The 144,179-nt window shown below is 37.8% G+C and overlaps 8 protein-coding genes and 1 pseudogene across 20 annotated transcripts; 3 read left to right on the forward strand and 6 right to left on the reverse strand.

Moving 5' to 3' along the window:
• Positions 1-136, forward strand: part of LOC105041492 (protein phosphatase 2C 51-like) — a 19,577-nt pseudogene extending 19,441 nt beyond the window's left edge.
• Positions 137-4,108: 3,972 nt separating this feature from the next.
• LOC105040703 (spermine synthase) lies at positions 4,109-18,445 on the forward strand. Of its 11 annotated transcripts, XM_073254541.1 has the most exons (13): positions 4,109-4,286; positions 5,190-5,407; positions 5,534-5,578; positions 6,700-6,776; positions 6,855-6,977; positions 8,182-8,286; positions 8,363-8,435; positions 8,628-8,699; positions 12,232-12,427; positions 15,254-15,383; positions 15,509-15,628; positions 17,350-17,425; positions 17,572-17,898. In XM_073254541.1, the coding sequence occupies exons 2-13, from the start codon at positions 5,221-5,223 to the stop codon at positions 17,580-17,582; spliced, it is 1,215 nt and encodes a 404-aa protein (XP_073110642.1). In that variant the 5' UTR covers positions 4,109-4,286; positions 5,190-5,220; the 3' UTR covers positions 17,583-17,898. The 11 variants fall into 11 exon arrangements, with proteins under 11 accessions (XP_073110642.1, XP_073110639.1, XP_073110640.1 ...); XM_073254538.1 differs by lacking the exons at positions 17,350-17,425; positions 17,572-17,898 and adding an exon at positions 18,216-18,445; XM_073254539.1 differs by having other exon boundaries at positions 17,350-17,898.
• Positions 18,446-36,525: 18,080 nt separating this feature from the next.
• LOC105040702 (uncharacterized) lies at positions 36,526-45,409 on the forward strand. The gene is made up of 6 exons (XM_010917354.4): positions 36,526-36,818; positions 37,443-37,597; positions 43,247-43,464; positions 43,800-44,412; positions 44,514-45,038; positions 45,167-45,409. Exons 1-6 carry the CDS (start codon positions 36,637-36,639, stop codon positions 45,277-45,279), a joined length of 1,806 nt encoding a protein of 601 aa, XP_010915656.1. The 5' UTR covers positions 36,526-36,636; the 3' UTR covers positions 45,280-45,409.
• A 986-nt stretch (positions 45,410-46,395) lies between these two features.
• Positions 46,396-49,810, reverse strand: LOC105040701 (pentatricopeptide repeat-containing protein At3g49170, chloroplastic). 2 transcript variants are annotated; one of them, XM_073254546.1, is made up of 2 exons: positions 47,032-49,810; positions 46,396-46,909 (listed from the first exon to the last, which is right to left on the reverse strand). In XM_073254546.1, exon 1 carries the CDS (start codon positions 49,777-49,779, stop codon positions 47,191-47,193), a length of 2,589 nt encoding a protein of 862 aa, XP_073110647.1. In that variant the 5' UTR covers positions 49,780-49,810; the 3' UTR covers positions 46,396-46,909; positions 47,032-47,190. The 2 variants fall into 2 exon arrangements, with proteins under 2 accessions (XP_073110647.1, XP_019704543.1); XM_019848984.3 differs by having other exon boundaries at positions 46,396-46,936.
• A 713-nt stretch (positions 49,811-50,523) lies between these two features.
• LOC105040700 (long chain acyl-CoA synthetase 4) lies at positions 50,524-62,826 on the reverse strand. 2 transcript variants are annotated; one of them, XM_010917352.4, is made up of 19 exons: positions 62,364-62,826; positions 61,996-62,059; positions 61,796-61,885; positions 60,775-60,831; positions 60,453-60,501; positions 59,877-59,953; positions 57,895-57,934; positions 57,710-57,804; positions 56,619-56,786; positions 56,335-56,445; positions 56,176-56,263; positions 55,360-55,426; positions 54,961-55,036; positions 54,734-54,851; positions 54,092-54,337; positions 53,555-53,694; positions 51,373-51,555; positions 51,123-51,242; positions 50,524-50,908 (listed from the first exon to the last, which is right to left on the reverse strand). In XM_010917352.4, exons 1-19 carry the CDS (start codon positions 62,504-62,506, stop codon positions 50,873-50,875), a joined length of 1,968 nt encoding a protein of 655 aa, XP_010915654.1. In that variant the 5' UTR covers positions 62,507-62,826; the 3' UTR covers positions 50,524-50,872. The 2 variants fall into 2 exon arrangements, with proteins under 2 accessions (XP_010915654.1, XP_029119087.1); XM_029263254.2 differs by lacking the exon at positions 61,796-61,885.
• Positions 62,827-70,362: 7,536 nt separating this feature from the next.
• Positions 70,363-86,849, reverse strand: LOC105040698 (long chain acyl-CoA synthetase 4). Its single transcript, XM_073253437.1, is given in 17 exon segments — positions 70,363-70,475; positions 70,593-70,794; positions 72,401-72,490; positions 72,493-72,542; positions 74,211-74,456; positions 80,021-80,075; positions 80,078-80,116; positions 80,190-80,300; positions 80,494-80,661; positions 81,206-81,300; positions 81,402-81,429; positions 83,363-83,439; positions 83,903-83,951; positions 84,230-84,286; positions 85,880-85,969; positions 86,061-86,124; positions 86,474-86,849. Coding segments are annotated over 17 exon segments (1,587 nt in total). The 5' UTR covers positions 86,626-86,849; the 3' UTR covers positions 70,363-70,461.
• Positions 86,850-100,739: 13,890 nt separating this feature from the next.
• Positions 100,740-102,781, reverse strand: LOC105040697 (non-specific lipid-transfer protein 1). The gene is made up of 2 exons (XM_010917351.4): positions 102,298-102,781; positions 100,740-100,972 (listed from the first exon to the last, which is right to left on the reverse strand). Exons 1-2 carry the CDS (start codon positions 102,747-102,749, stop codon positions 100,963-100,965), a joined length of 462 nt encoding a protein of 153 aa, XP_010915653.2. The 5' UTR covers positions 102,750-102,781; the 3' UTR covers positions 100,740-100,962.
• Positions 102,782-135,575: 32,794 nt separating this feature from the next.
• On the reverse strand, positions 135,576-136,059 carry LOC140856329 (non-specific lipid-transfer protein 1-like). Its single transcript, XM_073253438.1, has 2 exons — positions 135,725-136,059; positions 135,576-135,615 (listed from the first exon to the last, which is right to left on the reverse strand). The coding sequence occupies exons 1-2, from the start codon at positions 136,057-136,059 to the stop codon at positions 135,576-135,578; spliced, it is 375 nt and encodes a 124-aa protein (XP_073109539.1).
• A 1,046-nt stretch (positions 136,060-137,105) lies between these two features.
• On the reverse strand, positions 137,106-139,221 carry LOC140850984 (non-specific lipid-transfer protein 1-like). The gene is made up of 2 exons (XM_073253300.1): positions 138,770-139,221; positions 137,106-137,422 (listed from the first exon to the last, which is right to left on the reverse strand). The coding sequence occupies exons 1-2, from the start codon at positions 139,219-139,221 to the stop codon at positions 137,413-137,415; spliced, it is 462 nt and encodes a 153-aa protein (XP_073109401.1). The 3' UTR covers positions 137,106-137,412.
• Between the last annotated feature and the right edge of the window lie 4,958 nt (positions 139,222-144,179).

Here is a 144,179-nt window from a genome sequence, read left to right on the forward strand (position 1 = left end):
GAGTACATGGAGTATGATTCAAGGTAGAGAAGATTGATTGCAGAAAAACATAAGCATCAACCACAAATAATCTAAACTTTAGACAAAGCAAATAAGTTCCGATATCACCGTCCCAAGTTCACCACTAATATTCAAATTTGCGTGTGTAATAGACCAGCACACATCTCAGTATTTGGAGCAGTAACAAAGACTGGAACTACTACCAGATGGAGCAGGGCCTTTGAGCGTGCAAAGAGATGGCTAGCAATATTTATGTGGAGGCAGCAACACTGATCTTGAGAAGAAAGGTGTGTGTCAAGACCACCCTTGACTTGATGTATCCCATACTTTCTAGGGTGGAAGAGGCTTACCGTGTTATTGTGGATAATGATAAGTTTAGCTTGTGTCCTCTTCTTTAGCATAAGCCACGCACCCCTCACTGTCAAAAAAATTCATGGCATGTCAAACCCCGATAAGATTCTTCGCTTTGAATCAGATTTTACCATGGTGTATTGAGGATTGGGACATGCATGGCGATCACACTGCAGTACCAGCCATTCATCAGAGGAGGGAAAACCACATTCCCAAACATAAAGATGTCATAATTCCCTTGAAAAGTTCTTCTGCCCATAAATCTCTAACAAATCAATGTGCGTCGGTAAACGTAAGCATGCTAATTAACCTGCTTTTTCCAATCTGATGCTCTTTCCTATCCTCCTCCCCGTCTTTCCCGTCCTTTTGTTTGCTTCATTTTATTTCTTCTGCGACCTTTTTACATAATAAAAATTGGGCGATCTTTCCCTTGCTTTTCGAAAAAAAAAAAAAAATTCATGCACGCATGCCCTTGTGCATGCACGCGGATACACAATTGAGACCATAAGATCTATTCAAACCAGACTAGCAATCAAAGCTTGTAGCAGATTCAATAAACACCGTTTCGGGTACCTTGTTCGTTTGATAGATTTTAATACCATTCACTCCAAAACTTATAAAGGAGAAAACAACTTCTAGTATGCATTATTTGTGTGAGATTACGTGGCATGTTGCAATGAAGCAGTAGGCACTAAACACCTTGATTAGAGATTTGTTACAAGAAAGTGGGGGAAAAAAAAGAGAAGAGGAGGAGAAACTACAACAAAGCAAGCCTAAAATGCCCTTAATTGTAGAGCAAGCACGAGCGATTAAAACACTTAAAATCTGATATTATAAATAAAATATGGGGGTGTTTGGTTGGGGAGAGTTGGGGTTTGGAATCAGAATGGAAAAAGATGACTCCTATTTCAACTGTTTGGTAAGAAGGAGTATTATTCTGATTTCAATTCAAGCACATAATTGGAATGACCCAATCTATTTAAAACTCAATCTCTATTCTCCTCTAAAGATTTAAATTTCTATTCTGATTCCGATCACGAACTAAATGCTTTAGGTGATTTGACTAATCTGATTCTGATTTCAATCCATTCCAACTCCTACTCCGATTTTGATTTCGATTGTAAACCAAATACCCTCCTATATGTCTTTGAATTCAACCAGTTCTTCAGAACTACTTTAGGCTGTTGTAGTTCATTTTTTCTATCAATCTTAGATCTCTCGGGCCTCTAAAATTTCGCTTGGAGAGTCCTTACCTTATCCCAGTGAGTACCATATATATGCCTCCGATTTTGTTTCTCTCTATTTTACTTTATTGCTTCTAGGTTTCTCAGAGGCTATCGATCCAGGTGGTTCGGTATCTCAATACTTTGGTTCCACTTTCTAATAATGGACTTATTTCTTACCCGCTCAATATTCCAATATATATATATATATATATATATATATATATATATATATATATATATATGGTAAATCAGATTTATTAAACCAAATTAGAATAAAAATAGTCATGTGAATAAGCAAATAAAATATTAGAAGCTTTGATAAGAACATCTAATAGTCCAAAGCATAGGTCCCATGTGATTTGCCGTATATGTTTTTTGGTTGGTAGTGGATTTGCCATATATGCTTTTTTATTTTTTTTGAGAGAACGGATTTGCCATATATGTTATCATCCAATCCATAGCACCATTTGTCTCTCTATAAATAGGATAGGATGGGTAGACTATATTTTTGTTGGAAAAAAATATAGAACATATCACATATAGTGTTATTTTTCTTCACTGGGTACTTGATATGTAGACAAAGTTTGTATACCAACTCCGGCTTTAATGATCTTGTTTCCTATATGGATATTGAGGGCCAACTCAGAAAACTCTTGAATAATTAAAAGAAAAAAACATATGATGCACATATCATACCACTTAAGTTGTAAGATTGCATGTAGACATAAAAAATAATATTCTATAATTTAATATAATAATCATAAATTATATGCTGTGATTTAATCCAGTTGGATGTTTGGTTTTCTAAATAAAATATATGAGAAATTGAAACCATGATTAAAAGAAAATCACTTTAGTTAGAATTTTCTGATTTAAATTCATGATTTCCTCCTATACAATCTTATTCATTTATTTCCTTCCCCTCAAACTCTTTATCCTTCTGAAAACTAAATAAAGACTTGCTGAAATAATGTCAATTCAAATCTAAAAAAGTTAATTGAGAAAAGGAATAAAATTCTGATTTTGTGATTATACTAAAGAAATGCAACTGCAACCTAGTTATTCTTTTCATTCTTCTTTTTAGTACAAATAAATCTACTTTAACGAAGGAATTAGTTGGTTACCTCTCATAAATGATTGTTAATGTTCTTTAAAAAAAAAAGAGAGAAAAGAAACTAGATGGAATAACTAGTCTTTTTTTTTTTTTTTTCTTTTGTTGGATAGAAGAAGCCTGAGTTATTACTCTCTTCTCTCTTTTGACTACCATAATAAATACAAATAATCTTTGAACTTTATTAGGATTGTTAAAGCAAAGTTCCTCTTCAGGAAAGGCAAAGTGCCCTCGAAAGTCTGCTTATTCTAAAAGGAAGAAGGTTTTTTTTTTTTTTTTTTTTTTTTTTTTTAAGAAGGATTTTTCTATGATTGTTTTTCTATGTTAAATTTGTGGTCTTGAATCTCCCCAAATATTTTCATTATGTGTGGCTGGTTGATGCGTAACTGATGCACATGAGTTATTAATTATCTTTTAGTGTTAGCGTAAAGTCTAAACCTCTCAATCACAGTCATGATACGCATTACATTTAAAAATATATCGTTAAAATATAAAAAAAATTATCCAGCAACTTTCTCGAAAGGAAAGCTCTCAAAGTAAAAGGAAATGGCAAAACCTGCTCTCTTGGCATCCATGTTAAATTTGTGGTTTCGAATGTTTTCTCCATGTGTGGCTGGATGATGTAACTATGCGCATGAATCATTAATTATCTTTTAGTGTTAGCATAAAGTCTGACATCTCAATCACAATCATGATGATGTGATATGCATTACATTTAAAAATCAACCACTCTGATACAACCCCTCATCTTTCGCGACGTGGTGCGTCTGTAAATAGAAACCACTTATCAATAGAATATGTTAAACGTGCACGTCCGATCAAGAGATATGTGTTGGCATTTGATGGTTTTTTTTGGTCCAATCACAAGATTTGTGACTCTTCCGGTCATCTCGGCCTCTCATCTCAAGTTCCCTGAACGTGGTGGCCCAAAACCCTGGTTTTTGGGTCTGGTCCTCGTCGAGGCGTCACCTCTTTTTACAGTAGCGGAGGAGACGTCACCCCTTCTTTTCTTTTTTTTTTTTAATAATAACGAGCGAATATGGTGGTCATAAGCACTTTGCGGTAACGCGTCCCAACCATTCCCTTTCGGAAAGTTATCTACCGGCTGTCGGTGGCGACAAAATTTTCATTTATTCCCCAAACTTCATGCACCATTCACGCGGCTAATCACAACCGCTTATTTAGATTAGCCCCCATCTATCAAGCGCGTATCTCGATGCACCACCAGTCTCGCGACGCTTTCCGTTAACAGCGATGAAGCTTATTGGCTAAGGGTTCGTCATCACAGCACTGCGCTATCGTAATCTCGCCTCGCGGCTCGCCCTTAAAAAAAAGGAACCAAAACGGACTGAGGGTAAATCGGTCATTTTGCAAAAAGAATTGAGGTCGTCACGACCTTTATAAATTCCCCTGCCCCCTCCGACATCGCATCTCGAAAACTCGAGCAGAGAGAGAGAGAGAGAGCAAGCGAGTGATCAAGCGATAAGGTTAATTACTCGATAACGGGGAATCAAAAGGAGGAGTTCAAAGCGACCTAGTCTTCCTTCAAGAAGCCATCTGCCGGCGCCTTTCTTTCCCTTGTTCGCCATTGGAACCCGGTAAGCCGAGTCAATCGCCTCCTGTTTCCCGTTCTCTTCCTCAGACTTCTTGGCGAGTTCCTAGGCCTGCGCTAGGGCTAGGTGAAACCCTAGGTCGTCGGCGAGGGCGATCTTGCTCTGGAGACGCGTCGGTTAGCGTGGCAGGGGAATCGAATGTTGATTTCTTGATTCGTGCGTTTCTGGATAACTGTCTGTTACTTCCTGAATCTTTTGCGTGATCTTCTAGTTTTTGAAGGTTCTTTATTTGCTGTTTTAGTTGCTCGTTTTTGAAGATTTATTGGAGTTTTCTCTCGGATTTATCTCTCTTCTTCGAGGTTTCTGTGGTTGGTTGGGTTTAATTTTTGGTTTTATGTCTTTCTTTTGGGAATCAAGTTGCGATTTATGCTTGGTTGCATTCTTGCGCTACGTGTTCGGTTTCTTTGTTTTTGAATAATGGTACGAGCCTTTGATTTCTTGATTGGTGTATCGTGGTTACTAGTTAGTTGCTTCTTTATTTTTATGTCGGAGTTGATTGTGATACTTTTAGAGCATCCTGTGCTGTTTTTGTTGCCTGTTTTTCTGAAGATTTCTCGAAGGTTTCCCCAAAAATTCACTTTTGTTTTTCTAGATTTCCACGGTTGGTCCTCGTTAGCGTCTTTGATAAGTGTCTAGTTTCATTCTTTTCGGACAATGGCTGGAGGCTTTTGATTTCTTGATTTGTAGCTTTCTGGGTACAGTTTAGTTGCTTCTTGAGATCCTTGCAATGGAGTTGATTTTGATTGTTGCTGAAGATTTTAATTTTCACAATATCTATATTTGTTTTTCTACGTTCCTCTGGTTCTTTCTTTTTGATGTCTTCCTTTTGGGAAATAAAATCTTTCTTCATTGTGGCTCATGCTTGTTTGCTTTCCTTTCTGACGTTAGAGACTCGAAACGGCCAAGGGAAAAAGAATACATGGAGGGAGGTGGCACAGGAAAAGATTTGGACAGGATGCAAGAAACAAATGGAAGTGGGGGAAATGGCTCCTTAAAGGTCATTCCTCCTTGCTGCTTAAAGGCAAGGGCTTCGATGCCAGAGTATGAGGCTAAATGTCATGCTACTGTGGTATCAGGGTGGTTCACAGAATCTCGGTCATGCTCCGGTAATTATCCGTTATCTGAATTTTGTTATTTGTATCTGAATTTTGTTATGTTCCTGACAATGATGATAGGTGTATGAGGTGGCTTAATTTACTGTTTTCTTTTTTCTTGCCATGGAATTGTTGCAGATAAAGCTGGCAAGGTCTTATACTACAATAATCCTATGTGGCCAGGTGCCCTCTCTTAAATTTCATGTTTAGTGTGTATAGTTTCTATATATGCATATATGTATATATGGTTTTTCTGGTCATGGACCTGCTTGACCTGACTCAACCAATAACCCCACAAATGTCAAAAGCATTCAAAACATGTGAGGAGTATCCGGACCATATCCTTATCATACTGAGACCCTTGCCATTAAGTAAATGAATATTTATGCTAATTAGTTGCTATTTACTGGGCTATATTTAGGTTCTAGTATGAAACTTTACAAGATACACACGTTCCTATCTTAAGCAAGGATTAATTCTTTGCATGACAAGGCATGTCTTGAAGTTTTAAGATATTTATAATCAATTGGAGCCCATGCTCTGTTGCAAGGATGCTGAGGATATCAGATATGGACATAGATATGCTAGGGCAGTATTTGTGCTTCACAAGATGATGAGGCTTGTTTCTTTGTTTAGGATATTTATATTCTCTAGGAGCTCCTCAAATGTTGTAGGGAAACTGAGTATTCACTGTAATGGACATTAATTTTGAATTTTCGAACTCATTTTGTTGAACCACATTTTTAGATTGTTTGTCCTTTTGGATAAGAATTTCTGAAGTTTTGACTTGGTCTACAAAGCTAAGGCTTCCTCTGTTCTCAGTTTGGTGAGATGAATTATCTTATTTATTATGATCTTGATTATGCGTATCCATGTTTGTGACATGATCTTTTCCCTTCCACAGAAGATGGCCATAGTACATCCCAATTGACTTGGTTGCATTTTATAGTTGGCCAGTTAGTACGCATTAACTCCTTTTTTACTGTCATTTTTCATAGTTGGCCTTCTGTTGGAGTTACAAATCTTTTCTGTGTTATGTGATGATTCCAATCTAGTATGATGTCAATGCATAGCTTGAACCATTTGCTCTGTTGTCTGCAAAGCTAGCTTCAATATGTGAACTTTAACCTTGAATCTTTTTTGCTCGATACTCGCATTATCATTTGCTTTGTGTATATATGGGATTTCTTTTGTTGGATATATGAGATTTCCTTTGTCATGACAACATATTAACTCAATGTTGACCTAATATTGTTTTGTGAATTCTTATATCTATTGCATGTGAATTTAATTGCTACATACAGGAGAAGTTCATTCCTTGCAAGTGGAGAAGATTCTATATCAAGGGAGGTCAGAGTACCAAGAAATATTGGTTTTTGAGGTTTTTGTTGATCTGAACTGTAGACATTTAACTATCTCGAATATTTTGAGCTCTCTCTTATGCTGCTTTCCTATGCAGTCTAAGACATATGGAAAAGTGCTTGTGCTTGATGGCATTGTCCAGCTGACGGATAAAGATGAATGTGCTTACCAGGAGATGATTGCCCACCTTCCTCTGTGTTCAATTCCATCCCCGAAACATGTAACTTTACTGATCTAAGCCTTTCTTTATCTAATTACTTTGGATACTTGATAGATTTTCAAAGTGCAAAAGACTATGTACTATAGTTGTTGTTTCCATGGTTAGGCACTTGCATGACATGACATCACATTTTATCATTTGTGGCTTAAGCTGATATTCTTATGTTTCTCTATGTTGACATTACAAGTTAATGTTACGATCATGCATCTATTAGTTCACTTATCATTTCATCTATTCAGTATAAGTGGGACTTGCTCATAATTCTTTCGTTTCATTTCTCCATAGGAAGAACAAAAGGTGAAGAGAGAAGGTGATGGTGATTTCATGCTAATGTTAAGATTGTTTGTGCTTGATGATGATATTCCCTTTTGTCTCTATGTTCACTTTAGAAAGTTAATGTTAAGACCATGAATCTATCAATTCACTTGTCACTGCATCAATGCACTATAAGTGCGACTTGTTAATAATTCTTTTGTATCATATTTCCATAGTAAAGTTGAGAAGGTCAACAATAGAAGAGAGAAGGTGATGGTGATTTCTTGCTAACTGAAACTGAGAATGTGTCAAAATCAGTTGATCAGCTTAAATTAGATGAAGGATTTTTTCACTTGGAGAAGGGACGCTATTGGATATGCTTCTGTGCTTTTATAATTGATTTACATTAATGAGCACATCAACTTTAGTTGTGCTGCGCATCATCTTGTTTAAGTTATTCTGAGAAACATTATGGTCATGATACATTTCTCTTGGTATTTTATAATTTTGAAATTATGTTCATGATGATCTAATGTTTAATTTATATGAAAATGATAGTGGTAACAAGAATCAATGTGATGAGAGGGTGTGAAATGCTGTTCCAAGTTTTAATGTTTAAAGATTTGATAGATTCTTAGATGGCATGTGGTCATTTAGGGTTCTAAAAGTTTCTTTAGGCCTGGGCTGTAGCTTGCTGGCTCTCTTGTAATTTGAGCCAATGTAAACTAATAAGCGGTTTAGAAGTAGGAAATTTGATGATAGATGGCAGGGTGGACAAGGGATGCAGAGATCTTGAGGTAAGGTTGATTATCTGTTTGGCATTTTAGTGATTTTTTTTTTCTTGTTTTTGTAATGTTCAAGCATCTCTTATCCTGTATTATCCGTGATTTTACAATACAAATAGCAATTATTCATGCTATGCCAAACTAACCAAGACTAGTTAATGCAGGTTTTAGTCATTGGAGGTGGTGATGGTGGTGTGCTTCGAGAAGTTTCTAGACATAGTTCTGTGGAGGTCATAGATATTTGTGAAATAGATAAGCTGGTCATAGATGTGAGTGTGTAAGCTGCTTGACCTCCTCATGTCATAGATATTCTTTTTTATGGTTTTATATGTATCTGTTATGCAGGTTTGTAAAGAATTCTTCCCACATTTATCTGTTGGGTTTGAAGATCCTCGAGTTCGACTTCATGTTGGTGATGGTATGTTAAGAAGTTGGCATAGGCACACCATTAACCGAGCATTTTGTATTTATGGCAATGCTGTGGTTAGCAATTTACGTCAATGTGTACAGTTATTAGAGAATGTGAAGTCATATAAGCATTTAGTTTCTAGGTGCACATTTACCTACTTATGCCTAACATTTTCCTGGGTAATATGTGGGTTTCTTACAGCTGTTGAGTATATACGAAATGCGCCTGAAGGGATGTATGATGCCATTATTGTTGATTCATCTGATCCAATAGGTGAGCTGCAGTTACCACTTCTCTGCAGGTAAAATTTATAATGGTGTTATGGTTCATTTAGAAATCATTGAGGGTGAACATTTTCATATCTAGATGCTAGGTCTTTAAAATATTATCTTTGCTTGGAAGAAATTACTTCTTATATCATTGCAACAGGCTGCTCAAAACTTAAATGATCTATTAGAAGGTAACAGCCAATAATTTATATTCACAGACATACCAAGCTGTCAGTTTTTTACAGTGGTAGTGGAATTATTACACGTTGACATACAATGTCAAATGGTATCATTCAGTTAGGTAATCACTAACACTTTTAGTTATGAACCTACAAGTGTTGTTCACTGCCATGCTGTTTTATATGTGCTCCTTATCTTTTTACTATTTTGCATGTAATGAACTATTGGTTTTTAAAATAATCTGCTCGACCTTATTGATGATGATCTGTCTTGTATAGTTTGCTTAAACTTCATATGGTCTGTATCTAGGCTGTGGGATGTTCCTCCTTCAGCTAGTCACATCGTAATAGTGTTAGCTTTCCTTTTGGTCTTTTGTCACGCTTCATGATCTCTGTTATATGGTTGCTTAAACTTCATAGGGTCAACACATCTAGGTCGTGGGATGTTCCTCCTGTGGCTAGTCATCATTTTCATACAGTATTGTGTTAGCTTTCGTTTTGGTCTTCTGCAACCCTTTGTGATTAGAGGGAGGATCCACCTTTTATCTGTTGGCAGTATCTATCTTTTATTTTTAGGTGACATTGGGCTTTTGTTTTTTCCCAAACTTTTGAGGTCCAAGAAATCTTATGTGTATTGACCCATTGGGATGTTATGAACATACTTTATGCACGTCATGCCTTTTCTCTTTAATTTAATGACCTTATCTCCAAGCAATCCTTTGTATCTTCATTCTAGTATCTTTATTTCATGTTTTTTTTTTTCAAAAATGTATTTGTGTTTTCCATATATTCTTCTTTTCTCCATAGTGGAACTCTATTTTCTTCTTCCTTGGGTATGATTGTTGTGCCAGTCATGGAGTCGTCCCTTACTACTGCTATTGTTGTCGTTCTTGGTAGTGCTTCATGACTTCATGTTTCATCATGCATTGCTATCTGGTCTTGCTTTTTTTTATTATCTCCCTTTGTTGGTGCCTTTATTGAGAGTTATAACCTTCATTTCCATGCCTAGAACAAATCACTGTTCAATTTCTTGGCAACATCAATAGCACACATATTGTTGACATCATCTGTTCTGTTGAAACCACATGTCATTTTACATCATTTCAGCTGACTTTGCTAGCCACTTTCTCTGCTGTCAGCTAACTTTGCTAACTGCTTCATTCTGCTGCAATGGTTCTATCAACCCTTGCGTGTTGCAGCTGTGTGGAATACATCATTCTTCCGTTCTTGCAGTAGATTACATACTTGTAATGATATAAGCTGGATTCCCTGCTGTGCTTTGACACCAGGTGTGACATTACATCCAACTGGGGGTGTACATAGGCTGAACTTGAGCGAGCCAACCCCAGCTCCAGCTTGGCTTGATTGACAAGCAGGCGGGTCAAACTTGGCTTGAGTTCAACTGAAGCTCAGAGAACCTGGCTTGAGCATGGGTCATTCAGAACTTGAGCTTGCTCAATTATTATTATTATTATTATTATTGTGGGGGTTGGGGGGCACAAGATCTAGGACCGTCAATCAAGAAATTTGGGGTGGCCATGGACATGACAAGGTGGTCAAGGTGAGGCAGAGCTCTAGATGGAAGCAAAGGTGGTGTGATGAAGGGACTGAGAAGATCTAGCTGTCAGTGAGATTGATGGCCTGCAGCAATCAGGGGAGATTGTTGGCTTTAAGTTGGTGGCACAGAGATGAGATCTTATGGCTTGCTGCTGCTGCTGCTGCTGCTGCTGCCATTAAGAAAGAGAGAGAAGGGAAAGGAAGGGAAAGGGAAAAATAATGAAGAGAAGAGAGAGATTATAGCTGACTGTGGGTTTCTCCTCTTTTGATCCTTTTTGTAGAAGGATTTTGGTCTCAACCATTGGTCTTGATCCAGTAGCTGGGAAAATACAACTCTGATATAGCTTGATCTCCTTCAAGTTAGTGATTTTTACTCTTAGATTTCATCTGTATTTGAAATACTTTTATACATGATTTGCTATACCATCTCATACTATCCGGTATGAAGCATACCATACCATATTGGTACCATGCTGGTACGCCATACCATCCCATACCGACACTACCGTACCGTACCATACCGCATTCCAAAACTATAATAGGATTTTATCGGTGTGGGGTTCGGTATTGACATAGCGAACCTTTCTTTTATATAACAAATAAAAATAATAAAATATATAAAATGTATAGAATATAAAAATATGCTTATTATTTATTTAGTTATATTCGAGCTATATTGACATGATTATAAGTGAGCGGGTCCAGCTCTTGTTTGGCTTGCATATGTTGAGCTCATAATCTTTGCTTGTCTTCAGCTCATACTAACTGAGCAAGCTTATTTCCAGCTGAATTATGAGCCGAACATGAGCTGCCGACGAACGGCTTGCTTGTTTGACAAACCTAATCCAACTGCCTTTGCTGTCTTATACTGCTTGCACTGTAAACGCTTATGCTCCATTTTGCTTCTTCAGTGCCATCTTATCTCACATATAGCCATCTTAAATTTGATCACTTGATGCTATTGTTCTGGTAAATTACTTGGGTATTTAAATGCTACTTGAGCCTCCTTGCTGTGGTTTGACACGTTGCAACATCCATCCAACTGCCTTAGGTGTTTTTGCAGCTTGTGTGGTTTGTGGGTATATGCGGTTACTATTTTTTAATTATCTAAAAATAAGTATAATATATCAAGTACAATAAAAACAAAAAAATAACGATAGTAATTCTTTGTGGATCAATAAATAGCAATATTAATAACAATAACAGCTAATATTTAGTGCTCGTTACTTGACTTGACTATAACATAATCAGTATTTTATCACTATTAATACCTGTACTAGGCCCACCACCTGCTTTGCTTGGTTGTCATCTCTTACATTTATTGGCTTGATGCCCTTATGAAAATTCCATTGTGTGCATCACTTGCTCACTAAATGTCATTTGGAAAGAAAGTATCTTTATTGTGTCTTCAATTATTTTTGAAATGGTTCCAATAGTCTTCAATTATTTAGTCTTCATTTGTATTCGTCATTTCTCAGCTGGTGCTATTAGTTATATAGACAGCTGCCTATCCACATGTGACTAGCACAGCCAAACCATGGTGCTCCCTGGCACCTTCATAAAAGCATGTTACTCTATGCAACTGAACAAGTCTGGAATCAATGTTTTCTTGCTTTTCCTTCTTTTCTTTCTTTAATGTGGAACTAGTATGCTTCCAACTTAACTTTTCCTGCCTTGCTCTGATAAATTCACATTTCCAAGGGATTAATTATTTTATTTTTACCATTTTTTTATGTTTTGTTTTGCTAGTACATTTATCATTAGTGTTGCACACTGAGCCTTCCCCTTATTGATTTACAGGGCCAGCTCGGGAACTTGTTGAAAGGCCATTTTTTGAGACAATTGCAAGGGCATTAAAGCCTGGTGGTGTTCTTTGTAATCAAGCAGAAAGCATGTGGCTGCATACCCATCTTATTCAGGATATGCTTTCTATTTGTCGTGAAACATTTAAGGGTTCTGTTCATTATGCCTGGACAAGTGTACCCACATATCCTAGGTACTTATACAGTTATGTTGTTATTATATTTTTCTTTTTTGTGTGAATAGTTTTTGGTTATCTTTATCTGATTCTCAGAAGCTTTTTACATGATGTTTGGCACAATGGTGGTTACAATAATGTTGCACTCTGTTTCTCTTCATGTCTGTAACAGAGTGCCTGGTTCCTCCTGAAGCCTTTGATATCAGGAAAGTCTACTTCAAGTTGGGCATAGGTAGACTTAACTCTTGGACAGAAGTCTCCATTAGACAGTTTGGTATTGCATACAGCACTCAATCATATTAAATGATTACAACGTGCTGATTTTGGTGTGTGAAAGTGGGCAAGGGCTCTATGGATGCTTGGCATCCATGTCTATGTGATGCCTCTTATAACTTAGTGATTGAGGTAGCCAAGCATCCATATGGCCCCCAAATGTAGCCTTTTTAGTTGGGTATCGAAGAATAATTCAGCTAGTGATAAATCTTCAATTCTTGAAAATGTAAAAAAATTATGATATGTAAAGTTAGATGTTCATACATATGGGAATTTAAGAAAGAAAGATGCTACATTGATCTCGTAGTCAAGGTTTGCTGTATCGGTTGGTACCATACCATACTGGTATCGAATTGGTATGCAGTCCCATACCATACCAACAAATGGTACATCTTACCATCTCGTATTGTACCACATACCGACATTGTAATAAGATGGTCCCGGTATGGGTTCCGATAACGAGACGGCAAACCTTACTCCTGGTACTTTGTAGCCAAGCAATAAGCATAGGTTGATAGCAACAATGATGACATTAGCAATTACTTATCTATGAACATTTGCTGATTAATGAATACTTACTCAGTAGTGAATATTTTATGAATATGTTAAAATTAATTTGTGAATGGTTTAAGAACCAATTTTGAATTACTTGTAGATTTTTGTATTGTTTGGGGATATCTTGTATAAAAATTTTAGCAATGAGTTGAAAAATTCAAAGTATTGGGACTGTTTATGTAGCAATCTCTCTCTTTTTCCCCTGAAGGAAAACTTCCATTTTAATCATTTTTTCTTGTCATCATAAATTGAAACTTGCTGGATTGTTTGCCATCTTTCTATGCTATACTGTACTATTTAGTGGATCAGTTTGAGATAGTTTCTTTACAACACACTTAAACCAACTGCCCCCTATGGCAAACTTAATATACCTTTGTTGCCAAACACAAGCGTGATTTACCTGTTTTGGTCATGATATTAGGTGGATTCCCCTCATTATCAGCCCAACTCACTTTGCGAAGTAATGAGTCATCTATGTATAAAGTCCGGAAAAGTTAGCATAACAAGGGATTTGATTTAATATCTGGATACTTTAGGACTAAGACTTTTGACTGCTTGTATGCTAGCATTTTATTTGTCTCTGTAAATTTTTTCAGCAGTACATGTAAATGTTAAATTTGAAAAGCAAAAATTACAGGTATCTGTGGTGAAACAATAACCATGTTAGTTACTGCTTATCCAACTGGTTTATTGCCTTTCAAATCCTCCTGCCCCTTTCATTCTTAATATGGGCAGCAGTCACTGTCAATGGTAGTAGCAAAAGCACCTCTCACTGATGCTATCCGCATTGTCTTCGAGTTTTCTGTTACTAATATCTGGTCCTGTTTTTTCAACTCCAAGTTTTTCTCTATACATGGTTCTATAATTCAAGATTGTTACTGAACAGTTTGCTAATAACAAAAGAATAGTTGGTTAACTCATTGAAGTTGATGGTGGTCAGCAATCATTCTTTGCTCCTTGTGGCCAGTGGCTGATCCAGGATATTATGTAAGTTGGAACAATCCTGATAACTAGTGTTCATGAATACATCTAACAAAAAAGTTTATTGAGAGGAATAATAAAAGTATAAAAGTTTACATCTTCTCATTAAAATCTATTGAAGTGTTCATTTAAATGATACAAGCAAACCAGTATAAGATAGAAGTATAAAATAATAAAGAAGATAAATGAAAAATAAATTGATCCCTAGTGAGAAGTCTATAATATTTTACCAACCACTGTTTCTTTTACATATAACATTTTTAGCAAAGGCTCTGACCAAAAACAGTGCAATGACTATATATAAAAGAAAAGTTAAACATGCACAAGCGAAACAATAATAATAAGATAAAATGAAAATGATGAGCCCCCTCTCTCTCTTGGAACTTAGTAAGGGGATATGACTGCAAGAAGCATGCTGGCTCTTGTTCTGTTTTACCTACTGTATTCCAACATGGTTGCCAATTTAAAGATATCCTGAACTGGGAAAGCCAAAAAGGGGCAGATCATGGTTGGGTTAAGAAAAAGAATAAGAGGCATTGTTCAGGGATGAACCTAAAAGAATACCAAACTCTCTTCATCTACCAAATATCAAATAGCCCAAGCTTTTTACTTGGCATTTTAGAAAAGTCATATTATTAGTTGGTTCTTTGTTCACCAAGAACCAGCAACGTTTCCCACCTGAGATAATATATATACAAATGAGAATCATGATTTAAATAGATAAGTTTGAATTAACTCCAAAAGAGATGAGTAGCTGTGGACTGTAATAGCTACTCCCAAAAGCTTTTTTTTTTTTTTTCCCTCTTTTACTGCCATGATAGGAGTGCATGGCAGCAGCTAGCAATCAAATGGAGCAAATAGCCCTCTCAAATATCTGAGACATTTCTCCAATCCAGGGGGCCAACTGTACCGCCGGCCCCCTGGACACATCTGGCTCCACCAATGTTTGTACCTTATGAGACAATCTTAGCAACACAAAATGGCTACAGTTTAGATTCACATTCTTTGATGTTTCTATATTGAATGTATATGCAGTGGTGCAATTGGATTTTTATTATGCGCAAAAGATGGCCCACCAGTTAACTTCATGAACCCTATAAATCCAATTGAGAAGCAGGAAGGAGCAATCAAGGTTGGGAGAGAGGTCAAATTCTATAACTCAGAGGTATTGTTATTGTTAGGAATGGTTTAAAATTACCACTAACAATTATTGTGGTTTCACTGGCTTCTTGAACTTCCTTTTATTTCTTCTTTCTAAATTTTAAGTGACGTGGCTGGCTGCTCATATAGTTAATATTACATGGCATCAAATTGGGTGACCTATTTGTTATTCAGATGCACAAGGCTGCATTCATCTTGCCATCATTTGCAAAGAGAGAGATAAATGCTGTTTATGCTTCTTCAACAATGGTAAAATTCTCGTAAATTTACTTGTTTTGCTACTCGTGCCAGAATTTTATTTTATTGGTGCATGGAAAATTATGGACTGATGGCTTGAGAGTGTCTTAGAAAGTTCAATCTTTGACGAGCTTTGTTATGTTAACTATAAATATGATAACTTGTCATGGGATGCTTTACTCAAAAAAAAAAAAAAATTGTCATTGGATGCAAATCATGTGTAACTAATTGGTTGCAACAGAGTCCTCCTATTAAGTGTTGGCTTTCTTATAAATAACAAGCATTAAGGTTCCTGTAATGTTGTCCAATATTTTGCTTTTACCCTAATGGTTGAGACTTAAGATATTTGAAGAAATAGATTAAATATATCAAGGGAATTCTTTTTCCTGAATATTCCAAGTGGAATCTTCTCTTTTATGTTATGTCTTTTATTGATTTTGAGCAGAAAATATGCATTTCACAAGCAAACATAATTGGAGAATGATTCTATGATGGAATGATTTGAATAGTAGCTCTCAAGTGATGCCACGAAATGCTTTTCATTTAGAGTGGTGGCTGGGTGGGGGTGAGTTCGACTGCTATGTGTTAAGGCAGAAAACGTGCTTTTTTAAAACAAGCATGATTGAAAAGTTCTTCTCTGAAGAGAATACTTGAAAAGTAGCTTCCAGGTGATGCTTGGAAATGCATTTGGGTGTCCCTCTGCTTTATGTGTTGAAATTTGACCTTTTCCCCATAGTAACATTTTTGTTGTCTTATTTCCCCTTGTGGTACGTGTGGGTTGTATGGTTCCTTTATAATCAGATCCTGCTCTGATAGGTCTGAGAAGAACGTTATATTTTGACTTGATGGTCAGGTCAAATCCTGAAACTAAGAATCAGCGTGTAGGTCTAGTATAACCCGACTCTACCTCATCAACAAAATTAATTAGACATGAAATTTCTAAAAATCTGGGTCACTTGGAAAACTGCTTAACCATGCTTCAAGGAGCTGCACTCCCCCAACCCCAAATTCTCGGGGACCCCAGGCATGCATGTTCATGTCTTTTTTTTTTTTATTCTCTTCCTCTATTCTTGAGCCCTTTCTAGAATCTAATTTCTATCGTTTTTCTTAACAAAAAAAACTTCTAGACCCTTAAAATGCCATTGGCCTCCACTTCTCTTCCCATCTTTCTATTTTTCATTTCTTCTTTGCTCTTTTGTCCTTTCTTTTCTTGCTAATATATAGGAACCAGTGTTATCATGTACCATCTCTGGTTTGCATCTGTATCAGATATCAATGCTTGCCGGATACTTCTTAGGTTCATGTTCTACAATTGTATTATCTTATTTTTCAGAATTAAAAAATATTCCAAATACTTCATGTATACATTGTAGATACGTAATGAGAGGTTGAGGATTAATTTTGTAGTATACATTAATATCAAAATATAAAGTATGGATTATGGTCTAAATGACTAATTATGAGCTTGTAGAAGTTATTGCTGCTGTGTAAAGTATGTATGTGCGCATGCATGTATTCTAGCTACATCATATCCTACTTTTAAAGATCTGTTGTATTGGCATATCTGTATTGTGTCGTATCCGTACCCTATCCTTGTCCATGCTTTATAGGCTAATCGTACACATGCAGAAATTGAATATATAAAATTATGAAGAGAATATAACACCTGTCTACCATCTGTTTACCAATTTGGCAACCTTAATGGGAGTAAGCTTTTTGGATTTTTTTTGAAGTTGAAAGGAACTGCAATGTGGGTGAAGATTATAGGGAACTGCTGTTTAAAATCTCAAGGGTCGGAAAGGGGAAAAGGTTTGCCTTTAGATTTAGTGTGCTACAAAATATATTGAAGTTTCCCCATACCACTGGTCCTGAACTTCTGTTACAGTCCTCAAACTATGACATGTTTCCTTCCTTCAAAAATGCAACACCATTCATCCATTGATGTATTGTGGCAGGTGCAATTTAAACAGGCTGATGCATGTTGAAGACAAATGCAGCAGCAGAAAATGCAGACCTCACTTCTTAGGACCTGGTAAAATGGGTCATTTATGGATAGCGATTGAGTTTGGGAGAGAGTAGATGCCAAGTAGGGGACTTCATAACACAATTGGAGATGTATATTGCCATTGATAAATAAACTCATGATGTATCTTGTGACTACCGAAAAAACTGTGTTCACGATTAAATGATGCGCAGATACTTAATGTGGCCTAATATGAATGAAAAAATAAGTTTGACATTTTTCAACAAATTAGATCAATTGATATAGGTTGGTTGCACAATATGCTCATGTTATCATGTGAGATCTGTTTTCTGTGATCGTGGCCATAAATCATGAACTTTATTCTTATTCGGGTGCTAAAATTGTGCACAGCCATTTTATGGACTTGCTAAAACAGTCACGGAGACTTACTACAGGCTCAACTTTTTCAATGCTGGCAGTCTCTGCTAAGATTAAATATGAAGTTTGATTTCGTGAAACATTGTACGATGACATCTAATTTTGTTATTTTAGGTCTATTAATGGTTCTGGGGATCCTGCGGCAGCAGACAAGCTTATCTAATTGACTGATTCCTTGCCTGTTATTTGTCACGGTAGATGCGCTTTTTATCCATCGTTACCACGGAGGGTTGGAAGTGTTCATTGCGTGCCGTTGACTTGCGACCAAGGTGTGTTTGGGCCTGGAGGTGTGGTGAGGGAAGTGACTTCCAAAGACTAAATTGGGGCCAAAGTTTGACATCATAAAATTTTAAGTAAAATATTCATATGACATTGAGTAGCTAAACAGTGCAATTAAAAGGCATATAATTATTTCTTTATCATAGAAATTCTTCCTGTGTAAAATTGACAGCCTTACAGAATTTTGTACATGGAGATGTTTGTCGTGCAGCATGTGCAGGTTTGCTGTTTCCAGACTTCCAGGGGTCGGAAATGATCATTCCCTGTCCCCAGGTCGATTAAAGAAGTTGGAGCGACTAAGAGATGTGTATAAACTTCAGAAGATTTGAAATTAGATCAACAATAAATATGATAATTTTAGTTGGTCCATCGATATTTGATCCGAATGAGATGGGTTTTATCCGGTCCGATTAAATTTGAGATGAGTATGGATTTAAAAAAAATATTCAAAATAGATTTGGATCGGATATGAATAATGATATATTTTATTTCAAATTCAATCTGATATATTTTTAATATATATTTTTTTAAAAATTATAATAATATTATATTATTTATATATATTTGATTCAATTTTTTTTTTCTATCCAATTCAATTCAATTCGCATCTTTATTTGATCTGATATAAAATTTTTAATATTGTCATCCCTAGCCAATTGGCCAAGCTAAGCAATGCAAGTTGGCCAATATCCAAATCAAGTACAAATAAGACTTGAAATTAGATCCCATAAAATGAAATTACGTATATATCTTGCATTTAGATTCTTGTATATATTGAGTGCACGTAGACATTAGGTACTCATTCATGTGACACTATGCCACGTCACTATATTTATTGATCTATTCCTTACTTGACAAGGTATCTTATTGATGCCTCAACGGGGAGCTTTTTTTTCAGAATAATACAAAAAAAAAATTTAAATATCAAAATAATTCAAAACCAAATTTTTTTACCAAACTAATGCAAAAGAGAAAAACACCATTTTGAATGACATTTTTCCCCCCTCCACGTCATCCTATTTTCCACGATGGCATCGTCCCAAAAAAAAAAAAAAAGAAACGCCAATTGAAATGGCGTTTTCAATTTTTTCCATAAAAAAAAAGGGAAAAAATCGAGAAATAATGGAAATTTTTTTTTAATTTTAAAATTAATAAATAAATTTAAATTTTAATTTTGATTGGAATTTAGAATATAAAGATTTGAATTTGTAATTCAAAAAAAAAATAAATTTAGATATTTTTTTTTCAAATTATTTTTAAAAAATGTGAAAAAAAATCTTAAGAAATTTAAAAATAAAAAATATCATAGAAAATAAAAAAAAAGAGAAAGAAATATGAAAGAAATAAAAATTTGAAATTTAATTGAAAAACATCATTTCAAATGCTTGTCAAAAAAATTAAAAAAAGAATTTAAAAAATAAAATGTAGCATTAAAAAATAAAAACTTTTAAAAAATAAAAAAATAAGAATTAGAAATTAAAATTTTAAAAAAATAAAATTTTAAAGATTAATTGAAATAAAAATATTTTTTCAAATTATTTTCTCAAATTAAAATTAATTTATTTTAAAAAAATCAAAAAAAAATTTAAAAATAGCCTAAAAAAATTTCATAAAAACATAAAGAAATGAAAAAAATAGAAATTATAATTGTAATTGAAGAACAAAGTTTATAATTTTTAAATTTAAGAAATAAGAATTAAAATTATAATTAAAATTAAAAAAATATTTTAAATTACTAAATTGTTGCTCTTTGGATTGATTTTGATGATTACAAAGCATTTGAAGGGGTACTAATGATTTTCGCTTGAAAAAGACTTATTGCTTTTCAGGGGCAAAATCGTAATTTTATCGAATCCTGATTTGAAAGTATCAAATGATAGAACAAAAGATTTGTGATCCATTGGTGAAAATTTTATTATTTTTGGACTTATATTTTAAAAGATATGCATGTTTGAAAAACATGAGTCGACTCATGGCACATGAGATGATTGGCACGCTGAATTTTTGGATGGCACAAATTTGGCACACCCTGTGAGTCGACCCCCAAGGCATGAGTCAACCCATGAGTCGACCTCTGCGGGTTTTGAGCCAATTTTACAGAACCTTGCTTCCCTTTTGATTTTCTGGTGTTTTTCCACAGAGGTCGACCCATGAGTCGACCCCCAGGCATGAGTCGACCCCTGTGACGGGATTGTTCTGCAACGGCTAGTTTTTAATCCATTTTAAGTACTTTTAATGCTCATTTAATGTGGTCTAACGGCTCTATTTTAGCTCAGAATGTTTTCCACTATTTCTTAAAGCTATAAAAGGGACAAAAATGTGGGAATCATCAAGAAGAATCAACAAGAGAGATTTTGAAAAAGGGATTTCAAGCAAACTTTTCAGCCCTAGCAAAAGCTCACTCAAAGCATTCAAGAAGCCTTTAATCCAAGCTCACCAACTCCTCAAGTGCACATTCAAGTCTCCAACCACCTTGAGAAAATCAAAAAGGGTCTTCTTCTTCTTGAGTAAAGTGTATTTAAAGTCTCATACGCTCATTAAAGGAGCTTTCTCTGTACTTTTTGTGCTATTCATTGTTATACTCTATTTGAGTTAGTGTTTTTGCTTTGGAAGGGTTCCAAAACAAGGGAAGGTTGATCTGAACCTTGAATCGGAGTGTATTGGGTTGACTTGTACCCGGAAAACAAGTGGACTAGCTTGGGATAGCTAGAGTCGGAGTTTCCGACATTTGTATTCTGGTTGAATACAAGATTAGTGGATTGAAATTCCCAAGTAGGAGCTTGGGGAGTGGATGTAGGTGCAAGGTTGGCATCGAACCACTATAAATCTTTTTGTTTGTGTTGTGCCTAATTGCTCTTCTTTGACTCTCCATTATTCTCTTGCATTCTTGCATTTAGCCATTAGTCTTGAATTAACTTTACTCTCCCAAGTTATTTAGCTATTGTCAAACATTTTTTCATAAGACATAAGTTAAGCATAAAATTTTTAGAAACCCAATTCACCCCCCCTCTTGGGTTGCATAGTTGGGCAACATAAATTAATTTAAATATAATTTTTTTAAAAATATTTTAAATAAAGGAACAAAATACGTAATAGAATGTCAAAAAGATAAAAATGGAAGAAAACTAAAATTAAAATATAAAAATATAAAAATTATAAATTAAATTAAATGAAATATATCATAAAAGAATAAAATAAAATTAAATTAATTATAATTTTTTTTAGGGTATTTTATAAATGTGACTTAAAAAAAATTAATTTGAATTAAATTTTGATCAAAAAATAAATACATTAAAAAGTTAAAAAATATGGAAAAATGTGGAAAAAAATTTGTAAATTGAACTTTAAAAAAAATATATTTTTTTAAATTATTGTAAAAAAATTATCTGAAGAAAAGAAAAAAATATTGTAAAAAAATAAAAAATATCCTAAAAAAGAAAGAATTTCATAAAAATAGAAAGAAATGAAAGAAATTAAAAAATAATATAATTATAAATTTGAATAAAAAAATTAAATATTTAATATGAAGTAATAGAATGTCAAAAAGATAAAAATGGAAGAAAACTAAAATTATAATTTTAAATTATAAAAATTATAAATTAAATTAAAAAATATATCATAAAAGAAGTAAATAAAAGAGAAAAAATGGTAATAAAATAGAAATTATAATTATAACTAAAAAAAATTAACTTTAATTTAAATTAAAAATTATCATTCAAATTACTATCCTCATTAAAAAATTTAATAAATCAAAAAAAATCAAGAAAAAATAATTATCATTCAAATTACTATCCTCATTAAATTAAATTTTTTTAAAAAAATATAAAAAAAATAAATTTAAAAAATAAAATTTATCAGAAAGAAAGCCAAGGGATCGACTCACAGAGTGTGGCAGTTAAAAATTTTGCATGCCGTTAAGTCCTTTTAACCATGAGTCGATTCATGGGGTCGACTCAAAAATATAAACTTGTTTTTCTTATAAAATACGCTTCCAAAAATATTGAAATTACCTCCAATAGATAACACATCTTTTGTTCTTGCTTTTGAGACTTCCGAATCAGATCTGATAAATGCTTTGTAACCATTAAAATCAATTCAAAGAGCAACATTCGATATATTATTATTTACGTTATAATTTTTATAATCCTTTCAGCATAACTTTTTCTCTCCTAATGTTCTGAGACACGTTCGAGTATGTGTATCCATATGCACAAATCATAATATCCGATCATTTGAAATTAAATAATATAAAATAAAATTAATATTTAATATTATTAAATAAAATAAAAATATCAAACGTACAAAAAAAATAGTACAATAAAAATGTAAAAAATAGTAAATACAAATATAACAAAGACTAAGTCCCACAAGGACGTCGCAGCACCCGTGGTCGCTTGGACCTTCTCAGGAAGGTCCTCGCCGGCTGCTCCTACTGTGATGGCTCCTCTCCTATATCAATGGAGGAGATCTGCTGATCATGCTGCTCAGGAATAACTGATGCTGTCGGATCATCTACGGACTGAGAGACCCGTTCAACTCTCTCATCTGGATACACGGATGGACCTGAAAAGAAAGTATCATACTCATGTGGCCAACTGGTACCCGATGATGTCATCTGGGGGATGTAGGAAGAAGAAGACGCTGCCATCTATGGATGAAAAGGCGGTGGCATCTGTGCAGCATCGAATGATGACATATGCGGAATATGCGGTGATGGCATATGTGAAACATATGGTGACGGCGTATAACTCATATCTGGCGCCCGAACTGCTTCATACCAAGGCGCACAGGTATGTGGATCAACATCAATCGCCATCAATGTTCCGGAACTTGTTCTCTCTATCTCCCGCAATATCTGAATCCGCTCGTCCTCATCAGTCGTAGATAAAGCACGACGAGCATCCAACACAAGATCCGACATAGAATCAGTCTATAAAATAAAAATAGAACAGTTAGTATAAAACAGTCAGTATAGTGTAAAATATAAAACAGAAATATAACACAAATAACATGAAATAATTTTCATAATCTTATCAAAAGACGCACAGTAGAACTCTCGCCCTCGTATCCAGAAACTGCATATTGAGACTGTCCAACGACTCGCACCGTAATGCTAAAAAACCAAGCCATGTAGTCATCAGTATATGAACGGCCTCTCAAAATAGGATCACCATGAATAATGTGATCTAGACGTGCATCCCAAATATCGATATACTGTGCATGTCTGATACGCCAGTCAATACGAGCTCTCCCTCATCGATCAATACGATGAAGTCCCTGGCTGGTATCAAACTGCTCTGGGATGCCCTGAGTCTGACCAAACTGCCGCAGGACACGATCGGAAAGATGCCACTCTACCACATCAAAACAAATAAGTGGCACCCTAGCAGTCCATATATCGTGTCCAACTGTACACATCTGCGGCAGTATAGCCAATATCCCATCTGTATATGACTCCCACAAAAATTAATATAGTTAAAATAAAAAAAATAGTAAGCTAAAATTTTAATAGATTATGAATACTGTAAAATGATATTTGTAAAAAATTTAAAATTTATCCGTCTAGATGTATCAACTAATGTATCCAACTGGCACCTATAAACCTGTGCCACTCTTGTCGATACGTGATGAACGTTGAATGCAACGTTCCATCTGTTTCACCATGTACTAATATTAAATAAATTTGAAATAATAAATTTCAAAAAAAAAAAATATTTCGATACCTGTATCCCAATGGTCCGTCTAGTCTGAATGGAACATCAGGATCCTGCTGCTCTGATGGCATCTCGAGCAACTGTCGTCATAATGGACTGATAGTCGGCATACGTTCCCATACCCAAATCTGCAAATTTTGAAAATTAAATAAATGATATATCCAATGTAAAATATATCTAATGTAAAATTTTTAATTCACATACCTGTAATAATACAAGATAACCGCCAATCTCGCTCCGATCAGCATAAGAACCCCGACACATAGCTCGGTATAGGCAAGCTAGTACTGCACTGCCCCAACTGAGTCGACGAGCGAAGTCTAAATCCTCTAATAATGGCAAAAATATCAACTTCATCTTATTCGATGAAGTATCAGGTAACAGGACACCATCTAACAACCGCAGCACCTGACCCCTAACATACTGTTGCACCATCTCCTCTGGTGCATCATCCGCAATATGAAAATGTCGATAACGATCATCCAAACACTCAATCCTGAGTCGTGAATGATCGAAAAAATATGCGTCGGGCTCAAACCCTAACAATCACAAGCACAAAGCCTGCCACTCTGGAATGGTAAGTGTGGGATCAACTCCGGTAACTAGATCTCCATCAACTGGTAGTCCAGTAAGGATGCTGACATCCTGTAAAGTGATGGTCGCCTCACCAAATGGAAGATGAAATGTGTGTCTCTGGACGCCATCTCTCAAGCAAAGCAGTAATAAGACCAACGTCCATCTGTATACGACCAATCCGATATACTCCATAAAATCCCACATATCGTAAATAATCTAACACTCTATGTAGGATGTCCTCTGTCCTCCAAAAATCAGTATCGGATCGTCGTAGACGAAGGTGTCTGGGCTCTTGCAATAAAATATAATAATTAGATAACGTATATAATTTTTAAAATAAAAATTTAAATAATAAATAAGATTGTAATGCTTACGCCGCCATCTAAAATAGTCTGTGATCGATGGTGCTCCTGCAATGTAAGAATACTGCTGTCTCGAGGATCGAGATATCGCGGATCGTAAGCCATAATATGCTGTCTCAAGCAATATTATCACAGATATATTAAAAAAATAAGATAATATATTTAAAATTTTTTTTAAATATAATTTTATCACACAATACAACTTAAATACAAAATTCAGTTCATCCCAAGATATTAAACACGTAAATTCAAATACAATCTCACACAAAGTCATAAAACAATGACAAAAATAAATCTTCGAAGCCTTCAATTTCTTCCGGTGCTTGAAGTTGAAGTATGTTGAAATATCTTAGGACAGCGACGGCGATCATGACCCTGTTCCCTACAAATACCTTCTGCTTTCCACACCATGCTTTCCTGTATGATACTGTATAGGAGAAGGGAGAGAGAGAGGAAGAGAGAGAGAGAGGAAGAGAGAGAGGAGGGGGTCGGGGCCCACCGTCGGGATGCGGGGCCCGCCGCCGGGGGGCGCGGCCCACCGCAGGCCGTCTGTGGCCGGCGGCCAAGGGAGAGAGAGAGGAAGAGAGAGAGAGAGGAAGAGAGAGAGGAGGGGGCCGGGACCCACCGCCAGGACGCGGGGCCCGCCGCCGAGGCGCGCGGCCCGCCGTCGGCCGTCTGTGGCCGGCGGCCAAGGAGAAGGGAGAGAGAGGAAGAGAGAGAGGAAAAGAGAGAGGAGGGGACCGGGGCCCACCGTCGGGACGCGGGGCCCGCGGCCCATCGCCGGCCGTCTGTGGCCGGCGGCCAAGGAGAAGGGAGAGAGAGAGGAAGAGAGAGAGGAGGGGGCTGCGGCCCACCGCCGGGACGCGGGGCCCACCGTCGGGGCCCGCGGCCCACCGCCGGCCGTCTGTGGCCGGCGGCCAAGGAGAAGGGAGAGAGAGAGGAAGAGAGAGAGAGAGGAAGAGGGAGAGGACGGGGCCGGGGCCCGCCGTCGGGGTGCAGGGCCCGTCGCCGGGTTGCGCGGCCCGCCGCCGGCCGTCTGTGGCCGGCGGCCAAGGAAAAGGGAGAGAGAGAAGAAGAGAGAGAGAGAAGAAGAGGGAAAGGAGGGGGCCGAGGCCCGCCACCGGGGTGCGGGACCCGCCATCGGGGCGCGCGGCCCACCGCCGTGCCGCCGGCATGAGAGAAATAGAAAAAGACAGAGAGGGAAAGAGGGAGAGAGAAAGAGGAAGAGAGAGAGAGAGGCGGGAAGAGCTCACCGCCGCCGAGAGCTCGCCACCGTGCCGCCGTGCCGCCGAAGAGACGTCGGAGAAGATCGAGAAGGGAGAAGGGAGAAGGGAGAAGGAGAAGAGGGAGAAGGAAGAAGGAGGGAAAAAGGGGTTTGGGGAGGGGAAAATGCCATTCTCTTTGGCGTTTTCTCCTTTTTTTTATTTTTTTAATTTTTTTAATTTTTTTTAATTATCTATTTGTAATCTTTTAATAAATAAATTTAATTAAATAATGAAAATAATAATTTAAATGATAATTTTTAATTTAAATTAAAATTAAATTTCTTTCAAATTTATAATTATAATTTTTATTTTATTACTATTTTTTATTTATTTTTTTTATGATATTTTTTTAATTTATTTTAAAATTTTTATCATTTGAAATTATAATTTCAGTTTTCTTCCATTTTTATCTTTTTAGCATTCTACTACGTATTCTTTTCCTTTACTTAAAATATTTTTTAAACAATTATGTTTAAATTAATTTAATTATTTAAAATGATATTTTTTATTTCAATTATAATTATCAATTTTATTTTTTAAAATTAAAAATTAAAAATTTTGTTTTTCAATTAGAATTACAATTTCTATTTTTTTTCAAATCTATTTTTTTCCTTTCTTTCTTTTTTAGGGTATTTTTTATTTTTTTACAATATTTTTTTATTTTCTTCAGATAATTTTAAAAAAAAATTATTTCTTTTAAAGTTCAATTTATAAAATTTTTTTTCCATATTTTTCCTCATTTTTTAACTTTTTAATGTATTTATTTTTTGATCAAAATTTAATTCAAATTAAATTTTTTTAAGTCACATTTATAAAACACCCTAAAAAAATTGTAATTAATTTAATTTAATTTTATTCTTTTATGATATATTTTTTTTAATTTAATTTATAATTTTTATAATTTTAAATTTTAAATTTAGTTTTCTTCCATTTTTATCTTTTTGACATTCTATTACGTATTTTTTTTCTTTATTTAAAATATTTTTTAAAAAATTATATTTAAATTAATTTAGTAATTTAAAATATTTCTTTAATTTCAATTACAATTTTAATTCTTATTTCTTAAAATTAAAAATTATAAACTTTGTTCTTCAATTACAATTATAATTTTTATTTTTTTTAATTCTTTATGTTTTTATGAAATTTTTTTAGGCTATTTTTAAATTTTTTTTGAATCTTTTTTAAATAAATTAATTTTAATTTGAGAAAATAATTTGAAAAAAATAATTTTATTTCAATTAATCTTTAAAATTTTATTTTTTTTCAAATTTTAATTTATAATTCTTTTTTTTTTATTTTTTTATAAATTTTTATTTTTTAATGCTACATTTTATTTTTTAAATTCTTTTTTAAATTTTTTTGACAAGCATTTGAAATGATGTTTTTCAATTAAATTTCAAATTTTTATTTCTTTCATATTTCTTTCTCTTTTTTTTTATTTTCTATGATATTTTTAATTTTTAAATTTCTTAAGATTTTTTTTCATATTTTTTAAAAAAAATTTGAAAAAAAATATCTAAATTTATTTTTTTTTTGAATTACAAATTCAAAATTTTATATTCTAAATTTCAATCAAAATTAAAATTTTAATTTATTTATTAATTTTAAATTTTTTTAAAAAAAATTCATTAATTTCTGATTTTTTTCTTTTTTTTGTGGAAAAAATTGAAAACGCCATTTTGAATGGCGTTTTTAAAAACGCCATTTCAATTGTCGTTTCTTTTTTTTTTTTTTTTTGGGACGATGCCATCGTGGAAAATAGGGTGACGTGGAGGGAGGAAAAAACGTCATTCAAAATGGTATTTTTTTTTTTTTTTGTATTAGTTTGATAAAAAAGTTTGATTTTGAATTATTTTGATATTTAAGTTTTTTTTTTGTATTATTCTGGAAAAGACCTCCTCAACGGGCTCATCCCTTTGAATTTCTTGGGTCTTCTCCTGTGACGTCACATGAAGAATGCAGCCGTTTATATGGTGATCTAGTATGACGTAGAAAAAATGATACGCATTATATGGAGTCCTAACATTTTTTGCCAGATGTAAACTAACATTTTTTTTTTTTTTGATACTGGGTAAACTAATATGTTTTTTGATTAGCTATAATGCGGCTAAATGTATGGGCATTAATATGGAGTCATAACAATTTTTAAGATGTACACTAATATATTTTGACATTAACCATAATGTGGTTAAACGTATAGGTTTATATCTCATAGGTCTCATTTAGCATTCTTGTAAATAGTAGAGTTTTTATTTGTACAACTTTAGATAGTAAAGTTTCATTCATAAAGCTTTTCAATAAAAGGTTAGTTACTTTTTGATAATTATACTTCTAAAGTACTGGTTGTTTCATATAATTACATTGAGGTTTAAATAAATAATAAAGAAACCATCACTGTAAAATTATATAAACCATGTTTGGATACTATGGGATTCATGCTAATCCTATAGGATTTAGCAATCCCAAGAATAAAAATTTAATAAAAATTAGAATCGACTATTTGGATGATTAAACCTAAGGATGCCGAACCTATAGGAATGTACTTATCCTATAAGATAAAAATAATATCCTCAGGAGGTCACTATTTTTATCCCATGATTCTTATGCCTTGTTTGGGATTGCTATTGACAATAGAATTTTTGGAGCTTTTGGAAGTAGAATTTTTGAAAAGTAGAGCTTTTACAAAAAGTTATTTTCTATTGGACAACCACATTTATAAAGTACTTTAGAATTTTATTATATATTTAGTAACTAAAATAAAAAAAGTTATAATAATATAATATAATTATAACATAATTTATAATATAATATTATATATTAGTTATAACCTAATGTAATAATAGATTATAATATAATATAATATAATATATTATATTATTATTAAAATATTATTATGTTATATTATATTATTATAATATTATAATAGATTATATTACATGTCTATAATATAAATATTATTATATTTTAAAGTATTATCTTATTATATAATATTATTATCATATAATGTAATGTAATATAATATAATATATACTATAATATAATATTATTATAATTATGATGTAATATATAATGTAATATAATATAATGGATTATAATCTAATTTAATAATAAATTATAATATAACATATTATATTATATTATTATAATATAATAATATTCTATTATTAATAAATATTGTTATATCAAATTATATTCTAATAATATAATAATACTATAATAGATTATATTATATATTTATAATATATCATAATATTAATTTATTATTATATTATATTATATTTATAGTATAATAATATAGTATGATATAATTATGAGAATTATTAGTGAGTATTTCTATCATTAAAAAAATTTATTTAAATCAAAATAACTTTTTGATATTAGTTAGAAAATATTTTTGGAGAAAACTTCAAAATAGTACTTTTTTCAAGTAGACCTATTTAGCTTTCTGACAAAGCCACAATAGCCTTCCGATCTTTTACCAAACATCACTGTATCATCCCAAAATACTTTTTGAGAGTCAAAAAGTACTTTCTGTCACTCTAAAAGTTTAGCCAAATTAGATCTTGATCCTCTTATGATACGATGGGACATCCTTTCAAAATAATACTTGTCCCACTCTCGGACCTCCTGGACTTCTCGTCGACAACACCCGGACCTTGCACCTCCATCGACGGCACTCCTGTAAACAAGAAGGGAGGGCTCAGTGGGCTCTCATGAACCACAGAGCCGATGAAAGGGGAGGACACTAATGTGGTAGACGGAGATGTTGCCAAAGCTTTGGCTAAGGTGAACAAAACAACTTGGCGACCTTTGTGTTGGGGATGTCTGGCCAGGACACTACTATCACCACAGGACTTTTTCGATACCATACGTTGCAGCAGAAAGAAAGAAGAAATAAAACAAAAACATAATCAAACACGTAGATCAGCCAAAAAGCTGGCCTCCATAGGGCATGCAAGCTTCACTATGAAAAAGAGAAAATTATAAGAGGAGATCATACCCTCAACCCTTATACACCCAATCTCTTCCTCATAAGAAACTTTCCCTCACAGAAGCTCTCTCTCTAGGAAGACCTTTTGAACCTCTGAAGACTGTTGTCTGCTGCCTGACAGTCTGCCTGAAATCCCTGCTCTTGCTCTCCGTCGGCATCTCTCTAGGGTCTGTTGGGTCTGCTGCTGCCTCTACTCATGGTTGCTACTTACGTTCCATTGAACTCACCACTCTACCATGGATGCAAAGCTCTTTGTTCGCCATAGGATATTTTAAAGACCAGAATCCGAGCTTTGATCGAATATGCACTTCGATTATGACCCGAACATGCCTCTAAATCGTCAGATCTCAATCGACTCATCCCTGGGCCGTTTGATCGTACCTCATCTCATGCTGCATGCCTCTGATCACGCTGATCAAGCATCCGACCGTTAGATTAAACTGTAATGCCCTAGGAGTCGTCGGATCGCGCAACAGGCCACCCGGTCCACAAGAAACACCCTGGAACACGAGAAACCACCTGGAAAACACCTTTCGCTCCATATGGACTGTGAGAAACTCAGGGAAAATGGCCTCTCTATCCATGTGGGTCCCCATGGATCGTCGATCTATGCACCAAGCATGGACCGCGTGAGAAAACCACACTGACCGCGCCTGCGCACACCCGCCTGGGCCGTGCACCACATGCGCCTACGCATCCACGCACTGGGCCGCACGCTTGCATCCGGCTTGTGCGCCATCATGCACGCTCGCTCCGCCGCAACCTCCGCCAGCCCACTGTTGGTCTCCACCACCTCATGGATTGTGCCACCTGCTCCGGACTTCTTTCGAGCGTATTTTCTCCATCTGAGCTTCATTTCGACTGATCTTGAGCTCGTTGGACTCCGTTCGTCATCATGGACCTCGCTGTGGGCTCAATATGGATCAAGTCTCGAGATATCAAATTCTAACAATCTCCATATCAACTCGATATTCAGCCTCCTCCTAACTTTAAGGGCTTCTAGATCTTCTTGCCCCCATGCCCTAGAACAATCGTCTGCTGATCATAGATGGACAAACGTGAGAGTCGAGCCAAGCCGCTCGATCCCATTTTCATTGTATGCTGTGCTCCTTCTGACCTAAGGTCTGCTCAGATTATCCTCCTGTGGTAATAGAAATCTCACCCTGCAATATCGCCTCTCATCTTCCTGAGTCTCACGTCTCATGTCCGATCCATTTTTATTTAGAGCTCCACCTCGCTCTAAGCTCCTCCTGAATCCTGAAGCTCCATCTTGCACTGGACTCTCCATCAGGTAGTAATATCCTCTCGTCCTCTTCTTTTCCTTTAGAATAATCCTATCATCGCGTATGACTTTTAAGATTCCTCCATCAGCTACCATCGTGTAGCCTCTCGAATCTAGTCTATTTAGTGAGATAAGATTTCGTCTGAAATCGGATATATATCAGACCTCTCCCAATTTTCTCACTACACCATCATGTGCTCTCCAGCTGACCTTTCCGATGCCTCTGATCGCATATCTCGATCTATTTGACAGATAAACACTGCTCTCCAAGGAATCAAACTGTTTCTCTCTGCAATATATATGATAGGTGTATGCAAAATTTAAAATTCACTATTGAGAAGAAGTAGATACCTCGTTAGATATCTCCAGAATATCATTCTCTGACTCGCTACTAGCCGTCACTGTAGTAGCCTTCATCCGATCTTTGAGTTGAGAGCAATCTCTGACTAGATGTCCCAACTCATCATACCGATAATATTTGGTCTTGCTCAAGTCTCTCGTCCTGGACTTGGACTGCCTTCGTCACAATCTTCTGTCGCTCTGTCTGCCGCCTCCAGCTTCTCCAAAAACCACCAAAGCTGAGCTGCCACCACTTGAGCTCGAAGCTGGATTCTCCCTTCTGAGAATCTCGTTTTGAAGAATCACCACGGTGACCTCGTCCATCTTGATGATGCTCTTTCCTACTAGAAGAGCAGTCATCAAGGACTCATACGAAGAAAAAAATGACGCTAGCAAGACCAGCGCCTTGGTCTTCTCTTCAACTTTTTTGCCAACGCTGAGGAAGGTAGTGAGGATCTTTTGAAAGTGACCGAGATGCTCCTGCATGCTATCCCTCAGTCATCCATTGCTGGAAGAACTGCCTCCAGAGGAAGAGAGTGTTGGTAAAAGACTTCACCATGTATAACTCCTCGACCTTCGATCACAGCACCATTGGAAAAGACCCGCCAAGTATATGGATTACCACCTCATCTGCTAGGTACAAGTAGATTGTACTCACCATCTACATCTGGAGTCGCTTCCAATCTTGCACCTCCATAGTAGTCGACTTCTCCTCGTACAAGAGAGCATCCATCAACTCTTGCTAAATGAGCGCATCCCTCATCCTTGCCTGCCACAAGGTGAAATTACTCTTTCCATCAAATCTGTTGACCTCCACCTTGATTGAGCTTATTTTTTCTATCTTCAATCTTGCTCACCACCGCCACAACCTGCGTCCTAGTATCACCTCGCTATGATACCATTTGATGGGAATATCAGGCCAGGACACCACTACCAGCACAGAATCTTTTCGATACCATGCATTACAAAAGGAAGAAAGAAGAAACAAAACAGAAACATAATCAAATACGTGGATCAACCAAAAAGCTCGCCTCCACGGGGCATGCAAGCTTCACTATGAAAAAAAATTACAAGATAAGATCACACCCTCAACCCTTGTACACCCAATATCTTCCTCACAAGAAGCTCTCCCTCACAGAAGCTCACTCTCTAGAAAGACCTCCTGAACTCCTGAAATGACCGCTGTCTGCTGCCTGACAGTCTACCTAAAGCCCTTGCTTCTGCTCTCTGTCGGTGCCTCTCCAGGGTTTGCTGGGTCTGCTGCTACCTCTGCTCGCGGCTGCTGCTCAGGTTCCCCTGAACTCAGCACTCTACCACGGGTGCAAATGTTCACCACAGGATCTTTTAAAGACCTGAATCCGAGCTTTGATCGGATATGCACTCTGATTATCATCCGAACATGCCTTTGAACCATCAGATCTCTATTGGCTCATCCCTTGGCCGATCGCACCTCATCGCATGCTACATGCCCCCTGATCACGTTGATCAAGCATCCAGCCGTCAGATTAAATTCGCAACACCCTGGGTGCCGTCGGATCGTGCAACAAGCCATCCGATCCACGAGAAACACCCTGGACCATGAGAAACCACCTTTCTGGTCCATGTGGATCGTGAGAAACCTAAGGGAAATGCCCTCCCAGTCCATGCAGATCCCCATGGATTGTCCGTCCATGCATCATGCATGGACCGCATGAGAAAATCGTGTAGGCCGTGCCTGCGCATGTCCACCTAGGCCTGGGCCGTGCACCACATGTGCCTGCATGTCCATGTGCTGGGCGCACGCTCGTAGCCGCCGCATGCACTCGCTCCGCGGCAACCTCTGCCAGCCATCTGTTCCGAACTTCTCTCAAGCATATCTTTTCCATCTGGACTCCATTTTGGTTGATTTTAGGCTCGTTGGACTCCGTTCATCAACGCAGACCTCACTGTGGGCTCTATGTGGATTGAATTTCGAGCCATCAAATCCTAACACTTTGGACCATCTTTTTAATCTCCTTTGGAGAAACCCTAGCTTCCGAAGGTAGTTCAGCCTGGGATAAGGGTGCCATTGATACTGAACATTGGGAGCAAGGTGATGTGGTGGGTGATCTAGTGTTGCCTGATGAAGTCGAGTTGGTAGAGGAAGTAGAGGGCTGGATCAAGCTGGTCGAGATGCTAACGACGAGGAGATGGTGGCAACAGACGTTGGTAGTGGGGCCAAGGAGACATTAGAAGATAGGGCAGACGTTGGTAGCGGGGCTGGAGGTAGGGAGATGGGAGTATATGGAGAAGATATGATCAAAGTCGGCAAAGCAGATGTCGAATGAGGCGAGGAAGTCGGTGATCAAGAAGAGGGGGGTGGTGCGGAGGGCATGGTTGAGGGAGAGAGCCTTCAAGGAGTTGACACCAAGCTCGTGCTCGAGCTAAATGAGCTTCTTGTGGAAGTGAACACTAGCATCACCGCAACCAATGGAGGAGGAGACGGTAGGGGAGAGCAGCCGAAGGGGAATGAAAGCAATCCTAGGGTTGGTTTTGAGGTGGTTCAAGTGGAAGAGGAAGAGAAGGGAGCTGTAGATGAAGAGTCATCTCGTTCATGTGGGAAAGGTGGATTGTTGATGATGGCAATCCAGTTATCATTGCAAACTCATCATTTGATCCGACGATCTTGTCTGTTGAATGGATGGATTGAGTGAATCAAAATCTTTGTTCATTTGTTTCATTTGCCAGAGGCAACGTCTTGTAAAATAAACTCAAGCTCAACTATGAAACGATCAATAACAGCCCAATCCCATGTATGAAGGGCTTATATAATTCGTTGCAATTTTTTCTATACATGGATAATCTCATAGCATGAGGATACTTTCCTCTCTGCACCAATGCACTTAATGAAGTCATAAAGTGCACTATATTATGGTTATATCAGTTAGGGATTGCTGTGTTTTTGTATATGATGTTGTGTTACGCTAAAAACTGCCATACATAGAAATTATGATTTTTTTTAAATATTATTTTTTTAATATTTAATTTCAAAATTATCTCTATTTTAAAATTATTTTTGTCGTTACCATGCGGTTAAAATCATAGGTTGAATCTATGATTTTAATTGATTGAGATGGCAATTAAAATTATAGGATCAACCCATGATCTCAACGAAATTGCGTATTAAACTAGCAATTTCATGGTTTTCCTATCCTTGTCTCCTTGGTTCCTTGTTCTCCCTTTCATTTTTTTTTTCTTTGGGTGGAAGACCTGCAGGATCAAGGGCATACAAAAAAAAAAATAAAAGAAATTGTGAGATGCATCTACGATTTCTAATGCCAAATCATTCATTTGAGATCATGAATCCAACCCACGATTTTAATAAAATCATGGATTGGACTCATGATTTTACTAAAATCATTGGTTAAACATACAATTTCGCACTCCCACACACCTCAAACAAAATTATGAATTCAATCCATAATTTTAATCTAGACTTGAAATCGTGAATCCAACCCATGATTTCAACTACATTGAACGACAATCATATATCCAAAAATAGTTTTAAGACAACAGTAGTTTTGAAATTAAATAATAAAAAAAATATTTTAAAAATTCATAGAAATTATATCCATCAATACTTGAAAAATATATAAAGATACGTTAGCTTTTTTATATGAATTATTTTATAAATATAATAATTAGTATAATATTTTGAAAAGGATGAAATTATTATTTTGATAATAGAAGGGATATAGAGACGAGGAAGAAGAGAGATGCAGAAAATTTTAATTTATCATTCAAAACATATGATAGAATTAGTTATGCATGATTTTCTCCTAATAGGATTATATGTATAATCTTACAGGATCAAAACCCACGCCACATCATAAATTTTATTCTAAGAATATAAATTCTAGGCACCCAAATAGAGCCGTAAGATTAATTTTTTACTAGAGTTTGTTAAATATCCGGATTCAGATTTAAAAAATTTTTAAAATTCAAAACTAGATCCAAATTTGATATACTTTATGAATAGATATATGGATCTGAAGTTTTACTGAAATTAAATTTAAAGCGAATGTCATCGTTTACTAGAACAATTTTTTATACATCATATGCGGCGTAGAAAAAATACATTATCCAATCTGATTGTATCATGTAGCCACCGCTTTCTAACGAGCATTTAATGTTTACGGTTTTACTTTTTCGTTTGAAATTTTTAATAACGAAAATATTCTTCTCTTCTGAAAAAATTATGACATCATGTGGCCATATTATAACATGCTGCTGCGATCATATTATAACTTTCTATTGATAATTTGGCCATACGATATCAGAGAAAGATATTTTATCATTTAAAAATTTTATAAATTTTTATTGACGAAAATATCTCTCTCTTTATAATTTTTTTAAAAAAATTATCGCTGCATAAGAAATTATAATTTGATCGTAAAATATTATGATAAAAAAATATCATAATTTTTTGAAAATATAAAAAATATTTTAATCATACAAAATTTTAAATAAAAATAAAATTATAAATATTAAATATATTATTAAATATGCGTCGAGGGATTAGCTACGTGCTCGAATGATTGGATCCTCCACGCCAATTATATTGCACCGTGGTGCACCTCATGCTATTGTGAGCCGATCGCCCTGGTCCTGGATGCGAGACAGCGGTACCTCGCATCTCGGACTTGGCCTGGCTACTCCATTAACATAATATAATATAATCCTCCTTGGCCGCCAAGAAATCTCATCGGTTGATCCCTCGTCCATCACCTTCCTGTCTCAAAGGGGGAAAAGAACGACAAAAAAAAAAAAGGGGGACGACGGCAGAGAAGAACATGGAGTCTGGCGGAGTCGGAGGGTTGGTGGGAAGGTGTATTGAGGCGGCAAGCGCCAACAAGGAGACCGTGGAGAAATGGCGGAGGCAGCGGAGGACCCTCGAACGCCTTCCTGCCCAGCTCGCCGACGCCCTCCTCCGCCGCCTCATCCGCCGCCGCCTCCTTTACCCCTCCTTGCTAGAGTTCGTTCACCTTTCTCCATATACTCCCCTTAAAAAATTTCGTGTCATCAAACCTAGATTCCTTTAACACTCTGTTGAGGATGAAATATTAAATGTTCGTTGATTCGCGTTAGTTCCAAAGTTATCTATGATCCGGATTTTTTAATGCTAAGAGTTATCCTTGATCTTCTTTTCCCTGTCGAAAAAGGTTACATCTTTGTAAATTCTTGCGAAATTTGGTTGTTGTTTAAATGGGTGGTCCTACACGGCAAAATCATTCTTTGGTACAAAATCGCTGCCGCTTATTGCTTAAATTGGTACTTTTAGAAGCTTTTTTTGTTTTGTAAATTAGATACTAACTTTGACTCAATTGTTTTCTTAAAAGTAAAATTACAGATAATTATGTTATATTCTTGTTATGGCTTCGAAACAATCCATCTCTTTTGTGTTATAGGTCTCCAATTTATCGGGTATATATATATATATATATAGTATTGGTGCATTCAATACATGTGCTATGGGAATTTTGTATCATGGCAAATAGCAAGGACCAGTGCTATCGATGATATTGCAAACCATATATTATTTTCATCTTGATCATCCTTATTCTCTTTTAAACATGTTGTAATTGGCTTTCATTTGCAGAGTCTTCCAGCAGTCAGTGGAGGAAATTGACTTGAAAGGTGAGAGCTATGTGGATGCGGAGTGGATGGCATACCTGGGTGCATTTCGTTACCTGCATAGTTTAAATCTTGCGGACTGCAGGGCCATCAACAATTCTGCTCTTTGGCTAGTCACAGGTATGATTTATTTACATGTCTTGCCATATAACAAGTTCTATATTAGATGTGATAAAATGCTTACTATTCTGATCCTGGTCTTGGGATAGCTTTTGCTCCATCGTAAAATGTGTTCTGATGTTTGATGTGCAAGCCGGTTGATTACCATCCATCTTACATCAATAACATTTGGGTGGTCATTCATTCTTAAATAAACCTTCCCTAAAGATAACACTTCCTCATTCCCCCCAATAATTTGATAAGATACTCTGTAGCTGTTGTATTTCTTATTTAAGAAGATCTAATCACAAATTACTATGGAAAGAAGTATACATTGTAATTCTGATTATCAACATGCAGAATACGATGCTCAGAAAATGGTTGGTATGAATAATATTAGTTGTTCCAGCGATGTTGCTAAGTTAATGTTCTGATTTTATTGTTTGTGGGAGGTCAAGAAAGAATTTGGGAAAGCCTTTGGCAATTAAGCACTGCAGTACAAAAGCAAAAGATGGGTGTGGAAAATGATGATTAGTATGTTGATTACTGTAAACATGAAATTGCAAACTGCTAATGGCTTAGGTTTCATCAACCATGAAGATATTCAGTTGATTCAATGATGGTTAGAGGTGAATGTTACTTTATCTTTATGATGATTAAACTTGATGGAGAGAGATTGTATTCCAACATATTGGTTCCTATTACACAATCATTCATATAATGCAAGCTAAGTGTATTATAATGACTATTGGTATATGTGAATAGGATCATCATGGGAATGAATCTTTTGTATGGGAATTATATTGGCAAGGATTTAAGCTTAATGACAAGTAATATGACGCATTGTGCTTATTTCCCATCTCATGCTTTGCAGCCATCTCTCATGCCACCTTATGCTTGTGCAGCCACCTCATGCTTATTATTAAGCTGCCATCTCAAATCGTTTTGTCTTAGCTACCACCTCATTCTTGTACACCTCTTGCCTTAGGAATATCAAAGTATCCACATCGTGTTTACATATCAGCCACCTAGCTGAACCATAGCTTGACACCTAGTTACTTCTAGGTTGGGGTTGGATCCCTCATGCTTAAAGACATCTATAAATAGGAGGTTGCAGCCCCCATTCTATCATTTTTGCCGCTCTATTCAGCCACCTACAATGTAGATAACTGATGAAGCAAATGAGAAAAAGTAATAAAGAAACGAAATGAATACCAAGCAATCTGTTTGAAGAGAGGAGAGCAAGATTTGCTATCTCGCTACTGGATCCCATACTGGTAACATCTTGGTACTGTGTTGGTATGCCTAGTACAGGCTTGGTTTGGTGTACGGATAGTTGGAACACTCCTTGTACCATGTACTAGTTTGGTGCGTACAATGCTGGTATGCATCGGTACTGACCAGTACGGTATGCCATGGAAGAGAGAGTGGTCTGAAGTTTTAAGATGAAAATTGGTAGGTGCCCTTACATGATTTACAATCCATATTAGTGACTCATTGATGGGCTTTAAATGGATTTAATTGGTTTTCTACTCTTCACTGTCTATGAATTGTCTAAAATCCTTGTTTCTAACTTCAGTTGGGCTATTGGTTTTAATTTCAGCATTATCCTTGTTACATGGATACTGTTCTATATCATATATCTTGGCTATACATAAATGATGAAAGTTTTCATATTTTTTCCATCTCTTTTTTTTCCAAATATTTTATGGCAAGTGAATTTTGAAACATATGTGCTTTGAATGAATATTTGACATGCGAGTTTATCTGTGTTAAGTCATCGTGATTTAAATTTATTTCAATATACTAGAGAGATTTCTTTGATTCTAGTCATTTGAATTGTCCATTAACAATTGGATTGCCTAAAAGTGAAATGTTTCATTTGTTATGATGTGAAATGAAAAATTTTGGTTAGTTATATTATGATAAATGACCCTGGCCGGTAGGGGGTAATTTGTTATCCTACATGTTCTCAATAGAGACACAATGCAGGACTATGGCTGGCAGGGGGTAGGTTGTCATCCTTCATGTTCTCGGCAGAGATATGATGTAGGGTGCTGGTCGGTAGGGGTAACTTGTGGGGCTTTATGTTCTCGGTAGAGATATGATGCAGGACCTAGGCCAGTGGAAGTAAGTTGTTGGCTTTCATGTTCTCAATAGAGATGATGCAGCAAATCCTTGATCGGCGAGTATAATAGTTGGTCTCAGTGAACCTTTAGCTAATGGGCCTATTGATCAGTAAATTTCTGACTAGCATATATATTTGTTGGTTACTGACCAGTTGATATTGACATGATTGTAATAATTCTTTCAAAGTTTCGATGTAACATCCCCAGTGTATTTCAAGCTGTTTTAGGTGTATTTTAGTGTTTCTCTAAACAAGTTTTTTTTTTAAAACAATATTGCATGAGAAGTATGCATCCTGATGATACCAATGGTTTTCAAAAGTGTTGAAGTGTTTCAAAATAAAAGTACATCTGAATGTACTTATTATATATGTATTATAAAATATTGTTTATTGACTATTTTAATTTTAATATGTATGTATCTTCACTGTTCCCATCGTTCTATTTTGCTTCACACTTTATTGTTCTCTGCATCTTGGTATTTCCTATGTAGCTTATCATTCAACTACAACATATCCGATTGAAAGTCTAATTGGTATTAGGCTGCTACCAAGCTTAACCTGTTGGTGTACGTAGGGAAGCTACTACCATAGAAGGAAGAGATAGATCCTTTTTGTGTATCTTGAGGTAATGCTTATAGTTGTAGAAGCGACTGTATTAGTAAAGTGAGGGGAAAGTTTATAATGTTCCTATATTGAGGGATGAAATATTTGCTTATAAACTAAACTATTTTGCATATTATAAGACAATGGAATGAAATAAATGTTGGTTTGATTTTAGAATTTTGAGTGGCAAAAGTTTAGTTGAATGAAATTTTATTTGCTCTGTATGATCAAATGGCTATTTATTTTTCAGTTACATTTCATGAAGTTTAAATTGATAAATATGTGCTTCTATGGCAATCAACTGACTTCAATCCATTTATTGATTCATTGAGAATCTGAGATTGTTGCCACACTGGGATTTGGGAGAAAGGTTCCAGGTTGTGACAGAGGTACTTCTTGGAAGGAGATTTTCGGCATGTAAAGAAAGTGGGTGTTCTTTTGGTGTGCTGTTATATTTTCATCTGTCTGCTGAAAGTGGGTGTTCTTTTGGTGTGCTGTCATATTTTCATCTATCTTTATTCAATGATAAAGTTGTCGTTTGTTTGAAGCAATATGAACTTCTTGGACTTTTATTGATGAGAGGCAATTTTCTATAACTGAGTTTTGACAAACATCTCGCACTATGCACACTTGGTGGATGCATTGTCATCTTAGATCATCTTAGATTCAGTCTTCTAATTTCACAGTACTCTTTAAAGTTTATTCTTTACCATCATCGGCAGATACTCCTAAATAAAGTAACAACTATTTTTAATAAGAATATGGATTTGATCGCTTTTGTTAAATGGGGTGATTTTAGAAAGGAAGATAAATTTTTAGTTATGGATTTATTATAATTTATGTGTGATACTTATAAACAAAGGATGTTCCATCATAAGTGAAACCAGTATGAGAAAAAAATTATAATTGCAAGCAAGATTTTAAATCCTGTGGGATAAAGGTGTTCCAGTTTCTCTATAGAACTGGATGCTCCGCTGTTCCGTTCCGTCCCAATAACAGTTCTGGTCATATGTCCCAATGGATATCCTTCATCTTTCTCCTCTTCTTCTTTTCTTTCTTTCTTTCCTTTTTTTTTTCTTTTTTCTTTCTTCCTTCTTTTGTTTCTTTCTCTTTGCTTTCCCTTCTTTGCTTTCCTTTTTCTTTCTTTTTCTTCTCCCTTTCTTTCTTTTTTTCATTTTTCTTCTTCTTTCTTTTTATTTTTTCTTTTCTTCATCTTTCCTTCATTTCTTTCTTTCCTCTTTCTTCTCTCTCTGCAAGGATGGGTTTCGGAGTTCCGAGTCTGTCCCGATCCCATTTTCTCACGAAAATGGGATGGGATGGCTGGAACACCCTCTGTCCTGCTAGGACGTAAAACCTTGATTGTAAGGCTTCCTTCAGTAGTAGGCTTGGTGGTATAGATTTTGGTCATATAAATCATGGCTGGACTAAATTTTATATTGGCATTTCACGATGATTATATTTGGATCTTTTAGAAGCTATTTTAATGAGCACTAAGTGTTTAGATGACTTGATAATAGTTGTCATTATCGTTACTTGTGGGAAGCCTTTTAATGGATTCTTTATTACCTAAATCAGGTGTAGTAGGTGCATTAATGTACTAGACATCTTAAAATTCTTATGCAAAAGTAAAAATAAACAATTATGTAATACCAAATATGATTTATTAGATACTTTATTTGTATAAATTCATGAAAGGAATTAGAAGAGAACTAATACAAGAATGGCTAGGCTGTAGACTCTCGATAACTTTTAGACGGTGTTTTGCACACTACCCCCCCCCCTGCGGGGAACCTCTCTTCTTTGTTCTTTTTCTCTAAGGCTATGAGCAAGGATTTAGGTCCCGACAGGATGTCCTGGGGGGCACCGGGATGGGGTACTATCCCATGTGTCTGAACAAGACCGTCCTATATTTCGATCGAGACATTTTAAGACATTCCCTGTCTCAAGTGTCGGGACAGGGCAGGATGGCAGCGCATCCTATTCCACGCCCCTCCCATTTCATGGGAAAACCGGGACAGCTATGTCCACTGGTATTTAAAATCTTGGTTATGAGATGATCTTTTGTTTTAAGGTCAAGTTTATTAAGTAGTCCTGCCAGGGTTCATGTTGAGCTTTGAGGAACATGCAGATTTTCTGTGGTCAGGAGTCTCCACTTGGCCTGTTTATTAGTTTCTTTTAGAGCTTCTGGATGTACCTTCTGTTGATGATTTTTGAAGAGGGTTCATAAATAAGGGATAAGATGAACACAGTTACTTAGATGAACTTATAATGAAAGGGAACCACTCCATGAATGAAATTTGACCACATTCTCACATGCTTGATGGGATTGGATTGTCAAACTGTTTTCAGGACAACTGTCATTATGTCGAGGAAAGTTTGTCGGCAAATGATTGATGCCACTACTCTGAAGGACCTTCATGCCGGTAAGTGAAAGGTTTAACATCAGTTTGCATGATTAACCTATGAAGAGAGTAGACATATCACATATAATTGTCTGTTCACGTCCTTATTGGCATGTGAATAGGGAAGAGGCCTCCAATGCGAATATGCTCAGGAACTTTATGAGTGAGACCGAGCAATATGAAACATACTATTAGGGTGGGACTTCATCAAGTCAGCACATTGATGCTTTTTTCCTTTTTCTGTTAAAATTCATTTTCTAGTTGTTCATGAGGATGCTGAAGTTAGGGCACCTAAGCTGGTCTTTAGGAGCTGACTGGTATCAGTTTGGTTGTAAGGGAAACGCTTAGTTTATTACTTCATATGTCTCTTTGCCCTTCTGTCCTCTTTTTTATCTATTTGCTTTTTTTTGCATTGTTTTTTCAACTTCTCAGTGGGAAAGATGACATTAAGGGAACAAGAATTTACTTGGTTAAGACACCTTGAGTTCATTCATGAAGGTGATATGATAAATATCTTTCATACTTTCTTCATATTAGGAATGACTAGTCTCAAGGAGCTGGATCTGTCAAGGTGCTCTAAGATTACTGACGCTGGCCTTAAGCATGTGCTATCCATTAAAAATCTGGAGAAGCTATGCATTTCAGAGACTAGATTGACTGCTGATGGAGTGATGCTCCTCTCTTCACTTAGCAACTTGCGTCTGTTGGATATAGGAGGCATCCCTGTCACTGACAAAGCACTATCTTCATTACAGGTAACTTTATATATGTCTTGTCAATCATTACATTTTGTATCATTTGTTTCATTTAACAATTGTTTATGTTGTATCATTGAACATTTGACACATCCACTTTTGGATCATATGAAGTTCATCTGCTGGTCACTATAACTTGTGCACTATTTATTTTGAGGAGTATTTCAACTGAGTGATGCCTTAGATTATTATCTTCCTATTTAGATCTATTTGAATATTGTATCTTTTTGGTAAGCAAATATATGTCATACTTTTTGGTGCTTTTCAATCAAAATTGTGTTTTTCTCCACTTGCATTATATTTAAGTGAGATTTATCTTTGATGACTTATTGCAGGTTTTGACAAGACTGGAGCACTTGGATTTGTGGGGTAGCAAAATTTCCAACAATGGAGCTGCTGTCCTTGAAATGTTTCCCAGATTAAGTTTCTTGAATCTAGCTTGGACCAGTGTCACTAGGTTGCCAAATCTTCCTTCTCTCACATGCTTAAACATGAGCCGTTGCACTATTCATTCTATATCTGATGGAAACTGCAAAGCTACTGCTTCTTTATCAAAGCTTTTTCTCCCTGGAACTACCATTGATGATGTTGATGAAGCATTTCGCAATGTGGAAGTAAACAATATGACATTCCTTGATATGTCAGGCTCGTCCATTTGCAACTTCCACTTTTTGGTCAAAATGAAAGGGCTTGAGCATTTGGATCTTAGCTCCAGCACAATGTCTGATACTTTAATTGAACAAGTTGCAAATGTTGGAATAAATTTAAGATATTTAAATCTTAGCAATACGAAACTCACTACACAGGGAGTTTGTATATTGGCTGGAAATGTAATGAATCTTGAATCTCTATCTTTATCTCACACAGGAATTTGTGACACTGCTCTCACATATATTGGTATGATGCCTTCTTTAAGAATGATTGATCTGAGTGCTACAAATATCAAAGGTACCAATCTTACTAAAAGTTTGCTTTCAGCCCCCTTGTCACATAAAACAGATGTTATTATATGTGCTTACTGTCATGTGTCATATATTTTGGAATGTCAGGTTTTGCTTACTGGGGAAGAGATGATTTAGAAAAAACATTTTCACTATGCATGCTTCAGAATCTTAGTCGCTTGGAAAGTCTAAACTTGGAAGAGACAAAAGTAAGAGATGAAGCAATCCATCCCTTGGGATTTTTGAGGGGATTGAACTGTTTGTATCTGAAGAGTGATTTCCTATCAGATGTCTCCTTGCATGCCCTGGCGTCTCTGTCAAATTTGAAATATCTTGGGTTCCGTGGTGCTGTATTGACCAACTCTGGGCTTCTTCTGTATATGCCTCCGGTAACACTTCGTGTACTAGACTTAAGGGGATGCTGGCTCTTGACTGAGGATATTGTTTCATCATTTTGTAGATCCCACCCTCATATTGAGGTGAGACATGAGTCTATTCAAATGATCCATACTATTGAAAATGTTTGTGCTGGTTCATCCCCATTCCACAGAACAATCCAAGCACCAAAACTGAAATCAAAAGAGGGAAAATTATCACACGCTCCAAGTGGATTCCCGGAGTTTGCTTTTGTAGGTAGGAATCTATTGTATTTTCTTATAGAAAGCTGCTGCTGCTGATTCGTCAATTAGTTGTTCCTGCTTTTTTCATTTTTTTTATTTATAGTCTTCCATATCTTATCATGGCATTTTTTTTTGATATAGATGAAAGGACTAAATATACAAGAGAGGAATTGTTGGAGTTGCAGCTTTTGCCTCTATCAAGTTTTCTACCCTATGGTCCAGATGTGCTGCCAGAGGTGCTGAGGAAGGAATAAGATAGATATGGAATATCAAAATTTTAATCCTTTTTCAATGTAATTTTGTTGTGATTATTCTGTAATATATTTGTGAATCGAAATTGCATTCCAATCCTTAATATGAAGTCAAGCAATTTCCTTTTCCCAATTTGCTTCCAACTCGCTGTGCCTGTTGTTGTTTGTACTTTGTGTACTGTATGACTAGGATATGTTATTTATATTGGAAATGGATAATTATGAACGAACCTCTTTGACGTTTTTTTTTCTTAATTTGTTTTTTTTATGTGGAAGTAATGAAAGCTTAGTTGAGCTGGCAAGGCAGGTTAACGAGGTGAATATGAGCTCTCCTTGTAATTGTCTTTAATTGACTATGTTTTTGGTAGCTTGTACTAATTTTGTTATCAGTCAGTGCTTTAAACTTTAGATATCAATTGGGGTCAAGTAAAGGACCAGTTGGATTATATAGACTCATTTTGAAATAAAAATCAATGATCTAAATTAGATTCATCATCCCCCCATAATTTCAGCCATTGCATGTCCAATACATAATGTATGAAAGCTGATGTAAACGTTGTGCTTGCATCTAAGTCAATCATCCACATGTTTGATGAGTCAAAATTTTGGTACTGGGTTTAAAAAAAATAGGATTCTGTCTGCTTGCTAATCTGCAACATCTTCTGAAGAATCCAACCCATGCTAATGGTGGCACAGACAAGTGAGTTTTGGCCCTAAAAAAATTTCAGCGGCTCAATTTATTGCTTTTCACTTTATCCAAATCCTATATTCATCCATGATAGAGACACCTTCAGGACAAACATTACTTTTCCTTGGTTGGATCGTGTTGCTTTTTTGACGTTTCAGTCCCTGCATTTGATATAGAATTAAACTTAATTGAGAAACTTTCAATAGCCCTTCCTCTCCACGAGGACTGCCTTGTTTTCAGAGAATGTAAGGGAAGAAACCTGACATTCCACCAGATCTGCATGTTTTTCTTAGCTTTTTCACTTCTGCATGCTCTACTTGTAGGCGTGGTCAGATTTTCTCCTCACTGATATTTTATTTTAGTGAAAGGTTACAATAACAAATAAAAGGAATCAAAGTGTGGTAAACGGAAGAGGAGAGAGCTATGGCCCATTACCTATCTCATCATGTTGGATGTATTCAGCTTGATCTAAAATGAAGACTAAACACAATTTTACAAGATGCAAGTTACTAAAAGCCTACGACACTTGACAAACACAATTTCACAAGATGGAAGTTACTAAAAGCCTATGATACTTGATTACACATAGACAAACATACAGACGAACAACTAAGTAAGATTCTCTTGTTTCTTGATTCCATTACCGCTCCTGCTGTGGTCTCTCTCCACGTGCTCCAGCTAAAGCACTCTTCCAGAGCCACTCACATGTTTCCTTGACTTTCTTTGCCTTAACCTTCCTTGAAGATTAATATTTGAGATCATGTAGAGTTTGGATCATTGAAGTAGCTGGATTGAATGGAGTTTGGTATACATGTTTCTTTGCCTGGTTTAACAGCAGGATACGATAGATATTCCCACAAGGCAATGGATCTTCTGGGTGCTTTACAAATGGCCCGAGACAACGGTAATCAGTTTGTCCTGGCCAAGAGAATGAAAAAGAGCTTTCTTTAAGAAAGCTCTCCGGGATTTAACCTGTCAGACGACAGTGAAATGTCACCTTTGAATTGTGATGGACAAATTCAGGGATGCCAGATCCTGACAAATACATAATATTTAACAAGATTTACCTCTTCAGTTCCTGATCTGACTTGTAATGCATGGGCGAACTTACTGCTTACAGTTAAGTTCCTACAGTACATGGATGAGCTCAAAGGAAATGGTTCCTTCAAATTTTAGTTTGGACTTCAGCATGCACCATCCCGTAACTGCAAAGAGCACGCAGGGTCTTACCAGTAATCCCCACAAGAGCACTCCCCATTGCTGAACTGATGGAACCGATTAGAATCCCTCAAAATTACTTCCCGTCCAGTGGCCTTCGAGATGTACTTGATTGCAGCATGACAATCTCCACAAACACGAAGGTTCTTAAATATATGAATGGGTTTCGGAGCAGATGTGCATATAAGACCGTAGGCCACTGCTATCTTCTCACTGTGCTGAAACAGGTACTGCTCCTTTAGCTCATCCTCCATGTCATGAAGAACGAAATTTGTGTCAGGCACATACCCCATTTCCTTGATTTCAGCCACCAATTCATTCAATTTTGCATATATCTCTTGGGCTTGTGGATGAGAAGTATCTCCTGCATGAAACTTATGGATGGTGTTCTCCATCTCCATCCAACTCAACCCAGCTTCTTTGTTCAATTTCCTCTCTTTCATGTCAATCCTTATTTTTGCCACATCCTCCCACTTGCCAGCTGCAGCATACAAGTTTGATAGCAAGACATGGGCTGCTGGATCTTGTGGCTCCAGCTCTATGATATTTTTAGCAGCAAGTTTGCCCAGCTCAATGTTTCCATGAATTCTACAAGCACCAAGCAAAGTCCTCCACACCAGGGCATCCGCCTTGAAAGGCATCGAAGTTACTAACTCAACAGCTTCATTAAGAAGGCCTGATCGCCCTAGCATATCGACCATGCAAGCATAATGCTCCATCCTTGGAATAATTCCATGATCCCTTTGCATGGTGTAGAAGTGCTCCCACCCTTCCTTAACTAGACCCGCATGGCCACAAGCAGATAGAACAGCAATGTAAGTGACCCCGTTTGGCTTCGCACCAGTTGAGATCATTTCATGAAACAACTGGAGTGCTTGGTTTGCAAGCCCATGCTTAGCAAAACCTGTGATCATAGACGTCCATGAGATCACATTATGATCATCCATGTCATCAAAGACTCGGCAAGCATCCTCTATGTCTCCACACCTAGAATACATAGATATAAGTGAATTACCAATACCCTTATCTGATCCAAATCCTGCCTTTAGTAGCTGGGCATGCAACTGCTGGCCCTTGCTCATCATTCCAATGCTTGCAGCAGAACTCAAAAGGCTAGCAAATGTAAAAGCACTTACTCCAATGTCCATGCTCTCAGTTTGATGAAGAAGCTCAAGGGCTTCTTCAGCATTGGAATTCTTCAAATAACCATCAACAATGGCATTGTATGAAATGATATTCTTTTCATACAGTACATCAAAAGCTTTGATAGCATCTTCCATCCTACCTGACCGTGCATACATGTTGACTAAAGAGTTGCCTACGAAATTTACCGATGCTAGACCTGATTTCAGGACATGTGAGTGGACCTGTTCCCCCATCTCAGGATCAGATAGACTGGCACATGCCTTGAGAATGCTAGAATAGGTAAAATGGTTTGGCCGAACTCTTCCCTGCATCATCTCATAGAAGAGCTTTATTGCTTCTTCATCATGCCCTCCACTTTGCACGCAGCCTGATATCACTGCCGTCCACGACATGACGTTATGCTCAGACATCCGATCGAAAACCTTCCTCGAATCATCCATCAATACCCCTATTGCACATTTTGCATACATATCTACGAGGCTGCAACCTACGTAGGTATCGGAGGCAAACCCATTTCGAATAGCTAGAGAGTGCAGTTGCTGCCCCAACTTAATAGACTCCAGCACAGTGCAAGCGGAGATCACGCTGCTTATAGTAAACCGGTCGGGTTCGAACCCGTCGAGCACCATATCTAAAAACAAACTGATTGCTTCTTTTCCACGGCCATGTTGGCCGTACCTCGTGATCATCAGGGTCCAAGCGACCAAATTCCTATCAAGCATTCTGTCGAAGACCTTACGAGCGGAGACCAAGTCGTTGGTCTTCGCAAACATATCGATCAGAGCACACCCAACTGACACATCCCACGGGAAAAATCCCATTTTGATCACAGATCCAAGAACCACTCTCCCAACCGACATGAACTTCGTATTCGAGCAAGCTTGAATGACGCTTGAGAAGCTGAACTCATTCGGGCTAAACCCCGTTTCGAGCATTTCGCAGAACATCTCTATGGCTGTTTCTTCCATCCCATTCTGGTCCGCGCTGGAGATCATGGCGGTCCAGGATACTAGATTCCTTCGGCTGCCCATTTCCTCGAAGATGCAGAAGGCGGCGTCCCAATCGCCGCATTTAGAGTAGAGGGTGATAAGGGAGTTGGTGACGACGGAGTCCAGGGGAAGGGTAGAGTCGAGGAGGCGGCGGTGGAGGAGGCGGCCGCGGGCGAGGTCGCGGGAGCGGATGCAGGAACGGAAGAGGACGGAGTATGTGACAAGATCGGCGGGGACGCCGCGGCGGTCCATGAGGTCGAGGGCGGAGAGGGCATCGTCGAGGCGTCCGCGATCGGCGAGGCGGATGACGCGGTGCTTCAGGGGCTCGAGGGCCGGGTGTTTGTTGGTTGCTGGGGTTTGGGGGACGGTGGTGGTGATGGTGGTTTTGGGGCGACAAGCGGACCCGGGTCTCAGAGGGTGTGGGGAAGTGGTTTTGGCGGGGAGAGATAGGGCGTGAGCCATGGCGCTCCGTTGTCCTCCAACCCATCGCGGTTCACATACGAAAGATTTATAATAATAATAATGATAATAATAATAATAATAATAATAATAATAATAATAATAATCAGTACTAGTATTTTATAACCAAAAAGGAAAAATTATCGACAAAAGAACGGTACGGTGATGAATCTAGAAATGGAATGAAGAGGATAGAAAGCGATGGGAGGTTTCAAAATAAATTGATAGGATCATGACCTCTTGGATCGGTGAACGTTGAAGGCAATTAGATCAATGAACCTATAATACATGTTTATTTTGAGCTAAAATATGGTTAAGTATTTCATTAGTTTTATTTATGCTAATGCTCTGGTTTCATCTCACAAGTGGGATTTTGTTAGTTTGACCTATTTATGATTCAATTGGATGGCTTTGATCTTTTAGCGTATACATGATAAAATCCATCAGTGCAATCATAACGGCACTGCAATGAGGCATGACACAGCGATGGATAAGAATGATAAGAAAGGATGCAGCGAATTTGCATCAGGAATTAATGTTAGGTGGGAGGTGCGTGCTTCCCCTGAACCCAACTCTTTTCAGCATTCCCGATGGTCAATTTGGTGGCATATTTCCAGCCCAGGGAATAATGATTCATTGATCACTCAAACATTTGGCTTCGGTATCGCAAATTATCAATAGAGCAACAGGTACAACAGGCAAATATACGAGCAAAAGAGCTTAAGTGAAACAGTTGACGAAATATCATCCGACAACAGGATGAACCTGATCTCTCAGTAGCAGTAATCCATCATATTTTGTTCAGCAAGAACAGTTTATGATACCAACATTCACATAAGCTTAAAAACATTCAAAAGGAGAGTGTTTGTTTTCATCCAAGCAGGTGCTGCAGGTTCACTCACTACACACAACTTTATTGGAGATATGAAATAAATAGGTTCAAGCATATTAATAAACAAATTGATTGTATATACACTCTACCACCAACGAGAAGCAGTAGCAGCAGTAACCATAATCAGATATAACAAGGGAGTGAAAAGGAAGAAGTAATGCTTTGCCATATGCATCAGTCCCTCCTGTTTGATCAGTTAGTTGATCACTTGGTGTTCTTATACAGGCCGTTAATGACCGTCTGAAAAGAACAATTACCATGTCAGGAAAAATATAAAGAATATCAGGAATGATCAATGTAAGGGTTTCTTCTTTCCTCCTTTCCATTTTTTTATTTTTTTTGAAAGAGCTGGAAGATTTCTAACGTGACCAAACGGTTGTACAAACAATCAGCAAGTGCAATAAGTTCCTCAAACCAGGGAGATCAAGTTTAAAGAGAAGAGGAGATGGCTAACCTGATAGTACTTGAGCAACTGTGGCCGCTTCTTCTTGTAAGTTGGGGTAAGCAGATCACGTTCCATGTCAAATGGTATGGGGTCAAGGTGAACAGCTTTAATGAACTCAAAACCTTTCAACTGCCATGACATTAAAAAGCAGCACTTATCATCATATTCCAGGAGCTAAAATATGATCTATCCAGTAAACAAGGAAAATTATTGGATAATGAGAGCAAAACCAAGTCAAACATAAGTTACAAAAATTCACCTTCTTTGCTTTTGCAATTTTTGTGAGTTCCCCAAGGATGTATTCTTTAGCTTTGGGATTCTCACAGATGGCAGCAAAATCTCCACTTAAACCATTTTCTTCAGCCCAGCACTCCAGAGCTTGTTTATCGGGATTTACAATGGCAACAAGGAATGACTCAAAGCTATTCCCATATATCCATATCTGAAACAAAGTTGATTAAGTTGGCCAGTTATAGAAAGTAACTCATAAAACTCAATGATAAGGTAGAGAATATGCTAGTCATTCAAATTTATTTTGATTCAGTACTTGCAGGCAATTATAATTTACTGCATTGTTAAACTGTTAAAATGATCAAGTCAACATCACACATATCATTCTACCAGCCAGCAGACCCTTCAGTGTTCATTCAGATTATAGAGCAACTTTACTGCCAGCTTTGACATCCTTTGCGGTCAAAATGCAATAGCCCACTTCTAATGCTTATGAAAAATGATAAATAAATAGTAGATAAACTTGGGAAGAGATATTTAATAATAGGGCTTGAATGAACTCTTCCCTTTAGTCAAGCTCCACTGCATAAGTTCAAACAATTGTTAAACAAATAAAATTATCTGAGCAGAAAAGCCTGTTAGAATGGCTGCATAAAGTCCTCAGCAGGAATGAAAATATAACAGGGAGAATAGCTTAATCATTAGGAGCTGGCTCTACATAATAGAAACCCTTCACTACTAACAAATATTTCTATCTTAATTCTTCATCATAAATTCAAATCCCTTGATATGTCAAAAACTTCCTTTTGTCTCTCTCACACACAACAATCTGAGAATATCATCTTCAACAATCATTTACGTTTTAATCTGATGTCTTTGGCATCTATAGCTTCATCAGTAAAACCATGTCAACTATAGAACTAGAATGTCCTGGCCATTCCCCATCCATGAAACCTAGCACAACAGCAACCTTATTTACTTATGAACATGCATCACACTGCATTTTTAGATAGATAAAGCTGTCTGGTTTCACTTTCCAAACAATATTTAGAGAAGACCCTGGCAAGGTCTATGCCATGATAAAGCAAGTGCATTTATCAATCCATCATTATTTTTGAAAAGAAAATCATAAATCCAAATCCTGACATCTTAGTTGTCCTGCATATGCACAATAATTGTGCAACATATAACAAGAGATTCCTCGGTCATGCAACATTAAAACCTTCTTAACAAATACATGGTTGTATCTAATGAGGAATGAAGTGCATTTATGAATTCAAAAGGCCTATACAAGAAAAATATCAGTAGAAATCTTTTGACCAATACAAGCTCCACTGCCCCCTCCCTCTCCCTATCTCTGATAAAAAAAGTATATGCATCAAAAAAAGTGCATTTCTGTAAATCCGTAAAGAGGTCATTTTATAATGGTAAGCTTCGCATACTGATTCTACAAGCAACTGTCTTGCCTTCATGCCACTTGCTATATACTCACTACTTTCACCATCCCTATTAATCCAACACATCCACTTTTGCATTCTCATGTTTGCTACACACAGCTCTAATGTCCACAACATCTTTAAGACCTCATTTTATGCCCAAACAGACAAAAATATTAGGTGCATTTGTCTATAGGAAAGCTTTTTCTAAGAATTCATTGCATGCACCAAAAACTGTGGAAGCACAGAGTTAGTTCAGTAACCCATATCAGAAAACATCCATATTTGCATTCTCATGTTGCTACGCACAGCTCTAATGCCTGCAACATCTATAAGACCTCATTGTATGCCTAAACAGACAAAATTGTTAGGTGCATTTGTCTATAGGAAAGCTGTCTAAGAATTCATTGCATGCACCAAAAACCGTGGAAGCACAGAGTTAATTCAATAACTCATATCAGAAACATCTTAATGTGTTCTCTTCTTTTAAGGAGTTCATTAGATGAATCAGATGAATTAAATGAAAGGAATACAAAGGTTAACCTTGTTTTGCAGCAATAATAAATGATATAATTTTTTTCCTGCCAATAACATACCCCTTATGCCATGTCCTTAATAAGGCAGTCGGCCCATGAACACTCTATATGGACATCATCAATATCCAAAAGAAGACAAGAAGGACACTAAGCTATATATTCTAACATAGTATTATATCAAAGTAAATTGAAATAATAAACATGATTATTTCTTAAGGAAGTTGTACACATGACACACCGTGTCTATATCAGGAACAAGACCATATATGCTCTCCAGATTTTCAACTGCAACATACTCTCCTTGAGAAAGTTTAAAGATATTTTTCTTCCTGTCAATGATTTTTAAGCTTCCGTCTGCTTGCCATTCTCCAACATCCCCTGCATACAACAATAACTGGAAGCATCATTCGTAAAAAAAGGCCTCAAAATAAAATAAAGGTCACACAAGAATACTCACTGTTGAAGTTTGACAAGTGCCAAACATGAAATTAAATGTGTAGAATGTGAATTAGAATTAGCTTCACAGGCTAAAGTTTCTACAACAGGATTTTGATGGTGACAAAAGGCATGCAACTTTATCATGCATGATCTAAGTGGATGCTTATTCAAATAGAAAAGAGGCAAAAAGAGTCATGTTCAACAAGGTTAACCAAGATAAGCCCAAAAGTCATAAGCAAATTTTCACCATAATCTAGAGAGATTTCACATAAACACCACCAAATTACATGCTTGTTTCATCATGCATGTATAAATGACAGGATTTTATGTGACAAACCTGTATGAAACCACCCATCAATCATAACTTCATTTGTAAGGTCTTCTCTTTTATAATATCCTGAGAACAAGGTTTTTCCCCTGATGCAAATTTCTCCACGGGGTATGCTGGAGAGGGCATCATATCCCATTTCAGGAACAGACTCAAGGCACACGTCAACATTTGGCACTGGAGGGCCCACTGTTCCAACCATTGCCATGTCATTTGGCAGTGATACAAAAGTTCCCGCACAAGTTTCCGTCAGACCTAAATCGAGAACAAATGCAATCAGCAATTTATGATAGACTAAAAAAAAGAAATATCTAGACTAGGTATGAATAGAACAATTTTTCACTGCCAATTCATAGAAGCTATAATAGGGCTCAAGCTTTTTAGATATATACACATAACAGATTCATACTCATGGACAACACTTTTTTCGAAAAAAAAGAAGCTTTAAAGGGAGGGTAAGTCATCCCATGCAAAGTTCATTATGACAACCTTTTATAATACCTTAAGTGGTTATCAAAAAACACCAATGAGCCACTTAGGGGGTTGCAATAAGACTTCATTTTTTTTTTTTTTTTGTAATGTCCATTATTATTTAGGTAAACAAATTAATTGAAAGCAATATGCAGTCTACCAAAGAATGTAGTTGCATACCATAGCCTTGTAAGACATGGGCACATGTCACCACCCGTAAAAAGGCTTCAACATGGGAAGCTAATGGAGCTGCTCCAGACAAGATAAGTCGTACCTTTCCACCTAATCCTTGTTTCACCTAGGTCATAAGAGGTCCAAATTCATAAAGCAATATAAAGAGTATTAAGGGCCTCTAGTTTGAAAACAACAATATACAAGTAATATCTTTATCAAAATTCTTGAGCTACCTTACTAAAAACTATTTTATCTAAAATTGGAGATGCCTCCTCATGTTTTCTTCCCCTCTTCATGTTACGTAGTTTGCTGCAAAATTCCATCTCACATGTTAAATATATTCAACAACATTGACACAACTATTTATTAGGTGAATGGAATTAGCATATTTTAAAAAGTAAACGAAAGAAAGAAAAGGTAAACAACATGAAAAATCCAGAATCATAGTTTCTACATCTAGGATAGAGATAAATGATTAACAACATAATACTGCTTTTGGAATTTAAAAGAGCTGTCAACATCAAAATGTAGGAAGCATCACTTGTCGATTTTAAATGGAGATAAAAAGAAAAAAAAAATCATAGCAGCTAAAAGAAATGATTTAACAAGAGATAAATGGGCATGAAGCTTACTATTTATAAGCAAAATTAAACAGAGTTTGCTTCAGAAAACCACCTGAAGAAATCTTATCTTGCAGACCTGGAACAAGTAGAAGTCAAGTTAGATAGTTTCACTATGCATGAAAAATGTACCCTTGAACAATTAAAGAGGTAATTCAATGCCAGTGGCCTCTTGCAGGTAAAAAAGAATTCTCAAAGATCAATAAACTAGTCAAAATGTGTGTGTGTGTTGGGGGGGGGGGGGGTACAGGAACTCTATGAACTATGATTTATGTGCAAGAATCAGGCTTCTGCTTATATAAGAAAGATCATGGCATTCTCCTCTTAATGTTACCAAATTCTTTAGATGGAAAATTAAGATTCAGTGAGTTGTATGTGGTGTAGAGCCACACAAGGATGCTTTATTGCAAATGCCATTGCATCCACTGTGTTACAAATATCCAGCAGCTTCACAGTGTGACAACACTGCACATTTATGTATATATTAGCATGTATGCATTTTATGTTTCATTTAGAAAACATCTATGACATTATCACATCGATTTGTATTAGAACATATAATTGCCCTATATTACTAGAACTCTTTCTTCCTGTACTCCAAGAGGACTCAGTTAACTTGAATTTTAGCATTGCACAGGCCAAAACGATGACAGAGATAAGGTTGAAGAAATAAGCCTACACAATTGAGTGGTTATGCATACCTCCAAGCTCTCACAGATTGTTGGCATATTTAACAATCCATTAACATTCACCTATAATACTACATGCAGGTGTCCTAGTACATGCTGTGCTAGCAATGCACCTAAAAACTTCCATTTTAAAAACTACCTGAATATACTCGGTCCAGTACACGTGGAACTGCACAAAAGACAGTTGGTTTTAGCACCCCAATATCTTCTATTAATAATTTGACATCCTGAAGATAAAAAATTAAGTATCAGTTATGATTTTTATTCAGATAATATAAATTCAAGTTGATTGGCTTACCCCACGCCAAAATCCAATGGAGGCCCCATGAAAGATAAACAGCTCCTCGTTCACTCGATCAAAAATATGCGCCAAAGGCAGATAGGATAGATAAACATCATTCTCATGCAACTATAACAGAATAAAGAACAAATAAGTTACATAAATTTGAGATATAGAGTAAATGTGATAGGTAAACAATATAGTAAATACCTAAAATTGTGTTATAAAGCTTTAAGGTTTCATTTTGTTGAGGCATCTACCATGGAGCAATGTAAGATACTAAACCACTAATATGATATTACCTGTTCATGTTCACAATGAAGAAGCCGATCCACACCAGCAATAAGAGTAATGATGCTTTCATTGGATATCATTACACCCTTAGGGTCGCCAGTTGTTCCACTGGTGTACATTATTGTACAGATATCTGTTTTTTTATTTACTGGAAGATCAAATGGTTGATTTTCTCCCTGAAGGTAAATTGCAGGAGGTGAGAATGTATCTTCCAGGTAATAGTTAAAAAACCATATTTGCTAAAGGTGTGAAAACATTGTGTGCATTTCTGCTAACTTACATGTAAAAAAGAACAATGGACAGAGAGATACATTATCGTTAGTATTTCTCCATCACTGCACATTGCTTTTAGGATGCCTCTATTTCGACATTTATTTATTTCTGATATCTTTTACAGCTCATCCACTCCCATGGATAAAATTCAACTAGTTTCTTTTATTAAGAAATTAGAACGAGACTATGTTCAAAAGAAACCATCATGAGGAAAATTCAGTTATTCCTTCAACAACTTTATCCACAATGTTGGCATCAAATAAACATCTGCATTTCACATCTGATTAGCTAACATCATCTTCCAAAAAAAACTTTCCACAACCACATTTCAGTATTGCACATGCAATTTACCAGTTCTTAAATAACAACTCACTGCATTTGGCTGAATAACTTCCATGGCTACAATTTTGCTTTCATCCATTTTATTTTATGAATAGATGTCTTATGCAGTCAACTTGAGATTTTTCTATGAAACTCATGATGGACTAAAGTAGGTCCTGAAAACGATGCAACAAAGTTTGCATCAACTTATCCCATTTATGATGGACAAGAAGAAGAAAATAATTATATGCATGAAAAACCAACTTAATAAACTTTTGGAGCCAACAAAAGGAGTAGCTATATTATTGTTGATTTGATTTTTACACAGCTCTGAACAATTGTTTTCAAGTCCTATCTAAGAATATTTAGAGCCATTAATTGGAGTCAAATATGGGAAAGTTGATAAAGATTGTCACAACTTATTTTCTCAAAAAAAAAAAAAAAAAGTTAAGCATGAAAAATTATTTCATGCAAGAAACTACAGAAGTTCAAGCACTAGACATACCGCAAGCAGAAAATCATCCCAAGAATATATTGCTAAACCAAATTTTTCAACCTCTTCTTGCTGCTCAGGAGTGACCTTCCCAAAGCTAACAATTGCTGTAAACAAAATGGAAGAATCGAGATAACATAAACAGTGCATAAAAAGCACCAGACCTGGAATAGAAAGAAGGAACTTATGATACTTACTTTTCAGGAACTTGGTTGAATTGGGAAAGGTTTTCAACATCTGAAAAGATCAAAAGTTCACAAAGAGTTGATCAAACTATATATGGTAAATCTAGTAGTGCGCAAAGGTTTCAATATAAAACCAATTATTTCATGATTGGTAATAAACAATGTGAATATACTTTTCCTAATTAAATGCAATAACAGCTCATTCATATTTTTAGCTGCCTTAAACTGAAATAAGGGCAATAAGCATGAACATGTATAACCAACCGCCAGAGCAACCTTCAAAAGCATCACTTTGTCCTTCACACATCAACTACTAAAATGTGGAATTTTTTTTAATCTGGCCAAAAATTAGGAAAATCAGGAAAATAAAAATCTTGAAACTAATTAAGATTCTATAAATTAAGCAAAACTCAAGAGTTGCTTGAACATTAACCTCGGTACTTCACCACCTAACCACACATCAAAGAGCTAATGCATTACTTGACACTAACTTTAGAATCGGATTTGCAAAGTATGTCCAAGTGTTTGACATGAAAAGATTAAAACACAGGGATATCTAGAAAAGTTATTTTAAGTAAAGAAAGTGTATGTGTAAATATTATAACAAAGAAAACAATCAAAGGTTAAAAGATATTATTTGTTAAGGTCTTCCAATACCCATTTATCTCATTCAAATTTCCTAATAAGCTTAAGTATATTAAAAAAAAAAACCGACATTTCCTGAAGTCACTTTGGTAGCTACAATCTTTACAAATCTCTATCAGGAACAAAATCTCATTTTTAACATTATTTTGTTGGGTTAAATTTATTGTTGGAACAGTCCATCAAAGCTGTGATAAAAAAAGGCAAATATCCACTGTCTGACACCAATCTGATTTACATACGTATCTGACATGGATTCTTGGAGTTGGATGCGAGCATCTAAATGACAAAGATATGAAAGTCAGCATGTTAAATAAACTTAGGCATGGATCGTCCATTTGTGCTGGAAGACAGCTAGATTAAATGAGAACTGAAGCTATGGCTTGCAACTCTTTCTTTCCCTACACAAAACAATGACAGTCCAGGACAATGATGTGATGACAATAATGTGCATCTAATTTCAGATAATGAAACATAAGAGGTTGAAAAAAATTCATATCACATAGTTTTATAAAGTAGTCAGAACACTTGGTTCAAATTAGTTTATTTTTTTATAAAAAAAATCTATAAACTTTTAAATTAATTCCCATATCTTCTTTACGATTGATCTTAACTATAATGTGGTTGTCCATATGCAAACCCAGCTTATCATCAATCAATAATGAAATGTAGATTATTAAATAGAACTGATATTGTCTTTACAAGACTAAGAAGTAACCATAAACCATGAAGAAATAACAAAATACCAGAATGACCTAAATTTTTAAAAGAAATATAGTTTTTAGATATAAAAATTAAATGAGATGTTATGTAGCTAAGAATAGTGGTGTACAAGAAAGAAATCGTGTAAACATATCAGATTACAAAGGATGCAAAAACTGCAGCACACGACCAGAAGGTACTGCCATACCAGCCTGTACTAACAACACAGAAAACAATTTCGATATAGATATCCTATAGTGGCCAAACCATAAGAAGATATGAGCCTGTTTCACAGTGCATGCTATACCGACCTATGATTAATACAGGCTCATATCATGGTTTGATATTCTCAAGAGGAAAAAAGAACCTCAGAAAACTGTAAATGCTCACATCAGGACATGGTTACAGAAAGAAGAGCAAAGTACTGAATGTCATTACAGATTAGGAACCCAAAAAGATATATTAACAAAATGATATTAATTACACAACATAGACATTTTATGACATTCTCAGGCATTCCACTTTCAAAAAGTGTTCTTGGAGGTAGTGAAATAGTTCCAATACTTCCTAAAATATTTTACTAAAAAAATTACAAAATAAGTAAACAAAGTAACATCTTTGTTCACAGACATGCGAAAAGGATACCATACCTCCATAATCTTTTTTTCTTCAACAAAAACAATCTGAACTTCTGCATGACATATAATGAATTCTACTGCACCAGGGCCTAAATCAAGACAAAGAAATAACAAATGGAGCCGAATCATAATACATAGCATTTATCAGAACAAGGTTGAAAGAAATTGAATGTTCCAATTAAATTGCATCAGATCTTGTAGCTAAGGATCTGAATGAATCATAAGCACATTAGCTGCTGGTAAGCATCAGGCTGCTTCCTTTCTTGGGAAAGAGAATATGGGAGGACTTTCTTCTTTGAAAACGGGAGAAAAATGAATAATGAGATCTAAACCCCCACAATGAGAAAGGATGAAGGAAACTAAAGAAAAAGAAACTAAACAAAGGGGAAAAGAAAAAGCAGCATGCCCCAATTCAAACAACGTACAACTTTTATTTCAACTCTCTTGTATAAAAATGATAGATTGAAGTCAGCACTAAATTTAGGAGAAGAAATATTAAAGAGAGACGCCTACCGTGGTTGTGGTTATCAACACTAAATGAACACATTGAAATGCTCATTCAAATCCATAAAGAATAACATTACATACCAAGGGTATCATACAGGGGAACACAGTAAATTCCATGAGCATTGCAAGCCTGCACAAATCACACAAAATTCATCAGATAAACCAGAATAAAATGATGCGATATTTTTGTCTTCATCTCAAACTTGCATGAAAAATATTATGTAGCGCATGCTTGACTGTCAATGTCAAAAGATCAGGACACCACGACAACAAAAATTGTCCATAAAGTGCAAAAATACTTTTAAAGCCTCTTATTTGATAATAGTAGTTGAAAATCTCAGGAATCAATAGTAAAAATATTTGTCTTAAAACAACAATCACCAAGTAAATAAAAGCAGAATACCTCCATACTGATGACCCACTCAGGACAGTTGGCTCCATAGATACCACAACGGCCACCCTGGAACAATCAACTATACTAATTAAGTCTGAGTTTCAAAATATTTTAATTTTTAATAAGAATATTTTCTACTGAGAAGAGAGAGAAGGAAGGGGATAGAGGGAAAAACATCATCTCAGATGATCTGATCTCAGCTCCACACAGGCTCAAGATTTGGCATGTGGTATCACATCCTCTTACTCGGTACCAGTTTGATCTCTGTATTTTCTCTCGTGATCCTCCTGCTACTTGGCATGTGGATGAAACCATATATCGGTTGTATACCTAAGTGGTGATCCTATTAGGATTCAGCAGCCTAAGCAATGGACCTGTAACCCCCATTGTTTAGTGGATTACTTTTGTTGCCCCGTGGTTTTTCCCTGTCGAAGATTTTTCACATAAAACTTATGTGCCTATTTTATTCCTTGTTTTTTCTCCTCTCACAGTTTGTCAATGCCTTAGAGACATACACAAAAGTCCTATCTTGGAACAACAGTTTACACAAGTTTCCAAGTTTCAGCCTGATATTTCACAAGTTCAAAATTGCGTCTGAACCTTTGTTTCTGCTGAGAAATCTTCTTTGATATCTAGTAGAGACGGTGTTTCGGCACCTAACACTTCCTATTCTTCTTGTTCCTTTAGTTTATCCACTATATATGCAATGCTACTCATGTCCTAGTGGATTTATAATAGGCTTGGGAAGAGAATGATTGATGATAGCTTTCTAATAAGTTTGAAACAAGCTTGGAAGGCGAAATAAAGGGCAGTAGATTTCTAAATGGAAAGTTGTGCGGGGAAGGATCGGATGCTTATTTTTCGGGATTCTCAACGTTCAATACGTACATATCTTTCTATATTGAGACTTTTTTTTTTCCTACTCATTGCTAGCGAATTAGCAATGATCCGAAACGTGTATCTAATCATCAATCTTAGTACAGCATGCTAAAAATATTACAACAATTTTTTTTTTTTTTTTTAAAGTTACCTTCTCTACTCCACAATAGCGGATGGAAGCCCCAACTTTCATCACAGTGTCATATACTTCTTGGAAAGTCAACCAGATATATTCACCCGCCTACCAACCAAAAAAAGGACAAAAAAAAAAAAAGGGACGAAAAGAAAAAAAAAATCCAACATCAAGAAATGATATAAGCGATATTATGATAAAGATTGAAGAGGACTAACCTTCCCATCAACAAACTCGCGACGGCCCAGCATTCGATTATTGGGATTCTTCTCCACAGACATGCTGAACCACAACTACAAACAGGTCAACACTAATAACAAGTAACGCCATGTACCAAGAAAAGGGATTTGAAAAAAAAAAAAACAAATATATGAACGCTAAAATCCAAATCAGTTTGTTCTAGTCTCGATTAATTTCACCCATATTTTCCCAAAACGAAGAAAAAAGAAATCATCAAGATAGCTGAATCTCGAAAGGGAGAGCACTGAACAAAGAAAAGAAACAGAGAGAGAGAGGAGAAAAAGAAAACACCAGTTCTTGTCTCAACAAGAACGGAAACAACGGTAGAAGAGGAGAGGAAACCCACCGGAAAACATCCCAACAGGTCTCCAAGCCAGGGATAGGCTGGGGGAAGCCATCCTTGGCGAAGACGCTCCGGTAGGCGGGGCCGACGGACGGCCGGTCGTCGCTTGCCTCCCGCCCTTTCTCCACCTCCACAACGTGCTGCATCTTGAACACACCTCTCCGCCTCTCCACGTCGAATTCCTCAAACTAACTCACAGAGACAAGAGAGAAGCCCAGGATTTTAAGCACAGCAGCGGAGAAAGGCCCATCGCTCGAACGAAAGATGGGTTGGTTAACGCCTTTCTCCTTGTTGTTGGCCAACGCCGTTGTTTTTTTTTTACGGTAGCAATGGACAGGAGGAAGAGAAGCAGGGGGAGCTGTTGGTGGCGTTGGGACTTTCTTCCTCTCCTCTGTTCTCACCTTCTTCCCCTCGTCTTACGGTAGCCTGCCTTTGTCTTTCACCTGTGGAGTTGGAGGAGTTGGAGTTGGAGTTGGTCCAACGGCAGGGGTTTTAGTCTAAGCGTGACGTTATCAATGGCACGTGATGACGGTAGCTTTAAATTAAAATCACAATTAGTGTTCTCCAAAAACTGGAGTAAAGACTCCCGAAGAGAAAACACCAGGACGAGAGAGGGCTTAGAGGAAGAAGCGGCGTGGCGCATAAGACAAGAGTTAAGTTTGGCGTTTAATTTGGGTGTTTTGGATGCAGCTGGATGAATAAAATCGGGGGTGGGAGATGCGGAGAAAAAGGCGGGATCTGGATGGATCCGACACGACTGTATAATCTCAAGACTAATGATTGAAACCAACGGTTGGTTTTTTTTTTCCTTTGACAAAAAAATTGGAGAGTGATGTTTATATCATTACATGGAATCTTCAATGGAAATAAAAAATTTGTTGTGACGGTACTACATTCTACGTTAACGGCGATCTGCCTCTCTATTTTTGAAGTTGGAAGCTCCACTTAGAAAATAGACCGTTAGATACGAACAAAAATCACATGGGACAGGTACTATAGAAGATCATATGAAACGGACTTCATAATATGCCACATATTTTTTAATATTAATTTTAAAATATAAATTTAAAATAAAAAAAATTATTAATAAAATTATTAATTTTATGATCAAAATATTTTCTTTCTTTATCATTTTCAATACACAATATATACTATATGGTCATATAATATACACTAAATATATAACTAGGTGATACAAATTATAAATTTTTTTGAAACACATTGTACAACAATTTAATATACATCTACAGCTAAATTGATATATAATTTATCAAATTTAGTATTCATCAGTAGGTAGTATATGATTAGTTGATACACATCTAGTAAAATATTTATCCAACATCCCAATACACACCTCTAGATAAAGTAATACATAATTTTCAAAATATAGCATTTATCAGTACACAGTATATGAACAAATGATACACATTAGATAACTTATTGATAGATACTGTAAGCTTTTTTGATATACATCCAGCAATGACCCAATACACACTTGGAGGCCCTTTCTCCTCTTCTAAATTCTTTTTCTTTTCTAAGATCTTTGCATCTAAAAATTTATAGAAACTATATATTATTTCATCTAGAGGTGTATATTGAGATATCGATGAATATTTTACTAGATGTGTATCAACTGACCATATACTGTGTATTAGTGAATACTAAGTTTGATAAACTATGTATCAATTTATCTGTAGGTGTGTATTAGATCATTACTGAGTATATATCAATAAGTCGTATAGTGTATATCATTTACTGATATACTATGTATTGATAAATGCTATATTTTGAAAACTGTATATTACTTTATTTAGAGCTGTGTATTGGGACGTTAGATGAATATTTTATTAAGTATATATCAATTAGTTGTATATTCTGTACTAGTAAAACTAAATTCGATAAACTATATATCAATTGAGCTGTATGTGTGTATTAAATCATTACTGGGTGTATATCAAAAAAACTTACAGTATGTATCACCTGATTATATATTTAGTATGTATCATATGGTCATATAGTATGTATCGCTACATGCTGAAAATGAAGAAACAAAGAATACTTTAATCATGAGACTAATAACTCCGTTAATAAAAAAAAATTTTAACTTTTAGACTCATACTTTAAGATTAATATTAAAAGACACGTGACATATTGTGAAATCCACCCCATATGATCTTTTATAATGCCCGCCCCATATGATTTTTGTTCATTAGATATCTGCCTTCTTTTAGTTGAGCTTCTGTCGGTTGGCATCTATTATGAGGGGAGTGTTAGTTGCACCAATTCCCAAGTGCCACGTAGCTCAGCAGTTTTGTATCATGGTTGGGATATGTGGCATTGTTCTTTCTAGTAAATGCATTCTAATTCATTACTTCTCAATCTTTTTTTTCCATTCCCAATGTATATGAGAGGAGAGGAATGCAATCATACAAAAAAACAAACCATAAAGTAGTATTTAGTATCCAAATAGGATTATCACGATGATCTAAAATTACTGATAATCTAAATCCTATGGTGATTTGATTACCAGTGATCTAAAATCATGACGTTTGGTGAGCAATGGTCTAGTAATTAAAGATCCTTGGATATTCATGTGTAATCTGTTTGATATTATATGAAAAATCAAAATCACCAATTATATAATACTAAAACTACTCATAATATATTATATAGAAATATATTTATTAATCATATATATTATATTATAAATAATATATAGCTATATTTCTTAATATATTGATAATTAATAGATTCTATAAAAATATATTTATTAGTCTTATAAATTATTAATCATATAAAGATATATTAATTGTTATTATAAAATTAATATTTTTATTTATACGTATAATATATTATTTATTAATACAAATATTTATCTTGATTAAAAAATAAAGTACAATAAGATATTTTTACTTTATTTTAAAATTATCATTAAATGATAATATGACAATAATATGATTAATAATATATTATAATATATATATATATTATAAATATAATATATAATATCAAATATAATGTAACATCATATATATAATATTAATATAATATATAAACGGCATATTGAAATACCAATTTCTTTTGTTAGACTAAAGGATATTTTAATCCTTATATTTCAGTCTAAAATCACTATCCGGGAGTGATCTTGAATTTTCAATCTTGAAGACAAATATCTTATCACTGGATTGGGGGGTGGTTTGAGAAGTACGAGTGATTTGAAATCATTGCCATCTAGGATCATCATGATGTTACTAAATACGGTGATTTTATTACCTCCATCTACATCGTCCTTAATCTTGGATGGATCATCCCATACCAAACATCCCATAATAGTGTGCCACATGAGGCTGCTATACCTCCATTGCATGCATGACTCATGCGTGGTCATCCTACGTTGTTGCACGAGCTAGTACTTTGCATGGAACACAATTTACTTTGCGAACCAGTAAACGTAGATAGCATGCATCACAAGACAATAGTTTGAGCGACATGATGTAAATGGGACATTAGATTTACTTTGCAATGCATGTGACATGCAACGCAGGACACACTTGAATGCAAGGGTGCATGGCGTATAAAGTATCAAATTGCACCAGGTTGCCTCACGACATGTTCCACAATGCAAATGGCAGTGATCACAACCATATAAATCTTAAGCCACATCTACAAAGATAGCATAAACAAAGAAAGAAGATAGTAAATATTGAGCCATTTTCCTTGATCAAGTTTTTTTAGGTGAAAGTTCCTTCGTAGAACTTTGCCATTATGTCGTAAGGAACAAAGAAGCCTATGCATTTTTTTTAGGTGAAGTTCCCTAGTAGAACTTTACCATTATGTCGCAAGGAACTAAGAAGCCTATGCATCGCAGCTGTATAGCTATAATTTGCCTGTTTCCATGTGAATATAAGACGATCAATAAAGGGTTGGCAGCTTTTATGAAAAGAAGCAAATAGATTCATGCTATGATACAGAGGCCATAAGATGCTTTTCTATCGACAAAGACGTGTTCCCCTTCTATTCCGTGCATCATCCCAGGTATCCAAGAATGATAGATGCAGCAACACTGTACGTAGTGGCCCTGCATTGGCCAGCACACATCGTCACCAGTGCTACAGCATGAGGGTCCTGATGAGCAAGCTAAATGACATGCACAAAGTAAGAAGGGAAACACAATTCTAACAACAACCACATTCAAAATTATATACCAAGCATGTGTTGGCTCCAAACTGACCTTCGATGCAAGATGGAGTTATCATATCCTGATCAATAGAATGTTTGTTTATTTTGTTTTTTATTTAGTGTTCTTTTTTTTTCTTTCTTTTTTTTTTTTTTTTTTTGGTGTGGTAAGGAAATGCTTTTATGAAGATCGGAAAACAGTATCAGCAGAGTTGCCAAACCATGTTACTTGAGCATTGCTCATTCTTGCAGGGAAGTAAAAGAAATAACTGGAGGTCCTAAAAGAAACTCTAACTTCTTTCATTGTCTTGTATAATTTTTACTATTATTTTTTTAATCTTAAAAACTAGAGTGGGGAGTAGGAGAAAACACAGACAGGTGTCGTGTAATCAATACAGGAGACTTGCACTCTCTCAGTCTTCTTCATCATTTGTACCAATTGAAAACCTCCTTGGTAGGTTGGACTTCAAAGCCAAGATAACAAGAAACATATAATATCGGACCGGTAGTGGATAGCATGTAGTCCTCGTCCTCATCCTTCATCTGTCTCCGTTATGAGCTTGAAAGCCCATTCGATAGGTAGTCCTCATCCTTTATCTGTCTCTGTATGAGCTTGAAAGCCCCATTCGGTAGGTAGTCCTCATCCTTTATCTGTCTCTTGAAAGCGCATTCGCTAGTCCTCATCCTTCATCTGTCTCCGTATGAGCTTGAAAACCCATTCGATAGGTTGGACTTAAACCCAAGCAGAAATTCTGAAATAGCGGACTGCGATTGGCTGTGGATAGCTCGTTATTTAAGTCGATATGGCAACCTCTCAACTACATGCCAACTCTTAGATGAGCCTAATTAATTTGAACCAGTCCACTTCCAGGTGTCACATGCATTGGCAAATGACCCTTCCTTCAGCGGAGACACGTCGATTATCTAAAGAATTATTGAGAAGTTCAATTCTACCTCTTAAATCGTCACATTGTGATCAACACGTAGAAGCTGTTCGGTCCTCAGAACAAGAATGACCATCATCCAGTCGTAGAAGAAAATATTAGTTGGGTCTAGTTATTTGGTAGTCTTGTTTTGGGACCGTCCGATTCCAAGTCGTGGGCCAATCTGCGATCAGCGTGACCAATTAATTACCTCAATTTACCTCGACAGACTCATAAGCCCTTACCATCATCGGACATCTCACTTGCATTGCCCTTTGAATCTGAGACACCGTCATACATAATGTCCCTTCAACTAAATACCATACTTGATGCATCCAAGACAAATGCCATACTTCCATACTTGCATATAAATCTCTATACTACATGGTGGAAGAAAGCCTTGTTTATGTTGTCGTTTGGTTATAAACCCTTGCTATGTTTTCAAAATAATTATTTGCCAGACATCTTGTCGAATGTTGACACTTACCAAGAATTCTGTCTAGAGGAAATACTGAGCACATTATTCCACAAACTGAAAAATGTCCATATATAGGTATTATCGCCTTACACAGTTGATAGTTTTAGAAATAATGTCATTATAGATAACTTACAAAGAAATCTCTCTAAAATTAGAGGTAAATCACACTTACATTCAATAATTTGAAAAATCTACGTTTATCTCCTAAAATTTATTGTTATCCAACAATTTAACCCATAACATAACATTAGTCGAACCACCTAAATACAATATTAAAAATTCAAAAATAATCGATATAATCTTAAGTAACATAACAGCCATCCAACGATACAAGAAAACATATGCATCCTCCTTATTCAAGAACAATTGCGACATTTCATATGAGGAAAATGGTAACTAGGTGTAAATATAGATTTTACAAACTAATAAATGGAAGTATGATAAACGTAAACCTCTAGGAGACTTTTAAAATTTACTCTATCAGTATTATATTTATATAATTGTTCAAACTTTCACTTTATAGATTGACCATTTTTCTGCTGCTATTTGTTCTGCAACAGAAAGTAGCCATTTCAACTCAGTCATGGATCAAGAACACAAAAAAGGACGATTAGCAGGATACTAAAGGATTGGCATAATGCTTTGGAGCTAGGCTAACCAATAATTAGAAGCCAGCTATCAAAAATGCTGTCTATTAAGTCAGACTTGTGAGAACAGTACGTGCTGAGACGTGAATAGATAAGGATTTCTATATGACAGACTGATAGTTGATTTTTGTTAACATTATTGTGTATGGCATAAAAATGTCTCCACATACAGCAAGGCTAATTAGATATGGCAGTCGTCCTTTTCTTAAAAATTTGGAGAAAATGGTAGGAGTCCAATTAATTGAAATGCTTCAGCCACAAAGTGCGTGTCCTTGGCATTTTCTTTAATTAATTACTAAAGTCACTTAAGTAAACAACTGCCATAAGCCACTAAGATGAGATAGAATTACTGAAATAGACATTGTTACACGCCGAATCCACGACTTCTATTAGGTATAAGCCATTGCTTGCATCATCAGTAGGAGCAACGTAGCAACAAAACATATGGGCAAATAATGAAACAGTCCAAGTAATGACAAAAGAAAGTCAATGCAGAATAGACCTGACCTATGATTCTTATCTGCTATATTTACGATCTATCCATATGGCTACTTCGACAATCTACTATTCCCTTCAATTAAAGATGATCTCTTCAATCCCATTGACATTTATATTATAACTAAAGCAATTATACCTCTGTAAAATATCTCTCTCTCTTCTAATGTGTATGGCAAGTGCATTTGGTCCTCATTCATAATTCCATCAGAACAGTTGCGTTAAATTAACAATGTACATACCATCTTAAAACACGTAATATTGATAGCTTTAATTCAAGCATCCATATTATGCCCCATGTATATATACATGGGTACACTGTACATGCATTAATATGTACATTCTATCTAAATAGAAGCAGCAGCAGCAATCATTTGATTAGATACAACAACACATTGGAAAGGGACGAACAAACAATTCAGTGTGTACGTCAGTTAAACTTGCAAAATCACTCGATCACCTGGTGTTGTTGTATAGCTCATTGATGATACTCTGAATATACATTAATGAGTTAGAATGTTACGCATTTTAGATCAAGTATCTTGGCACAATTAAAAAGATGTGCTTCATAAAATAAAATGCAAGGAATGAACAGCACAAGACGTCTTGTTAATCAGGGCTTGCAGCAAGGGTCAAACCCTTTTGCTTAGCACCCAGAGGTTCCAAAGTTTGATTCTTGGATGATGCATCCCAAAAATATGAACATGGGGAATTATAACATGGGTGTGTCTAGCGATGGTAATTTTAGCCGACCCGTCAAGTACCCGATCCGATTAGAACCTAGGACGGATATGGGTTCTAGAAAAAATATCCTAAATGAGTTCAGGTTGGATATGGATAATGGTATATCCCATCCTGAATCCGATCCAATATAACTTTAATCCATATCTCTCTTTCAAAATTATAATTATTTTATAATGTTTATGTGTATTTAACCCAATCCGATCCGTATTTCTATTTGACCCAATCCGATCCGATGTGGATATGGGACAGGTATGGATATAGAATTTTTAATTGTAGGACGGGTACAGATATTGGTGACCTAACCCGTTGCCACCCCTAAGTGTGTTCCCTCCCTTTCTCTCTGTCTCAAGAAAAAAGAATGTTTTTGGTTTTGAAGAACCATGAATGGTTTAACAGCCAACCAGATTGCTGTAAAACCATCACTAAGCAAGCAAAACAAGCAAACAATTGCACACAACAGGAAAATGGACACATGCCTCTAGCTATGAGTCATGGAATTCTTGCAGTTAAAAGAGAAGACAAGACAAATAACCTGGTAGTACTTGAGCAATTGTGGCCGCTTCTTTGAGTACTCTGGGGTAAGCAAATCACGCTTCATGTCAAATGGTACTGGGTCAAGGTGAACAGCTTTTATGAACTCAAAACCTTTCAACTGTCAAAACATAGCTAAGAAACAATATGGGTCAAGTTCCAGGAATTTGAAAGCCATGTAGCCAGCAAATGAGAATGGCTTTTAATTAATAAAAATAAAGAAAACAAACAACTAAACCTGAGTTATGAACTTTGACCTTCTTTGCTCTAGCAATCTTTGAAAGCTCTCCAAGGATATATTCTCTGGCTCTGTGGTTCTCACACAGCGCAGGATAATCTCCACTTTTTCCATTCTCTTCAGCACAATGCTGGAGAGCCTGTTTGTTGGGATTTACAATGGCAACCAGGAAAGACTCGAAGCTATTCCCATATATCCATATCTGGAACAGAATCATCTCAATTACTCAACGAGATAAAGGATTCATAGAGCCCGATGATAAGAAAATACAAATAACAGAACTAGTTCCAAAGATTTACATTACCTATTCAAATTATGCTTTTAATTTACTAATTGTACTATCATAATTTGCTGTTGTAATTGCTACACGCTAAACAACAACAACATATGAAGTCATCATCATTTATTATCATTCCACAACTCGGTGGCCCCTTGCACTTTGAGCACATATAGCAGTTAATTGCCAGCTTTGTTTGCACCATCAGGCGGCATTTTTAAAATTTAATGGCACTTTGCAGCCAAAGATGCAGAAGTTGGCTTTTAAGATTAGAGGAAAATAATAACTTAATAAAAGAAACTAAAATTGTGAATGGATCCTTAATACAGGACTTGCAAAAACATCACGACGGGTCCATTTTTCTCTCTTTCTTTGTAGGTAGCCATGCACTAAACACTACATGAAACATAAACAAATAAAAATAGATAATCTGGGCATAAAGAAAATGTTGTTGAATGTTTCAACTTGTTATAACCTACAGCAGGATAATAATGATAGCCATAAATGGAAAATAAGCTTTATCTGGGATCTGGATTTTTAGAAAATTTTTTACAACCTATACATATCAAAGTTAGCATTTTTAAATCTTTCCCCCTTAAATGATTCAATTTATTCAATATCTCAAAGTCCCCTTCGGTATCTTTGGCAATTCAGCGCTGTTTTCTACAATTATCTAATTTCTTTACCTTATGGTAATGGATGTCTTAATTTTCTTCAATGCAGCCATCTGTCCTATATATAACCAAAACGCCTTAGAATGGCTTTGTAATGCACCAGCTGAAAAGCTTACCTACTTGACACAAACACTTGAAACTACCATTTTATTGAGGCCTGCTTACATGATGTGAAGCCTATATCATAAACATGTTTTCCTTTCTTAACAAGCATGAAAAATTGTATTTCATGAAAAATTAATTTCATATATGAACTTAAAAAGGCCAAAAGAATACTGACAACCACTTTTTTTCCCCTTCCAACCCACAATTATAACAAGTGTATTGCACTTGCTAAATACTCGTTGCCTTTACTGTCCTTATTGATTCAATATCTATCTTAAATGTTCTCATTATTTGTTCTCATGTTTAGTGCCTGCACTATCTTTCAAAACCTCACTCCCTGACCAAACAAAATTAGAAGTTCTCTTATAAATCTTATACTAAAATTTCTTCTAAGAATCCATTGCATGCAATGATTGCAAAATATTCTAGAAGCAAAATTCCAACTAAATAACAGCATCTACATTCACTAGCAGCGCCTCCATCTCTTTCTTCCCGGCATCAGGAGGCTACTAGATATATGAAATAAAGGAATATGAACATCATGCTCCTCGTTAGAATGTTCTGAAAATATCTCTTACACCATACCCTTGAGTCCTGGACAATCCGTGGCATGTCTATATGGGCAGTCTATATAACGAAAAGAATGCAGAAGATATATCTTTTAAAAAAAAAATCTGAAGCAATAACATGTCGGAGAAAAATAGAAATAACAAACATAGGTTCTTCTACAAGTTATTGTTTGCAAGACATACAGACTCTATATCAGAAATAAGACTATAGATGTTCTCCAGATTGTCAACTGCAATGTACTCTCCTTGCGAAAGTTTGAAGATATTTTTTTTCTCCTATCAATGATTTTGATGCTTCCATCTGGTTGCCATTCACCAATGTCCCCTGCAGTAAAACAGAACCAGGTTAAGAATAATGCACTAAATATATAGATCCACATGAGTAGTGCATGTAGATTTTATGACAAGAGCCAAGCATGATATTAAACATGGAGCATCACCTCAGATGTTAATATATTTACATCAATGTTTATAAGTATATAAATACGTATCCTAATTTATCCAAGTATGAACATGCTTGGTCGATGCTTAATTTTGATATAAAGGGAAAAACAACTAAGAGTAATACCCAACCAGAGTAACCTGGTCCAGCAAAAAGTTGATCAATGGATGTTTAACTTAATGTAGAGCATGGATTCAAAAACAATTGGATGCTGTAATTGGTTCTGTACTGTTCCGACAGGAAATTTGCACCAGCAGTTGCTAGGATGCCGAAACCCTATATATTGATACATACTGGTTCTACCAGCTCGAATTGGTGCATGCCAATGTGGACGATGGTATCATACTGATTTACCGGTGCACACTGCAATTTTTCAATTTTTTTGAAGCTGTCAGGACCAATACTGGACCATTCTGTTGGGAAAATGGTATGGGGTTCGGCACCAATATTTAACACTTAATCTAGAGAGCTGCAATATTAATGGCTAGTTACATGCTTGTTGCAGCATTCACAAAGAAATGTCAAATTGTTAAATTCTTCATTAAAATAAAAAACTTGTATAATTACAGATGAACAATATTCTTTTAAGTTAATAAAAAATTGGATCACTAAATTGATCATTTAATTTGATGAGACAATGTTCTTTTAAAGAATTTGATATATGCCAACTATATTTTGTTTCAAAATTTGTAGATCAATGATTGAAATCTGAATAAAAAGGCATAAGAAAGAAAGATAAAAAGAAGAGATTGAAGGAAACAAATAAGATGGAGAACTACTTGTTGCTAATCATTCATATCTCATGGTAGTTATGTTGAAGAGGGAATCATGTATTGGTAACTATGTCAAAATTGTCAAGAAAGGGTTAAGGGGTAAAGGATCAGGCTGGTCACCTCCACAGCTTCCTCCACTTCTCTATCTACTTCATACAATTTGGGACAATTCAAAATCTAGGAAATAATTAAGTATTGAAAATGCTACTCAAAATGGGACACAATTTAGGTATCTTTTTTATTTTTTGAAAGATAATTGATATGGTATCACCGTGTCATGAAAAATCTTTGATAACATTTTCCTTATGAAAAATTAACAATTTTTTCAGAGGAGAAACTGCCTCCACTGTTGGGCCCATCAGTCATACATATTTGACTACATGAAAAGCTTTGTTTGGGCATGATATATAGAGATCCCAATTTGAATTCAGATTTATGGTGAGGAAATATACCAGAAATTTCTTAATAACTCACTGAAAAAATGAATCCTGATTGTAGGGGCAAAATAGCCAGATTTTCCTAAACTAGTAAGACATAACAAGTAAAATCCAAAATTTTAAGCAGGCAAGTGTCCCCCCAGCTCCATTAGTGGGTGCATAATGACAGTTTTTTATTTTTTTAAGCAGTCTTTTTCAGTATGTACCATTGGTACCAATAATACAAGATTTGGTAGCAGTATTTAAAACCATGAACTAGAGAGCTTTGATATCAATGGCTAGTTATTAGCTTGTTACATCATGCACATAGAAATGACAAGGGCATTATAAGAACAAAAAACCTGTGTGAAACCACCCATCAATCATAACTTCATTTGTGAGATCCTCTCTTTTGTGGTATCCAGAGAACAAGGTTTTTCCTCTGATGCAGATTTCCCCATGGGGTATGCTTGAGAGGGCATCATATCCCATTTCAGGAACAGACTCAAGGTGCACATCAACATTTGGTACTGGAGGGCCCACTGTTCCAAGCATTGAGAAGTCATTTGGTAGAGAGACAAATGTTCCCGCACAAGTTTCTGTCAGCCCTAAAATGTGAACAAGTTTATCAGCTTTTAAAGATTATCAAAATAACTTTAAATTCAGTGCAAGTATGAAAAATACAACCAATTTTTTATAGTTAAGTTAGGGTTCAATCTTTTAGATCTATGAGATAGATTTATGAGCTTGAACCATAAAAGTGCTTATCTTGGAAACTACATTACCAGGGCACCACAACATGATAATATATAATAAACAAACAAGACCAGTTTAAGATTCCATATAGGGATAAAATGTCTTTGGAATGTATTTTACCTCCACACCCTCCTGCCTTAGAAATCATGATTTGAAAACCAAACTCAGCTCAATTACAAATTCTAAATGACCTCAATGAAAAGTCCCTTTTCGATCTAGAATTTCAGGCAGTTCACATGTTCACAAACTCTGTTTGTTCAGGCACTGACAAAACATAAGAAGTCTAGTGTTGACAAAAACTATACATTCGAGATTAAGATATGAAATAGTGATTTCAATTTTAAATGAATGCACTTTATAAAGTATCCATGACGAATAATGATGCAAAATATGAGGCCTGGACTGGAGTGAAAGCAGTCTTAGCTGTCATGGACTACAAATTTCAGTTCTTTTTTCATTTAAAATTTGGAATGCCAACACTTTTGGATGGTTAATACAACACAGCATGACATTGCCACTATTAACATTAAATAGAGATATCAGTTCTTGCAATGCTTTATGATGTCCATCTAAGGAATTTTCAGTTCAATTGATGACAAAGACTGGAGAAGCAACAGTGCATGCGGACCGAACCATGCTGTGCCAACACATGTGCTGAATTGTGCTAAAAAAAGAAATATTAAAAAGACTCACCATCATTTTTTTTAAATTAAAACTATTTGAAAAATGGAATCAATAGGTGATGTGAGGACCTCACTTAGTACCAGTACCGACCCCACATGTATTGGCATGGGCTGGCACGTGAAAATGAAAACTTGATTGTTGAAACTTAAATTCTCAACTACTACAAGTGCTCCACAATTTTATTTTAAAGTACAGAAATGTATAGTAAAATGTTGCATATTTTCTTCTTCTTTAATCTAAAAAAAATGACATTTATTATTTAAAACATTATAGTTAATATGGATCAACAAATGGATATGCTTTTATATGGTTTGTTCATGTTAACTAGAAGTGTTGATTTGATAGGTTTTGTGAAGGCAAATCTGCAAGATTTAGGACAACTGAATACTTGGCAATCATCACTGGCGGAGCCAGGGAAAAGAGACGTCAGTTGCCCATCTGACATTTCAGATTTATTTACTATATGTTGTCTAACATATTATGCTATTGGATCTACATCAAAGTAATTGTTGAGACCCTATGGGGGGCTATAAAATGAAGAAATTTAGTTTCCAATGTTAGCAGTAACAGAGCATTTTTCAATTACGACTGAATTAAGCCAGATTAGAATATAAGGAAAGAGATTTCAAATTAAATTTTTCTATGTTCTGTTATCAATTGTGATGGTGGACCATTTGGATTGGGGAAAGGGGGAGGCAAGGAGGACAGGGAGAGGTCAAGTTCCAACAACTTAAAAACTATCAACAGGATGCCAGCTAATCCAACATCTTAAAAACTATTAGTGGGGCACAAGCTAGCTGTCCCTAAAGATAAAGTTCCCAATCTACCACTGAACAACCATGTCAAGTATCTAGGAGTTTAACCTTTGATCTTAAACCAACTAGCTGAATTCTAGGTCCAAGTTTGGATCCAGCCCATTGTTGGTTCTTAGCCAATCTCCAGCTGGTGAAAGAATGGATTTGGGATGGTAAGGCCTGAAGGCCCTACAACCATCAGCCTGAGTTTAAAGCAGAATAAGATGTCTGGTTCACATAATTTGGTTTTAAACTAGAACAGAATAAGGTCTCTGGTTCACATAATTTGGTTTTAAATTAGAACATGAACAGGTTTGGCAAGGTCATGAAGAGAATTAGTTTGTTATTACTGGTCTGAAGATGGGCTTAATAAATATATCCATGGTGGCTAAGCCAAGCTGCAGTGACAACTGGTCAATCCAAGTACATGGTATTTAATTCCTTTAACCATGAACAACTGAATTGGAAGTTATAACGTTACTGGTCTGTAGATGGGCATAGTACTATGGTGCCTAAGCCAAGCTGAAGTGACAACTTGTCATCTTTAAGTCGTTATTTTGTATGAATCAACTAACATGTCATCTTAAAATACGTAAGCACCATATTGGGTTTAAGCTTGGTTGAGCCAAGTTGTCATGCTCAAATTGCTCGAAAAAGTCAGCCTGAGTTTACTACTGGATTGTTATTTTAGGTTTAAGCAAGGTGCAGACTAAAATCTTTTGAAAGATCTTGTTGAAAATGTGAGTCTAAGCAAGTTGTACACTAATAAAGCCTACACTGCACATCTGTGCAACCCAATTTGCAGTTCTAGTGAAAAGCTGTACCTTTGGTAGAAATCCAATCAAGTGATGAAAATCACTAATTTTAGAGATATCGATGTGCACATTATTGAATTGTGCATGTACCTACAGTATTTAATATAAAAGATAATCTCAATGCTTAAAGAATTGAAGGATAAACAAGGTAAAAAGTAGTTTAATTTCTTTTTTTTTTTGCAAATGTGCTAAAATAGTTTTATTTTAAAACAATTATTATTGTAAATTTTAAATAAAAATGGAGCTGGTGGTGGAGAGCACATCGCATTCATGAGAAAAGCTAAATTACAATAAATGACTGAAATATATGCTCTCTCGACTAAAATGAGAGTGTAAAATGTAAAATTGAGAAACAGCACCGTTCAGCCACTCTAGGAGTTTAATGGAGCAATGATATATGAGTTTTCTAGTTATCACAAAAATCAAAGAAATCAGTTGATTCACATTTTTTTTAAAAGAAAAGGAACTGCAATTCCAAAAATTACAGTTTTTCAAATGGTTATGCAGCACTATTAAACCACTTCAGCAGTTGCAATTAGGTTGATTAAATCATCATTTATAATATATTTTATTATTTAAGTAAACAAAAAAGTTGATCATCTAAGATGATATAGTTGCATACCCTAACCTGTTCAAGATGTGCACAGGTTACCACCCGTAAAAAGGTTTCAACATGGGTAGCTAAAGGAGCTGCTCCAGACAGGACAAGTCGTACATTCCCACATGGGAGATCCAAATTCATAAAGCACAGAACAAATCTTAAAGGGCCAGTACTTTGAAAATAACAGTTTGAGCAATAGCTTTTTGAAAATCTTCAGCCACCTTGTTGACAACTATTCTATCAAAAATTGGAGCTGCTTCCTCATGCTTACTTCCCCTCCTCATTTTATGTAGTTTGCTGTAGGATTACCATTTCACACATAAAAACAGAATCACGAAACGAAGATACAGTTATTACAATGGTATTAGAAATAGCATATACTAAAAAGTAAAGATAAAATGAACAATATGCATGTTCAGAATCATGGAAGGTATCTGTCTAAGACTGAGTCAAGTGAACTATAATTTCCTCAGAGATAAATGATTTACAATTCTGAACTATAATTTAAATCCAATCATTAGCGTTCCTACTAGAAAATATCGTTTCCTTATCATGATATAGTCAAATTATTTAATGGAATTAAGATTTCATTTCTTGTGTAGACTGTTTGTTTAAGATGGTGTTTCTTCCCCCATTTGGAGTCTTTAAGTATGGTCATTTTGGACCTCAGATCATCGTTGTCATGCTGGGAAACAGATGCAAAAGGTGATACATGATAAGGAACAGTACTGGGGAAAACACACTTTAAAAGAATCCCCAAGTGATAAATTGAAAATCAAGGTTTTCAATACCTATCCTCAATACCTATCCATTACAGTAGGAGAACAGGATGGGCTTGGTAAAACCTGTACCAACACATTGTACTTCTGCTGCACTGATTCCTTAAGAATACAATATGTCAGTACGAGGTATATCATACCCTGACCAACCCATGGCTATGTTTCTGTACTGCGCTTCTGTATCGACACATGGGGAATGCAGATGTATAAATCAGAGCAAAGAGATAATACAATTCAACCTTTGGAAACAGATCTTCTTGTAAAATTGAAAGGGGACGGTTGGTGACCCAACTAAGATTACCACGGTAATCTAAGATCACTGGCGATCCGAATCTTGGGATAATATAATCCCTAATCATCTAAGATCACTATATTTGGTTGGCCACAGTACAATGAGTAAAAATCCCCGGTATGTACAAGTAACTTGTTCAGTATGCTACACGCATCCAAGATCACCGATCATATAATACCAAAAATATATACATACCTCAAATGAAAATCTTAAATACTTGTACTGCTAGTTATTCTCCCTAAATAACATCTTACGCTTTGATATTTTGAAAAAGAAAGAGATAATAGAAAAATCGAAAAGGAAAAAATGACTGAGGAGAGATGGAAGAAGAGGAAAGCCTCAAATTATCATGATTGGGTTGAGAAAATGAAATCGCTGCTTCGAGTCACCCTGCTTTGGGAGTTGGGATTGAGGATTGGAGTAGAAAAGTTTCAGAAAAAAAAATTTAATAGATTTTTTCACTTTCTAATCACCACGACGAGAAAAAGAAGGATATCCTTCTCTTTTGTGGAGATGACGCCCCAACTACCCACGTGCGGAAAAAGTATCGCAGCAAAAAGAAATGATTTCCTCTCCAGAAAGTCTCTAGATCATGAGGGTATTTTGGTTAACATATTTTAATATAAAATCATCGTGATGGAGTGATATTAAATATCTGTCCTCAAGAGCGGATTTCGTATCACCGTGTTGGATGGTGATTTGAGAAGTGTGAGTGATTTGAAATCATTGTCACGCAGGATCACTATAGTGCAACCAAACATGATGATCTCATCACCTCCACCCACATCATCCTTAATCTTAGGTGGATCATCTCATACCAAACACCCCCAAAAGGGATTGACATTGACCAAGGGTTAGCAGAGCAGGGACAAAGAATTGAATCCCCTTTTAATTACACAAGCAGATCTATTTCCAAAGTTATATCATATAATCTCTTTGCTCTCTTTTTTTTTGCTTCAAACCTTTAAGAGGACTGAGCCAACTGAGTTTCTAGTGATGCAAAGACCATGAAGATTTTAAAGTAATCATGAAAACATAGAGAAAGTTGGACAAGTGAATGATTATGAACAATATCAAGCATATTTTTGACATGACAAAATTCCGCTAACCTATACATAGACTAGCATGTGAAGATATATTAGTGCATGCAGGGGTGGCAACACACTTGAAAACTTAAATCTTAAAACTCTTTGCTCCCTTTTTATTTTTTTTGCTTCAAACCTTTAAGAGGACTGGGCCAACTGAGTTTCTAGTGATGCAGAGGCCATGAAGATATTAAAAATAATCATGAAGAAACAGAGAAGGTTAGACAAGTGAATGATTATGAACAATATCAAGCATATTTTTGACATGACAAAATTCTGCCAACCTATACATAGACTAGCATGTGAAGATATATTAGTACATGCAGGGGTGGCAACACACTTGAAAACTTAATCTTAAAACTCCACCTGCGTATATCCGATCTAGTACAAGTGGAACAACACAAAAGATTGTTGGTTTTAGCACCTTGAATCCTTGATATCTTCAACTAATAATTTGACATCCTGAAAATGGAAAAATTAGTATTACTTAATGATTTTTTAATCAAATAGCATATCTTCTAGTTAACTGGCTTACCCCATGCCAAAATCCAATTGAGGCCCCATGAAAAATAAACAATTCCTCAATTACTCGATCAAAAATATGTGCCAAAGGCAGATAGAACAAATAAACATCATCATCATGCAACTGTACCAAATAAAGTAGCAAAGCATGGATTAAAAAACAATATTGGTTCAATCAGCATCATGCCACAGTATAAACAAATGCTGATAGATAAAAATTAGAGCCAAAACTGGATTGAGCTAAAAGCTTTGGATTTCAATACAAGAAGGTATTTTTTCTAGTGCAATGAAGTAACAAAAGAATTATATGAGTATACATGTTCTTTTACACAATGAAGTAGCCAACCTACCCCAGCAATAAGAGTAAAAATGCTTTCGTTGCATATCATTACACCCTTATGGTCACCAATTGTTCCACCTGAGTACATTATAGTACAGATATCTGTCTTCATTCTTACTAGAAGATCAAATTGTTGATTATCTCCCTCTGAAAAACTTCCAAATATCATCTTTAAGAAAACAGTGTATCTTCTGGATAATAGCTGAAAAAACCAATCTTATCTATTAGTGTGAAAGGGATGATTTGCATTTTCCACTAAAGCAAAAATAATAAACAATAAAGATAAAGAGAAAAATACATTATTACCACCAATGGCATTCAACAAGGCGTACTGACTGTCAGTACAGTAGAAGACTACATATCGGTTCAGTATCGGTACAGCACAGTACCAACTGATACGGCAAACCTTGGTTTCCAATACTTAACTTACAATAGATCTAGTGTAGTGAGTCAAACTTGGAAATATTAGCATAGCTTTTTTAACCACAACTTTTCCAGTGTAACAACATGGTAATCAAACAGATTAATAGGACATCGCACAAGAAAATGGTGCATACAAGTAACCAGATAAGTTTATTGAGTTTGGTCACAAAGTATTCAGAAACTAAAGAAAAATGTTGCTCTAGAAAATGTATGTGTCACAAATGATTTGATGTAAGAAAGTTCAGAAGTCAAAGCCATTGACATACCAAGTGCAAGAATTCATCCCAAGAATAAATTGCCAAACCAAACTTTTCAACCTCTTCTCTTTGCTCAGGAATGACCTTTCCAAAACTTACAATTGCTGTAAATAAAATGAAAAAAGCATCAATATAACATAAAATTTGTCCACAAAGAGCCTGATCTAAAACAGAAGAAACCAAATCTAGATTATTTTTCAGGAACTGGTTAAATTGGGAAAGGTTTTCAACGCCTGGAAAGATCAAAGATTCACTAAGAGTTCGTGGAATAAAATTGTCATAAATATTGATAGTGTGTAGAGATCTCGATATTTCAAGAAGTATTATAGGCTTACGAGTTAACACTAAATATTGTCAGAAACCAACTTTTCATGATTGATTTAAGTAACTGAAATTAATTTTCAAAATGCAATATCATCTGATTCACATTTTGATTGCGTTTAACTAAAAGAAGACAACCTAGCACACCTTCACAAGCACCACTTATCCTTTACATGTTCATGTCAATGTCCGTGTAGACTATTGCAGCTGGATAAAAGGCATCATCATTTTCCAGTTGAATTTCCTTAAGGTCTTGTCAGAGGGATTTCATTTTGAGGGCTTGTTTAGGTATGCCTAAAGCATATCTATGTTGGGTTAATTAAAGGATCAAATTTAAGGAAGTGATTAGAGAACCTTCATTGGTTTGCAAATTTATAAAATTTAAAAGTTCGAACCTTAGTTGATTAGAAAACCCATATCATTAGGGTAGTCGATATTCAAATTTTTTTTGGACCCATTTTTCGGAAAATTCAGCTTAAAAAAAAAAAATAGACTTAGTTTGATAAAGGGTTGGATTTTGGATTTATTAGTAGCTTTCGGTGTCATCTAGTTACAGGAATGGTTTAAAAATCTTATGTGCTGATTGATTTTGAATGAAGAAAATTCTCTTTCAGTGGATTCGACCTTCCGGTCTTTTTCCTTCATATTCTTCTTCCTCTCTTATTCCATCTATTTTTCCACCTTTTTTGTCTTTCATTTGAAAACTTTTATGCCTTTCTCTAAGGCTTTATGACATATATATATTTCTACTGCTAAAATCTGGGAAGTATTCATAGTCCGGCTAAAATGTGGGAACTCATAAATATAAAACGCTTAATATCAATCATGATATAAATTCCATACTTGAGCAAAAACTAAAACTACTCTAACTCTACCATTTATTCAAACATGAAAGAGTTAAAATATATTGCCTATGAAATCAATCTGCTCAGGTTTCAAGTGAAATTTCAACATGGTAGAAATTATTAATGGATTTCCTATTTATTTGAGTACATGGCCAGGGAAATTGAGAGCTGAAGCACAGCATCCAGGCTGTCTTTTCCTACTCAAACCATTAAGAAAAACCAATGCAAACAATGAAGCGACAGAATCGGCATAAAATCTTCTGCAAAAATCAAGAAGTAGGAGAGGTAGAGAAAAATCTCAAACAAGGTAGCTTAATGAAGTAGTCAGAACACCAAATTTGTTATGTACGAACTGATTTTCCTCTCTCTAATTGATGTTAAATTGAACTATTTTCTTACTCTCCAAAAAATGATTTTGATATTTGAGTTAACATAATAACATACTGGTCCACATGCAATCTCAATTCACCATTAGTTGAAAGAAAATGACATATTTTATATCAAAGAAAAGTAAGATTGAGCATTCTAAAACCAGAGAGAAACTGCAAACCGCAAAGAGGAAAAGGATGTCATAAATACAACTAAAACCTTTGCAAATTGAAATCATAAGATATAAAATAAAATATGAAATGTCAGAAAATCTAAAAATTGAAATGTACCAGGAAAAATGAAAATTAGCTATACTAGAACATGCTCGAGCAGGAAAAGAACTTGAGAAAAAGGTGAAGATCTAAACAAGGCAGCAGGGATTGTTGGCATCCAAAAGAGAATATGCTTATTGCAAGACAGGTCAAGAAATTTCTTTGAAAAAGTCAATGTTTCAAACAAAAATAATAATAGTAATGTACAATAAATAAACAAAAATATAAATTGTGAACTAATTCAAAAGCGTTAGTAGAGGGTGCCAAAAAAGTTCCAGACCTTTAATTAATTATTATTTACTAGTAAACTTTATATAAAAGTAAAACAAATTCTCTAAGCACTTGAAAAGTTCCCACACCTCCACAATCTTTTTTTCCTCCACAAAAGCAATTTGAATCTCCGCATGGCATATAATGAATTCTATAGCACCAGCACCTGCAAGACCAAGAAATGGAATAGCTGAATCATTATATACCATAGTTATCATCATAAAGTAGAAGAAATTTAAACATCCAAGTAACTTGCTTCCACTGTCATAGCTAAGGATTGGAAGCAATGACAACCAAAATAACTAGTGACAGGTATCAGGATTCATCCTTGTGAAAAAGGGGATTTTAACATGCTAAAAGGATCCTATATCAGAATATAACAGAAAGAAGCCAACAAAATAGATCACACACACGTGCGCGCGCGCACGCACACACACACAGAGAAGTGCATCAGTTAAAGTCAATATCAAATTTAACTTGATCTTCCATAGTCTAGGAGGAAATACTATAACCAAGATTTTGCACAAGTTCAGGAGCACCAATTTCAAAAAGAGAATGCTTTTGCATTATAATTGTGTTTCTCTTCACATGCATTTTCAAATCCATAAAGATTTGTAATAACCACATGCCTAGGGTATCATACAGGGGAACACAGTAGACCCCATAAGCATTGCAAGCCTGCAGACGTCATATAACATTCACAAGATAAATAGGAGCAAACAGCAATACACATCAATGAATTATTTACTACGACATCTTCCAACCACATAGAAATATCATATAGCTTCGTGCATGATAGTGAATGTTAAAGATAATAACTCATTGAAAACATTACAGTCTAAAACAGCAAATAAATACTTGATAGCCTCTTCTTTGATAGTGCTAGTTGAAAATTTCAAGAGACAATACAAATTAGATTTGCTTTAAACAAAATAATATAAATAAATTTAAAGTACCTCCATACTGATGATCCACTCAGGGCAGTTGGCACCATAGATACCACAACGACCACCCTGAAACAAGCAATTAAAGCAATCAGCTCTGAATTTCAATATACTTATCATAAAATATGTTAATAAATGAAAACAGCCGGCATGGAAAGAAACTTATATCCAGGAAATACTGAAATAACCCTGAACACAAAGGTGGTTGAAGAGTAGAATATATATGCTGAATCCAGCAAGTCAACAGTCCAAATGGAAAAGGCCAAGACAAACACTTATCGATATGAGCACAAATCTAAGCTTAACAACATCAGTTTATACTTATAATGATAAAAACTTGTCAAACATATCTAGACAAAACCATCAAGAGTGCCACCAGCAATACATGGATGAGTCCATCCTCATTTTCAATAAATTGGAAGTCCTGATTCGAATTTGAAAAAGTAATGAACACTTTGGATTTTCTTTTAATGTAAAAGTGTTAGATTGGAATGATCTTTTGTACAAGCTCTAAAACCGGAACACCTCCTAAAATAATTTGAATATTTACAAACATGAGCAAAAGTATCAATTGCAGCTAAAACCAAGGTAGCCATGTAGATACAAAAGAAAGAATGTTATCTAGAAAATTGTAAAAATTCTGAAGGTATCTGACTTGATATTCAGTGGTAACCACTTGATAACTATGGCAAAGTCAACAAAACTGTAAGTTGTCTTTAAATTGGGCCTGGAAACTTGAAATTAGCAAACTCCTGTGATGTTTGAAAGCAGGCTTAGAAGGCAAACGGTATAGGACCAATCTCCAGGACCTCTGTAGAGTATCTCCAGTTATTCGTTCTCTTGATGCAGCTTAAATCAGGGCCGGTATTTGATTTTTGTATCAACGATATGGATACAGAAAACTGTCCTTGACTATCTTATCATGAAATTCAATCAGCTCATTTATTGGAAGATCCAAGCACCTAAACCCATTGCATGCTTTTTTCCTTGGCTCACATTAACTCCTTGGACCATGGGCTGATGGTATAAGGATTTGTTTAGCTTTGCACAGATCAGAATTTAGCTGGTGCAACTAGTAGGCTAGTTTTTGCAAGCTCAAAGAAAGGTTGCATGAATCGCTTTCTTGCAGGCTAGAAATGCATGTATTCATACTTCTTGACTGATCTCTTGCCTTTCTATTGCCACGCATCCTAGTCTATGATATTTTAGCCAACGGCAGTTCCCATGATGTGTCTAAACAGATGTTACCCGATTTTATTTATTTCTGTTTGTTTCTTTGGCCTTCTAAATTTTTTGCCATCTTGATAATCAAAATTAAGGTCCTCTCTAGATTTATCCTTTTTTATTTTTCTTTTCCATTCCTGTAATTCTTCCTGAAGTTCATCGACGAATGGAAAGAAGACTTTATTTTTACCAATAGTAACTAACAATGATTGAAGATTTTTATTAAAAAACTTTAACCAACTCTTTAATAAACATAATAAAATCTTCTTTTAACGACTCTTATACATATTAAAACCAAACTAGACATTCTTATTTCTCCCAATCAAGATGACTTGCTAAAAATAATATCAGCAGTTAAACACAAAACAAACAAAAACATCAGAGATAGTTTTTTAAAGAAAAAAAACCTTACCTGCTTTTAAAGAAATAAAACCTTACCTGCTCAACTCCACAACTGTGGATGGAAACCCCAAGTTTCAAGACGATATCATATACTTCTTCGTAAGTCAACCAAACATATTCACCCGGCTGCATCACAAAAAGGAAAGAAAGAAAGAGGAGTCAACAAAATCGAGATCAAGAAACCATGTCTAGTGGCACTGTTGATAAGATGACTAACCATCCCATCTACAACTTCCCGCTGGCCAAGCATTTGGTTCTTGGGATTCCTCTCCGCCGACATGCTGATCCATAAGAATAGGCATGTTCAGACACGACCAAGATCTTCTCTCAAGAATCGTTAAAAGAAAAAAAAAAAAAAGAAAAGAAAAAGAAAAATTTGGAGGCTAGCCGAATTAAGATTTTTAAACAACAAATGTTTTTTAAAGAAAAGACAAACAAAGTGTCAAGATAACCCATCTTCAAAAGAAACCAAGAACCAAGTTATTGCATCAGACGGTCGGAGACCAAACATCGAGGACGCCAAGAAGACGAACAAGAAACGGAAAGAGAAACGATGGAATGGACTTCCATCGTCTCATAGAATGGTGGTAGTGGAGGTATTCATAGAAGAAGAGATTTGAAGAAACAAACCGGAAAACGTCCCAACAGCTCTCCAAGCCGGGGATGGGCGGTGGGAAGCCGTCCTTGGCGAAGACGCTCCGGTAGGCAGGGCCGACGGAAGGCTCGCCGTCGCCGCCCTCCTGTCCCTTCTCCACCTCCACCGAGTGCTTCATTTGCGCCATCGCTCCGCCTCTCCACGCCAAACCCTACAAGAGTTTTGGATTTAAACGCGGTGAAGGGAGCGAAAGTTCCGTTCTTGGAACAGAATGAAACAACCTTTTTATTCGCAGGGCTTGTACGGGAGAAATACAGGAGGGAAGTAGTCGGGTTTCTTCTTTAATGCTCTCGTCCGTCTTTCGCCGCCCTCACCCTTCCTATTTGTATCTCTATTCCTCCGTTTCGTCAACCCGCTAGGGACTCGTTTGGTTGACGGGAAGTGAAGGGAAAAGAGGTATTTTTTTAGGAGTATGAAAAAAAAAATTATTTAATTAAAATTTAAAAAAAAATAAAAAAATATATTTTTATAAAAAAATATTTTTTATATTTTATAAAAAATAAAAATTTATTAAAAAATAGATTTTAACACTTCTTGTGGCATGAGAAGTGATGGTATTTTTATTTTTTTTTAATATTTTTTTAAGATCTATAACTAAAATTTAGTAAAATATCAATGGATGATTATGATAAAATATTGAATGGTAATATAATATTATATTAATATTATCTTAATATTTATATAAATATAATATAAATATTTATTATATTTGAATATTATTTTAATATTTACATTAATATAATATTTTTATTAATATTAATATAATATTTATATTAATATAATATTATATTTTTTATATTAATAAATTTATTATATTAAAATATTCATATTATATTAATATAATATTAATATATTAGTATTATATTAATACAATAAATTATTATGATCTAATATTATATTATAATATATTAATATTATATTAATATTAATATTAATATGATATTAATATTTATATAAAATTTATGAGTCAAAATATATGGTTTTATATCTACTAGGGATATAATAAGTATTTTACATAATTTTTTTCAAAAAAATAAGTACTCATCCAAGCATAAACTACTTTATAATAAATCATATTTTTATGATCAACCAAACGTATTAAAATTATATTCTTAGAAAGTAAGTTTCTTAAAAGTTACTTCTCAGAAAATTACTTTTTGGAAAGAAAAATTCTTTCCACGAACCAAATGAGTTCTAAAAAATTAAAGGCAAAAACTTGCTCGAAGGATGCTTTAAAATGATGCCCACCTACATAAAAAAATGCCTATTACATACCTTATGCCCAGCAGTAGCATAATAATTTTAAATATTTGAACTAGCTAAACAAATAAATTATTTGATAAATAATATTATTGATTATTTTTTGATTGTAATATTAATCCATATATAATCATCATAATATTATTTTAAAATTAGATATTATGATCCAGGAATATTTATATGTCCGAACTATTAATTACTATCTTAAATATTTTGAAGATGGTAAATTATATGACATTTAAACCTGCTGTACAACGACGACGACAACAATAACAATAACAATAATAATAATAATAATAATAATAATAATAATAATAATATGCAAGATATAATATAATCTCAAGAATTGTCATGAGAAAACTATTCACCAACATATAAAGTTTTAGGCAACATATTTCCTAAATTTGCATCTCAAAACCTACCAAACCCTAACAAAAAGCCTATTTGTATCTACCATGCAAATAATTGAAAATCAAAACTAAACCCTACTAAAAATAGGAAAAAAGTTATCTAAAAATTTTTGCAAAAAGATGAATTTTTGTCAATATCTAGAATATGTTTGGTTGAAGGTAGTTGGACTTTAGAATGAAAATGAGAATAAGTGACTTTCATTTCAGTTGTTTAGTTGAAAAGAGTTTTATTTTTGTTTAGATATTAGGAGAGAATGAAAATATCTCACTTCTCCAAATTCAATCCATACTCTTTTCTATTTTTCAAATCTCATTCTAATTTCAATTCTGATTCTAGTTACGAGCCAAACACATAAGAAGATATGGTCATTCTGATTCACATTCTAGTCTATTCCGATGCTACCTATTAACCAAACATGTCTCTTTTGGTTTATGGCCGAAATCAAAATCGAAATGTCCACATCCTCCAATGTATTTAGTTCATGATCGAAAGTAGAATTGAAATGAAATTTGAATACTAGGAAAAAGTAAGGATTATATTTAGAAGGATTCAAATATTTTCATAATTCATTTTTTTCTGTCTTTTGGAATCAAAATAAGACCCTCTCCAATCAAATAGGTGGAATGAGAGTCACTCATTCCAATTTTCATTCTAGGATCCATTTCTCTTCAACCAAATACATTATTGCCGTATAGTTTTCCCCTTTATTGATATGCATTATATGCAGGATCCAACTTTTCAATTGTGGATTAGCAAAAATAGCTTTTCAATTATGAAAGGATAATAATAATGGCAGTAATGATAATAATAATAATATCATATTTTTTTTATAAAAAATTGTGATATAACATGCCCAATCCAAATTATATGCTGGTTGGTTTTCCTTTGAATGGTGAAGTTTCTTTCAGCAGTTCTTGACGCTTCAGATTATCATGGACCGTAGTGGAGAATAAAGAAAAACGGGTTGGCCAGCCCATATCAACAAACACACTGACTTTACCTAAAAAAAAAAAAAACACACTGACCGATTTTTCGATCTTAGGGTGAGAAGTTTATCCAGATTCTACAAGAGAACCCAATAATTTAAGCTATCCTCCATTGAAAATTTGAAAGCTAGGAGGTCAATTTATTGCACCCCTTCCCCCTCTGGCTCCGCCACCTAGCTAGATATTTGCTAGGTTGGACTTCATTGCAATCATGCAAAAATAATGAGCTTGTGGATTGGATATAGATTGCTCTCTAACTAATGTCATCTCTTAGATCAGCCTTAATTAATTTAAACCGGTCCACTTGTAAGGGACGTATATGTGCTATACTAATTATCCCTTCCTTCAGATAGGTTTGTTACCTAAAAGAATGAGTAAGAAGACCTTTTTCTTGTTCCATGCCATCACATCCTTGGATCATTTATCATACATTGTTCATGACATGATTGAGTTTGCAGCTCAGCTGAAAGGTACCATGACTCGCAATACAAGTGAAAGAACATTGGCTGGAGTAAGCCATCCCCCAGTTCTCCTTAATATATTACAACTTGAATGGTACATCGAAAAGGTATATCAAAATTTTGGTGGTATGTGCACAATATATTTACCTTCCGCATACTTTTACGATGACTCATATTTGCTTGTATATGGTCTCATTTGAAAAAGAAAGTGGACAATCTATGTTAGTGTATCTAAGCCAATCACTCATATTTGGAGGGCATTGTGATGGCAATTCTACAAACTCTTCATGGCTCGTTAAGGCGTCAACTAGCTTGTTTGCCAGTTTATTATATCCTGTCGTCTAAATAGTTATTAAATATAGGTGCTTATCAATTATTCTATTTTTCAATCAAGAGATTATGGTAGCACACTTTGTTGGGATAGATCCCTCAATTACGAAATACGAATCACCCACCCAAGATTACTCTGATATCAATTATTGTGCAGGATCCGGTACCACTCGTTGCAACAGGAAGAAAGAAGAAACAAAACATGTAACACACAATCAAGTACATGAAATAGTCCCAGCACTGCCTCCATGGGGCATGCAAGCTTCACTATGAGAAAGAAACAATACAAAAGGAGAACACCCACTCTTAACTCTCATATACACACCTCTCTCAACAAAAAGCTACCCTCACAAAAGCTCTCTCAAATCCCTCAAAAAGATCCTCACATAGGCTTGCCAATACCAGAGTTTTTGATGCCCCTGGATGCTTTCTGTGGAGCAAGCCGCTACATTATGTCTCTCCACAACTACTCTGTCTGACGCTCTGCTCTACCTTTGATCCTCCATCGATGCTTTGTCTGCATTTGTTCTACCTACTGCACACTCTCAATGCTCTGTCTGACTCCTCCTGGTGGTTGCACAAGGTTCCTCACAGTTGTTGCTACCTCTCAGCAACTCCTCTATACTCTCTGTTAACCACAGGGGCCTTTAAAGCCCTCAAACCTAATCAGCATCAGAGTTGCATCTCAATCAGGACTCCAACAGCTTCTTAGCCATCCGACCAGCACTAGATCTCTTGATGGCGCCTCAAAGTGAAGACTGGCTGTTGGATCGTGTCCCATCATACCAGATCATATCTCTGATCTTCCTGGAACGGTTCATAGTCATCCGATCACGATCACGATCATCTGTAGCTATCCGATCGTGCACCGATCCATGAGAATCCATCGTGGACTGTGAGAATCGCCTTCAAAAATGCTCCAGTCCATCATAGCCGCAAGAAATGTGCGGAAAATCCAGGTAGCAGTCCACACCTCGCATGGACTGGTGATCCACAATGGACCTTGTGGAGAGCTGCAAGCCGCACCCCGCGCGCGCCTGTTGGGCCGGCCCGTGGTGCGCCCATGTTGGGCTAGCCCACGCACTGGACCACACTCTCCTATGCGTGCTCGCGCATCTGCTGGGCCTAGCTGCACCGCTGCCGGCGCACTGTTGGTCTCTGCCACTTCGTGGGCCGTGCCATCTGTTCTGGACTTCTCTCGCACGTATCTCCTCCATCTGAACTCTGTTTGGACTATTATTGGACTCGTTGGACTCCATTCGTCATCTTAGACCTCATTCTGACTTATTGTGGACTGAATTTCAAGGTATTTTTTTATAACATATTTGTTTCGTTAAATTTCTATGTGATCTAAAGAGTTTGTTACTTTATTATCGAAGTAGGTTATTTTGTTTATTTTTTTAAATTATTATAATCACATGACTGGTCTAATTAAAATAATCATAATATCTCCAAACGTAATAATATAATTAAAAACAACCCTTGCGAGCAATAACAGATTTAATGCCTAAGTAATTGCAATAAGGGTGAAGGCCTCGTGGATGGGATGCAGGGCCAAGCAGGGGTTATTCTTCATTTAACATTGTCCTATATTGGTACCTTGAAATTTAGGTGCAGTGTTATAATAAGAGATCCAAGTTGAGTTAATAATATCATTATAAAAAAATAAGATATTAATGACGATCATTAACGATGATATTTTTGCAGTCGCTAATAAGGAACATTAGCGATGATATTATCGACGATAATTTTTTCATCATAAATAATTATTTTACCGACGGCTATTAATGATTGTATTTTTGCCATCACTAATAGTAGTTTTAGCGATGACGGAAATAGTACAAGAGACGGCAAGGCCGTCGCTAATAATCATTAGCGACGGAATTCACCGTCATGAAAAAAAATATTTATTAAAATTATTAGTGAGGTGAAAAGAGTATTAGCGATGGCATTGCCGTCTCTAATAATCATTAACGATGGTACTATTAGCGATGACATCTACCGTCGCAAAAAAAAAATTGATTAAGATTATGAGCGACGGCAAAAAGTACTGAATGCAGAATATAAATTTTTTTATTTTTATCTGAATATAATATAATTTTAAAATTTAAAATTTATTTTCATCATTTATTATCTAAATAATTATCGTTAGAGTATTGTCACAAAAGATCGCATCGATCTGGCAGCCCTAGCTATGTCGATTAATAAAATTTGATTTCAATAGTCGCAAACGATTGTATGATGATCTGACAGATAGAAACCACCGATGGATCCAAAAATTTGCAATGATAATCTCGATGATATTTGTAGCATACTATCAAACTTTTATTTCAATCGGACATCATTATCATGGTTAATTTAGTATAGGATGATTTGGATCGTTAAATAAAAAATAAGTGATCAAAAGGCCAAACGGCATTCGATTATAAGGCGATTCTTTAGATAAATGATCTTTGCTACTGCTTTAATCATTTGTATAGTAGTGATCGTAAAATACAAACCATGCATATATGATCGATTGAAAACTATATGTCTCTTGATACTTATTCTTAAAGTCTTTAAGTAATTATACTTGTACTTTTGTAAGATCTGCTTAACATGGATGGTTTATATATATGCAGTTTAGATTTTATGATCATCATTATATAAATAATTATAGTAGTAAAGATTATTTATCTAAAAAATCATCTTAATCGGATGTCATTTGGCCTTTTGATCACTCATTTTTTTTTAACGATCGAAATCATCCCATGCTAAATTGAATATGATAATGATATCCAATTGAAGTAAAATTTTAATAGTATGCTATAAATATCTTTGAGACCATTGTTGCAAGTTTTCAGATCCATCATTGATCTTTATCTATCAGATCATCATGCGGTCGTTTGTAACTGTCGAAATTAAATTTTATTAATCGACATAGTTAGAGCTATCGGATCGAAGTAATTTTTTATGATGATACTCTAACGATAATTATTTAGATAATGAATAATGAAAATAGATTTTAACTTTCAAAATTATACAATATTCAAAAAAAAATAAAAAAATATATATTCTGCCTCTATAGCAGCGGTTGCGTAATAGCCGCTGCTATAGGTCTATCGTAGTAGTTGCGCAATCGCTGTCATATATTGTATAATAGCAGTTTATGTATTACTATGATTAAAATAAATTTTAAAAAATTAATTATAATTTTTTTAAAAAAAATTAAAAACTATTAGCGACGGCATTAAAGATGGAAACATCGTTGCTAATAGTATTAGCGACAGCATTAACTATGAAAAATACCATTGCTAATAGTCTACCCAAAAAAATAAAAAAAAATTTCTTCCCCTGTGCACCCGCATTTTCCCTTGGGTGCCCTCCCACCCCCCCTCATTTTCCCCCACCCCCTCTTTTCCCTGCCTTCGCCTCCCCGAGCCCCCAATTGTGAGCACCTGGCCGCCTCCCGCCTCTCCGAGCCCCTGGTTGCGAGCACCCAACTGCCTCCTCGAGCCCTAGGCAGGCTCCCAACTCCTCGAGCCCCCGACTGTAAGCCCCTGGCCGCCTCTCACCTCTCCCCTCCCCAAGCCCCCGGCCTGCCTCCCCGAGCCTCTGGCCGCCCCCACCTCTTTAAGCTCCTAACTGCGAGCCCCCGGCTTGCCTCCCACCTCCCGCCTCCCACATCCTCGACCTCCGGCCCACCTCCCACCTCCTCAACCCCTGACCCGCCTCTCCGAGCCTCCGATCGCCACCTGCATCTTCGAGCCCCCAACCGCAAGCACTCGGCCGCCTCTTGCCTTTCTGAGCCCCTGGCTGCGAGCCCTCGACAGCCTTCTGCCTCTCCGAGCCCCTGACCACCTTTTCGAGCCTCCGATCGCCTCCCATCTCCATGAGCCCCCGACCGCCTCCCCCATCCTCGAGCCTCCAGCTGTGAGCACCCGACCGCCTCCCCAAGATCTCGACTGCCCTCACCTCTCCGAGCCCTCGACCGCGAGCCCCTGACTGCCTCCTGCCTCCTCGAGCCTTCGGTCGCCTCCTGCCTCCCCGAGCCTACTAGCCCAACCCCACAGCTCCTACCTCGCCACCCTTAGCCTCTCGACCCCGCCACCCCCAGCCCGCCACCTCGACCCCGCTAGCCTGCTGGTCCGACCCCACAGCCCCTACCCTGCAACCCCGACCCTGCGGCCCCTGCCCCGTCGGCCTGACCTCTCGGCACCGACCCACCCACCTTTCCATGGCCCCATCCCTACGCCCTCATCTCTACAGCTATATCCCCAAGCCAGCGTCCCGTCTGTGCAACTGCTGTGCACCTTGAAGAACCTGACAAATCCATGGTTATTAATTTCGATGTATATCGATTCGCGCTCAAATATAGAGATCTGATCTCAACTTCGTAGTAGATATGATCTACATTGTAGATACAATCTATATTTTTGATTTTAGATTTCAAATTATGCATGTTATGTAAAGTTATAAGATCCTTGCTTAGGTAGCTTTTAGATTAGATCTAATTTATGCTAAATTGAAGTTTTTAATCTAGATTCATTCTGCTGCATTAAGATTCAAAAAAAATTTTGAATTACATGTATGAAACTACCTGCAAACTTTCATTGGTATCAGAGCCAGGTTGTTGACATGAACATAAATTCATGAATCTGACATCTAATAAATCAGATATAAAATTGATTTGATTTATTGATGTTTCATGCGATATTATCAACATCTAATTTTATTTACATGCATCTATGATATGTGTAGTGTAGCTTATTTTTTGAGTAGCCTAGTATTCCTTAAAATCCATGGTAAAGACCGTCCTGTTATAGAGAACTATGGTGGAAAGGGTGCATGCATTAATTGAGAGGAAAAATCGTGAAAAGAAGGCTCATATGATCTGAAACTTTGAAATTTTTGTGACTGACACGTCTGTCGAGTCGACTCGATTTTTGATTCAAGATGGGCTACATAGCCTTATATAGTTCACCATCGAGCATTTCGATTTTCAATCACCATCAAACTAGAGGTCTTATAGGGATCACTGGATGCGGACGAAAGTATGGAAGGCCCTCTACGATCAGTGGAGCAGCGAAGAATACTCCAGTAGGTGGCAGAGGGCCGACAGAATTCGATCATTTAGTAGGATCCGATCAAGCACACAGATGGCTCCATCGACACACCTGTTGTGGTCGACAGACTGGTAAGAAATCTATACCAAAATTCTTCATTAGAACTGTAAAAACTCTTATATGTATCTTTTAATTAATTTAATTTTATTATTTACTTATTGTAGGCACGACAGCTGGGTCATCCATCAAGCTAGCTGCGGTTGTGGGAGACCACACACCAGTCTAGGAAGACTGGTGATTACTTAGATTCTAGATTGCGACAGATCGCGGTAAGAATTTCAAACTGTATTTATTAAGTTGTTATAGGATCTGATATGAATATTAGAACTAATGTGTTTCTGAATTGTGTAGGTGGATTATGTGGAGTACATCATTACGCGACACGATGATGATCCATCCACTCAGTCCCTCCTTGACCTTGAGGGATGGCTCAGGATCATCAGAGGAGTGAGTAAGAGCCGAGTCATATGAGTCGGCCACAGCTTCGACCCTCCAGCAGCTCGATACTCTTCGACATCATCACAGGCCTCGACATCCTAGACTTAGAGTGATGCACATGTGGAGGAGATCGTACAGAGACTTTTAAGCCAACAACCTCAGAGCTTCTAGGATATCATTGGGCACACGATCGTGAAGATTCTTCGAGACCCACAGCTGCACGATCAGCTGGGCATATTGTTCCAACCATCACATTAGATAATGTTATTAATAAACTCTTTTATTTGTTTTAAATTTTTATATTTAGAAGCTTCACATATTTAGGCTTGAGCCAGAGAAGAAAATATAGGGGCTAAAAATTCAATCTAACCATCCAATTGATGGACCGGAGGTGTCTATAGCTATGTATCATCGAATGAAACATGTAAGAATAATCTGTTCAAGAATCAGAAGAGTGTATTGAAAGATACACCTCCGTATCGAAAGATACACTTTCGATTTAATCATCTAAATGATGGGTCGGGGATGTCTATAGCTTCATATTATTGAATGAAACATGTAGAAATAATCTGTTCGAAAATTGGAGTAGTATATCAAAATATACGCCTCCATATCGATATATAAGCTTTCATATCAAAACTTATTAATAATTCGAGAATAGAATCTAAGAGATAAAAATTCAATCTAACCATCCAAATAACGGATCGGGATATCTATAGCTCTATATCATCAAATGAAATATATAAGAATAATCTATTCGAAAATCAGAGTAGTATATCGAAATATACGTCTCCGTATCAATATATACGCTTTTATATCGAAACTTAATAATAATTCAGAAATAGAATCTAGAGGTAAAAATTCAACGATAGGTCCGGGGTGTCTATAACTCTGTATCATTGAATGAAATATATAGGAACAATCTGTTCGAGAATCGAAGTAGTATATTGAAATATATATTTTCGTATCGATACATCCACTTTCATATTGAAATTTATTAATAATATTTTATTTTTCTTTGTTACAGAATGCTGAAACAACCGGCTCTCATCCACCAATTGCTGGAGAGGACGTACAGAGCAGGAGGAAGATGAGGAGTAGGATCTTACATGACTTTTTTATTTTTTAATATGTTTGCAATTTTGATACTTATAAAACAGTATTTGTATGTAAAATTATATAATTTATATTTTTAATATAATATAATTAATTTTATATTTATGATTGTGTTAAATAATTATTATCTTATTTATAATAAATTTTAGAAAATATTATTATTTGTTACTATGATTAAAGTAGATTTTAAAAAATTTAATTATGATTTTTTTAAAAAAAATAAAAACTATTAACGATCACATTAGCGACGGCTCTAACAATTTTTTAAAATTTAATTAAAAAAATAAAAAATTATTAGAGATGACAGTAGTGACAACAAAGCCATCACTAATATATTTTTTAAAATTTTAATTAAAAAAATAAAAAAAAATATTAATGATGGTATTATTGCTAATGTTGTCGCTAATTAGTATTATTAGTAATGATAAAATTATCGTCACTAATGATGGTAATTAGCGACGAAGATATTTTCATTGGCTTTTTAGCGATGAAAAGCCATCGCTAATGCAAACTGACTATTAGTGACAACTGTCAGTTTTCTTATAGTGTTATATCAAGCATAGGAACAACAAGTTCAAGTTGTACCTTATGTGCAAAAGAATGATTCACCATCTTTGGTGACATCAGCTGTTGGACCGTATAGTGGCTACTTCAAAAACTGTGTAGGCAGGTGCGAAGCAAGTTCAAAGTGCTTTAAAAACTGCATGAGGTACAATCCAATGGTTGATATTATAAAAGAACATCAATCATTCTTTTGCATGAAAGATACAATCCGAACCCTAGAAATAAATAGTTGATTAATAGTCCAAACTTAAGCTTTAATAATTGGCAACTTAGATTATTGAGGAATACACATTGAATGCTGAGATCACACATTAAATTTCTAATAGTAGATACACAATAAAAAATAATTTATGATTGTTTTAAAAGAACTGAAACAAAAGATACTGTAGAACTAGGACTGAACTATCTCATGATGTTTTGAACCCAATTTACGTATTGCTTTAGTAGGCGAACATCCCAACCTTAGAACATAATACAGTCCTAGGTGGTGAAGAGTGGACATCAAGATGCCAAATCTTTTTATCGATGTGAACTCTTAAGGAAGATTAGTTTGTATCCCTAAAATAATTTTTATCCTAATTAATAGCTATTGGGCCATATTTGGTCAACCTAATGATGTGTCCAACCTTTAAAGATGTGGTGAATATCTGACTTTATATCATGGATAATCAAGGATTGTGTTCTATGCAGTATTGCCATCATCGGCTGATAGCCGATCACAAGAGGTCAGCAATCAGACAAGATCTTCATCATCGATTTTCAACTGATCTCGTCTCATCTTTGCCCTGGTTCTCCACAAGCTATGCTACAGTTTAGAAACTATGAAAAACTATTGATGCGCGGATGATGCTAAGTTGACATTTGGTTATAATGGCGCCTACCTCCCATGCATGGATAACTGGTCTGTAATCAATTGCTCTCTGAACATGAACTTCTCAGTCTATTCTCACTATCTTTCTTTATTGTTCTCCCTTTCCGATACTCTCTGACTTAAGTATCGGAGGATCCTTTCATTGGTGAAACCTCCATCTCTTTCTCCGACGTACAAGGATTTTCTTGCAAATAACTGGAGTCCTGACTCTCATCTATCTACTCCAGCAAGATGAACAATCCAAGTTCCTGCCCCATTACACCTTGTCGGAGAGGCACGGCAACAATAGCCATTCACTCCCCCGCCAAACTCACAATGAAGATCACAGCCCAAGTAAGGGGTTTATCGGGTGCCATTTGGTTGGTTGGACTACTTTGGAGTGCTAAATTTGAATAATGAGAATCATTTATGATGGATCAAGGCACATGCCTACTCTAAAAAATCAGGACAGGTTGTTGATCATGACTTCTACCCAATCGATCCTAACTCAATTTAAATTTCTCGATATGAAACCGAACCCAAACTATAGGTTGGATTGGGTGGATTTATGTTGAGGCTCACTTGGTTATGCACAATTAACGAGAAAAGTACAAGGAGGCAGGAACGCAGCTTAGAAACTTTCATGCAGCAGAGGAAACCATTCATTCCCCCGCTAACTAGGATAATGAGAGTCAGTTATATATGCTGGATCAAGGCACATGCCTACTCTACCAAATCTGGACAGGTTGTTCGTGAGTTCTATCAAATTAATTGATCCTATTTCAATTTCTCAATACAAACCAATTTAAAGTTGCATAAACGTCACCAAACAAAATCCAAACTATAGGTTGGATTGGATGGATTTGTATATGTCGATGCTCACTTGGTTATGCACAAGGAGGCAGGAATGCAGCTTAGAAACTTTCATGCACCAGAGAAAACAACGGCCGGTCTAAACAAATTAGGCAAGCACGAGCGCAGCATCCATCACTACATCCTGGCATTGAGACAATCACTATAAGCATCTGCATGCTACAATTATTCGTTCTAAATATTATCTATCTGTGCAAGTAATTTAGCCGTAATGCATGCCTTCTAATGCTGAACTTCCTCGAGTTCTCCTGGTGGTGGAAGGCTGCAAAACAAAACAAGAAGCCAAAGGTGATTGCCAGTTATCATGCATACTTCATCCACTACGCTGGCCAAATGGCATGAGGAGAAGGCCAGATGAGTGTCATTATTACCTGTTGCAGTCGATGGAGGGCGAGATGGTGATGTTGATGTGGACGCCACACAAGCGCGGGAGCGCGGCGGCGCGTGAGAAGTCGACGCCGGGGAAGTTGGGGGCGACGCTCTTGAGGCAGTCGCAGATGGCCACGCGGTCACCCCGGGTGGAGACGGTCCTGTTCAGGGCCGCCACCCCGTCGCAGCACCGTCCGGACGCCACCCACGCCTGGTCTGAGAGGTAGGACATGCATGGCGTGATCGTCTGCATTATCTGTTGCATGGCGGGGCAGCGGCATACGCCCATGCTCCGGCGGCTGCGAGCACCGCCAGAAGCGCAAGGAGTCGAGCCATGCGAGGAGAGTAGTATAGACTTCTGGAGGGTTAAAAGGACTCGAAGTAAATGTTCTTCTTTGGGGGGTAAGAATTTGAAGTAGAAGATTAAATATTAGGGATGGGGAAGAGAGGAGAGATATATAAAGACAGATGCATTGAAGGTTCGTTGAGTGAGTGGCCATGTATTTGTTGTTGCAGCAGGGGGAATGCCAATGGGAGGTGGTGATGAAAACGGCGTGATGGAAGGGCGTTGCAGTGGGGTGAGTCGCGTGATGGCCCGGAAAGGGTGAATCACCAATCACCACTGGGGGATCCGAGTAATCACCAGTCACTACTTCGACTGTGTGGCATCCCTTCTTTACTCTACTGAAACATACACGGAAAATACTTCGCCTCCCCCAAAGTCCAGGTCAAGGTCGGTGAACTACCTCAGTTGGCTTCCGTTAATTTGAGTGCCACTCGACCAAGTCGTTGAAGCAAGTTAGCCTCCACCCTAAAGGAGATGGCCCAAAACCTTTCATCCATGCGGTTCACCGAACTTGGTTCACATTGTCAAGGAACAAATTTATTTCATTGTTAAATTGAAACTCCTAAGATCATGTACGTCCTTAAGGCTCCATGTGGCATGTCTCTATTTAATTTTCATGTGCATTGCACGTGCCAGAATCTAGTAAATATTAATTATGAGTCGGTCTTTAAATTTGTTCTAGGAGGAATGTTAATATGTTGAATGGGACTCTGCTTATTTTGATTGCCCTTGTCCCAAGAGGTTGGGTTTGACTTGTTGGGTTTGAGACAGTCACGCCTTGCTAAAAATTTTTAAAGTCCAGTGCCTAACCATCAAAACGAGGTTTTCTTTCTTTTCTTTTTTTTTCTTTTCTTTTCTTTTTTTTCTTTTTTGTTGTGGGTATCGGGCAACAAAAACTTTATTTTAGCTTCCAAGAGTTGCAAATCTATTTATGTACCTGATGGCCACCGGTAATTTGGTGGCTATTTATGTAATTTGTCAGTAATTTGGGTATCTACTTATGTATTCCGTTAAGTGCACGACATTACAACAGGGTGTCGGTATATGAAACTAATTGCTGAAGGCCGTGAGCACCATTACAACAGGGATTGACAAATTAATTAGACCATTGCTGCAGGTATTTACGAAATTAGTAAAGATAATCCTCTCGTTGAAGAAAACTGAAAGTATCCTCACACACCATCAGAGGAAATAGTATGTCCTCTGATATACCTTACATCAAAAAGGAAAGGAAAAAAAGAGTCCCATAAAGTTCCACACGAAACTGATAGGTAGATCAAATCCTAGAACGAAAAATTCTCCTCCTTGTTTTTATTTCTTGAGATTCAACTCAAAGCCTCCAACAGGTTCCATACTTACGCAATCCTGCAAAAATAAATAAATGACCAAAATTACCATCCATATATGACACTTGAAAACACTGTAGAATTAAAAAATAAATAAATAAATAGAACGGAAGGGCAAATGTTAAAACGGTCCTTAGTTAATTTCAATCCTAATAAATTGGAAATAAAGATGGCCCACTCTAAAAAAAAAACAGAAGGACAAATGTTAATGCGTTCCTCCGTTAATTTCAATCCTCATAAATTTGAAATTAAGATGGCCCACTTTACATTGCCTCAATTTAATTATGATGCAGTTGGCGTCATTAATGGTCTACCAAATCAATTGGTAAGCTTATAGTGCACTTCTCATCTCTGTTAATGACCGGGCCAAGATATTGAGCATTCATATCTCATTGCAAGCACTTAAATTAGGAAAAATTTTTCTATGCACCCTGCTGCATTCCCGGAATGAGCAGAAAATTTGGCACGTTATGCCCCAAGCACCGCCTCACACCCTTGTACCGTACAAACATGCACCAAAAGAAACCGATCTGGCCAGCGGCGGAGCTTGACATCCAATGGAAGGGCAAGATTATAATTTATTAATAATTTTTTAAAAAAATATTTTATAATAAATAATATATATATATATTATAAAAATATCAATAAATATTTAATTTTATATATAAATAAAATTAAATAAAAAATATTATCTTATATCATTTTGATCGTATAAAAACCTTAATAACCGCTTCTATATTAGAAGTTGAAGAATAAATGAACAATTATTTTTTTTAAAAAAATTATTATTTTTAATAAAAAATTAATATATAAATTAATTATATGATTTTTTTTCAAACCGATAGATTCATATAAGGTTAAAATATTGAGAAGGCTATCATATATATAAATATATAAATAATAATATTTTAATTTTTTTTGGGGAGAGGGCAGTGGCCTCTTTTAATCTCTCTTATGCTCCGCCAATGAGTTTGGCTATCATAGAGTTGGTGCAATTGTTGGTACCCCATAACCACTTTATCTTTTAAAGAACACCACCGCACATGCATAAGGGTCCAGATTGTATCTTTCATATGAAAGAATAATCAACCTTCTTTCGCAATGTAATTGGTTGAATCGTGCAATGACCATCTTGAGATCCATTCAAATGGATGGAAGAAAAAATTAGAGTTCTTTAGGATATATGCAATATATGATCCAATGGTTGATGTCATAAAAGAAGATAAATTATTCTTTCATGTGGAAAATACAATCCAAATCCATTCGCAAATACATTGCACATAGATAGACTGACAAACAAACATACATGCAAGAAGAGAGAGAGAGAGGGAGGGAGAGATTTACGTGGAGCAATCAAATGTGAGGCTGGGAGGGATAACATTGGTGTTGATTCTACACTTGCCGGGAAGGCCAGCAAGACGGCCCGAGTTGATCTTTCCGGCATGAACCAGCATTTTGCGGAGGCAATCACAGATGTCACGACGGAGCTTCTGTGTGGATGCTAGGTCGTTCACGGACTGCACGGCGTTGCAGCATTTGGGATCGAGCTGTGGGTCGTTGCCCATCACATAAGGTATGCACATGCCGAATGCCGTCTCTGCCAACCCGCAATCCGAGTGTGTGTCGGCCGAGACGAGCATTGAAGCCATGGATAGAAGAGCTAGAAGCAGAAGAAGGCGAGCCATACTTTTTTGGCAGTATGGCAAGGTAGCAATACAAGAGAACACGATGGAGAAATTTTTGGAAGAAGGAAAAGATGGTGGGTGCTTGAATGTTCTGAACATGGGAACAGCCATATATGTAGGCGGACTTGTTGGACAAATCCGGGGTGATTATTAAAGGCTTCTGTTTTCGTTTCTCCTGAAAGAAGACTCGATCAAATCTCTGTGGAAAGCCATCAGGCATCAAGCAGAACAAATAGATATGCTGAGCTGTCTACCCTCGAATTAGCTTGTGCAAGAAGTAGAGGTGCGCAGTGCGATGGATTGTGTTGGGCCGGGACAGGCCCAAAGCCTTGAGACAAACCATTTAGTACCAAGCAGGCGTTACGTTCTCCTTGTTGAACGGAAATACATTTGAAGGAGCATTACTGCCCTACCTTTCGAAAATTGAAAGTTTTCATTACAATAGGTGGGACGGACCCAAAGCCTTGAAACAAACCATTTAGTACCAAGCAGGAGTTACGTTCTCCTTGCCGAACGGAAATATATTTGAAGGAGCATTACTGCCCTACCTTTCGAAAATTGAAAGCTCTCATCACAATAGGACACCACATATAGGAACTAATGACAAATTATGATGGGAAAGGAGCATGGAAAGTGAAGGATTGGTTTGGAAAAGATCAAATCACTTTAAAGTTATATTTTTTTAATTTATATTAATAAATTAAATTAAATATAGCAATAGTGATAGTAACCGTAGTAGTGGATAATGGCAATAGCAGTTTTATTGGTATTGTTCATTGTTGTTGTCGTAATAATTATAATATTACTATTATTATACCATTACCATATATTACTAATAGAAACTTAAAATTAATATAGACTGGCATTAGTTTTCCTCAAATATGTCCGGACATCTAATGGCCGATTATTTGCAATTTTCATATGAACCATACATCGGCTGTCGGCTGTCGAAGATGCAAGCGTCGCACCAATCCATCATTCACCATTCACCAATATACCAATGCAAGCATCAAAAGATGCCTGGAGGCATATGGTTAGGAGCACTGCAATTCATAATTTTGATTGATTGATTCCAAAAAAATTTCACTATATATTCATCTAGTACAAATTGTTTGTCGGTATTCCAAGCATGTATATTACTTTTCTAGAGCTAAGAAAGTGGGTAAAATCAAGATACAAGCACAAGTCATTGGTTTTTGTGAAAGTCTAGAATGATTATTTACTACAAACTTCTCAAGCATTATCATGATTGCCTCTCTGTAACATTCGGCATAAAAAATATTAATATATGAAACAAACTTGGTATTTGTTATAATGCATAAGAAGCTACGATGTAATATAGATAGAACTTAACAATAGCTAATCATTAGGAGAACGGTGTAATCCGAAAGTGTATTCTATCGAAAGGTTTCATTTGACATTGTTAACTTACAGATAATGTGTGCACATTAGGAGTGGCAATCAAGTTGAATTGGATCATAAACGGATCGGATCGATGCCGGTCAGATCAGAAAATCATCGATCCAAATCCGATCTGTTTATTAGACGGATCAAAAATTTAAATCTGAACCCAATTTATTTATTAAACAGATAATCCGATCCGATCCATTTAATTTATTTATTAAATATATCAAATTAAATTAAACGGATTAAACAAATCGAATTAAATGGACCAGAAACAAATTAAATATATTTTAAATAAATTAAATAGATTTTAAATAGATTAAACATGTTAAACAGATCGGATTAAATTGATCAGAAATAAGTTAAATAGGTTATCTAACTTAATCCGATTTGAATATAAAACAGATTAGATATTTAAAATCTAAATCCAATCTAATTATTAAATGGATTAAACAGATCGATCCGTTCCGTTTATAATCCAAATCTATTCGACCTAAACATAAATATGTTTATTACAGATCGAACATGGATCGAATCATATTTTATCAATTCTAATGAGTACTAAATCAATATGTATGTCAATGTTGTGCTTGCATACATGGTATGCAACTTCCATCTATTTATAATTTTTTTTTTTACGTTCATCGATGATTATCACTGGCTGCCTGTGAATGCGAACATATTTTGCATATCCATTGAGTTTTATTTTGCAAAATATGTTCGTGTTCACGGGTAGTCACAAACCACATCCTTCACTCCCTCTTGTGCGAATTTCATGTCCGAAAGAAGAAAAAAAAAAAAAAAACATGGTATGGGTTTTAAGTGCGACTCACGTTAAATATGGGTCAGACATAAATACAAAAATATAGATTCAGATATACGTTGCCCACGTATCTTCCACACGGAGCAACGTGAGCCAAGACGTATAAAATGCTTAATATGAACCAAACGGCGTGGCGGGAAATCAAAGAGGGGCCACTCTTGAGCCCCCATTTGCCTTTCGAGTCTCTGAGTCGCACTGTATAGCCTCTTCCCGTCTATAGTTTCGCTCTGTGACTTCCCGCTCTCTTTTCTCATCTCCCGAAACTTCCCGTTTCTCGCACTCCTCAACGATCTCGGCTCCTGTTTCTCCTTCTGTCCCCCTCTTCCTGAAAACATAGAGAACCCAATGTAGGGTTTCTCTTTTCTCCTCCTCTTCCTGGAATATCTCCAGCCCCAAACTTCAGTCGGAGTTCTGAGATCGGGAAAATGGCTGACGCATTGAGAGCAGATGGAAAATGGTTTCCCATTTAGAGAAGAGAAGGGGGAGCAGACGGTCTTGAGGCTGAAGAGCTGGTACAAATCTTTTTATCTTTACTTTTCTGGAAAAAATAAATCTGTGGTTTTTAGTTTTCTTTTCTTGCTGGATTTATGTCCGTCACGAAACCCTAGGAAGTTGACTTGGTTCTGGGAGGGGATGTAAGGGGATGAGGGCAAGAAGTGTATTTATGAAGAGGCAAGCGATCGTCTGTTTGACCTTGTTCCAGCTAGCAACGGGGTTGCACAGCCTGGAGCCCTCTCCTGATGAAAAAAATAAAGTAAAAATGGAAAATAGAATCGCCACCGGTGTCGCGAGATGGGGGAACTCTGTAGTTTGCTTAGACAGAACTTAGTGTCGTGGTTCTCGAACGGTTAAACAAGTTTCAGACTCACGTATTTGTTACAACAGAATACCGAGATACTTCATTTATTTGTGTTTCATAGCCACAACGGTCAACATCTCCTGCCACGATAGCCATGAGGTAAAAGGGTTCCTCTCTTATCTGTTTGTGTTGCATAATTCATTGTCGTTGTTCCCACGGGATTCTTTCTTAATGACATGAAGTTTTCAATTTATTAGCTCAACGATTGCATATTTACTGGTTAAATTTGTTGGCTTTCCAGTTTCCAGTGGAGGATCGTACATTTGCGCTTGTCAGTTGTCATCTATGAAGAGAAGGCAGAACAAAGAGATTTAGTGACAATTCACTAACAACTTAATGAGAACAAAACTCTGTCAAATCTCGCACATGGAGATTGCTGTAACTTAGGCCTTTTTTCCTCCTAGTTTCAACAAGACCTCTAATTTTAGAATTTAGAGAAACTGAGGAGAACATGTTTTGTTTGGAGATTTCTTCTTATTGCTAGTTGGAAGGTTGTTTCACTAAATCCTAGTTGCTACTCTTACTCTAGCCAATTTTTTTTAGTTTTTTGTCCCTCCTTTCAAGTTCCAGCTTGCTAGTTCGCTGATTGTGTTCTAGCCTAGTTTACAGTGTACTAGTGTCCATTACTATAATATTATACCCTATTTTGCTTGCAGAGGGAGCATCTCAAATTTCATTCCAATTGATTTGGCCATTTTCTTCACAATGTCTTACCGAGCCAATGATGTTGAATATTTTGCTGATTCCCAGTTTTTGTGATTAATCAAAGCATTTCTTTCAATGAGCTTTTGTATGTAGCATGGCCTTTGACTGAATAGAAAACTTGCTGCCTACATCTTTCACAACAGGGATATCATCAGTAGGATATCTTTAGATATTTCTTCACTTCTACAGTTCTACTACCATTTTGTTTTTTTTTTTTTTTGGTGAATCTTCTACTACTTTTTCTTTATTGAGCAACTAATGAATAATTTCTCCATTTTAAGTAGCTTTGCTTGTAACTTTTATGGACTCCCATCATATATGCTGCAAAATAACCAACAATGAATTGCTTTGGATTAGATGTTTAATCCATGTCCAGAGTTTGTTTTAGTGTTCCTTAAATTTCTTGATAATGTCTTTCATGTGGTTTTTTGTTTCTTTCTTCAAATATTTTTGTCAAAATACACTTAAAAAAAATATAGTATGCCCAATCTCTTGTAAAACTGTGAAGAACATGCTGCATATATGATCAGAACCCTCTGTTCGCAATAGTGTTTCATCAATCAAGTTAGAGAATAGAAAAAACATTCTTCCACCAGTTTTTGAATGATTAGCACAACCAAACTGTGGTTCTGATTGCTCAAGTTGCCATGATACTTCCTAGAGGTGATTGATAAATCAGATATCCTAATTAGGTTTGATGATTGGTGGTGCACTATTAAGTCTGAAGTTATTTAGGGAAGAACATAGTGATAATATTGGTGGCTGGTGAATCCTGCCATATATCAAGAGTTTGCATCACAACATAGGAGACAACAACATTCATGTAGGTTACAATTACCAATGTGCCACCTAAACAACACCACCCCTTCTTCCAATGTGCATGTCTCATGTGAGTTGGATGGCAACCCTCCATCAAGAAGTGGAAGTTTGCAATTACATGCGACAGCTTTTGCCTACACGTGCATGTAAGTCTACCATGTGTCAATAGAAGATAGTTGGTAAGGGGTTGGTGCTACTTAATGAGTTGAATTGGCATTATATATGAAGGGTAGACTTGTTGTTAACCAGTCTTCATGCTGCTGTAACTTTTTGGATTTGCTTCCATGGCTGGAAAATTCCTCTCCCCATGCAACGTTTATGAACAGGAGAGCACACCTCCGTCTTCCATATTCCCTTCTTTCCTTTACTTTCCAAAGCAAAGATCATTTCCATAACATCAACAAGAGCAGCCAGTCTTGGATTTTTTAGCAAAACCCTCTTCGTGCGTCTACACCATCATGGCTGGTCTACCTCCTTGTTCCTTCCTTCTCTTCTTGTTTACCATATTTCTTCTTAAATCCTAAGTGTTTTTTCCCTTTATTTCTATTATTTGTTTGTTTCAGAAAAATTTGATTCCTTACAATTCAACTCCAAATGCATGCACTGTTTTCGGCACTTCAGTAGCTTGAAATCGCATATTGATGTTACCATATGAAATGAAAAGCAGTGGGATTAGAATTGCTTTTTGTTGATTCTTCAGTATGTTGTGGACCCTTAGCGGTTGACATATCTGCTCATTGGTATTTTGAAAACTTATCCTTCCATGAATATTTAACAGGGAAGAGTGTCAGTTTCTATTCTGTGGAGCTTCTAAAACATTAGTGCAACAAATTTTGGTAACAGGATGCTTGAGAAAAGTTTCATTAATCTGATTAATGACTCCTTGGCCTTTAATTTGCATATGCTTCCTAAAACATTAAACTATCACATGATGGTGACTAGAAGAGAGTCTGGATGCTATTTAAATGACAGGATTCACCTTTAGTAATTAACTCCCTCCAAATTCTGCATCAAAAGTTGGTCCTAGAGATGGGAGGAAGGCTGCTAAATAAGCTGGACATGTATCGCCTCCCACATTTGGAAGTAGTTTCGTGGCCTTTAAGAGACCTACTAGTTGCAATTTTCTTTTCTCTTGGGGTTTTTTTATTGGAACATTGCCTGTAATTTTGTAGGGTACTGGCTTAGGTTCTATCCAGATTTTGCCTGTAATTCCATTAACTTAGCTGGATGTACATTATCTAAACTGCTGATGCTCCTGGTTAGCAGCATATGCCCCTTGTCTATGCAGTGACTGGCAAGAAGGAAGGATAGCATGCAGCAGGAGAGTTATAATAGATCTGGGCAATTTTATGATTTATTGAGACCCACATAACAAGCTTTGATAGTAAATAGTAACGTTTCTCCCATTACCTGGGTTTCACGTTACCTCAACTTTGCATGTGTATATGGTGTCTCCTCACAGTAACAGAAGATAACGCACATGGAAGTACTACATAGAAGTGGTATATGGCAAGGTCGTTCCAGTTGGTTCCTTCAATAACAGCATGGTCTAGCCATCGCATATCCGACACTCATCACCTACCCACCTTCCCCTGCATGTGCATTTGTCTGGAGAAGTCATTTTGGCAAATGCCGTTTCTTGGCTCTAGTCATGCGTATTTATTATGTCATCGTGACATACTACATGACGTATTTATTCTGTCATTGTGACACACTATATGATTAGAAATTGATATTTGTCTACAGGTGGGGATATCTGCTATAATTCAAAAAAACAAGAGAAGTCAGTTTATGGTAGATCTGTGAGCTATGACCTATGCAGCTTCACTTGCACATGGAGTTTGTCTGGAGATATCCATATCCTTTTCCACGTCAGGAATCTACTCTCTTGAATGACAAGTTGGCAACTTCATTATCTTATAGTCAAGGTTACTTATTTGCACTATTCTTATGATGATTGTGACATGATATCTGCCATTTTTTCTATGAGTTATACACTTGGCACTTGGTGACATAATTAAAAGGATGACCTGTGGTGTAGCATGATTGTAGGGGATGCAGAGATTGACAAAATGATATTTTGTTTGTTTATTTTAGCTGGTAAATAAAAGTTGACCTATCAACCAGAAAATAAAGATTGAGATCATGGCTGCTTGTCCTTTTTTTCACCTGTGTCTCACGGGATTGTTTTTGCCTTGTTATTTTTTGTCTCGCTGCACAAACTAAGGATTGTAAGTGCCCACTTCATTTATCTTGTTCGAATCCCATTCTCCATTTCCTTGTCCTTATTGGTGCTTTCAATGTCCACTTAACAATGTGTTGTTGGTATAATCTTTTACGCCCTATTTGATAGGACTTCACATTTTTTTTCCATGTGTGCGTGCTAATGCTGGTAATTGTCCCAGGGTTAGAATTGACAAGGACTTTGTTTGATTACTGATGGTATCAGTGGTATGTGTCATATGGCCCTGCAAGAAGATGAAGTTTAACATTCCACCCTTAAAATTTACTATCTTTAGAACAAGGCTATTCGATTCACAAATATCATTTTACCTGAAATTTGCTGAATTGCTACAAGCTTCTCATATCTTTAGCGGCAACATGGTTGTTTATTCTGCTGTGTTACTTGTTGGTAGATATAGATGGTATTCTGGAGCTGCCCCTTGCTTACACCACCAAATCTAATATCTCTATTTGGACTTTGTTGATTGGTAAAGATACTTGTGGGTCCCGGACTCTGTCGAGAAGGACTGATGGAACAATTTCCTTCATCAATGTCCATTTTCTTAGTTGGAAATAATGGAAGAAACTGGTGAGTACATTAAAGATGTTTGTGAAAATGGATTTAATCATACATTTCATATACCCCAATAGTTAAGATAGGATGGGGCCATATCAGGAAGTTCCGAGTTCAATTTGAATCTGTATTAATTCGCCCAACCATCTTCCTCTTTACATAGTTCAGCAGCTTATGTTCATCATCATTGTCGATAAAATTTTGGCCCCTTAACCGCTCCTAGTTCACAGTGATGTTTGGTTCTTTTCATTATGTTGCACTTTAGATGGAGGTTTTGATATGCTAAAATTTCTGCATTAGGAGTAGATGTCATGCAATTGATGTTTTTGGGATATCCACTAATTTGATTGTGTGCTAGGTGTCTCAAATGGAAACGACAGCAGCCGACCCTACTCTTTTCCAAGCTTTATAAAGGATACCTGCCTAACAGTGTCATTAGGTAGCCTAGGGTTGTCTCCTTTCTGCAGAAGTCAATTTAATAGGGAATAATCAATATGCCTACCAAATTTATACATATCTTTCCTTTTTTTTTTGCTCTTGGAATCCATATTCTTGTAATAGTAGCCTGATAGATTTTTACTTATTGACCAACTGTTAGCTTTTTTTCTTCTGTTTGCTTGTCCGTTGCTTTATTTTTTCCTCTTGTGCTTATCCCACAAATGAGGAGGCTTTAGGATCGAGAAATTCTACAAAGAGTAGATGCCTGACAGAGTAAAATATATTGCTTGTGCTTGATTGCTCCAATTTCGATCTATGAAGATGATATAAGATCATTGACATGTTCCCAGAGGTAAATGGGCATCATTATCTTGATATGATCAAAGGAAGAGGAGAAACAGAAGTTCTTTGATTTGAAGGTCCTGCTTAGTGAATTTGCGCTACAGTGATCTTTTGGTAGTGTTCTGCTCTCATGTTACTTAGAAAGGGACATCAGTCAACTTTAAAATTAGAAAAATCTTAAATACGATGGTAAGAGCGGGTGAGGTCTTCAATACTATGGTATGTTATTGGAGTTATAACGATTGCTGCCTTTAGAATCTGAAACATCTCTAGCTGCCTCCCCAGTTCTCACGTGCTCTGTCGGCATGTGCTGGTCTATTTTGCTCATGTTGTTTACCCTTTACCCTTTCCACTCCCATCCGGATTTCGCTTCATAACAACGTAGAACCTTTCCCGCTTGAGCTTTTGGAAGCCCTTTGCCTCATTTCCCAAATGCTGCCGATTTCAGTAGGTTATTGTATGCTCATCAAAATGCTTCTGATTTTTTATGGCATATCCACACATCGGATGTCTCACAGGCGTGAACCATGATAGACTTGTAGGATGCTGTTTAGCAGCATATTTGATGCCTAATTGATTTAGATTTCAAAATGCTTTTTGTCCCATAAACAAACAAATTTTGAACATATTCATCGTATCTATGTTTATGCAATCCCTAAAATAACCTGGAACGCCATGTCTTCATCCTGATTTCATATTAACCGTAACCAATTTGAGTCCGTAAACTTTGGGAAGGATTGGACTTCTGGGAGGATTTTTATGGTACCAAAATTTGGGAAGCTTTGATGTTTGAAAGGTAAACTTGAGTGGAGTGCACAAAATGAGGAACTACTTGAGCGAAAATTTATCGTTTAAACAAACAAGAATTTTTTACATGAATATCCTTCTAAACATTCAAATTTTTATGAATATTTTTTCAAAATTAATATTTATAGGTATATCCTCATAAAATACTTATTTTACATGTATATTCTTTTTTTACATATATATTCAGATCATTTAATACCGTTAAAAAATGAATGATTTAAAATTTAAATGACTAAAATATCTTTATGGATAGGTGTGCTAAAAAAAATTTTATAAAGATATATATACAAACAGCAATTTCATGAAGGTATTCATGTAAATTTAAATATTTAGAAGGATATACATGTAAAAAATTTTAATTCAATTTTTATCTATAATATAGTAACATATTACATAATATAACAACACGATGATGATATTATATAATATTATATATATTAAAATATTATATTATATTTTATTTTTATGTAAGATGTGATGATTTTGTCCATCTTATAACAATATGATATACCTTATATATTTTACAAAGATATTTTTGATAAAAAATTTTAAAATAAAATATAATAAAATTATAAATTGTTATTGTTATCTAATATCCAAATCCATAATTATGTTCATTTTATGCAAATATATAAACTATCCATCTAATATCAGATTTAGGTATTTTTTATAAAAATATTTTATCATATATTAGAGGAAGACATGGATGATTACGATCTGTCTATTTTTTACATAAAATAATTTTAATCTATCATTTAATAAAAAAATTATTTTATCTATGTAAATTAATAAATTAAATAAATTAATTATTTTAATTATATATATTAATTTTTTTCATTAGAATGAAAAAAGAATTAACAAACCAAGAGAGGTGTATTTATGTTAAAAATTTTTTACGTATATATTTTTTTAAATTTTTAAATTTATATGAATATCTTTATTAAATTACTATTTACATATATATTCTTATAAATTTTTCTTTTTACACATATATCTATAAGGATATGTTAGTCATTTTAATTTTAAACTATTAGTTTTTAATGATGTTAGATCATATGGATGCATATAAAAAAAATATTTTATGAAGATATATATATATATTAATTTTAAAAAACTATTTATATAAATTTAAATATTAGAAAAAATATACACGTAGAAAACTCAATAAACAATTGCCATCAAGTTCCGTGAACGTTTTTGTAGATACTGACACATGGTGGGTGCATCAAATGATAAAAGGATATTACTTATAAAACCCCTCAAAACTTTGGCATCATATGGGGATAGGTCAAGGAACAAAAAAAAAGAAGGGAAACGTTACCGGTTTGTAGGAGCCCATGCAGGAAGAAAAGTCGTATCAGTCGCTTTCTTAAGCGAAACACCGGCGGCGATAATAAAGGGTTAAAATCGCCATCCATCACCGCCTTCTAATTGTCCATCATACCCAGATAAAAACAACGGTTTGCTAGGCTAAGCTGGAAACGGCGGATCCGCTGTTTAGCTGTCGTTAAAAGTTGTGAGTTTTCGGTGGGCCTAGTGGCGTCTTAAAGTAGATTGACGGCCTTGATCTTTTCAATCGGTTGTTTGCTATTAGGGGCCGAGTAACGAAACCCTGGTCCCACGGCGTGCTTCTCTTAGTGAAGACTAAATCCTGGCAAGCACCATAATTTGACCCTAAAATCTTCTGTTAAGACCCAACATTCACTCCTAAATTGTTACTCGAAGTTTCTGAAATCTTGCTCTACCAGGATTGGGGGCACACCTTTTTTTTTTAGGGCCATCGTTACAAAGCTGGCCTTTGAGACCTTTACCTAAACAATTTAAAAAAAAAATTTATTTATAAAAATAATATAATTTTTAATTTATATTAATTTATTTATCAAATTAATATAAATTCTATAAAATATCATTCAAAATGACGTTTTATAATGTCTACGTCACCATCCCTTTTTCATCATTTTTCCATATGGAGGACGCAAAAAAAAATTAAACTCACAATTTCAAATGGCATTTTTGAAAATGCCATTTGAAATAGCATTTTCAAAAATGCCATTTCAAGTGACGAGTTTAATTATTAATTTTTTTAAAAAAATAAAAAAAATAAAAATTATAATTTTAAATTTTTTAAAAAGTAAAAATTTTAATTTTGATTCAAATAAAAATCATCATTTCAAATTAGTATCTCCATTTCAAATTAGCTTTTTTAAAAAATATTTTAAAAAAAATGATGTAAAAAAATAAAAAATATCATAAAAAAAGAAAAAAAGGGGAAATAATTGAAAAAAATAAAAATTATAATTCTAAATTTAAAAAAAATAAAAATTTTAATTTTAATTCAAATAAAAATCATCATTTCAAATTACAATCCCCTTTTCAAATTAATTTTTTTAAAAAATATCCCAAAAAATATGCTAAAAATAAAAAAAAATACCATAAAAGAAGAAAAAATGAGAAAAAAAATAAAACTTATAATTTTGAATTAAAAAATAAAAATTTTAATTTTAATTCAAATAAAAAACATCATTTGAAATTACTTTCCTCATTACAAATTATTTTTTTTTTAAAATATCTTAAAAAATTAAAAAAATAAAAAATATCATAAAAAAGAAAAAAATATGAAAAAAAATTATAATTTTAAATTTAAAAAATTAAAAATTTTAATTTTAATTCAAATAAAAAATATCATTTAAAATTATATATATATATTTTTAAAGAATTAATAATTAAACTCTTCACTTGAAATGGCATTTTTGAAAACGTCATTTCAAATGGTGTTTTCAAAAAACACATTTCAAATGGTATTTTTTTTAAATGACGTTTTCAAAAAATGCTATTTCAAATGACGTTTTCAAAAAATGCTATTTCAAATAGCGTTTTCAAAAATATCATTTCAAATGGTGAGTTTAATTTTTTTTTCGTCGTTCACGTGAAAAAAAGATGAAAAAAAGGTGGTGACGTGGATACTATAAAACGCCAGATCATACCTCTGATCTTTCTGGAACAGCTCACAGTCATCTGATTGCGACCACAATCATCCATAGCCATCCGATTGTGCACCAATCCACGAGAACCCATCGTGGACCATGAGAATCGCCTTCGAAAATGCTCCAGTCCACCGTAGACCGCATGAAACGTGCGAAAAATTCAGATAGCAGTCCACACCTCCTCGCATGGACTAGCGATCCACAATGAACCTCGTGGAGAGCTGTGAGCCGTGCCTCGTACACGCCCGTTGGGCTGGCCCGCACATGCGCCCATGTTGGGCTAGCCCACGCACTGGGCCACACTCTCCTATGCGTGCTCGCACATCCGCTGGGCCTAGTTGCGCCGCTGCCAGCCCGCTGTTGGCCTCTACCACTTCAGGGCTGTGCCACCTATTTCGGACTTCTCTCGCACGTATCTCCTCCGTCTGAACTCCGTTTGGGCTATTCTTGGGCTCGTTGGACTCTGTTCGTTGTCCTAGACCTCGTTCTGACTTATTATGGATTGAATTTTGAGGTATTTTTTATAACATATTTGTTTCGTTTAATTTCTATGTGATCTAAAGAGTTTGTTACTTTATTGTCGAAGCAGGTCATTTTGTTTATTTTTCTAAATTATTATAAGCACATGACTGGTCTAATTAAAACAATCATAATATCTCCAAAAGTAATGATATAATTAAAAACAACCCTTGCTAGCAATAACAGATTTAATGCCTAAGTAATTGCAATAAGGGTGAAGGCCTTGTGGATGGGATGCAGGGCAAGTAGGGGTTATTCTTCATTTAACATTATCCTATATTGGTACCTTGAAGTTTAGGTGCAGTGTTATAATAAGAGGTCCAAGTTGGGTTAATAATATCACTACAAAAAATTAAAATATTAATGACGGTCATTAATGATGGTATTTTTGCGGTCGCTAATAAGAAATATTAGCGATGGCATTATCGATGATAATTTTTTCATCATGAATATTATTTTACCGACGGCTATTAACGATGGTATTTTTGCCATCACTAATAGTAGTTTTAGCGATGATGGAAATAGTACCAGAGACTGCAAGACTGTCGCTAATAATCATTAGCGACAGCACTATTAGCGACAGAATTCACTATCATGAAAAAAAAATTTATTTATTAAAATTATTAGTAAGATGAAAAGAGTATTAGCGATGGCATTGCCGTCTCTAATAATCATTAGCGATGGCACTATTAGCAACGACATCCACCGTCGTAAAAAATAAAAGATTTTTTTTTATTAAGATTATTAGCGACCGCAAAAAGTACTGAATGCAGAATATGATTTTTTTCTTATTTTTATTTGAATATAATATAAGTTTAAAATTTGAAATCCATCTTCATCATTCATTATCTAAATAATTATTATTAGAGTATTGTTACAAAAGACTGCATCGATCTAGCAGCCCTAGCTATGTCGATTAATAAAATTTAATTTTAATGGTCACAAACGACCGCATGATGATCTGACAGATAGAAACCATCGATGGATCTAAAAATTTATAATGATAATCTCGATAATATTTGTAGCATACTATCAAAATTTTACTTCAATCGGACATCATTATCATGATCAATTTAGTATAGGATGATTTAGATCGTTAAATAAAAAATGAGTGATCAAAAGGCCAAACGACATTCGATTATCAGGTGATTCTTTAGATAAATGATCTTTGCTACTGTTTTAATCATTTGTATAGTAGTAATTATAAAATTCAAATCATGCATATATGATCGATTCAAAACTATATGTCTCTTGATACTTATTCTTAAAGTCTTTAAGTAATTATACTTATACTTTTATAAGATCTGCTTAACGTAGATGGTTCATATATATGCAGTTTGAATTTTATAATCATCATCGTATAAATAATTAAAGTAGTAGCAAAGATTATTTATCTAAAAAATCATCTTAATCGGATGTCGTTTGGCTTTTTGATCACTCATTTTTTATTTAACGATTGAAATTATCCTATGCTAAATTGAACATGATAATGATATCCGATTGAAATAAAATTTTAATAGTATGCTATAAATATCTTTGAGACTATTGTTGTAAGTTTTCAAATCCATCATTGGTCTTTATCTATCAGATCATCATACGGTCGTTTGTGATCGTCGAAATTAAATTTTATTAATCGACATAGTTAAGGTTACCAGATCGAAGTGATTTTTTATGATGATACTCTAACAATAATTATTTAGATAATGAATGGTAAAGATAGATTTTAAATTTTAAAATTATACCATATTCAGAAAAAAATAAAAAAAAATTATATTCTGCCTCTATAGCAGCGGTTGCGTAATAACCACTGCTATAGGTCTATCGCAGTAGTTGCGTAATCGCTGCCATATATTGTATAGTAGCAGTTTATGTATTACTATGATTAAAATAGATTTTAAAAAAATTAATTACAAATTTTTTTAAAAAAATTAAAAATTATTAGCGATGGCATTAAAGATGGAAACGCCGTTGCTAATAGTATTAGCAATGAAAAATACCATCGCTAATAGTCTACCCAAAAAAATAAAAAAAAATTTCTTCCTCTGCGCACCCGCATTTTCCCTTGGGTGCCCTCCCACCTCCCTTCATTTTCCCCCACCCCCTCTTTTTCCTGCCTCCGCCTCCCCGAGCCCCCGATCATGAGCACCCGGCCGCCTCCCGCCTCCCCAAGCCCTTGGTTGGGAGCACCCGACCACCTCTTCGAGCCTCAGGCAGGCTCCTGACTCTTCGAGCTCCCGGTCATGAGCCCCTGACTACCTCTCACCTCTCCCCTCCCTAAGCCCCCGGCCTGCCTCCCCGAGCCCCTGGCCACCTCCCGCCTCCTCAAGCTCCTAACCACGAGGCCCCGGCTTGCCTCCCACCTTCCGCCTCCCACCTCCTCGACCCTCGGCCTGCTTCCCACCTCCTCAACCCCCGGCTCGCCTCTCCGAGCCCCCGATCGTCCCCTGCATCTCTGAGCCCCCAACCGCAAGCACTTGGCCGCCTCCCGCCTCTCTGAGCCCCTGGCCATGAGCCCTCGATCGCCTCCTACCTCTTCGAGCCCTCGATCGTTTTTTTGAGCCTCCGACCGCCTCCCATCTCCTCCAGCCCCCGACCGCCTCCTGCGTCCTCGAGCCTCCAACTGCGAGCACCCGACCGTCTCCTTGAGCTCCTGGCTGCCTCCCCAAGACCTCGACTGCCCTCACCTGTCCGAGCCCTCAACCGCAAGCCCCTGACTGCCTCCTGCCTCCCCGAGCCTCTGGTCGCCTCCTGCCTCCCCGAGCCTACCGGTCTGACCCCACAGCTCCTGCCTCGCCACCCTCAGCCTCTCAGCCCCGCCACCCCTAGCCCCATCGCCCCGACCCCGCTAGTCCGCTAGTCCGACCCCACAGCCCCTACCTTACAGCTCCGACCCTGCGGCCTCTGCCCCATCGGCCTGCCCTCGCGGCACCGTCCCACGCCACCTTCCCATGGCCCCATCCCTACACCCTCATCTCTGCGGCTGTATCCCCGAGCCAACGTCCTGTCTGTGCGACTGCTGTGCATCTTGAAGAACCTGACAAATCCATGGTTATTAGTTATGGTGTATATCGATTCGCGCTCAAATATAAAGATCTGATCTCAACTTCATAGTAGATATGATCGACATTGTAGATATAATCTATGTTTTTGATTTTAGATTTCAAATTATGCATGTTATGTAAAGTTATAAGATCCTTGCTTAGGTAGCTTTTAGATTAGATCTAATTTATGCTAAATTAAAGTTTTTAATCTAGATTCATTCTGCTGGATTAAGATTCAAAAAAAAAAATTGAATTACATGTATGAAACTATCTGCAAACTTTCAGTGATATCAGAGCCAGGTTGTTGACATGAATATAAATTCATGAATCTGACATCTGATAAATTAGATATAAAATTGATTTGATTTATTGATGTTTCATGCAATATTATCAAGATCTAATTTTATTTACATGCATATATGATATGTGTAGTGTAGCTTATTTTTTGAGTAGCCTAGTATTCCTCAAAATCCATGATAAAGACCGTCCTACTATAGAGAACTATGGTGGAAAGGGTGCCTGCATTAATTGAGAGGAAAAATCATGAAAAGAAGGCTCATATGATATGAAACTTTGAAATTTTTATGACTGACATGTCTGTCGAGTCGACTCGATTTTTGTTTCGAGATGGGCTACACAGCCTTAGATAGTTCGCCATCGAGCATTTCGATTTTTAATCACCATCAGACTAGAGGTCTTATAGGGATCACTGGATGCGGATGAACGTATGGAAGGCCCTCTGCGATCAGTGGAGCAACGAAAAGTACTCCAATAGACGGCAGAGGATTCGACAGAATTCGATCATTCAGCAGGATCCGATCAAGCACACGGATGGCTCCATCGACACACATATTGTGGTCGACAGATTGGTAAGAAATCTATACTAAAATTCTTCATTAGAACTGTAAAAACTCTTATATGTATCTTTTAATTAATTTAATTTTATTATTTACTTATTGTAGGCACGACAGCTGGGTCATCCATCAGGCCAGCTGCGGTTGTGGGAGACCACACACCAGTCTAGAAAGGCTGGTGATTACTTAGATTTTAGATTGCGATAGATCACGGTAAGAATTTCAAACTGTATTTATTAAGTTGTTATAGGATCTGATATGTATATTAGAACTAATATATTTTTGAACTATGTAGATGGATTATGTGGAGTACATCGTTACGTGACACGGGATGATCCATCCACTCAGTCCCTCCTTGACCTTGAGGGATGGCTCAGGATCATCAGAGGAGTGAGTAGGAGCCGAGTCATATGAGTCAGCCACAACTTCGACCCTCCAGCAGCTCGATACTCTTCGACATCATCATAAGCTTCGACGTCCCAGACTTGGAGCGATGCACATGTGGAGGGGGTCGTATACAGACTTCTGAGCCAACGACCTCAGAGCTTCTAGGATACCATCAGGCACATGATCGTGGAGATTCTCTGAGACCCACAGCTGCACGATCATCTGGGCTTATTGTTCCAACCATCATATTAGATAATTCTATTAATAAACTTTTTTATTTATTTTAAATTTTCATATTTAGAAGCTTCACATATTTAGGCTTGAGCCAGAGAAGAAAATATAGGAGATAAAAAATCAATCTAACCATCCAATTGATGGATCGGAGGTGTCTATAGCTATATATCATCGAATGAAATATGTAGGAATAATCTGTTTAAGAATCAGAAGAGTGTATTGAAAGATACACCTCCGCATCGAAAGATACACTTTCGATTCAATCATCTAAATGATGGGTTGGAGATGTCTATTGCTCCGTATTATCGAATGAAATATGTAGAAATAATCTGTTCGAGAAATTGAAGTAGTATATCAAAATATACACCTCCATATCGATATATAAGCTTTCGTATCGAAACTTATTAATAATTTGAGAATAGAATCTAAAGGATAAAAATTCAATCTAACCATCCAAATAACGGATCGGGATATCTATAGCTCTATATCATCAAATAAAATATATAAGAATAATCTATTCGAGAATCAGAGTAGTATATCGAAATATATACCTCCGTATCGATATATATGCTTTTGTATCGAAACTTAATAATAATTCAGAAATAAAATCTAGAAGTAAAAATTCAACGATAGGTCCGGGGTGTCTATAACTCCGTATCATTGAATGAAACATATAGAAACAATCTGTTCGAGAATTGAAATAGTATATTGAAATATATATTTTCGTATTGACACATCCACTTTCATATCAAAATTTATTAATAATATTTTATTTTTTTTATTACAGGATACTGAAACGTCTGGCTCTCATCCACCAACTGCTGGAGAGGATGTACGGAGCAGGAGGAAGATGAGGAGTAGGATCTTACATGACTTTTTTATTTTTTGATATGTTTGCAATTTTGATACTTATAAAACTGTATTTGTATGTAAAATTATATAATTTATATTTTTAATATAATATAATTAATTTTATATTTATGATTGTGTTAAATAATTGTTATCTTATTTATAACAGATTTTAGAAAATATTATTGTTTGTTAGTATGATTAAAGCAGGTTTTAAAAAATTTAATTATATTTTTTTTAAAAAAAATAAAACTATTAACGATGACATTAGCGATGGCTCTAACAATTTTTTGAATTTTAATTAAAAAAAAAATTATTAGAGATGACAGTAGCGACAATAAAGCCATCACTAATAAATTTTTTAAAATTTTAATTAAAAAAATAAAAAAATATTAATGGCGGTATTATTGCTAATGCTGTCGCTAATTAGTATTATTAGTAATGATAAAATTATCATCACTAATGATGATAATTAGCGATGAAAATATTTTCATCGGCTTTTTAGCGATGAAAAGCCATCGTTAATGCAAACTGACTATTAGCGACAACTGCCAGTTTTCTTATAGTGTTATATCAAGCATAGGAACAACAAGTTCAAGTTGTATCTTATGTGTAAAAGAATGATTCACCATCTTTGGTGACATTAGCTGTTGGACCGTATAGTGGCTACTTCAAAAACTGTGTAGGCAGGTGCGAAGCAAGTTCAAAGTGCTTTAAAAACTGCATGAGGTACAATCCAATGGTTGATATTATAAAAGAACATCAATCATTCTTTTGCATAAAAGATACAATCCGAACCCTAGAAATAAACAGTTGATTAATAGTCCAAACTTAAGCTTTAATAATTGGCAACTTAGATTATTAAGGAATACACATTGAATGCTGAGATCACACATTAAATTTCTAATAGTAGATACACAATAAAAAATAATTTATGATTGTTTTAAAAGAACTGAAACAAAAGATACTGTAGAACTAGGACTGAACTATCTCATGATGTTTTGAACCCAATTTACGTATTGCTTTAGTAGGCGAACATCCCAACCTTAGAACATAATACAGTCCTAGGTGGTGAAGAGTTGACATCAAGATGCCAAATCTTTTTATCGATGTGAACTCTTCAGAAAGATTAGTTTGTATCCCTAAAATAATTTTTATCCTGATTAATAGCTATTGGGCCATATTTGGTCCACCTAATGATGTGTCCAACCTTTAAAGATGTGGTGAATATCTGACTTTATATCATGGATAACCAAGGATTTGTGTTCTATGCAGTATTGCCATCATTGGCTGATAGCCGATCACAAGAGGTCAGCAATCAGACAAGGTCTTCATCATTGATTTTCAACTGATCTCGTCTCATCTCTGCCCTGGTTCTCCACAAGCTATGCTACAGTTTAGAAACTATGAAAAACTATTGACGCGCGGATGATGCTAAGTTGACATTTGGTTATAATGGCACCTACCTCCCATGCATGGATAACTGGTCCGTAATCAATTGCTCTCTGAACATGAACTTCTCAGTCTATTCTCACTATCTTTCTTTATTGTTCTCCCTTTCTGATACTCTTTGACTTAAGTATCGGAGGATCCTTTCATTGGAGAAACCTCCATCTCTTTCTCCGATGTACGAGGACTTTCTTGCAAATAACTGGAGTCCTGACTCTCGTTTATCTACTCCAGCAAGATGAACAATCCAAGTTCCTGCCCCATTACACCTTGCCGGAGAGGCACAGCAACAACAGCCATTCATTCCCCCGCCAAACTCACAATGAAGATCACAGCCCAAGTAAGGCGTTTATCGGGTGCCAATTGGTTGGTTGGACTACTTTGGAGCGATAAATTTGAATAATGAGAATCATTTATGATGGATCAAGGCACATGCCTACTCTACCAAATCAGGACAGGTTGTTGATCATGACTTCTACCCAATCGATCCTAACTCAATTTAAATTTTTCGATATGAAACCAAACCCAAACTATAGGTTGGATTGGGTGGATTTATGTTGAGGCTCACTTGGTTATGCACAATTAACGAGAAAAGTACAAGGAGGCAGGAACGCAGCTTAGAAACTTTCATGCAGCAGAGGAAACCATTCATTCCCCCGCTAACTAGGATAATGAGAGTTAGTAATATATGCTGGATCAAGGCACATGCCTACTCTACCAAATCTGGACAGGTTGTTCGTGAGTTCTATCCAATTAATTGATCCTATTTCAATTTCTCAATACAAACCAATTTAAAGTTGCACAAACGTCACCAAACAAAATCCAAACTATAGGTTGTGTTGGGATATACCGATCGTACCCCTCACACTGACTCACCGTCGGGCCTACTTGACCGACGTCCGACTCTACGGACCGATGGCTGCCGTTACTGACCGATTGAGGATTCGTCGGTCGGACAGACCTTCTTCTCTCTCTTGGTCGGCTGAACTATGGAATCCGATGCCCGACTCTCGCAACGCACCCGACTGACTGTCGGGGGGGCCCCGAGTTTCCACCCGACACCCTTCAACTAGCCGCCGACCTACAGTCGACTGGCTCCTTCAAATACCGTACGACTGTTGGAAATTGTCAGTCCTGACAACGGCATGCTGCACTGCCGCTTAGGGGCATTATCCCACCTAAGGCATGGGTCGACCCTAGCGATTTGACAGCCCCCACAGCAATTTGACAGCCTCACGGCGACTCTGACAGTCCTCAGTAGGTTGACAATCCTTCGATTATCAGCACCATTAATGACGGCGCTATGCCGCGCTCCACTATATATATCGGGGAAAGCAACAGTGCTAGGAGGTCCTTTCGAAACCCTGGAATCCCTCCTCTTCTCTCTCGCTCTCACCCTCTCCCATTGAGCTCTTTGATCCTTTTTTACTGTTGCCTAGTCTCCTCTCTGACTTGACCATCGGAGGGTCTCCGCCGAAGTCACCTCCGGTCAGTGCGGACTTTCTTTTGCAGGCGCTCGCTCCCGGCGACCAGGCAACGAGGGGATTGGCCGCAACAGATTGGCACGCCAGGTAGGGGGGCAGTAGTGCTTCATCGACAGCACCAGGGATTGTAACCCTCACGAAACTCGAAACATCTCCTAAGATGACAAGAACAAGAGCTCAACGGTCGAGAGTCACCGGATCGGCGAGGCGCTCTTCCCGTCGGGAAGAGGCCTCTCCTCCACCCTCCATGGCGGAACCTAGCTCTCCGCATCTCGCGGTGACCATGGAGGCACAGATCGCGGCGATCGTACGGCAGATGACCGTACTGACAGACGCAGTCAAAAGCCTTTAACAACAACCAATCCGACTGTCGCTCTCGTCGGTCGAGCAACCGGTAGCCCGTCCGATGCCCTCCAGGAGTAGCCACCGACATCCGCGTCGGTCTCCGTCGCCTCTTCGGGAGCACCTACCACAGGTGTTGGGTGGATGTCTGGCCAGGACACCACCTCCCAAGATCCTTTCAGTACCACGCGATGCAGCAGGAAGAAAGAAGAAACAAAACAAAAGGAAAAACAATCAAAATACGTGGATCAGCCACAAAAGGGCTCGCCTCCACGGGGCATGCAAACATCACTATGAAAAGAAAATTTTACAAGAGGAGACCTCACTCTCAACCCTCGTACACCCAATTCTCTCTCACTTGAAGTTTCCCTCACAAAAGCTCTCTCTCTCTTGGAGACCCCCCTAAACCCCTGAAGAGCCTGGCGACCGCTGTCCAGGAGCCTCCCGCTCCTTCTCTCACAGCAGTCTCATGCCTCTCTCTCTCCTCTGGTTCGTACGACCTTCGTACGGCGAGAAACCCGAGCACCTCCCCTTCTCTGTTCGTCTCAGGCCTTTTTAAAGGCTTAAACGTAGGTTTAAACTTGATTAGAGAGGGATTAGAAGTCCTAAACAAAGCCAAAAAACCTCCTTGATCGTCGGATCAAGATCGGGAGCCCTCTAGGCCCTTAGATCGCACTCCGGTCCACGAAATAGTATCGTGGACCGCAAAAAATGCATGGGAAACGCCCACGCGGTCCACAGGCCGCGCCGTGGATCGCCCGGTCAACGGTGGACCGAGGCAAGGGGGGCCAGCAGGCCGCTGGCCTGGGCCGTCCCGCATGCGCGGGCCTGGGCCACGCCTGCGCGCGGGCCTGCGCGGGCCTGGGCCACGCCTGCGCGCGGGCCTGCGCGCGCCTGGGCCGCGCGCCCGGCTGGGCTGCGCGCCCGCCTTGGCCGCGCGCCCGGCTGGGCCGCACGCCCGCTTGGGCCGCGCGCCTGCCTGGGCCGCGGGCCCCCACCGCGTGGGCCTGGGTCGCGCGTCCCGCATCGGCCTGGGTCGCACGTCTCGCGCGGGCCTGGGTCGCGCATCCCACGCGCCGCCGCCTGCGGCCGCACCGCTGCCGCCCGCCGCCGGTCGCCGGCGGTCCTCCGTCGTTTCGATTCTCGTGCCGACTTCAAAAGCTCGTATCTCCTCCATCCGAGCTCCGATTCAGGTGATCTTGGTCTCGTCAGACTCCATTTTCCATCGCGAACCTCGTTGTGGACTCAATGTGGGATGAATCTCGAAGCATCAAATCCTAACAATCTCCATCTTGACTCGATATTCAGCCTCCTCCAAACTCTGAGAGCTTCTGGATCTCCTCGCCCCCATGCCCTGGGGTAATCGTCTGCTGATCATGGATGGGCAAACATGGGAGTCGAGCCAGGCTGCTCGATCCCATCTCCGTCATATGCTGTGCTCCTCCTGACCTGAGACCTGCTCGGGGCATCATTCTACGGTAATAGGAATCTCACCTTGCGATGTCGCCTCTCGTCCTCCCGAGTCTCCTGTCTCGTGCACGATCCACCTCCTGGAGCTCCACCTTGCTCTGGGCTCCACCTGGCTTCCGATGCTCCACCTCGCATGGGGCTCCCTACCAGGTAATAATGTCCTCTGCTCTCCTTCTTCTCCTCCAGCACAATCCTATCGCCGCGTAGCACCCTCAGGATTCCTCCACCAGCTACCATCTTGTAGCCTCTCGAATCCAGTCTGCTAAGTGAGATAAGATTCCACCTGAAATCGGGTATGTATCGGACCTCCCCCAATCTCCTCACTGCACCGTCATGTGTCCTCCAGCTGACCGTCCCAATGCTTCTGATCGCACAGCTCGATCCATCCGGCAGATATACAGTGCTCTCACTGTTCTCCAAGGAGTCAAACTGCTCCTCTCTGCAACATACATGATAGGGGCATGCAGAATCTAATATCCACTGCTGGGAAGAAGTAGATACCTCATCAGATATCTCCAGGACATCTCCATCTAAATCACTGCCGGCCGTCGCTACAGCAACCACCGTCCGATTTTTAAGTTGAGTGCAATCTCTGGCTAGATGCCCCAACTCTTCACACCGGTAATACCTGATTTTGCTCAAGTCCCTCCTAGACTTAGACCGCCGTCGTTGCGATCTTCTGTCGCTCCGTCTACTGCCTCCTGCTCCTCCAAAAGCTACCAAAGCTGAGCTACCGCCACCAGAGCTCGAAGCTGGGTTCTCCCTCCTGAGAACCTCGTTTTGGAGTATCGCCGCGGTGACCTCGTCCATCTTGATAGTGCTTTTCCCCACTAGAAGAGCAGTCACCAACGACTTATATGAAGGGGGAAGCGACGCCAGCAAAACCAGCACCCTGGTCTTCTCCTCAACATTCTCACCAACGCTGAGAAGGTCGGTGAGGATCTTCTGGAAGTGGCTCAAATGCTCCTGCACGCTCTGTCCCTCAATCATCCGCAGTTGGTAAAACTGCCTCCAGAGGAAAAGAGTGTTGGTGAGAGATTTCGCCATGTACAACTCCTCGAGCTTCGACCACAGCACCGTCGGAGAAGTCTCGCTCAGCACATAGATCACCACCTCATCCGCCAGGTACATGCGGATGGTACTCACCGCCTGCATCTGTAGCCGTTTTCAATCCCGCACCTCCATGGTGGTCGTCTTCTCATCGCACAAGAGAGCATCGATCAACCCCTGTTGGATGAGCACGTCCTTCACCCTTGCCTGCCACAAGGAGAAATTGCTCTTACCATCAAACTTGTTGATCTCCATCTTGATTGTTCCTATCTTCTCCATCTTCAGTCTTGCTCACCACCACTGCAATCTGCATCCTTGTACCGCCTTGCTCTGATACCACTTGTTGGGTGGATGTCTGGCCAGGACACCACCTCCCAAGATCCTTTCAGTACCACGCGATGTAGCAGGAAGAAAAAAGAAATAAAATAAAAGGAAAAACAATCAAAATACGTGGATCAGCCACAAAAGGGCTCGCCTCCACGGGGCATGCAAACTTCACTATGAAAAGAAAATTTTACAAGAGGAGACCTCACTCTCAACCCTCGTACATCCAATTCTCTCTCACCTGAAGTTCCCCTCACAAAAGCTCTCTCTCTCTTGGAGACCCCTCTGAACCCCTGAAGAGCCTGGCGACCGTTGTCCAGGAGCCTTCCGCTCCTTCTCTCACAGCAGTCTCATACCTCTCTCTCTCCTCTGGTTCGTACTGCCTTCGTACGGCGAGAAACCCGAGCACCTCCCCTTCTCTGTCCGTCTCAGGTCTTTTTAAAGGCTTAAACGTGGGTTTAAACTTGATTAGAGAGGGATTAGGAGTCCTAAACAAAGTCAAAAAACCCCCTGGACCGTCGGATCAAGACCGGGAGCCCTCTGGGCCCTTAGATCGCGCTCCGGTCCACGGAATAGTATCGTGGACCGCGAGAAACGCGTGGGAAACGCCCACGCAGTCCACATGCCGCGCCATGGACCGCACGATCCACGGTGGACCGGGGCAAGGGGGGCAGCATGCCGCTGGCCTGGGCCGGCCCGCGTGCGCGGGCCTGGGACGTGCCTGCGCGCGGGCCTGCACGCGCCTGGGCCACGTGCCCGGCTGGGCTGCGTGCCCGCCTGGGCCGCGCGCCCGCCTGGGCTGCGGGCCCCCACCGTGCGGGCCTGGGTCGCGCGTCCCGCGCCGGCCTGGGTCGCGCGTCCCGTGCGCCATCGCCTGCGGCCGCGCCGCTGCCCCCACCGCCGGTCGCCGGCGTTCCTCTGCCGCCTCGATTCTCATGCCGACTTCAAAAGCTCGTATCTCCTCCATCCGAGCTCCGATTCAGGTGATCTTGGTCTCGTTGGACTCTCTTTTTCACCGCGAACCTCGTTGTGGGCTCAATGTGGGCTGAATCTTGAGGCATCAAATCCTAACAACAGGGCTCCCATCGAGAGGAGGAGGGGCGGCCGTGGCGCGACGCCCATCGGTCTCGATGGCCATCTCCCTCCCAGCTGGAACGAGCAAGGAAGGAGAAGCGACCGCGAACACCGTCTGCCTCTCTCTCGGACTCCTCCGAAGACTGCACCTCCGGGATGACTCAGCACCGACGGATCGACGACTACGAATGCAGGTTCGAGAAAATCGACCGTCGGCTTGCCCAGCTGCAGGTGGACGGACAGAAGTCCTCGAATGACGTCGACTTCCAAACCGCCCAACCTCTCTCCCGACTCATCTTCGACGAACCGATCCCCAGCCGGTTCAAGATGCCACATGTGGAGCCTTACGACGGCTCCACCGACCCAGTCGACCACTTGGAGAGCTACAAGGCTCTCATGACGATTCAAGGGGCAACCGATGCTCTTTTTTGTATCGGCTTCCCCGCCACGCTCCGCAAAGCTGCCAGGGCTTGGTACTCCAATCTTCGATCAGAAAGTATTCACTCCTTCGGACAGCTCGAGCACTCTTTCGTGGCCCACTTCAGCACCAGCCGGAAGCCGCCACGAACCTCGGACAACCTTTTTTCTCTCAAACAGAGAGAAAATGAGATGCTCCGACACTTCGTGACGTGATTCAACGCGGCCATGCTTGAGGTCTGGGACCTCAACGAAGACATGGCCATTTCGACCATGAAGCGGAGGCTGAGGGCATCCCGGTTCATGTACTCCTTGGACAAGACCCTCCCCCAAACGTATGCTGAATTGCTGGAGCGCACGTACAAGTACATGCGCGCAGACGAAGGAGCTTCTGACCGGCACCTGACCGAGTCCAAGGGCCCGAAGGAGAAGCGAAGGAAGGGTCGGGACCCTGCCGAGCTTAGCAGGCCCCCGACCGACAGTCGGGTCTCACCCCCGCGACGGAACCAGAGGTTGCCTCGACGGCGGAGTCTGAGGCCAGCACGCCCCAGGTATGACTCCTACACTCCTCTCTGCTCCTCGTGCACAGATTTTGATGGAGATCGAAGGAGAGGAATATCTGCGACGGCCTCCGTCTTTGAAGGCAAAGGGCCTTAACCGGTGGAAGTACTGCCGATTCCACCGGGGCCACGACCACAATATCGAGCAATGCATCCAACTTAAGGATGAGATTGAAGCCCTCATACGCTGGGGATATCTCGGCAAATTTTGAAGGAACCCGCCGACTCACCCCGTTGCCGACCGACGATCCCAGCCGACTGAAGAAGCAACGACTAATTAGCCTACGGTCGGGGTCATCAATATGATTTCCAAACGACTGAGCCCGGAGATGTCTGCGGGAGGGGAGCCGACGAAGAAGCCACTCCCGGATGATGTAATTACTTTTACAAATGAAGATGTTTGGAGCATCCAAACTCTCCATGATGATGCTGTTGTTGTCTAGGCAACAATAGCCAATTATGATGTAAAAAGAATCTTTGTAGATAATGGAAGTTCAACGAACGTTTTGTTTTACTCGACCTTCTCCCGGATGTGACTGTCGACCGACCGACTCAAGAGAGTCTCTACACCCCTGATAGGCTTCGCTGGAGATGCTGTCACGGTGGAAGGAGAAGTTACTTTGCCCGTGACGGCCGGAACCGAACCACGACAGAGCACAGTCCACTTGACTTTTGCGGTCATCCAAGTGCCCTCGGCCTACAACGTCATACTTGGAAGACCCGGACTAAACGCCCTCAAGGCGATAGTTTCGACGTATCATCTCCTGGTTCGGTTTCCGACCAAAAATAGAGTCGGAGAGATGCGCGGAGACCAACAACTCGCTCGACGATGCTTTCAGATCTCTGCTCAAAGCGATGAATCGAAGGGCCCCTTGACGGTCGACAAGCTGGACCAACGGAAAGAGGAAGAGCAGGGAGAACCGGCCGAACAGCTCGTTCCCATCTCAATAGCGGAGAATTTCGATCGAAAGGTGTGGGTCGGGTCTCAATTGCCAGACCACGAGTGATGACAGCTGGTGGAGCTACTGGAGGCCAATGCCGACATATTCGCCTGGTCGGCGGTGGATATGTCGGGCATCCCCCCAGAGACAATGACACACCGACTCAACATCGACCCAGCGATGAGGTCGGTGAGGCAGAAGAAGCGGTCTTTTGCTCCTGAAAGACAGAAGGCCATCGACGAGGAGGTGGATAAGCTACTCGAGGTGGGCTTCATTAGAGAGACCACCTATCCCGACTGGCTCGCCAATGTTGTTATGGTGAAGAAAGCCAACAGAAAGTGGAGGATCTGCATCGACTACACCGACTTGAATCGGACCTGTCCGAAGGATAGCTTCCCACTTCTGAAGATCGACCAGCTGGTGGATGCGACGTCCGGTTATCGACTGCTCAGCTTCATGGACGCCTTCGCCGGGTATAACCAAATTCGGATGGCATCCAAGGATGAGGAGTACACGGCTTTCATGACCGCTAAGGGCCTCTACTGCTACAGAGTAATGCCTTTCGGACTGAAGAATGCCGGAGCTACCTACCAGCGACTCGTTAATAAGGTCTTCAAAGATCAGATCGGATGCAATATGGAAGTATATGTGGACGATATGCTGGTAAAGAGTGCACAGACTGCAGATCATGTTCGAGATCTCGAAGAAGCTTTTCGCACTCTACGACAACACCGAATGAAGCTGAATCCGACTAAGTGCGCGTTTGGAGTGACCTCGAAAAAGTTCCTCGGGTTCCTCATTTCGCAACGAGGAATTGAGGCCAACCCCGAGAAAATCAAAGCAATCATCGACATGCGCCACCTGAACACCAAGAAGGAGGTCCAGCAGCTGAATGAAAAAATCATCGCTCTCAGCCGGTTCATCTCTCGGTCGGCTGAAAGATGCCTCCCATTCTTCAAGACCCTGAGGTAGGTAAAGGGCTTCTCTTGGTCGGATGAGTGCCAACGGGCCTTCGAGGATCTGAAGAAGTACCTGGCTTCCCCGTCGCTGCTTGTGAAGCCGGAAGTTGGGGAGATGCTGTATCTCTATTTGGCCACTTCCCCCGAGGCAGTCAGCTCGGTGCTCATCCGGGAGAACGAGAGCCGAATTCATCAACCTATATACTACACCAGCAAAGTCCTGCGACAGGGCTACTACTGGTCCACCATGAGGAAGGATGTGGCTAAGTTGGTTCGAAAGTGTGAGCCATGCCAGAGGTACGCCAACGTACAACACCGTCCAGCCGGCCAAATCACCCCCATCGTCGCCCCGTGGCCCTTCGCCCAGTGGAGGGTCGACATACTCGGTCCCTTCCCTCCGACATCTGACCAGAGAAAGTTCATAGTCGTTGCCATCGACTACTTCACCAAGTGGGTGGAGGCTGAGCCTTTGGCACAGATTACCGAGCGGAAGATGGAGGACTTCATTCAGAAATCCATCATTTTCAGGTTCGGATTGCCACATACCATTATCACCGACAATGGGCGACAATTCGACAACCAGGACTTCAGAGACTTCTGTGCGAGATTCCATATTACGCACCGACTGACCTCGGTCGGGCACCCACAGTCCAACGGTGAGGTCGAGGTGACCAACCGGACCATACTGCACGGACTCAAAACCCGACTGAATGAAGCCAAAGGCCTCTGGGTCGAGGAGTTGAACTCCGTCCTGTGGGCATACCGGACGACACCCCGGATCCTGACCAGAGAATCACCTTTCAGTTTGGCCTATGGAACGGAAGCCATGATCCCGCTGGAGATCGGGTTACCATCGATCAGAGTCGAGCAGTATCATGAGCCGGACAACTCCGAGTGTCGGAGAGCCGACTTGGACCTCTTGCCCAAACTCCGACGTGAAGCACAACTCCGTATGGCTTCCTACCGACAAAAGGTGGCCCAATATTACAATGCCAAGGTCAAGCCAAAGCTCTTCAGGCCTGGGGACCTAGTCCTAAGAAAGGCAGAAGTCTCGAAGCCTCTTGACCAGGGGAAGCTAGCTCCAAACTGGGAAGGGCCCTACATGGTAGCAGACACCTACGGGCCGAGAGCTTACCGGCTGGAGACTCTGGAGGGGAATCCCATTCCCCGGACCTGGAATGTCGACAACTTAAAGTTGTATTACCAATAAACCTTGTACCCACTCACTAAGAATGAAAATTCAGTTTCAAACTTCAGAGTCTGGAATCTCGACTCTTCGATTGTTGATCAGCGCTCGCCAAGAAGTACGAGCCCCGACGTCCCGACTCGGACTTAACATTCCACCGGGGACCGACGGCCCGATCGCCGATGATGCATCGGACGATTACAAGGGCCGATATATCCATGACAACGGGAGTTACACTCCTTCTACAGCCGAACTCTCGGGCAAAATGATCGGCTGACTCACCGACTTAGCCCCGGCCAAGAAAGGCAAAATGTCGACGAATCAACTCGGGCTTCGAGAGTCGGAGCCACTTGACCTTCGGTGGCCTGCTCCGCGTCTGCTTCGGCTTCCGCTCTGGTGGTGCGACCTCCCGACGATGGGTCGGCCATCTCCCCCGCAGCTGGGGCCTCCAACTCTGGCGGAACGATGCTGCCGAGGTCGAGCTCCGGGTACAAGCTCTGAACGGCCTTTCGAGCATCCTCGTATCCCACTCGGTATGAGAGGAAGCTGTTCTCCAGAAGTTTCTCCCGGTACTCTTTCGTATCGTGGAAGTCTTCCATAGCCCGACCCATGGCTTCTTTCGCTGACTCCGCTTCCGCCCTCGCGATGTCTACGTCAGCCTGAGCGTTAGACAGACTTTCTTCGGCCTTAGCAAGGTTCCCGAGGCTTACTCGGAGCTGCTCGCGTTCAGTCTTGAGCTCTTTGGCGAAGCTGTCCCTCTCGTGATGCAGCCAACGGACGATTCGAAACTTCTTCTTGGCATCATCCCGGATCGACTGCAGTTCGGACTCCGAAGTCGCCAAGGTGCCCGTGAGTCGGGAGACCTCTCCGATGAGTCGGGAGACCTCCCCCTCGAGTCGGGCTTCCCGATCGATCGAGTGCTGCAGCTGGTCGACCAGTACGACCCTGTCGGCCTCGATGGTCGCGGCCTTGTCCTTCCAGGCCGCACGCAGATCGTCGAATCTTCGGTATCCGACCTCCAGCTCGGATATATTATAAATCAACTGCGGGAGACAAAACCGACCATCAAAAGGCTGAACTTATGAGAAACAATAACGAAAACAAAGAAGAGGGAGACTCACTCGGATCATGGTCGGGTAGAACGAAGACAGCATATCGGAGATCCGCTAATTCTTCATGGCCTCAATGTCGGTCGGGAGAAGGAGCGCCTCCGACCCAGTCGGCTCGCTCGGTGGAGCTACTTGGGGCCTCTTGGGAGGCCGCAATGGCCCAGCCCCTTGTGCCGGCCTCTTCCGCATGGCGTACTGCCGGACATCGACCGCCGTCAGTCTCCCCCTCGGTGGCATAACTGCAGACGGCGACAAATGGTCAGCACCACAAAAGAAAAGAAAGAAGAAAGGAGAAGGAAGATGGAAAACTGACCTAAGCGAGGGACCGGGCTGAGACCGGCATCGTACAGGGCCTGCTCAGTGACGAGCTCCCTCTGCTTCGGCATCGAAATATCTTTCAGGCAGTGGAAGTCTTTCCGGACCCCAGCTTCCCCCCGACTGTTCTCGTTCGGTTGGGTTCGGGGGTCCCCCCAACGGGCAGGGAATCCCCAAGGAATAGAAGAGGAGACAAAGAAGAATTGGTTCTTCCATCCATGGATCGACGATGGAAGATCGGTGATGAAGGAAAGCCCCTTTCGAGGATTGAAGTACCACTACCCTCAGGCCTTAGGGTGGGGTCGGAGGACAAAGAAGGCTCGGAAGAGTGAGATCCGAGGAACAGTCGGTAAAAGCTGACACAACAAAGCGAAACTGACTATTAGCCGAACCGAGTTCGGCGCGAGTTGAGCCGGACACAGTCCGTAATAGTCAAATACGTTCTGGACGAACTCCGAAACTGGGAAGCGAAGACCGGCTCGGAGGTCCTCAACGTAGAAGGCCACCTGGCCCTCGGGCGGACTGTTGACCCGACCGTTGGCACCAGGGGCGAACAGCCGAAATTGCTCCGGGATGCAATATTGCTCCCAGAGCCGATCGACGTTCGGCCTCAAAAGTGAAGAGACCTCCACCTCTGAGGTCGATCGAGGATCGTCTGTCGGGTTCCCCGACCGACCTCCTCTTGGAGACATTCTAGCAATGAACCAGAACAGAAGGCAGGAAATAAAGAAAAGAAGGAGGAGAACCATGAGAAAGCAAGGAAGAAAACAAGCGACGATGAAGGCTCCCAGAAGAAAAGAAAAACTCTCAAGAAGAAAAAAAGCGGAGACGATTACTTGGAACAGGAGACTACACGGGCAGAGTTTCGACAGCGAAATGGAGAGAGTAGAAATCTAGATGCAGACGATCTTGTATATATAGTACCCTCCGACGGTCGAGATGGAGGCACGACCAATGAGGAATTCCCAGATCGCGCCACATGGCGACATCCGGACAATCCTTCGACCCGACGGTTCGACGCACCCATCCTCAGATCGAGCCACGTCACCACCATCCGCTCGAACAGATCCAGCCCGATGGCCACCTGCCACGTGGCGAAAAGGACGTGACGTTTTGCATCCCCGAGGGGGCGACGAGAACGACGGTTTCCATTCCCAACGAGACGGGACGTCTGACACCGATGGGATGGGGCATCTGACACCGACAGGGCATCTGACGCCGATAGGATATTTGACATCGACGGGACACCGACGGGATGTCTGACACTGGCGAATCGCCTGGCATTCATGAGGTGCCTGACACCAGATCAGCCCACGGTACGGTCGTCAGAATCAGGACTTAATGCGATGGGAATCCACTCCTTTCGCCCAATGCTACCGCCCATACAAAGACAGTGGCCGACGCACCATCCGACTCAGGAGTGGAGGGGGGCAACTGTAGGGATATACCGACCGTATCCCCTCACGCCGACTCACCGTCGGGCCTACTTGACCGACGCCCGACTCTGCCGACCGACGGCTGCGACCGAGGATACGTCGGTCGGGCAGACCTTCTTCTCTCTCTTGGTCGGCTGAACCATGAAATCCGATGCCCGACTCTCGCAACGCGTCCGACTGACTCTCGGAGGGGGGCCCCGAGTTTCCACCCGACACGCCTCAACTAACCGTCGACCTACAGTCGGCCGGCTCCTTCAAATGCCGTACGACTGTTGGAAACTGTCAGTCCTGACAACGGCATGCGGCACTGCCACCTAGGGACATTATCCCACTTAAGACATGGGTCGATCCTAGCGATTTGACAGCCCCACGACGATTTGATAGCCTCACGGCGACTCTGACAGTCCTCAGTGGGTTGACAATCCTTCGATTGTCAGTACCATTAATGACGGCGCCATACCGCGCTCCACTATATATATCGGGGAAGGCAACAGTGCTAGGAGGTCCTTTCGAAACCCTGGAATCCCTCCTCTTCTCTCTCGCTCTCACCCTCTCCCCTTGAGCTCTTTGATCTTTTTCTACTGTTGCCTAGTCTTCTCTCTGACTTGACCGTCGGAGGGTCCCCGCCGGAGTCACCTCCGGTCAGTGCGAACTTTCTTTTGCAGGCGCTCGCTCCCGACGATCAGGTGACGAGGGGATTGGCCGCAACAGGTTGGATTGGATGGATTTATATATGTTAATGCTCACTTGGTTATGCACAAGGAGGCAGGAATGCAGCTTAGAAACTTTCATGCACCAGGGAAAACAACGGCCGGTCTAAACAAATTAGGCAAGCACGAGCGCAGCATCCATCACTACATCCTGGCATTGAGACAATCACTATAAGCATCTGCATGCTACAATTATTCGTTCTAAATATTATCTATCTGTGCAAGTAATTTAGCCGTAATGCATGCCTTCTAACGCTGAACTTCCTCGAGTTCTCCTGGTGGTGGAAGGCTGCAAAACAAAACAAGAAGCCAAAGGTGATTGCCAGTTATCATGCATACTTCATCCACTACGCTGGCCAAATGGCATGAGGAGAAGGCCAGATGAGTGTCATTATTACCTGTTGCAGTCGATGGAGGGCGAGATGGTGATGTTGATGTGGACGCCACACAAGCGCGGGAGCGCGGCGGCGCGTGAGAAGTCGACGCCGGGGAAGTTGGGGGCGACGCTCTTGAGGCAGTCGCAGATGGCCACGCGGTCACCCCGGGTGGAGACGGTCCTGTTCAGGGCCGCCACCCCGTCGCAGCACCGTCCGGACGCCACCCACGCCTGGTCTGAGAGGTAGGACATGCATGGCGTGATCGTCTGCATTATCTCGTTGCATGGCGGGGCAGCGGCATACGCCCATGCTCCGGCGGCTGCGAGCACCGCCAGAAGCGCAAGGAGTCGAGCCATGCGAGGAGAGTAGTATAGACTTCTGGAGGGTTAAAAGGACTCGAAGTAAATGTTCTTCTTTGGGGGGTAAGAATTTGAAGTAGAAGATTAAATATTAGGGATGGGGAAGAGAGGAGAGATATATAAAGACAGATGCATTGAAGGTTCGTTGAGTGAGTGGCCATGTATTTGTTGTTGCAGCAGGGGGAATGCCAATGGGAGGTGGTGATGAAAACGGCGTGATGGAAGGGCGTTGCAGTGGGGTGAGTCGCGTGATGGCCCGGAAAGGGTGAATCACCAATCACCACTGGGGGATCCGAGTAATCACCAGTCGCTACTTCGACTGTGTGGCATCCCTTCTTTACTCTACTGAAACATATACGGAAAATACTTCGCCTCCCCCAAAGTCCAGGTCAAGGTCGGTGAACTACCTCAGTTGGCTTCCGTTAATTTGAGTGCCACTCGACCAAGTCGTTGAAGCAAGTTAGCCTCCACCCTAAAGGAGATGGCCCAAAACCTTTCATCCATGCGGTTCACCGAACTTGGTTCACATTGTCAAGGAACAAATTTATTTCATTGTTAAATTGAAACTCCTAAGATCATGTACGTCCTTAAGGCTCCATGTGGCATGTCTCTATTTAATTTTCATGTGCATTGCACGTGCCAGAATCTAGTAAATATTAATTATGAGTCGGTCTTTAAATTTGTTCTAGGAGGAATGTTAATATGTTGAATGGGACTCTGCTTATTTTGATTGCCCTTGTCCCAAGAGGTTGGGTTTGACTTGTTGGGTTTGAGACAGTCACGCCTTGCTAAAAATTTTTAAAGTCCAGTGCCTAACCATCAAAACGAGGTTTTCTTTCTTTTCTTTTTTTTCTTTTCTTTTTTTTTTTTTTCTTTTTTGTTGTGGGTATCGGGCAACAAAAACTTTATTTTAGCTTCCAAGAGTTGCAAATCTATTTATGTACCTGATGGCCACCGGTAATTTGGTGGCTATTTATGTAATTTGTCAGTAATTTGGGTATCTACTTATGTATTCCGTTAAGTGCACGACCAAAATAATTGGCGTGTCGGTATATGAAACTAATTGCTGAAGGCCGTGAGCACCATTACAACAGGGATTGACAAATTAATTAGACCATTGCTGCAGGTATTTACGAAATTAGTAAAGATAATCCTCTCGTTGAAGAAAACTGAAAGTATCCTCACACACCATCAGAGGAAATAGTATGTCCTCTAATATACCTTACATCAAAAAGGAAAGGAAAAAAAACACGAAACTGATAGATAGATCAAATCCTAGAACGAAAAATTGTCCTCCTTGTTTTTATTTCTTGAGATTCAACTCAAAGCCTCCAACAACAGGTTCCACACTTACGCAATCCTGCAAAAATAAATAAATGACCAAAATTACCATCCATATATGACACTTGAAAACACTGTAGAATTAAAAAATAAATAAATAAATAGAACGGAAGGGCAAATGTTAAAACGGTCCTTAGTTAATTTCAATCCTAATAAATTGGAAATAAAGATGGCCCACTCTAAAAAAAACAGAAGGACAAATGTCAAAGCGTTCCTTCGTTAATTTCAATCCTTATAAATTTGAAATTAAGATGGCCCACTTTACATTGCCTCAATTTAATTATGATGCAGTTGGCGTGATTAATGGTCTACCAAATCAATTGGTAAGCTTATAGTGCACTTCTCATCTCTGTTAATGACCGGGCCAAGATATTAAGCATTCATATCTCATTGCAAGCACTTAAATTAGGAAAAATTTTTCGCTGCACCCTGCTGCATTCCCGGAATGAGCAGAAAATTTGGCACATTATGCCCCAAGCGCCGCCTCACACCCTTGTACCGTACAAACATGCACCAAAAGAAACCGATCTGGCCAGCGGCGGAGCTTGACATCCAAGGGAAGGGCAAGATTATAATTTATTAATAATTTTTTAAATAAAATATTTTATAATAAATAATAAAATAAAGATATATATATATTTAAAAATATTATAAAAATATCTATAAATATTTAATTTTATATATAAATAAAAATAAATAAAAAATATTGTCTTATATCATTTTGATTGTATAAAAATCTCAATAATCTCTTCTATATTAAAAGTTGAAGAATAAATGGATAATTATTTTTTTAAAAAAATTATTATTTTTAACAAAAAATTAGTATATAAATTAATTATATGATTTTTTTTCAAACAGGTAGATTCGTAACGTGTGTAAGGCTAAAATATTGAGGAGGCCACCATATATATAAATATATAGATAATAATATTTTGATTTTTTTTTTTGGGAGAAGGTAGTGGCCTTCTTTAGTCCCTCTTATGCTCCGCCAATGGATTTGGCTATCATAGGGTTGGTGCAATTGTTGGTACACCGATAACCACTCTATCTTTTAAAGAACACAACCACACATGCATAAGGTTTCAGATTGTATCTTTCACGTGAAAGAATGATCAACCTCCTTTCGCAATGTAACCGGTTGAATCATGCAATGACCATCTTGAGATCTATTCAAATGGATGGAAGAAAAAATTAGAGTTCTTTAAGATATATGCAATATATGATCCAATGGTTGATGCCGTAAAAGAAGATAAATTATTCTTTCACGTGGAAGATACAGTCCAAATCCATTCGCAAATACATGCACACAGATAGACAGGCAAACAAACATACATGCAAGAAGAGAAAGAGGGAGGGAGAGATTTACGTGGAGCAATCAAATGTGAGGCTGGGAGGGATAACATTGGTGTTGATTCTACACTTGCCGGGAAGGCCAGCAAGACGGCCCGAGTTGATCTTTCCGGCATGAACCAGCATTTTGCGGAGGCAATCACAGATGTCACGACGGAGCTTCGGTGTGGATGCTAGGTCGTTCACGGACTGCACGGCATTGCAGCATTTGGGATCGAGCTGTGGATCGTTGCCCATCACATAAGGTATGCACATGCCGAATGCCGTCTCTGCCAACCCGCAATCCGAGTGTGTATCGGCCGAGACGAGCATTGAAGCCATGGATAGAAGAGCTAGAAGCAGAAGAAGGCGAGCCATACTTTTTTGGCAGTAAGGCAAGGTAGCAATACAAGGGAGCACGATGGAGAAATTTTTGGAAGAAGGAAAAGATGGTGGGTGCTTGAATGTTCTGAACATGGGAACAGCCATATATGTAGGCGGACTTGTTGGACAAATCTTGAGTGATTATTAAAGGCTTCTATTTTCGTTTTTCCTGAAAGAAGACTCGATCAAATCTCTGTGGAATGCCATCAGGCATCAAGCAGAATAAATAGATATGCTGAGCTGTCTACCCTCGAATTAGCTTGTGCAAGAAGTAGAGGCACGCAGTGCGATAGACTGTGTTGGGCCGGGACAGGCCCAAAGCTTTGAAACAAACCATTTAGTACCAAGCAGACGTTACGTTCTCCTTGCCGAATGGAAATACGTTTGAAGGAGCATTACTGCCCTACCTTTCGAAAATTGAAAGTTTTCATCACAATAGGCGGGATGGGCCCAAAGCCTTGAAACAAACCATTTAGTACCAAGCAGGAGTTACGTTCTCCTTGCCGAATGGAAATACATTTGAAGGAGCATTACTGTCCTACCTTTCGAAAATTGAAAGCTCTCATCACAATAGGACACTACGTATAGGAACTAATGACAAATTATGATGGGAAAGGAGCATGGAAAGTGAAGGATTGGTTTGGAAAAGATCAAATCACTTTAAAGATATATATTTTTAATTTATATTAATAAATCAAATTAAATATAGCAAAAGCGGTAGTAACGGTAGTAGTAGATAATGGCAATAGCAGTTTTATTGTTATTGTTCATTGTTGTTGTTGTAATAATTATAATATTGCTATTGTTATACCGTTACCACATATTACCAATAAAAACTTAAAATTAATATAGACTGGCATTAGTTTTCCTCAAATATGTCCGGACATCTAATGGTCGATTATTTGCAATTTTCATATGAACCATACATCGGCTGTCGAAGATGCAAGCGTCGCACCAATCCATCATTCACCATTCCCCAATATACCAATGCAAGCACCAAAAGATGCCTGGAGGCATATGGTTAGGAGCACTGCAATTCATAATTTTGATTGATTGCTTCCAAAAAAATTTCACTATATATTCATCTAGTACAAATTGTTTGTCGGTATTCCAAGCATGTATATTACTTTTCTAGAGCTAAGAAAGTAGGTAAAATCAAGATACAAGCACAATTCATTGGTTTTTGTGGAAGTCTAGAATGATTATTTACTACAAAATTCTCAAGCATTATCTTGATTGCCTCTCTATAACATTCGGCATAAAAAATATTAATATATGAAACAAACTTGGTATTTGTCATAATGCATAAGAAGCTAGGATATAATATAAATAGAAGTTAACAATAGCTAATCATCAGGAGCACGATGTAATCACAAAGTGTATCCTATCGAAAGGTTTCATTTGACATTGTTAACTTGCAGAGAATGTGTGCATATTAAAAATGGCAATCAAGTCAGATCGGATCATAAATAGATCGGATCGATGCCGATCAGATCAGAAAATCATCAATCCAAATCCGATCTATTTATTAAACGGATCAAAAATTCAAATCTGAATCCAATCTGTTTATTAAACAGATAATCCGATCCGATCCATTTAATCTATTTATTAAATAGATCAAATTAGTTTTAACGGATTAAACAGATCGGGTTAAATGGGTCAGAAACAGATTAAATATATTTTAAATAAGTTAAACATGTCTTAAATGGATTAAACATGTTAAATAGATCGGATTAAATTGGTCAGAAATAGGTTAAATAGGTTAGCTAACTTAATCCGATCTGAATATTAAATGGATTAGATATTTAAAATCTAAATCCAATCTAATTATTAAATAGGTTAAATAGATCGATTCCGTTATAACTCAAATCCGTTCAACCTAAACGTAAACATATTTACGACAGATTGAACACGAATCGAATCATATTTTATCGGTCCTAATGTGTACTAAATTAATATGTATGTCAATTTTGTGCTTGCATGCATCATATGAAACTTCCATCTATTTATAATTTTTTCTCTTACATTCATCGATGATCATCACCGGCTACCTGTGAATATGAACATATTTTGCATATCCATTGATTTTTATTATCTTGGATACAGGATAATAAAACTCAATGGATATGTAAAATATGTTCGTGTTCACGGGTAGTCATCACAAACCACATCCTTCACTCCCTCTTGTGCGAATTTCATGTCCGAAAGAAGAAAAAAAAAAAAAAAAACATGGTATGGGTTTTAAGTGCGACTCACGTTAAATATGGGTCAGACATAAATACAAAAATATACATTCAGATATACGTTGCCCACGTATCTTCCACACGGAGCAACGTGAGCCAAGACGAATAAAATGCTTAATATGAACCAAACGGCGTGGCGGGAAATCAAAGAGGGGCCACTCTTGAGCCCCCATTTGCCTTTCGAGTCTCTGAGTCGCACTGTATAGCCTCTTCCCGTCTATAGTTTCGCTCTGTGACTTCCCGCTCTCTTTTCTCATCTCCCGAAACTTCCCGTTTCTCGCACTCCTCAACGATCTCGGCTCCTGTTTCTCCTTCTCTCCCCCTCTTCCTGAAAACATAGAGAACCCAATGTAGGGTTTCTCTTTTCTCCTCCTCTTCCTGGAATATCTCCAGCCCCAAACTTCAGTCGGAGTTCGGAGATCGGGAAAATGGCTGACGCATTGAGAGCAGATGGAAAATGGTTTCCCATTTAGAGAAGAGAAGGGGGAGCAGACGGTCTTGAGGCTGAAGAGCTGGTACAAATCTTTTTATCTTTACTTTTCTGGAAAAAATAAATCTGTGGTTTTTAGTTTTCTTTTCTTGCTGGATTTATGTCCGTCACGAAACCCTAGGAAGTTGACTTGGTTCTGGGAGGGGATGTAAGGGGATGAGGGCAAGAAGTGTATTTATGAAGAGGCAAGCGATCGTCTGTTTGACCTTGTTCCAGCTAGCAACGGGGTTGCACAGCCTGGAGCCCTCTCCTGATGAAAAAAATAAAGTAAAAATGGAAAATAGAATCGCCACCGGTGTCGCGAGATGGGGGATGTGATAGCCCAACCAAGTCCAGTCCAGCCAGCAGATCAAAGCCCAAAAAAAAAAAAAAAAAAAAAAAAAAAAAAAAAAAAAAAAAAAAAAAAAAAAAAAAAAAAAAAAAAAAAAAAAAAAAAACAGGGGATTCAAACCGGGAAGAAGACTCCCGATAGGAGTCTTCTTCTCCGACGAAACCTGGACAAATTAGGACTCCTAGGACCCCTCGGAGTCCTAGGGTGCTCTATAAGAAGACCCCCTCCCTCTTGAGACAGATCATTGGCCTCCTCCCTCTCTCCTTCTCTCCGATTTTCTCGAATTAGAGCCGCGGACACCGTCCGATTTCTCGCCGTAATTGCTCGACGGCGAGGTCTCCGGAGGCTGAGGTGAGTCTCCTTCTTCTTTCCCTCCTTCTTCTCCTTCCTCCCATGCTCCTGTGCACGGCTGCCGGTGACGAGTATCGCCGATCTTTCAGTCGGGAAAGACACCCTGTTTTTGGGCCTTTTTCCTTGGATTTTCCGGCACCGGCGATCGGAAGTGATCGCCGGCCATGTCTCCTTCGTGACCGGGGGAGTGGCCCCCGTCGGCCGCCGGCCTCCGCCGCGGCAGCCGTGGCCCGAACGGCCGGTCAAGGCCGGAGGACGCCGGTCCTCTGTTCCGGCACGGGAAGAACTAAGAAAAAGAAGAAAAGAAGAAAAAGAAAAAGAAGAAAAAGAAAAGAGAAAGAAGGAAAAAGAGAAAAAAAAAGAAAAGGAAAGAAAAAAAAGAAGAAAAAGAAAAGAAGAAAAGAAAAGAAAAGAAAATAATAATAATAATAATAATAATAATAATAATAAATATATATATATATATATATTTATATATATATATATATATATGTGTATGAACAAATAAATAAATAAATAAATAAAAATTAAAATTGATGAGAGAGAGAGTTTCTCTCTCTTCTTTCAGTCTGAACCCTGATTTTCTCTCTCTGAAATTGGACTTTCTCTCTCTACTTTCTCTCTCTAGAATTTTCTCTCTCTAGGATATTTCTCTCTCTTGATGGATTCTTCTCTCTCTAAAATTATCCTTCTAGGATTAGCATAGGGGAAGGCTTCATCTGATGATTCTGATCGAGTTTAGAGACGAGTCTGACTTTAAGCGAGATTTTGATTTTGGGATTTGTTAGATTTAATTTTGAATTAAAATTAATGTAAAAATATAATTTTGGATAATAGGCACGGAAGAATCTCCTAGAAGTTAGTCGATCCGTTCATTCAGTGCTCCGTGAAAGGTAAGTAATTAATCATCTTCTCGAGATATTCCATACTTATTCTGAAAATAAATAATTATTCTCTGAAATTATGCATGATTTATGAAATTATGTTTTTAAAGAAAAGTACTTTGAAATGTTATGGTATATCGATTTATGCACATGTTTAGTGAAAGATTATGATATATAGTATGGTACAAAGTGTTTTGATATAGATCGGATTTATGCTCTCAGCCTAACTATGTTTCAGTGGGCCCCGTCAATGGAGATTATACGTTGGTACTTTGTGGACCCTGCCAGTGGGGGTTGTGCGCTGGTATTTGTGGACCCTGCCAGTGGGGGTTGTGCGCTGATATTTCTGGACCCTGCCAGTGGGGGTTGTGCGCTGGTATTCTGTGGACCCCGCCAATGGGGGTTAAACGTTGGTCATAGTCGAGGTTGTTGAGTTACGAGTGTTTTGAATCGAATCGGATTTATGATTATATTATATGTGAATATTTGAAAATATTGGATTTGCATTAAATCAGTATGAAATATATTTTTATGTTTATTTGCAACATTATTCTTGAAAATTATATAATATCTGAAATTCTGGTTGAGATATTTGTTACTTACTGGGCTGTCTAGCTCATTACCTTTCTTTCTATTTTTCAGATTCAGACAATTAATTTCGAGCGTGGGAAGAAATATTGGGACAGAGCTTTTAGAGGCGAGATTTAGCATTGTCAACTTCATTGAACTTAGATCTATTGTTTTATTGTTAGCAAAAATTTTAT

This window comes from Elaeis guineensis, chromosome 3 (genome assembly GCF_000442705.2).
Source record: "Elaeis guineensis isolate ETL-2024a chromosome 3, EG11, whole genome shotgun sequence".
Taxonomy (NCBI): Eukaryota; Viridiplantae; Streptophyta; class Magnoliopsida; order Arecales; family Arecaceae; genus Elaeis; species Elaeis guineensis.

Coding starts and splice junctions, on each gene's coding strand:
- LOC105040703 (XM_019849276.3), top strand. CDS start 5,029: ATGGAGTTGATTTTGATTGTTGCTGAAGATTTTAATTTTCACAATATC. Junction 5,408..5,533: donor AGAATCTCGGTCATGCTCCG/GTAATTATCCGT, acceptor GAATTGTTGCAG/ATAAAGCTGGCAAGGTCTTA. Junction 8,436..8,627: donor TCGACTTCATGTTGGTGATG/GTATGTTAAGAA, acceptor GGTTTCTTACAG/CTGTTGAGTATATACGAAAT.
- LOC105040702 (XM_010917354.4), top strand. CDS start 36,637: ATGGAGTCTGGCGGAGTCGGAGGGTTGGTGGGAAGGTGTATTGAGGCG. Junction 36,819..37,442: donor CTTTACCCCTCCTTGCTAGA/GTTCGTTCACCT, acceptor TTTCATTTGCAG/AGTCTTCCAGCAGTCAGTGG. Junction 44,413..44,513: donor GAGTGCTACAAATATCAAAG/GTACCAATCTTA, acceptor TTGGAATGTCAG/GTTTTGCTTACTGGGGAAGA.
- LOC105040701 (XM_073254546.1), bottom strand. CDS start 49,779: ATGGCTCACGCCCTATCTCTCCCCGCCAAAACCACTTCCCCACACCCT.
- LOC105040700 (XM_010917352.4), bottom strand. CDS start 62,506: ATGCAGCACGTTGTGGAGGTGGAGAAAGGGCGGGAGGCAAGCGACGAC. Junction 53,695..54,091: donor TGATGGGTGGTTTCATACAG/GTTTGTCACATA, acceptor TGTTGTATGCAG/GGGATGTTGGAGAATGGCAA. Junction 51,243..51,372: donor AAATTGCAAAAGCAAAGAAG/GTGAATTTTTGT, acceptor ATGTCATGGCAG/TTGAAAGGTTTTGAGTTCAT.
- LOC105040697 (XM_010917351.4), bottom strand. CDS start 102,749: ATGGCTGTTCCCATGTTCAGAACATTCAAGCACCCACCATCTTTTCCT.
- LOC140856329 (XM_073253438.1), bottom strand. CDS start 136,059: ATGGCTCGACTCCTTGCGCTTCTGGCGGTGCTCGCAGCCGCCGGAGCA. Junction 135,616..135,724: donor CCCTCCATCGACTGCAACAG/GTAATAATGACA, acceptor TTTGTTTTGCAG/CCTTCCACCACCAGGAGAAC.
- LOC140850984 (XM_073253300.1), bottom strand. CDS start 139,221: ATGGCTGTTCCCATGTTCAGAACATTCAAGCACCCACCATCTTTTCCT.